Source organism: Amblyomma americanum, chromosome 7 (assembly GCF_052857255.1).
Source record: "Amblyomma americanum isolate KBUSLIRL-KWMA chromosome 7, ASM5285725v1, whole genome shotgun sequence".
Lineage (NCBI taxonomy): Eukaryota > Metazoa > Arthropoda > Arachnida > Ixodida > Ixodidae > Amblyomma > Amblyomma americanum.
The window spans coordinates 62,379,787-62,484,673 of NC_135503.1; the positions used below are offsets into that span (position 1 = coordinate 62,379,787).

Consider the following 104,887-nt stretch of genomic DNA (forward strand, 5'->3'; position numbering starts at 1 on the left):
ATCCCTGCCCTTCCCTCCTCCTCTTTATCTATCTCTCTTAAACCCCCATAAACCATAAACTAAGAGCCACTTGCCCGCTTGTGATCCACGGGGGCCCCCCATTCTGTGCCAATTGGGATCCACCAGAAAAAACTTCTTCAGAGAACGGGATTCGAACTTTAAAACTACTGCCGGCGAAAACCGACAAATGCCTTTTCTGGTGCGTCAGGCAGTTCTACCATCACATCAGTGATGGTAGATCCCCCCGCCACAGCAGTGATGTCGCGCTGCGCACATGTGCAATAGTTGCGCTCAAGAGCTGAAACTGAACCTACCCGGAACTCTTACCCGAGCTGTACCGCTGATATGTGCAGATAACGACAACACTTGCAGCAAGAGCGGCAAATAGTCGTTCACAGTGCTCGGCGCATCTTGGCTGACAGGTACGCCCGTCGAACACTGAAGACAGAACCGTAAGTACAAAGACCCATTTCCTTGACACCTCAAGCGTCACCATCAGATATTTTGAGAGCGCCTGCCCTTCTACTCCGCGATAATTGCAACCCAACACTAATGTTCCCTTCTGCATCTGACCATACGGCTGCAAGTGAAATAAATCGACTTCATTTCTTTCATCGAAAATGATTTACTCAAAAGTCAAGGATAGAATGAAGTTGGAAAAATGAATTAGTAGACAAGCATACTGAGACGAGTTGGGGTGATATTCCGGAAGTGGTACCAATCAAATGTGCTGCAGTGATGAAAGATTGCACAAATACTTCAAAGGAACAGCTCCTACAAGCAAATGTAACATTTGAACATCAAATGTTCTCACAGTTTTTCTTTTAATACGGTTATTAGACAGCAGTGTCTTTCCTTTGAATTATTTGTTTCTCAATCTAATATATCAGTTCAGAAAGCACTGTCTTAAAGATGCTGAAATTAAATTATAATTCTTTAAGAAAATTCATGTCATTAGATATTTTCATATCACTTTATTGCTGTAATGAAAGGATTTCAGCTGTTTGTATTTAGGTAACCTACAAGAAAACCCTATAAATTATTCATTGCAGTTCTGTCTTGTATTGTTTACTACTCCGGGTACAGAGACAATTAAATGAAACGCAGCTTACAGTTCCTGAGTGTAGAGTACAAGAAAACAAAAAAAATGTGTTTTGACAAACTTTCGAAGTTTTTGAAAGCTGGTTACCACTTCAGAAATTTGCGGGTTTATATTATCTGTGCGGGTTTATAGTACCTACAAGCATAGGCGTTTTCCTTGTTCCTAAAGTTCTTTTTATGCTGTTTGAGTGAAGCTATGGGTTTCGAATAACTTAATAGCTTATTTAATTCATAGTTGTCATTTCCTATTTGTCAGTAAGCGCAAGTAACAAACTCACGCCTAGCATTTGGCAGGCACACTAGGTCTATCAACAATTTTCAAGGCATGAACCGAAATATTGGCTCCCAAAAGGACAGAATTTTCAGTATGAAAAGAAGAAGATGCGCTTAAATAAAAATTTTTTGCGTCAATCTACGCCTATGTTACGCTGGTCGTTGCACACAAAGCTGTAGAAGCCGTACTTTAAGTAAAACGAAACGCGTCATATCAGAAATAAACTTCAATAGAAAGAAACACACTATTAAACTTCGAATCAAAACCTGCACTCTTTTCCAAACACGATGCCTCATCCCGCCTTGAAGTTTGCTTGCCTAACTACTCCTTCGCTTTGCGTATGCTGGTTTTTATGTCAATGTTTTTGTAGCATTCAAAATTACATATTTGATGGGAAAGATATGTTTTTTCTGCCCACTGCTACCTGCCATTAGGGTCAAAGTGAGACGCTCCAACTAGTAAACTATGTCCCTGAAATCTAATTAGTTAAGGAGTAGAGAGATGAAATCCAATAACGACAATTTCTTTTCTCCCTAGTCATCGCATACGGCAGGAGTAACAATGGAAAAGAGTGCATTCTCCAACTGCACGCCTGGGAACATTCGATGTCACGTGACTCCAATGCTGTACTTTTGGTTGTTATTACTTCTGGGTGGGGGGCGAGTGGGAGAGGACTTAGTGCGGTACTTCACCGGGCTGTCAACGTCCAAGTGCTTTTCATACCAAGCCGCCACGATTGCGGATATTGAGACAGACGTGTTTACAAACTCCGTTCTTGGCATCATCCTGATACGCGTACTTTTCCTAGTGGTTCAGGAAGTCAACTGAACTCTTCCGTGCGCACTTCGAAAGCGAAGTAAAACGTGTTTAAAATATGTTTTTCCTTGTTTGCTTGCCAGTGCGCGTTATCCTGAACGCCGACAGCTTCGAAGAAGTTTCTGTGCTTGAAATTTGGAATATTTCAAATTACGCTTTCTAGTGTCATTAGAGATTCGTAGCTGAAGTAGGGAGTCAACAGTTTAATTTTTAAATGTTCAAAAAGAAAATTTCACTCCATGTCGCAAAGCAGAAAAATCTGGATGTCCGAACGCTTAAAACCGAAACTATGCCTCCTAATAAAGCTGCCTACGACACCCATGAGCGCCCTGATCCGGCGATCCTGACGACACGTGCCTTTTTGTGTCGCAACCAGATGCGACGATCATCCGCAACCCGAAGGTTGCGGTCATTTCTTTTACGTAACCGGCACCAGCTGTTTATAAGCAATCGTTTTAACGCGCGACAGCCGGAATGGGGTTATAGTAAATCCTGTAGGAATTTTAACGCGGCAGCGTTCAGGAGCTCGTGTCGCAGAAAAGCCGGTGTCGTCGGCGTTTTGGCCGTGAGCGAGAAATGGCGCATTTCGGTGGACACCTGAACCGCGCTGTAAGGGAAGGGATTTTAACGCGACAGTGTTAAGGATTGATTGATATATGGATTGACTGGTGGATTGATTGATTGATAATTGATTGATCGTTGACTGATCATTGATTAATTGATCGATATATTGATTGATTGAGTAGTTGATTGATTGATTGATTGATTGATTGATTGATTGATTGATTGATTGATTGATTGATTGATTGATCGATCGATTTTTCCTTCCCTTACGGCGCGATCTGGGTGTCCAGCGAGAAATGTGAGACAGGCGTCATTTCCTTTCCTTAAAAGCAGTTGTTCATTACATTTTCCTTCCCGTACGGCCCGGTTCGGGTGTCCGTTAAGATGTGTGAGACAGGCGTCCTTTCCTCAAATTGTCCAATGGGCCACTGCGTCGCGCCGAACGGGCGATGGCGTTCCGTGTACTCCTCGGCAACGCTGCTGCACGCTGTCGCGTCTCACTCTTAAAGACGAAGCTTAAGCGTCCTCCAATTTCTTTTTATACCATGTGTTCTAGGGCACCTCGGCACTATTTGTTTAGAATAGGCCTTTTGACCTGAAAACTTGGCTTTTTGCCAAATTAAAATGTGTGTTCGTGGACGTCAGAAAACAATTCAGTAATATGTTAACTAGTAAGGTGGTTAAATAAATCTTAATATCTAACCTATAACTATTACAAATAGGCACCTCCGTGCAATTAGATATTTGTAGCTGACTATGAGTAACGGCTATATCAGTTTTGTTTATTTCAAAAATGTGATTACCATCGGTACTAGGGCTCGAAAAATTCCGGACGTTTTTCACGCAGTTTCAAAACCGCACTCCTGCTGCGTTAGGAGCAGCGTCCATTGAATCCCGTCGCGCTGGGGGACGTGTGCCACGTGACCTTCTGTGTCCCGGCCGCGCTTAAATGCGCTTAAAGGCTTTTAAGTAAACACGCGGCTAAATTTTTTTCCAAAAAAATGCAATTTATGTAGTTTTATTACCTCGCCTTAAGTAAAGCCTGCAAAATACGAAAGCTATCACCTGACAACTGCTGGAACATATCTCTCGCCTGGTGCACACGCAGTGCCCTATGGTGACAAGACTCCCGAGTAAAATAGAATGTTTTCCCTTAGACGCGTTCTATGGCGGTGAAATGGGGAAGTTTTTACCTGTTAGAGTTTGTATTTTGTGCGCTCTTTCTTTTAGGGGAAGCAAAAAAACTACGTAAAAGGTACTGGGTGCAAACACCCCAGCTATCGGTTTTTCAAGACGATCTGCATCTTCAGCCCTTAAACCTTAAAACCTTGAAAATTAGTCTGCGCACAGTTTCTAAACAGAAAAGCTTCAACTGATGGCACCCGCCAAACGAGTGTGTTGCGAGGGGCAAATGTAATACATAGGACACGCCGACAATTTTTTCCGACATTTATTAACCACCACACGAACGCCAGACCACGTCTCTCGCCTACCCATCTCCAAACACCTTCTTCAAAAGGTCATCAGTTTGATTAACTAAAAAAGTGGCAATCCTCCGAACCGCCTTCTCAAACACTCGGAAACGCGAAGCACGCTTTTTTTTAAGAGCGTAAGCTCTTATTCATCACGTTTCTCAATTTCTTAGGTCTGCTACCACCTCCCTTCGGCGTGAAATTCTCTAAGTCCGAGGAATTAAAGACGGTTGCCCCCATATTAAATCAATATAGCAACCTAGTTAGTGTTTGATTGGTGACGGCATTAGTATAATTGGTGATCGATGACGACATTAGTATATCGAATTGGTGATTGATTGGTGAGGAAACTGATATTGTGACGTCATATTTAACTAGTCGCGTGACTATGTTTAATCGCTTATAACTCAGTAATTAATGAGGGGCCATCATAAGAGGAATTAGACATTAGGAATCCTCTAGATGAGTAGAACACGTTAAACATCAATACTAACTAATAAAGTTAATATTTAGTTATGGGTAGGTATAAATTTAATTGCTTACAATTAATTAACCGATCAAGTATTGATCTAACTAATGGCATATTCGTAACAGGCTCGACGAGTAGAACATGTTAGAGACCAATATCGCCTAATTAGGTTAATATTTAGTTATGGTTAGGCTTAAAATGGCGGCCGTGACGTCACCACTCGGCAGCTCACAAGGCGGTAGGCGCCCGATCGCTGTGAGGTATGGAAACGTAGCCTAATCAGCGTGGTAATACATAGCATGGACGACAGATTGCGCTACCAAACAGCTAACGCTCGTAACTGCAACGTCTTCGAGACGGTTGCGGCATATTTTTTTTTAATTTGAAATCGTGCGCGCTGCCATAAATACCATCCCAGTATTCATTTCACACTTCAGTGGTCACACACCTACTGTAATTTCTTCCTCGGAAGACCTGCCTACCCTATCGCCGCTCGCAAAGCGAACGCCATCACATCATATGCAACTATTTACAATAGACCCCATCAATTACCATACTCTGAAGCTATCTCAAAAAACCCTTTCCTCCCTCTTTCTAAATATCTCAATCCCGTCTCCCAAGAAACAAAACGGCCGAAGAATCTAGTATCAACTGCACCACGCAAGGAATTTCATACAGCCCTCTGACTACGTCGTCTGAGGTTAAGACAATTAGAGTGTTTGTTCCCCCTGCTGTCTTTTTTGTCTGCATCGTTACAATATTTATTTATTTATTTATTTATTTGTTTATTTACCATGTTTTCCCTTTCTTGGTCACGGCACATGATGACTACCTAGCCCACCCTTTAGAAAAGCACCCTGTTCTCATATGTGACTTTTAGCGCCGCCGCGGTGGCTCAATGGTTATCGCGCTCGTCTACTGACCCGAAAGACGCTGGTTCGATCCTGGCCGCGGCGGTCGAATTCTGATGGAGGCAAAATTCAAGAGGCCCGTGCACTGTGCGATGTCCGTACACATTAAAGAACCCCAGGTCGTCGAAATTTCCGGAGCCGTTCACTACGGCGTCCCTCATAGCCGGAGTCGCTTTGAGACGTTAAACCCCCATAAACCGAACCATCATATGTCATTTTTATATATATTTTTCTTCTTCACTACGTGACCGCTAATGACCCCTCTCTTTCGATTTCTCCCTTCCGTTCTTATTTTTATTCCTTGTTTATTGTTCTTTAAAATATTCCTGTCCTTTCTTCAATATTTATTCTGTGCGCACTGTACGCACACTTCCGCTCCTGCTGAACGCGAATTTCTGGTCGAGACACTGACTTAGTAGACGTTTCACTAAAAACCGTCTTCAGCTGCTCTCTCTCACTATGCACATATCTGCATGTATATTGCAACTACATTTCGACCATGCACCTGTCTTACACGTAAAAAGAAGGAGCACAAGTACTTTGCAACCGCAAGAAGAAATCGTGGGCTCACATGGGACTAGGTCTTTTCCCACAGAAAACCGTCCCGTGCAGAAAAGCGGGGTGTAGGCCTTTGGTTTTGTGCGGCGTTCAAGACGGTTGCAGATCCGAGTCTTCTTTGTTGGTGAGTTTCAAGAGCGTTAACGTCGAGAAACTCCAGAGCGAGGGCTGAAATGCAGTGGTCGAAAAGGTCGCTATCTCGCCCACTTGTGGAAGTCGGCATCCGGGAAACGCAGCCTGCGTCGGCATAATGTCGCCCGCTCTTCTATACAGCACCGATGCCATGCCAACCTCCACAAACCAACAGAAAGAGGAGTGATCAGTAAGTATTGTGAACGGGCAACCGTAGCTGTACGAACGAGCCCGCTGCGTGGCGATGATCACAGCAAGGTAATGCTGTTCGCTGACCGCTCAATTACGTTCTGACTTGCTGAGAAGAACAGCGCGCGTATGCAATTACATGCTCTCGGTCGTCGACGCGTTGTACCAGAACAGCACCGATATCAACACAAATAGAAGCCCTGTGAACTTTTGGTGCGGAAGGGTCGAATCGTTGGTGAATACGATGCGACGTCAAGGCGAACTTCGGCTGTCGAAAAGTGGAGTCGCACTCTAGAGTTCATTCAAAAGAAGCGCTTTCATGGAGAACACACATCAACGGCTAGGCAATGTCAGCGTAGCGGTGAATAAACTGGCTGGAAACTGCGGAGCTCCTTGACTGACTGCCTGGTGAATTAAAGGCCGAACAGCCGCAGTTTCCGGAGCAGATGGCTTCAAAACCTGCTCGTCAAAAAAAAAATGTCATGTTTTTTTTGTTTTTTAACAGTTGAAGAGACAATCTCGGCGCTCGTCATGCTCGTCAAAGGCGTTCTTAAAGATGACGTCGTCAGAGTAGCATAGACAAATGTCCGATTTGAAGCAGCGGAATAACGTGTCTATAAATTATTGAGAGTCTAGATGCATTGCAAAGTATATAAGGTGTCACATTAAATTTAAAAAGCCCATCCGAGGTTACAAACGCTCTTTTGTTCATCCGCAGACTGCGCAGGAATCTTCCAGTAACCTGATCTCATATTTCCGCCCGAAACGCAATCTATGGCGTCATCATCTTCATGAAATAGCTAACACACGTCCTTTCCAAGCGACAGCTATTAAATCTCCATTCCCTGAGTTTTTCGTCGTTGCAGTGGTGGAAGTGGTGGTGGTAGTAGTGGTGGTAGTAGTAGTAGTAGTAGTAGTAGTAGTAGTAGTAATAGTAGTAGTAGTAGTAGTAGCAGCACTGGGGGTGTCGTCGCCACTATGAGCAAGGCGGCCGCCCCTGGGTCTGTGGTTAATTTCATGCCACGTATCCAAGTTACAAAAGTTCCAACCAGCCAGATTTGCAAGCGGGTTCGATGGCACTAAGGATGGCCTCGAATGCAATATGTTTGCGGCTATGTTTCACGAGGGTTCTCGCTTGCATCCTCAAATACTTTGCACGCAGGTATGGCGCATTCAAGAGAGAACTGCCGTTATACTGTTCGTAGGCACAGTAACGGCCGAATCCATTAACAAACCCGCCAGTAAAGATATATTCAGCAATACCGCAACAGCAAAGTTATACCTGCGCCACGAGCAGCCTAAACTGCAGGGGATCACACAAAAAAAACTACCGCTTCAGTCTCGATTTCTTGAGCGAAGATGTGTAACTGCAGTAAAAGCAAATACAAGTGCGTCAAGCAAAGCGTTTAAGATAAAAGATAGACTTGCACAGCCAGCATGTAAACGACGGGGCTCAAACGACATGACGCGCAACTCTAGAGTCGAGCCCGTGAGCGATTCCAAGTACAACCAAATGACTGCATCATGCAGTGTGCACAACATCGAAGCTAGACCTGCAGAGCCAGAAGCTTGAACGGCGGATTTCAGACAACACGAAACGCGGCTTTCCTGTACCGCTAGCGAACTAGTCAAACTACAAACTTGCTGAACTTAATTTCCTGCAAAGACTGCAGTCGTTCACGCTTCACCCCAAATCTTTAAAAAAAAACATGAATTACTGCTAAAGAAACGGCCACTCACCTCATAAAGGTGCGGAGTCAGCGCATTATCGAGGTTTACACTGCCGACATTATTGCCGCCTAACCTTTCTGCAAGCCGCGTTGGTTTCGCCGGATGGAATAACGAAAAGTGTTTTCCCGTTGCCTCCTCGGTTGTTGCACCCATGAGCACTACACAAGCTCGGCATCGCATCGCATTGTAAAAGCTCTCAATGCTGGCAAAACTCTTCCCGCCAAAACACGGTCGCATGAGAACAAAACGAAGGATGCTTTCAAACCCGATAATGGCGCTGGCGTCTCCGGCGGAGCAAAAAAGCGCGCGCTAACACCCGACCATAGCGCATCGGCCAATTGGTGTCTCGATCCTCCGGAGGTGCGCTAGGAGATAGAATCCCGAAAGTTCAAAGGAAGTCGTTACTTTTGCTTTATTTAGAGGCTTCAGCCTAAAAGGATGCAAAGAGGGGAGCGTTTGCAACAGCGGAGCTAACGGTCTCCGCGCTGTCTCTCGAATGCTTGACGTTTCTGCCAAGTAATGCGTTGCCGCTATAGCCTTGGGACAACTAGGTGCATCGCTGACTGTGAATATCACATTGTGAACAGCAGAGTATGACGAGAACTTCCAGTCAGGCCACAGTTTCCGCCATGTTTGCGTGCAAAGAACACGGGGAAGGACAGCTCTCATGTTCAGTCTGCTTATCGTCATTTCCTTCGACCACTACTCTTGAGGCTGCGCCCTGTATACATACAGCGTCCGCCAGTTGAGGTGCAAGCCTTCTTTATTATATTCCCAGCATCTCTAGCAATTTTTTCCTACAGCCAACATGCGTACTGCCGCCTATGCATCCGCACGCAAGGAAAAAGTTTGGTTAAGTGCTACCAGGAAGAATAGTCACCAACATTCGGGACGCATTACTCACCAAAAGTGGGTGACTGTGCGAAGTTCCGTTTTTCCAGCACGGCTGCAATCAGTATGATAAGCTTGCGGTGGGGCTCTGCCGCGGCCTCTTGTCGGTATTATTTGAAACAAGCTAAGCGTACTCCCCCCCGCCCCCCCCCCCCCCCACGGGCGCCATGAAAGAACAGCACACGACAAAACAGAATGCGACAAAACAGCGCACAGAAAACTGCACAGCTACAAAACAGCACAGAGAAAAACAGCGCAGCGACAAAATAGCACAGGGAAAAAACTGCATGGCGACAAAACAGCACAGGGGGAAAACAGCACCCGTAAAAACGGAACGCAGGACAAAACGGCACAGCGACAGAACAGCACAGCGACAAAACAGCACGACAACAGAAGAGCGCAGGGAAAAAACAGCAAGACGACAGAACAGCACAGCGGCGTACGGTGCAGAGCTGCGGGACGGCTGATCTATCATACCCATATCCGCAAACGGCAAATCACAACACATACAGCAGTGATCGTTCGAGTTATCCATTGCTCGTTTGACAGACTCGAAATTTTGTTTGGAGCAAGCTGCAGGGTCTTCGTGCACTGAAAATATCCAATATAACTTGTAACGGTTGCAGGATTGCCCGAGCCGACATTTTCAGGTTGTTGGGTGTTTAACCAGGATGCTGCACAATGGTTATCTGAGGCTGGCCGATGGCTTCTTTGCTTTGTGAAATGGGCATTTTTCGTTTCGTTTTGAGTTGTACCCGACTATAGTAGCTGCAACGCAAAAGCAGTATTTATTCGTAGACCATGTCATGACCCGTTTAATTGCGTATGCTAGACTTACGTCCTCCTTCGCGATCTAAGACTTTCAAGCACCGTGAAGCAGATGGGCACGTTAGGCGACCTTTCAACACTCAAAACTCCAGAACATCCACTTGGAGCGCCATGGAGCTGATTCTCTGTTTCCTTGACGTCGGCTCCAACGTGTACTGTAGTGAGGAGCATGCACGGAGCAACGATTTGGTTGAACGCAGGGCTCAACTTGGAAAATAATTATTTTCTCGCTTAAAACAAAAAGCTGCAAACAGTCTACAAACAAACAGCTACGATTCCCGCTGCCTTGGAGCACTCGACCACTGCAGCAGCTTCTGTAGCGCTGCACCGTATTGCGCGGTGCTGTTTTGTCGTCGTGCTGTTTTTTCCCTGCGCTTTTCTGTCGTCGTGCTGTTTTGTGGCTGTGCTGTTCTGTCGCTGTGCCGTTTTGTCCGGCGTGCTGTTTTGACGCGTGCTGTTTTTTCCCTTTGCTGTTTGTCGCCATGCTGTTTTTTCCCTGTGCTATTTTATCGGTGCGCCGTTTTTTCCCTATGCTGTTTCGTCGCTGTGCTGTTTTCTTTGCGCTGTTTTGATAAATAATTGGTTTTTGGGGAAAGGAAATGGCGCAGTATCTGTCTCATATCGTTGGACACCCGAACCGCGCCGTAACGGAAGGGATAGAGGGAGTGAAAGAAGAAAGGAAGAGGAGGTGCCGTAGTGGAGGGCTCCGGAATAATTTCGACCACCTGGGGATCTTTAACGTGCACTTACATCGCACAGCCCACGGGCGCCTTAGCGTTTTTCCTCCATAAAAACGCAGCCGCCGCGGTCGGGTTCGAACCCGGGAACTCCGGATCAGTAGTCGAGCGCCCGGACCACTGAGCCACCGCGGCGGGTACTCTGTTTTGTCGCATGCTGTTTTGCCGTGTGCTGTTCTTAAGTGCCCCCCCTCCCACACACACACACACGCAGGCCTCACTGCCCCTTATTATTGACGCAGTAACTTTGCAGCGGGGCTTTGCGTTGTCTTCATGTTGGTCGTATCTTAAACACTCTGGGCATATTCCACCACCCCCCTGCACAGGCCTCACTGCATCTTAACATCGAAGTTCACCTCATCTCGACATATTCAGAATGGCATCCAGGAAAGAGAACCAGTTCGGGATGTTTTTTTCGTGATAACGGTGGCACCAACTATCGTACATTGCGATTCTTGAAGGCGGCCGTAAGACAGGGCTGTCTTCACAAGCATCTTTGGAGTGCTTTCTTTCTTTCCCCTGCTGCTTTTGAAGCTTGGTTCGCTCCCCGCGCTAGCCGTGATTCGAGTATTACGCCGACCCCTCAGTTAGAGAGCGCGATTTTGAAAAATAAAAGAGGTCGGAATATAAGCCAGTGAATACGGTACTGAGGAGTCACTGCCCAAAAATATGACCCTTATCATTGAAGACAAACGACCATTTGCGGATAGCTGCTCTTTCGTGCTCGCACTGGTAACAGCTGCTGATTTCACCAGCTCATATTCTGAACTCATGTGTGCAGTAGGTTTCACTTCCACGAACCCGGTTCGGCTGTTTATTCGGCACTTGTCTCGGCAGCGAACGATAGCAGTTTGAAAAGCGGTGACGTGTCAACTGAATGTGTCAACAGCACAGCGACCGCTGATTCTGCGTCCCTGACACCGTCTAGCGAAGACGGCGTCGAGTACTCGTTTCCGTCCAGATACCGCGAAAACTCCTGCGATTCAGCGTCGGTGAGGCGCTTTTCTTAGCTGAGCTCAACAAGAAAAGTAGTACACACCAAGTAGACGTTTTAGAAACATTGATAGAACATAGCAATAAAAATTACCCGCAGTGCAGATGCAAAGAGCGCTACTCTTGCACTCTTTGTTAGCAAAGAAGTGCGTAATCAAGATATTGTGTGGCAGCATGTTGACAAGATAATAAATGTTCACTGAAATCTAAAGACAAACCACCTCCGAAATTGCTTTAAACAAGAAAAACGTGCAGAACAACATGCGAGTATTTGTTATTTCCTTTTTCTCTTGCACATGCCACGTAGATTGAAGTATCTTACAACCTTTCTGAGTAGAAAGAAATGTAGAACAGCGTTTCTGTTCTCGTAAACTGCTGCGGAAATTTGTAAAACCTTACCGCTGGGAAACAGTACCAATTTTTGCGTAGATGACGGGAGAAATCCTATTAAGAATTTCGTGACTTCTGTGGGCAAATATTCAAACGTCCTCAACATCCCAATGTTTTGGCTGTGTATAAAAGAATCAACAGCGTAATTTCACTTATTATGCATCGATGTCCGTCCCAGTTTCGTCCAAAAGGATCTAAATATTATTGCTTAAAACAACGACGACCTTTCTGATGAGGCACATCATTTTAATGCTCGTTTAATCTGGCTTTGCTCAAAAACTAGATGGGCGAAAATTGCATTCACTCTACAAAAGCAATTCATTTGTGCTGCCTGTCAAGATGATCCGCGCCTATTAAAAACGGAGCGACAAGAACCGAGAACGAGAGAAGTGAAAGAAAGAAGGAAGTCTCCACAAACGCCTCAACCCTTTCCCTCTCCTCCGAAGACTCCTGCCTCCTACGGCGTCTTCAAACGCCTATTCCATTCTACATTGCTTACATCGTCTGCATCCAACACTTTACGAAGACGAATGACCATGGTGCGGCGACACCCCAACCATAACACGTATCACATGGACATGCACATAAAAACCCCATCATCTAAAGCCGCGCAATGTAGCCCTGCAGCTGTGGGAGGTGAAGCTGACCAGCCCACGCTTCGACGACCAGGCCGCCATCCTCCTCATTGCCAGAAGGTAGGCAGAAGCCTCCGGAGATCTGGGCTGAGGGCACACCCACATGCGCTCCAGCCACCATCCGTTTCAATAAACGTGTACTCGCTCACTCACTCGCACCCAGTGGCCCAATTGCCTTTGCACGAATCACGTCCTTGGCGTTTTTGCTGACTGCTCCAAGATCATAGATTTAACAACATGCACTAAGCACTGCTACAAGCATTCCTTCTTCCTGTCCACAGCGAGAGAATGGAACAGACTGCCAGAGAATGTGGTGCTCGCATCGGGTGTGGATGTGTTCTCTGCCGCAGTTCGTGATTGTTGGTATAGTGCCTGATATAATGCGCCTTGCATTTGTGTTGGGCATGGTGTTTTCACATTGTTTTCTGTTTCGTTGCAGCGATATTTTGCGCATTTTTATTTGTTGCTTAGAGGTCAGTTCCATTTTTTGATATGTTAAAACTTGGCACCGACTGGATGGTGCTGGTGTTTTGTTTGTCGTGTTCCGCCTTTGTAATCTGTACCCTGTATCGCTCCTATCTTGGTCCTGACCGGACTGATAGTATCTCTAATAAATAAATAAATAAATAAATAAACAAATAAATAAATAAATAAATAAAAAGATTAGCCCAGCTTTCACTTCCACATAAGCGGCCCATCGGTTCTCCCCAGACCCCACTGCTCATGTGGGACCCACAAATGCCCACCGTCAAGATCTATCTGGTACGGGTACTCCAAGACCATAGATTTAACAACATGCACTAGACTGAAGATTAGCCCAGCTTTCACTTGCACATAAGCGGCCCATCGGTCCTCCCCAGACCCCACTGCTCATGTGAGACCCACAAATGCCCACCGCCAAGATCTATCTGTTACGGGGCAGCTATGGTAGTCATTTTCATAACGGCTGTCCGAAATGCTGTCTTATAGTGACGGTCTCATAGCATGGAATATTTACAAAGCATTTAGGAAATGGCATCCATTACCCTAAAATGCACGATCGGGTACATTTCCTTCGAATCACTTGCCCTGCCTATGCCAATTTCTTCTTGATTACTGCTATAGGACATCATTAACTCGCGTTTCTCCTGTTCCTTAACGTTGCCTTTATCATTTTCCTTTCCATAGATAGCTGCGTTGTCCTCAGGATAAGCCCAACCTTTTTCGTTAGCCTCCGCGTGTCTGCCGCATAGCTTAGTGCCAGTTACATTCAGCTGTTATATATTGTGATCTTATGCTGTTGTAATCACTTGTTGCAAATTTTTGCTCTTTATTGCAGATTTTGCCAGTATCGACACACCTCGTCTTCCTGGGGGGTTCTTCGCAGCTTGGCAGTAGTTTTTGTACTGGATGCGCTAGCTTAGCTAAATGTTAAATTACACAAAAATATCAGCACTTCTCGCGGTTTTAGTGACTGCGGCCGCTAAGGAATCAGTTGTAATGAACGAGTTCCGGGCTCACCAAGCACCTCTACAAGATATCCTATACGTAGACCAGAATGGAGCCGCAGGAGTAATAGTTTTAGCTGGACGTAATGCGCTTTACAAGCTGTCAGGGGATAACCTATCACTTCTAGCCACTTACTCCACGGGACCCAAATATGACAGCCGTCTATGCCCTCCTGATCCGCTTGACTGTGAAACCAGTAGAACAGAAACTGCCAACGACAACCAAGTTCTTCTTAAACTTGGCTCTGATTCCCTCATTCTCGCTTGCGGGACAACAGATCAAGGAATGTGCTCAATTCACCACCTCTTGAACGATTTAGAAGTCAGGAATCCGATGGACAAGAATCTGCCAGTCAACTACGTCGCTTCACGAAGCAGCACCGCTGCTTTCTTTGGCAGCGGGAGGAATTCGGACGTCCTGTTCGTCGCTTCGGCCTACGACGGCAGACCTCCGAACTACCACCCTTACGAGCTGACCGCCAGGGTGCTTAACAAGCAGCATTCATTTAGTATCCGTTCATCTACTCCGGCCGCCCCTTCATTTCTAAACGTGAAAGATCACTTCAAGCAGTACTATCGTACTCGCTACGTCTATGGCTTCAGTTACAATGGCTTCGCCTACTTTGTCACAGTGCAGAACAAAGGTGCTTCTTTGAACAACTTCGAGACGCGCTTAGCACGCGTGTGCGAAAGCGATACTTCCTTCCAAACGTACACGGCATTGCTTATCAGGTGTCTAAGAAAGGGAACTGCTCTCAGTTCTGACGCGACGATTGCGATCAGTGCATCACTGCAGCATTCAGCTAAGGGAAGCGAGCACGGCAGTGAAATTCTCGCCGTTGCTTTTGGAACGCCATTAGATGGCAATGTGGACATGAGCGATCCAAGCAAAGGCTCTGAGCTGTGCTTCTTTGACATGCGACGAGTTGAGTCTGCATTCCGCGAGACCATAGAAAACTGCAACAAGGGTACACCCAAGGCCAAGCTGTCCTCTCTTTTCCATGACAAGATGGACTTGAACTGCGTACTAAATGTGAGTACACTTGCCAATGTGGCCCTGAAAACTCTATGGTATTTTCCTCTACTTGTTCCTGCACGACGAAACCTCATTTGCTGAAGAGAAATGCGCGGTTATTCATCATGAATGCTCGCTTGAAGGTGTGGAGTATTAAGAGCAAACACTCTATGACTGAAGATAAAAAGGCTGCTCTTGATGGGAACGTGTTTATGAGATGATATGACATCACTGATAATTCGGTCTGTGGTGACTCAGCCTAACAATTCTGACAAGCCCATCTAAAAAACGGGGATTTCAGCAGTATGATTTGTGTTGTGTAGTGTTGCGTTGTGCTGCGTTGTGCTGAGCTTAATAGCCCATAAGCAGCTAAGGCTATCATGCGCAAAGTTCATTCAACCAGCATGAGAACTACCCGGTAGTCACTAGAAGGTATTTTCATATCAATAAACTTGATTGGCGGGTATTATATGTACCCAACTTTTTTAAATGTCCTCCCGAGCAGTGACTTTGGTAGCAGGTTACATTTGAGATTTTGCTACAATGGACAACCTTATCGAGCTACGTTGAAAATAAATTCTTCAGGCCGCTGCGCCCTGCGATCACAGAAAATATATGAACTGAGCACAGTGTTAAATGACGCATATCGATGATCGTGTTTTAATTGCTATAACATTAAAAGCCTCATCACGGTAAAAACACGGCGTGGTAATTGTTATAAAAATGCACGGCGTGCCTAGTCATAGAATTCGCTTAACAACCAAGCTGGTAGTGACTTCACCGAGTAACGTGACATGGCGGAACCCTGATTTCTAAAAGGTACGTGTGATTTCATGAGACCACTCTACATGGCCCGGTTGGCAGGTGGTTACTTTAAAAAATACAGCCTAGTTAGTCATAAAATGCGCTTACTGATCGACGTGCTGTGTGATTTCACGCGACAACTAGACAGCGCTGAGTTGGCAGGTGCGCTGGCAGTTGGCAGGTGACATGGCCGAGCACTGATTGTTCGCCGGGGTGTGTGACGTCATGACACTGCGTGACCTAGCCAAGTTTGCTGGTGCGCTGGCAGATGGAAGCCGCGCGAGTCGCGTCATTTCGCCGAGCGCCGTGACGGGCTTGGCGGCAGTAGCACCCCGTATGTCTAACGTAGCTAAAACCACCGCACACGGTAGTGGGCGACCACGGATGTATGTCGCTGAAGATTGTGGGGACTCGATTCATTACCGTACCTTGTTGCTAGCTGGCGTTATTGTTGCTGTAGCAATAAATGCCTGTTTTTGTCAGCCAATGTGTCGTTCCTTTGTTCCCTCAGAGCAAGGCCCGCCGTGGTTGACGTGCGCTCGGTAGCGTACGCGATCACGGGATGGGGTCCGGGCGGCTTTGAACCGTGTCAGCCGCGATTGAGTGGTGAGAACGTATTATCTCCCCAAGTCAACCCCACAAGATCGAGTATCGGTGGCTGCACTGGCTTAGCGTATGCGGCAAGCAGCAATGGCAGAGGTGGAGAAGCAGCCGGAACGGTCTTCAGACTTCTGTTCTATCGCATTCTCAGCACGTAATGTAGTTAAGTGTAAGCTAAGTTTTATCGTTTCCGCTTTACATTATTTCCCGTTGAACCAAAGCTTAGATAGTTTGAAACGCCAACAACGCTTAGTCGCTGCTGATTGCGGAAAAGATGCTCTTATTAGCAGTTCATTAGCGGACAAAATATTCGGAAAGTCCAAGTCGTGTGGGAACTAATCTGCCAAAAGCTGTGGTGCCATGCACGAGAACCTGAAAAAGGCGACGCTTGCCACTCGTTTTAAAAGCCTTTCGCACCCCTGCTAAACGAACACCAGTTGTCCAAACCTCAACCGTTAATTCTAATTTTGCAGGAGCAAGCTGGCGACAACATAAACGTCTGTACTCCGGACGTAAACAGTTACATCGAAGGCCTGGAGCCACTGACTGGAACGGCGACCATGATGTTCATGCACGGGCTCGTAACTTCCATCACTGTTATGCAGCAAAACGGGGTGACCGTTGCATGGGTGGGCGACAGCGAAGGATACCTGCACAAAGTAGGTATAAGTTGAAACACCACGGATTATTAACCGTATGTGTCGTGCCTGGGCTAAATTTGAGCACTTTGTGAGCTGTGCTTCGCAGAGCCTACAGTGGCTCAGGGGACTTCCGTGATTATGCGTACTAAGTCCCTATCTTTTAAAATGAAAGGTATTAGAGGAGTTTGCGCTCCTACAGTGTTTTGGTGTTTGCGTTTTTTGTGTTCTGTGTGCGTGCGCGCGCGTGCGTGTGTTTGCGTGTATGTAGCGCGTGTGTGTGCGTGTGTTGTGCGTGTGTGTGTATGCCCGCGCGTTTTGTTGTTTCCTTTATTGTGTTTAAGCCCCTTCAAACACATCCATGTGCGAGTAGCTATATGCTACTACGCATATTCCGCTGTACTTTATGGCACATTTTTTCTCAAAACCAAACACTGGTAACTTTTGAATGAAGGCATACATTTCTTTAAGAAGAGTGAAAAGTGAAATGTCTCTTCTTTGGACTCCCGTAGAATTCCGCCTTGGATGGGACTAAAAATCGGTAAGCGTAGCCCAGAGACGCACTTTGCTTCACCAGATGCGTTACAGCAGGCTTTTTCTCCACTCTGTAATCTGCAGCGGCGACAGGTAGACTGGCTTCAGTGGCATTCTGCACTCAAATTCTCTAAATGATACCGAGGACCCCTTCCGAATACACCTTGCTCAGATATTATTACATTCAAAAATTGATACCACTTAGATAAATGAAAACTTGGTTGCGTATGAGAATTAATCAAGAAAAACTGCGAGCACGTGTGCGACATATGCGCTAAAAGAGCATGATAGAAACGCACTGAAACTTTTCTTTTTATACAGGTGGCCCAAAACGACGACTCATCAGAGCTCCTTTACTGGACTGACCTCTCAAACGGCAAAGGAACTCCTATGGAGAGGAGTACAGCTTTAGATAGCAAAGGAATGTTTGGATATTTCTTGATCGGCGACAAGGTAGGCCATATAGATTTCTCATGACCTCTGTCATGACTGTTTTCTTACAACAGCAGCCACTTAGGCTCACCAGTTCTTATACCACTAGCTTCTTCGTGACGCCGTCAGCACGACCCTAACACATAGCCTAGCGACCGAAGGAACCAGCTTTGAAGCGACCTCCGAGTGGTATTGGGACGCCACCAGACTTCACATAGCTAGATTCACGAACGTCTTTGCTCTGAGGAGGCTACATCCGTTCGTCTGAAGCAGCGTGTGACGCTCAAGCAGTAGAGTGTCCGTATGCGTCTGGAATACTGGTAGTTAAAGGGGGAAAAAATTCGTAGGCGAATCTTTGTGAATTGCTCAAATGCGTTAGCACACTAACGTTCGTTACATTCGAGGTAGTACACTTAGTTTCGTTATATCCAAGGTGAACGCTCTAAGCTCCTCATATCCAATTTTAACATGAATCTGTAAGCTCGTTATATCCAAGGTGGCATTCTTAGGTCTGTTATATCCGAGGTTAACAAGCTACCGTTCATTATATCCGAGGTTGCATACAACGCTTCGTTATATTTTAGGTTCAGTGGGTGCCTACAAGATGGCACTACGACTCCGCACCAGGGTCGGGGAATTGTACTGGAAACACATGGTACGCGCTTAATTTCGACTTCTGCAATTTACTTGCTCATAATTACCCATGTATGCCTCAGTACAGATTTCGAAGATACTTTGCTAAGAAACTCGTACATTCACTAGACGCACCTTTACTCTTAACAGAGTGGAACCATCCCCTACTCTAGCGCCAAAAGCCTTGGTTCGATTCCCGGCCTGGAAGCCGTTTTTTGTATTCATTGAGTGTGCGTACCCTCAATTTTTACGCAGAACCCGAATATTTCGGCGCATGCGTAGTAGAGGGATGTGCCAGGCACGGCGAAATCGGCTTTACATGGCGTAGTGAAGCTATCGCTTCAATATCCTTTCAAGACAATCAGAGGACGGGATCATCTAGCAGGCCTGGTATGGCCTGTGAAAGGGTAGGCAGCAACGATTTTAATACTGACACAAAAGGAAGAGAATAGGTCATTATTTTCGTCATGAGCCACTCTTAAGCTCCTTTCATGTTCTACGGCTTCCATAGTCGTTCGGCGCGTTGATGCGTCAGTGGCAGCAGGACTAGAGGTGGTCAACAATCCGCTGCAAACCTTCATTGCACTATGAACGGCTAGATAACTCACTGGAACGTTCTCCAGTGATTCCGCATGTTGACGAGCTAGTGCTATAAGTTCAGTTGAACGCAATGTAGTCGCTGAGTCTGCGTCTAATTCTGTACAGTCACATCAGCTGATAGTCACAGGGTTTGAGTTTGGTGCAAAGACCCCGGCTAAAAGCACGCTGCATAAATCGCATCGCCTTTGCATACTTTTTTCTGCTGCAGGTGTTGAAGTTCCCGGTCGGATCGTGCAGTATCTACCGCACCTGCTCCAAATGTATGCGAAGCAGGGAAGACCCTTTGGCGTGCGGATGGTGCGGAGGTCGCTGTGCCCACTCCGCCGAATGTCCACATGGCACACACCTCGAATTTGAACACTGCCCTATCCAAGTCCACAGCGTAAGCGCCAGGCCTCTATTGGTTGGCATATAAATTTAGTCACAGATTACGCAGGGGCAGCACTGGAAAGATTTCCCGTGTCACTATATCCATTCATTTGGATGTGAAGGCCTTAAGAGCGTTAGCTCTTACTCATCACGTTTCGAGATTTCGTTTCTGATACCACCCTTGATCACAGCGCCATCTATGGCAGCAACTACTCATCATGTTTCGAGATTTCGTGGGGTCTCCTACCACCCTGCGATCAAAGCGCCATCTGTGGCTGCAACTAGAAAACAGCGCATCTCGCATTGATTCTTGTAGAGCCATCTAGAATAGCACTGCAGAAAGAACCACCTGCCACGTGCCAGTGATGACGTCACGGTCCAATATGGAACGGGTAGGAAAACTGTCCCGTTAAGGGACCTCTATACATGTATACATTCGTTATGCTATATATATATACTCCGACAGGATGGATGGATGGATGGATGGATGGATGGATGGATGGATGGATGGATGGATGGATGGATGGATGGATGGATGGATGGATGGATGGATGGATGGATGGATGGATGGATGGATGGATGGATGGATGGATGGATGGATGGATGGATGGATGGATGGATGGATGGATGGACGGACGGACGGACGGACGGACGGACGGACGGGTAACAAAGAGCTTCCCCTACAATTATCATAGATATTTTCTTTGGCAATTTCCTTATTTTAATATCCTGTATGTTCCCAGTGCCGATTTCGTCAGCATTCCTGTTTTCCACAGGGCTCTCTTTATTTCTTTAAGCGTTTTCTTAACCGATAATTGCGGATTTGCCCCCTACTGCTGTCCAGATATATGCTTGTCAATTTTCTAATTCAGCCGCCGCCGTGGCTTAGTGGTTCTGGCACTCGGCTGCTGGCCCGAAAGACGCAGGTTCGATCCCGGCCGCTGCGGTCGAATTTCGATGGAGGTTAAATTCTAGAGGCCCGTGTACTGTGCGATGTCAGTGCAGGTTAAAGAACCCCAGGTGGTAGAAATTTCCAGAGCCCTTCACTACGGCGTCTCTCATAGCCTGATTCGCTTTGGGACGTTAAACCCCCCTAAACCAAACAAAACCAATTTTCTAATTCGCTTTCTCCATTTCCTATCAACATTCCTTATGTACAGGTATCTGAAAACTTTCCTAGCCCACTGCTTTTCCCCCATTTTCTTAATCGCTCCTCAAATGCTTACTGCTAGCTTCTCTGCTCTCGAACGACCCCCATCCCAGGCGCCCAGGGACACTGCGATGACGGCACCCTCTTTTGATAGTTAAGATAACTATAAGGAGAGCCCGGCATTACGGAGAAAGCAATCAAAGTGGACGCAGCAAGGGCGAATCCCCACAAAATAGAATTCCCTTCGAAATTAACTGGCAAGGTCCGCATATAATTTTACTTGCCAAAATTTCATTCTAAACCCATAACGCACATATTCGATCATACCAAAAAACCCTGCTCCACTCTATTAAAGGTAAAGGTGACCCTCAGGGATAATATTTCCCCAAGAAATACGGCGCTTTTAAACGTGTGGTTATTGCAACATTAGACAACACCACCGAATACTTTCATTACCTACTAATTTCATATTGGGTGAGAGGATGTCGCTAACCATGAACAAGTTGCTTTAAGGTCACTGTCACAACCGTGTGGTTATTGTAACATTAGAAAACACCACTGCATACTTTCATTACCTACTGGTTTCATATTGGATGAGAGGATGTCGCTAACCATGAACACGTTGCTGTACGGTCTCTGTCACAACCTCCATAGGGTTCTTCGGGCGCGCTAGAACCCATTACTTTAATACCTTCTTGCTATATCTGGTGCTATATTACATCGGCACAATAATCAATGACGCCGCCGTACGACATCGGCATAATGCCATTCGAGCACCTTGTATGCAAACTGACGACGCCGAAACATTTGACTAAAGAACTATTTGGATACTATTTTTTATGCTTGTCTGTTTTCATTTAGTTCATTCATAGCACTAATCATACCTCTGTTTATTTGAAATAATCACATTATTCTGCTCTTTATGTGATAATGGAGGTAGTAGCAGAATGAACAGCGTTTACATCTCTCAAGAAAGAAACATTCGTGTAGTGTGGTATTCGTTGTCATGAATTAATTATTTCTGCGCATCAGCGAGCTGAAGTGACACAGGAAAAATTCATATATGAAGTTCTTGCTGTGACGCATTACTCAATTCTGATCAAAAAAACACCGACGTTTCTGAAACGTGCTGGTTTTTGCTGAACACGCTAAGCGACGCTCATCGGAACTACGTGACCATGGCTTGTCTATCGAACACCTTCGAGGTTGCACCTCTTGTTTCTACCAGGTCGCACCGAATAGCGGGCCCACCTCCGGCGGCACCATGATTACGTTCGTGGGCGAAAACTTTGGTTCTTGGTGGCGTGAATCATCCAACAGCATCGAGGTTACCATCGGTGGCCACGCATGCCAAATCATCAACTGGGTCTCCACTCTGTAAGCATGCGTCTTGTATCTGACAGTTCACACACGCGTGTAATGCTGCAAATTAAAAAAAAATAAAGCCCAACCTTTTCCCAAGAATAATGTAAGGACTTGCCTCCTGACGTTCGACGTGCTGCACTTTGTTAAGTTTTTGTAGCGATAGCTACATTAAGGTAGCATTTCGAGCCTTCAGCGTGGCGGCGCGCCACCCTGTGGCTGCGCCACCACGCTGCCACATGGTTGGTCGCGTGGTGCAGAGCAGCTGCCGGCGACGCGGCGCCGTGGCTGATCACGTGGTTCGTCACGTGGTTGGTCACGTGACCAAATTCCACTCGGCCAGCTGTAGCTATCACGTCACTCCAGGTTTAACCAGAGCTAAACCCCCTCCAATCTTTTTATTCACTTTTCGAGCAAGTATTCAGTATTTAAACTTTGCTCTTTGCATACCGTTGTACAGATTGCAATGAAGCTTGTGTTTTCAAGCCTGAGTTAATAGGCGAAAGCCGGAACAAGCTCTAAAACTGTGACGTGGACCAATCTGTGTCGTTTCGCACATGCGAACATTTAATCTCTTCTTCACAGTGAAAGGATAGGGCAGGTGATTCTTTGGATCTTAGCGAAGGCAAACCTTGGTAACCAGTTCATTTTGTAACCAAGAAATAGCACGAGAAAGTAGAGGGTGTATTGCCTGCCGAAATGACATATAATTTGGATAGTAACGCAAGCGTTTTCACAATAAACGACCTTAGATGGAGACTAGAGGACCGGTACCGGATAACTAGGAATGGTGCGAAGATAGGGTTGTGGGAGTTGAATTTGCCAGCGCCTAAAAGTTGCAGAAATTAAATACTGAAAGAGCGCACATTTGTGAAAATTAACTGTAAAGGTCATAGAAAAACATTTTTGCGAAACACGTTGCTGAGCCTGATGGCCGGCGCTGTCAGCCCATTTAGAAGGCCCATACATAGACCCATTTTCCAGGGGAGCGATATTGAAACCTTACCTTTGCGACTCATATCACAGTGTGATCGAAACTGCCATCGTATTTCGCACGTCTTGGTTCATGCTGGTAAACTAACGTGGCGTGTTGTTCGGTGTCATGGATCTGACAGCCATGTGGGACCATATATGCAAAGTGCTTGAGAAGAGGGAGGAGGGAGGGGGTTGTCGAAGACGAAGTGGGGCCCCTGAGTGTCCCCAGGAGGGGAGAGATTTTCAGTAGGTTTGGTCATTGTCTACAAATGCTTGCCGATGTAGTGGCGAAAAATGTCACAAGTCCAGAGGCGCACCTGAGCTTAGTAATTTGCAAGGCAGCTAGCCCTCGTGAAACAACGTTCGAGACAAGCCCCCTCCTCCTGCAGAGAGAATAATAATAATAATTGGTTTTTGGGGAAAGGAAATGGCGCAGTATCTTTCTCATATATCGTTGGACACCTGAACCGCGCCGTAAGGGAAGGGATGAAGGAGGGAGTGAAAGAAGAAAGGAAGAAGAGCTGCCATAGTGGAGGGCTCCGGAATAATTTCGACCACCTGGGGATCTTTAACGTGCACTGACATCGCACAGCACACGGGCGCCTTAGCGTTTTTCCTCCATATAAACGCAGCCGCCGCCTGCAGAGAGGCAGACTTGCACGTTCGTTTCCAAGCGTTCCTCGCTATTCTTATCACCAAACGCGAGCACGTGGCTTCAAGAGAGAGAGAGAGAAAGACGGAAAGGCAGGGAGGTTAACTAGGCAGCACCCGGTATGCTACCCTACACGTGGGAAGGGGAACGGAGGGAGAGATAGAAAAGAGACTTCAAAATTTATTCGTCGCAAAGGATCTCACGCCTCTACACCACTTGGCACCGACTTGGTATCGGTTTAAACTCTGCGGGCTTTCGCTTTGTGTGACTGGTAAGCTTTATCAAACATATAAAAAAAAGGATACTGACGCAGCGTGCTTAGCAGGTCCGTGCATCTTTCATAATTTCTGCGGGAATACTGTTCCAATCATTTAAATGTTCACCACGCTCGCACTCTGAAGCCGAAACATGATATCCTGCCATCTCATATGTATACCTCGTTGGGTGCAACATAAATAGCGCCGAATATTTTCTTCGTTACACTTCTCTCAGCTATGCACTTCTTCAATTTTGCCCTTCTGGGATCAGACACCTTGTCATCGGGTTGTGGCAGCAGCGTTTTAATCGAAGGGTTTTACTGCGGCAGCTTGCTATGCCTCCGCGGCACAGCCCAAAATCCACGTGCGCTTACGAACTTGTAAGAAGTGTAGAGGTCTATACTGTACGCATCTTTATAACTTCCTAATGTAGCGCCGCCTTGCGTTGAGGGCATATTTAAAAAATCTGTAGCCGAACACGTTCGTCCAACTTACTAAGAAGTAAGAACTATTATCTTTTACATTACTTGGCACTTCGCTTTCCATGGTAGAACAACAATGTCGAGAAATCTGTTATCTTGGACGGCTGCACAGATTGCTCATTTTGCGGTAATATTCCTCCAAAAGACTATAAATGGGAGAGCAATAAGTACTTTGTGACTTCCAACCGCATTTAGACGGTGCAACTGACGCGTTCCTTCAGACATTTTATTTCATGTCCCTGACATGTCCTAAAAATTAGGGGGACGCACAGGTCATCTTAAGAGCGAAATGCGGCAGCATTAAAATCGCTGCTGCAGAAGTACTTCGGAGCGAGTCTGTAGTCTCCGCGACTGTAGAGACACTTAAAGCAACTTTTGAATTCATGCCAACTGAAGTCGCCTGGCGCGTGTCCAAACTACGCGACAAGAGGCGGCACACTGACGCGGGGGCCGCCGCAGCCGCCGAGAACCTGCTACAACCTGCTTATCGCGCCCCTTCCCGGTTGCCCGCTCTCTCCTTGTTTTTCAGTTTCAAATTTTCGCGCCGTGGCCATGTGACCCGGTGACGTCATCACCTTCTTTGTCATTCAGCGGCTTTTGTGACTAACCCAGGACACAAAATTGCACAACGTGAACAGCAACGCTGTCGAATTAAAAAAAAAATGTTTCGTGTCTTTCAGGGTAACGTGCAAAACTCCTCCGGCAGAGGGCGCCGGCAAAGTGGACATTACGATCTCTGTAAACGATACAAACAGGGATGCCAAGAAAAACTACGACGTCGTCAACACTCTGACACTTCCATCTGCCTTCGAATACAAGGTGAAATATCGTTTCACAAGCCGTGTATCTTATTTGTTTAGAAACACTCTCAATCCCCTGCGGTATTCTTACAGGCATGCAGGGCACAAAACATATGGGGAAAATCAGACAATATTGGAAAGAATTTCTAGCAGCAAGAACAGCCATTTGTACGGCAAGGAAAAATGCGCTAAGGCATAAGCGAGACAAGATAACCTTTAAATGTTCATTAATAATCGAAATTTAGCGTTGTTTTATTACAAAAAAAAACGCCAGTAATGACAGAAAGAAACGGTAGGTACATATCTATACAAGGTTACAATGAAAGGACATCTGAGTAAAAAATGCATTAAATATGTATAGTAATGAAAGAAAACTTTGTACATTTTCCGAGTTCTTTAGGTATTCTGGTGAAGACCTTGCGGACATTAAATTCAAGCATTTTTGTCCAAGAAACCTTCCTCTAGTTTCATAAATTCATGCAAAGTAGAACTCTAATTGATGATTTCAAACTGTTTGAATCTCTAATTGCATGTGTAGAACATGAGTGTTTAGAGCAATCAGAATGACAGGAAAAGTAACTTACATTAAAAGAATGTCTGTGGCGTGCGGGTGGTGCATCTACAGCGACGCTGTACTTTCACGTAACGATGTCTAAATCTTGATGCACGAGTTGCTACAGAAACTTCTGGAGTGCTAGTATTGCCCTTTCTTGCAAGCTCAGCACACCTACGTTCTTATATAGGTGAGCTGGCGAGCGCGTCGTTTTAGATATATTTTTTTAAATACATCTAAATCCCTTCCTTTGTATCCCTTCGGGTTTGTATATGCATTGTTTAGTTGCCGGGAACAACACGGCGTTTGCATATTCTATTGCTGATCTTATGAAGGCATTGTAAGCTGGCGTTTTGGTTTCGGATGGTGCAACTTGGAGACGTCTTCTGCGGAAAAGTAGCTCTCATGTAGTAGGTGCTGAATTTATGAGTGAGTGTCAGCGAAGGTATTGTTCATGAACTGGTTAGTAGAGTACTGTTTAGGCTCTAAGGAATATGCAGGCTTGGGTTTTTCTTGTTATTGGTAGGAAAGCGCATTTGTTAACACTGAGTGTCATTTGCCACTCTGCACAATACTTTGACAGTTTGCAGTGCGCTATTTAATGCGGCGTGATCTCTAGAGGAATTAATTTTCCTGTAAAAATTGGAGTCATCTCGAAAAGCCAGGTATGTAAACAAATATTTGTCGGAAGGTCATTTATAAATTTGAGAATAGTATTGCCGCCAGTGTGCAACCTTGCAGCACTCCTGAAGAAGCATCTACTATTGGTGAGTTCCGGTATTTTACTTCCGCAAACTAATACTGATTCGATAGGTAATCATGAATCCAATCTGCCGTTAGGTAGGTTATCACTGAATTTAGATTTTATGTTCTTGACTAGTTTTACATGAGAAACACGACTTAGAGCTTAGGGAACATCTAGGATAACGACATCGATTTGCTTCTGGCTATCAGTACTGAAGAGAATGCAGTGCATCTCCTCATGTACTTTGGTGATATTTGATAGCCCTTTTCCGAAACCATGCTGAAAAGGTGATAACAAATGTCCGTGTTCCACATATTGGTTTAAATGTCTCAGTGCGATGTAGTTGCAGAAGTCTGCAGACTGTAAAGCTAGTGATACGGATCTAAGGTTAGAAAAACATCTTTGCTACCTAATTTGAGAATACGAATGACTTTTTCTGTTTTCCATTCCTTTGATAATTTACCAGTTCAAAGGAATTTGTTAAAAAATATACATATGTACTTCGCAATCGAGTACATTTTGAATAAAATATTAGGTATATTATCGGGTCCACATTACTACCTTCATTAATGTTTAATAAAATGTCTACAGCCTCCTTTCGGTTACCGAGAGTGTTTATAAGCGATTTGTGATGTTGCGTGGGTCTACGTCTTACCGCAACCTGGAAGTTACCTCCATCTGTCGTGCAAACATATTGAAAGTAGTAGTTCAGCTTGCTTGTGGCAGTTTGTCTTCTTCAGCGGCGAAGTCTGGTTTAGTTAACTTTGATGGCAGGCATGTTATAAGCCAGAGCTCTTATCACCCCCCGATTCATGCTTGTTTAAGTCTTCGTACAGTGCAGAATGCGTGCTGTATTTTTCATTTCTATGCCAGCTGAGCCAGTAACAGCCAGTGGTGCACGTGTTCACATGTGGTGCCATGAGGAAGGCATGCTACCAAAGAGCATGCGCAAGATAGGTTTTTTTGCGCCTCATTTATTGTTGAATGTTACAGATTGTGCTGAACTATTCTTTTTAATCGTTGTAATTAAATGCACTTTGGAATAACAAGAGGATTATTCTTTTTTTCAGACCGCAACGCTCTCAGGTGTGCAGCCGATTTATGGACCAGCAGCCGGAGGAACGAACATCACCCTCTTTGGGAAGAACCTTGACACTGGGACGCAGAGAGTTGTTACAATAGGGGCAACCTTTTGTAAGATACACAAGTATGTCTAGCCTGGTCAACTTTTAATGCCAATGTCGTAGGAGCGAATCTCCACCGTGGCGACCGCATTTCTGTGGAGGCAAAATTCAAAAGTGCCCATTAATGGTAAATGTCAGCTCACGTTAAAGAACGCCTCGTAGTCTAAATAAATCCGGAGTCATCTACTACGGCGTCCATTATAACCCATAAGTCGCCTCAAACCGTTAAGCCCCACGTATCAATTTAAAAATAAATCTAAGCTAAAATCAAATGTAAGCTACACAAGTATGTATAAAGAAAAAGTAATTGCTGAGAGCGTTGTTTTCTTTGAAACATTTTTTAAGTTGGTTGCGGCAAAGGCCATTTTCATGGAGCACAAACACATCCAAGCAAAAAGCCGCTAATGTGGACTGTGCAACCCTTTAATTTTATCCAGTCTGGCAAAATATTTATCAAGTAATGCTGCTCCAAAGTGCCCTAAATTTTATAACAGGATGTTGCACTGATGCGCCTTCGAAACTTTGCTAAACGTCCGATTGTTGCAACGGCGTGCAGAAAACTGAACTGCGCCGATTGTATGCATAAAACTTTGAGGAGATCCTTCGTGGTTTGCTTGATTGCGTTAACGTTTTCTGTTGCTGTTGAGTCTGTTGTAGCTCCGCCCTAAGGACATCATATATTATGGTTAAATGGTTAATGCTCACATATCCGGAATTAGTCATACTCTTTACTGTACTATCGCCGTAAAATGAAATCCGAACAGCGCCGCGTATGACCATTGGTCCAACTTACACCGTCCGTAGATGATGTGAGGACGGCGCGAAAGGAACAAGGGCGAGAGAGGCACAAGAACACAACAGGACAGGCGCCAACTTGCAGCTGAGGTTTGTTCGCCCAAACCCTCACATTTTATGAAGCACCCGAGCCGTATCGTAGTAGCTTATCACGCAGGAATAAGAAATTGTCAACAACGTCCTTTCTTATTCTTGTGTGATAGCCTACTGCGATACGGCTCGGGTGCTTCATAAAACGCAAGGGTTTTGGCGAACAAACCTCGGCTGCAAGTTGGCGCCTGTCCTGTTGTGTTCTTGTCCCCCTCTTCGTTCTTGTTCCTTTCGCGCCCTCCTGACATCATCTACAGCTATGAACCAACTAGCCCGAACCAAAGTACTTCTTACACCGTCTGCCTGTTGTAATCGGAGATAGGAGCGCTCCTCCGGTTTGCGATAGTTTTGCGCCTGTTTTCTTTGAAGTTCGCTTTCTCCCTTTGCCGCTGGAGCGCCACATACATACTTTCCACCGATCAGAACTTGCGCAGCGCGGCTTATTTGGCGGCAGCGGCCGCATACCGTGTGGGTGAAGCGAGCGCTCTTAGCTCCATGGCCTGCAGAGCTTTTGCTTCTATTATCGCCCTGTTATCAGCGCCTGGTTGCGACGCGAAGGGTGAAAAAGACTGATCGGGTTGCGGTCGGTGTCCAACGTGGCTGTCGCTGTATTCTTGTTGCTGGCAGTGAGCAGAACTTTATCGCCGTACCGTCAACAAAAATGTGGCGTTCCAGCGGCAAGGCGAGAAAACGAATACCGAAGAAAAAAGAAGCGAAACAATCGCAAACCGGAAACACGCGTCTGTCTCTGATGGTGACAGGCAGACGGCGTAAAATGAACCTTTGGCCACGCGTTCCGCTGTTCGCATTTCATATGACGCCGATAGTACACTCATAGATCCTTGGGAGTGGTCATACAGCGCAGTGGGGCATCCGTTAGGCGATGCGGCGCTGCCCAGGCGGTTGGCGCTTTGAGCTCAACCAAATGTGGGCCTTGTGAGACATATGTTGCCCTTCCCGAGGATATTCTCGCGACCAATCATTAAGTTAACTGGCACTTGCCACAGTGGGCAGGTTGCCACCTGCCACTGTGTGCCTATCACACGTCACGGCAGTCGCCATTTCCGCCTGAACGCCTTAATAACTTGGATGCAGCTGGTACGCAACCACTTAATTAAAGGACAGTCGGAGAGACATTTCTCCTAGAGTGGACGTAGTCAGGCTGATGATGGCGATATGTGTGCGCGTAATCTCCAGCCCACTGTCCTGCCCCCCAAATTCTACCCCCAACACTCGTGATCGGCCCTCCAAAATTACTCTCATTACTTTTGGTATAGACTGTGCACGAGTGAATGCAATTTGATTAATGCGTTTGCATTAGAAGGGTCTGCGCAAGCATAAATGACGACTGACGTCTCGCGTGACGCGGTGCGAACCTTGTGACGTCATCGCGACCTGCCCACCGTGGCAGGCGGGCGATACATTAAGAATTGGTCGCGAGAGGTTGCTCACAAAGGGCAACCTGGGTTTCAGAAGTCACTGGTGGCTGTGTTTGAAACCGCCACCTGCCGGGGTTTACTGACGCACCGCTAAACTGCTGCACCACTGTGCCAGGAGTGGTATGAGCACTCGCTACGATCTATAAATGTAAAGCCGAGAAATACAAATTCCACATTTATCGTCATTTACCTATTTACTGCCATCGCATCACACCTTTAAGGCGAAGCTACAATATTATGAGCAGCGGCCGAAAATGCTAACGCATTCAAACGATCCACCTTGGACTGCCTAAGAGTTTTCTTTATACATTGGGGATATATGGTGCGAACGGCAATAAGTAGTTTAAACGGCCACAAAAAGGGGTGTTTGAGCTTGGCTTTAAAATGCTTGCACTATGTAGAGTACAGGCCACCGAGCGTCCATGCCGCGTACGAGACCTCAAAAGCGAGCGGGAAATTTACAATACATTTTTAAAAATACCCGCTTTCGCACCTCGCGGCGACGCGTGGTGCCGGGCTTTCGCACGAAAACCTGGCAGACGACGTCGCGTCTTGCAAATGACGTCAGCAGCCCGGGGTTACCATTGGTTCACAACACCAAATTCTTGCAGACGTCACGCGCTACCGCGGCTGAGGCCACTCCCGCGCGCCGCAGCCAGCGGAGGTAGGGGAGGGGCCGAGTGAGTGGGGCCGGCGGAGGAGCGCCGCCGTTTTGGGTGTGAGAGGAGAGGGAAAGGCGCGAAAACGCGGAAGTTCAAATTTTGTCTGCATGTAACTCAGCTTCCACAAAACGCATTGAAATAATTCTTGCTGGGGGATAATTATGAACCGTCGTCTTTTAACATCCCAGACATATCGCACCTTTATTGAGACTCCCTTTCTGGGTCCCTTTAACGCAAATTTTGAAGTCAGGCGCGCCACCAGTGTAGGGTAAGCTATTGATGAATCATGGAGCCTCAGCATTGTAATGTCTCTATTCACACGGTATCACAGATTCAACAGCACAAGCTTGGAGTGCTTGACCGGCGCTGCGCCTGGTTATCAAGTGGATCATGAGAATCAAGTCATTCTGGCCATTGATGGTGTCAACATTCCCTTCGTTTCTGAGGATCACCTCGGCTCTACATTTACCTATCTGTCGAACCCTAAAATAGAGAGCATCGCTCCCCGGACGGCCATCTTCAGGTACGAGATAAACATCATGCCCACTACGAGCGACAAATTAAATAAGATATTGCCGCATTAAATGAACCTGATAAGAAGGAGCAAGACAAGATAGGTTTTATTTCTTCTTGCGTATCGTGAAGCAGGACCAAAGACTTGGGCTAAATTTTGTTCCATACTTGAGGTCTTAAAAGTGATCACAGACGAGTAATGAAACCTAACATATACCAGGAGTGTTATTATTATATTTCTGCTTTCCTTTCACAGACAAAGCAGCTATAATTTTTTATAGCCATATGTTCCTTCATTCTACAGTGGCATCTACAGCATCAGCCGTAATACCTTAGATAGTATATTTAATTTCCCCTAAGTAAAAAAATTTTATTTTAATTCATTTCAGTTTAACTTAAATCAATTCAGTTGGTACCTGCCACAAGGGCAAGTCGCAAAGTGCAGAGTAGGGAGAGGAAAAGAACGAAAGGGTAGAGGGAGAGGGTAAGAGACGTTTGGTGGCCCAGTGGCTTGGGAGGTTATGGCGAGATCGTAGGAAGGAGCGACCGCAAGGTGGCTACCATGGAAAAAAATACCAAAGGGTAGGTGCCATGGGAGAAGGAAGTTATAACTAGGGTGGAGGATTGAACAACCTAAGGGCGGTTCCACGGCAGAATGCAGGGCTATATGAATGAACCAAATCCATAACAGCTTTCGCTGATTTATGGGTTAAAGCGGCTGTGCTAGTTGCACATATTTTATTGGCACTCACACCCCACATATACATCTTCTTTCAAAAGATCAATTGTAATCAATGTAAGGAATAGCATGTGCGTTAGAACGGGACCTTCAGTGGAGTGCCGTGACTGCCTTCGCCATTGTTTTTTTTTTTGTTCTTGTGATGCTGGAGCTCCCACAAAAGCTTAGTTGTTGTTGCCTTATTCGCATGGCACGTACCCACGATGGGGGACAGGCCAGGGTCCTCCGGGGAGGGCCAAGAGAAGAGGATAAACTGGTGCCAAGCTAATGGTTAGCAATTCTAAAGCGGCTATCTCTTTGTTCCTTCGTCTTCTTCAAAACCCGCACCGATAACAATGCCCTATAGCGAAGCTGCGCCAGAGACCATAGATGTTCTAGGGGTGGCCCTATAAATGTTTCCCGTTTAAAACATAGGAACATTGTAAAGACTTCTTAATTATTTTACGTATTAAAAGACTTCGTGATTTTTTCAGCGAGCAACCCGCTATTGTGGCGGACGGCGTCCATTTGCACACCGTCTCCAGACCGATGATGGTGACTCGAGTTTTTTCGCTTGACAGACAGAAACAGCAGTCCATTACAAAAGTAAGCAAAAAATTTCGCATATGGTGCATTGTATTTTTCCAGTGAAGTTATTTTCTAGCAGTTTTATGGAAGACGGTTATATTTGTGTAATGCTCATAAACAGCACCTGAAGGAAAAATAATTTAATGAATCTGTGTGGCGCTTAATAAATCATTGAACTGGTAGTCCTCTCCTTTAATAGCATCCCTTTCATGATGGCGGTAGTCTTTACAGCGGAGTCTGTGGCGTTTGTGTTGAAGGCGAGCCATTCTTCCGAAATTTGGTGCGCAGTTTCCTCCTTTCCAGAACCACTTCGTTTTAATACGAACGCCCCTCGGTGCTCGCTCAGTTTTCTCGTGATGTATCGTTTGCACCGAAGCGTGGCTTTGTGCTAGAGTATGCGCCTCGCATTCGGGAGGTGCTGGTTTCGATCCCCAGTGCCGCCGGTTACCCAGCGGTTTTTCAATGGGTACCAGATTTCCCCCGGCCTGGTGCTCGGCTCTTCTAGAGTGAGATGCTTGGGAAAAGGGCCTTGCAGCACCAGGCCGAGGGAAATCCGGTACCCATTAAAAAACCGCTGGTTAACCACCGGCACTGGAAATCGAACCCAGCACCTACCGAATGCGAGGCGGATGCTCTACCACAAGACCACGCTTCGGTCCGAAGACCCATTTCCCTAGCATTTCACCCTAAATTAGCCGGGCGCCACTGCGGTGGGCTAGCATGGCTGCGTGCTTCGCTGACCACAGATTTCAGTGTGCGCACTGAAGTGATTTCAGAACGCACTAAAGTGATCATACGTACTCCAATTATCACAAAAAGCGCAGAACACCATGCTGGCGTTAAGCATTATGGGCAGTATAATTAAATGAACTAGGAAAGTTACTTCAAAGTTTTATTGCTGGGCAGGTTAACACAGCAGCCGTCCGCGGAAGCGCTGACTGCGATGGTGAGCCATGTTCAACATTCTTGGGCATTATTTTCGAAAATTGGAAAACTGTAATACACTGGTACAGAAATATCTAAGGTACTGGGCCATTCTTCCGATATGCAGCGAAATATTTCTTTTAAACTGTTTCTATCGCTCGCATCGAGCAATTAGGACTGCCATAGAGAACCAGTGGGGAACGCTTTTGAAGGTAGCAAGAAACGTTAATAGCGAAATAAATGCAAGCCTGCAGACGGCAGATCTGTGGATATATTATTTGTTATAATGAAATCTTACTATTTATGAAAATATTGCCCTCATAAATTTTGTCCCGTCCAAAAATGTTTCTCTCCGGAATTGTTGGGTATGCATGTGCATACATACTGTAACTCAAATCCGCTGGCAGATCCACTTGCTTTTGCTACCGAGAGTAAATTAATCAATAGGATAGAGGAGAGGCGGGAGTCATCTTGAATTTTCTTTGCGTTGTCGATTAGTGCTAGCAACGTTAATGTCTCCAACACTCATAACAAAGATTGCGAACAATTACTTCACTTAACACAAGGAGTCAAGTACGTCGTAATCTATAATCAAACAAAAGTAAGCAACAAGGACTACGTAAAATGTTTGACGAAACAACACGTCTGTTCAGACTACTAGCACTAAACCTTATGAAAAAAAAAATAGCTGTTCAAAACAACTCGCGTAACGCAAACATGGAAAGCACTGTAAAACATGAAATTCGTGCACCCGTGGAAGCCGTGGTTTCTTCCACGTGTAGTCAGCTATGAAAGATGTGTCCCTTCACGTGCACGACCTTCTTCCGGCACTATTAATCAAACATTTCCATCTTGTTGAGAAAAAAGTTCCTTCCGAGCTAAGTGTGTGTTCCGAAAAATAGAGAGGGGAGAGGGAGGGGGAGGGAAATCACACTACGCGCTGCTTAGGAATATCCCTCCGTAGCCATGACCACGTCCCTGACTGACTCAAGGTCGCTGTATACTATCTTGTGCTGCATTCTTGACAATTCATGATAGAATATGCCCAAATTTCTGGCATACAGTCCGCGCATAGACATGTTTAAAAGTAGAAATTTTCTGCTTAGCAGTCCATCTATGGGTGCGGACTATACAGCATTTTTGCTCGATATACCCGAATATGGCATGAAATTCCCAATGCTTATTTTATCACGATGCTTCTGCTTTGTGTACACATGCATTATTTTGCGCTGATTGCACATCTGGCTCCTGCGGGCTACGCCCCAGGTGCGGGTAGTCTAGTAAAGGCGTCTTTTTTTCAGCAAAAACTCCGCCCTGCGGACTCTACACCTAGTGCGGACTATATACCGGAAATTACGGTTGATGTGCGTCCAGCGCAAATTCAGGCTTATATGAACCCCCACCAATTCTTTTAACTCACTGTCAAGCGCTTCTCTTAAAGGCATGTAGCGTCATGGAGCACAGTCGGCAGTTGCTGTGTCCTGGGCCATCGCTGACGGAGTTTTCCGTGATCAGCAGTGACGAGCTGCAGAAGCACCAGAGCAGCATCCTGGCGCAAGTCAGCTTTCTTATGGACGGGCTGCATCTTCCACCAAACAGCACAGGGTCCGAGGGATACTTCACCTTAATCTACCGACCACCGCCGGCATCTTATATCCCTAGGACCAAGGTCAGCGTGTGTTCTTTTGTTGGAATTTTCATGCCCGCATTAGCGTACTAAGCTTGTCGCTGAGCCCTGCCTAGATTTCACGGTTTAAATGATTGCTGATGAGGAGCTGCTATTGTTCTGTTAAATTTTTATGTTAGGATTTTTGTTTTTCGTTCTATTTGGTACGTTATTTGCCAAGTGGTTGCTTCCGGGGTTAATCAAATATTATTGCGAAGGATACAGATTACCGACATTGTGCCTTAGCAGTAATACAATGTTTCTGTTAGTGTACGTACAGTTCAAAGGCTACCTCCGATTTGCCTGGCAACTACAAGCGTAAAATAGCCGAAAGTGGTGTTTTCACCGTCAGTTGCGAAAATCAGCCCATCCCCTAATAAACCAGAAGATGCATTCAGTACTCCATCATCACACATCTGAACACCCAACTGTCTAAAAGAGGAAAGGGCTACCCGTTCGCACGAACAATACTGTTTTCATGTGTTTATTTTTTCCTAATGACCGACGTTGCATCTAGTAGCAGAGACTACTATTTTCACCGCTTTGCCATCATCGACATTACGTGCATTGAAGCGAGCCATACTCACGAGATAAGCGCTGCGAACAATCATGCTCTACTCGTTCAAATGGGTGCTTATTTGTACGTACAAAGCTGAGGTATCAGCACCTTTCCAGAAAATCTCATGACACGTTTCTTGTTTTGCACTTTTTTGGCCTCATCTAAGTTTAATTTTTAGAGCTTGTACATGTGCATGCACGCGTGTCTGATGTTCTGGACCTGCACAGAGGCTCATTATCACCCTCCTGTATGCAGGGAGAAATTTAGGGAAATATTTTTCTAAAAACTTTGCAGTTATTCGCCGTTACTTCCGTCAGAATATAACGTCATAAAACTGCATCCATAATTTATGCTCATGTATTCCTCAAAACAGTTTGCATTAAGTGGCAATTATTCCTTCAATGGGTATACGAGATAAGTTATGTGAACGTAAAAAGGTTTCCTCAAATAATGGAGTCTTGAAGAGACGAACTGGGGGCCATCAGTTAAGGCAGAATAAGCTACTGCACTCTGGACGGAAATTTCTTAATGTATAGAGCTTTCAATATGCGCAATAGAAAGGGAAATAAAATAGAACTAGAAAATTTAGGATTTTTTCATGGCACTGTCTGCCCAGTCTCTATAAGTATTCTTTTTTGCAGTTTTTATTTGTAATAATTACTTATAATGAACAGATAACTTGCGACAACACGGCGCACTCACTTCGCGTACTACCGAGATTTAGAAGAGAATAAGGATATTTTAATAATAACAATATTTTAACAATTTATTCTTTTACCACTGCACTGCCGGATACTTCCGTTCTACGAAGCTGGAGTCATTAGAAAATGTTCTCTTTCTAGGCTGCGAGAATCACAGGCCTCGTGCCCCGTTGGGGGCCAGTAGCCGGAGGAACCAGCCTGACTCTTCACGGGATGAATCTAAACTCGGGTTCACGAAGAATTGTGACTGTCGGCGACAGCGCTTGCAGCATAAACAGGTACGGTCCATGGAGAAAAACAGCGATGCAACCACCCATATAGCTTACGTGGTTTTAAATGCAGAGCTTTTAGCGCACGTTTTCAAGAAAAACCCTGCAAAACAAAAACAACCTGCATAATAACAAAATGTTTTTGCGAATTAAGGAATGAACGAATTAAGGATGGGAATGGCACACGAGGGGTTAAATTTATTAGGCAAGAGCACGTAGGAGATTTCCTGTATGATGTACATGCTCAGCAATGTTCGGCAAAGCATTCTTCAGAGGGAAAGAGCTTATGAACGCAATTCTTTCATATATTGTAAGATTTCACTCTAGAAATCAGTACTCGTATATCTGCAATCTCCCGTCTGCAGGCTTGCATTTTTTTGTTTTATAATGTTTTCCGTATCGTCAAAAATTTTTCCCTTTGGTTTAATATGGCAGTCTTAACTGCTCATTGCGAGCTATGTGTAAAAGAAAGATTTTGCTGCGCATCTGACGAATGGACTATTGCTTCAATATTTAGGCAACAGCACCTTACAGTATTCTAATTTTCAAAATTCTCGTCAAAGAATGCTGGACACGTTTGCGCGAAGTTTTCGCATGGAATGCGTGGGGCTGTGACTCAGGTAGTGTGGTCAGGACTGCGAAAGGATGAGAAGGCCAGACACGGGGCTCAGGCAGAGTAGACGGAAAACTTTGTACGCAGTATTTACATCGCAGTGAGTTATAAAACAAAATCACAAGAGAAAGGCGAGGGAGAAATACTTAACACACTTCATTTTTCTGCTCTTCTAAAACGCTCCTCTTTCCCAGGTCCCCAGACAGAGAGTCTAGGTCTAAAAATTTTCCAGTGACTTTCGGCTGCTGTGAGATAGGTCTCCTCTTATTTCAGAAGCTATGACGAACATACAACTTTGTGTGTTCATACTCGCAAGAGCTGGGAAACCCAAATATTGCAGTGATAGGTCACATCAGTGACAGCTTCAACCAGATCAGACTCTTGGGTTTGGTAGTTCAGAAAGCGGAGATTTGTTTTAATCCCTCGTTGAGTTGTTTGATTTCAAGATATTTTTGGTCATAGTAAGAGTTTCCGCACACTTTTGTTTTCCCGAAACGAAGTGCCGGTGGTCGTAATGTAGCTACACCCCCATCAAAAGTATACGGCCCCAGGGGTTTGCTAGTGAGGCCTCCTGTATCCATTGTTAAGCATCCTCAGCGACTGCAACCTCTTGAAAGAGGACTGCCTTCGCGTCCACAATACTGCCCAGCTTTGGACAGCTATATATGTGCTAGGGAACCCCGCTAAACAGCTTAGAACTAAACCCGTTGGGCTGTATTCTTTTGAAGGGGGCTGTACCTTTCTTCGGCACAGGCACGCATGGAAAACGTGCATTCGTAAATAACGAGCTGAACTAAGAGTTTGAAGTTGTTGTTTCGTTGTCAGGTGTTATATCAGTTTCCGGTCTTGATTCTTTCGCGTACAGAAAACTGCGGCCTAAAAACAAAAGGCCGCATTTGAGAGCTCAAGGCAATGAGGGCAAAGGTCATTACCTTCCAGCATATTTTTGATTTCGTTCGAGGAAGCACGAAATTAAAAGCATGCCGCAAGAGAATAATCTCTCGCAATGATTCTACCCTTGTAGCAAAGCGTTGTACCTTAAATGCTGATACAGCAGTGAACTTCACGACACTGCGCAGATTGCTTAATAATCATTGTTGCAGCCATACTTTAGTTGCAGTGTAGGAGAACACTGCAAAAGCAAAGACGCAGCGCAAAACACGGACTCGGCTGTCACGCACGAGAACCAAACAGCTGCGCCCTCTCAGAGTAAAACTGTGTCTATGCTTGCCGTCACATAGCTCCTGACTGGGCAGTCTTTAATAATATCAATAATAAGCTAAATTTCACACTAAGCTTTGAACGCACACACAACAGAAGCGTGTCTAAATCCGCAAGATTGGACCGGGGCCGGCAGAGAAATGTGCAAACGAAACTTTTTCACAATAACACTGAACTGAACACGACGTGAAGTCTGATCATTAACGTGCTACAAACAAAGATGAAGTGAATATTACGGAGTAAACTGCAGCTGAAAATAGGGAATGAAAGAGATAAAACACGCCTATATCCTATTAAGGATATTATTTTAGAGAAGGCCAGAAAAGGTGCAGTGTATCTTTCTCCCATGGTGGTCACTTGAACCATACTGACAAGAAATAATGGAGGAATAAAAAGGGAGAGAGAGTCAGAGTCGGCGTAGTAAAGGCCATCGGACTAATTTCGACCTGATGGACTCTTCTGATCCCTTCGACATTTAGCATTTTAGCATTTAGTGGGCAATAAAGTGAGATCGCCATGGTCAGAATTTGGCCCCACGGCCTCGAGCTCAGCTGTAGAACACCACTGCAACTAAGACACCATTGAAGACTAAGGTAGTCCTTAGCATTTTTTGTTTTCGGATTACATAGATTTCGTGCCAAGCATGCCCATTTTATTTTTTTGCGCTCGCCGAGCAAGAACGTTGCGGAGAGCGAAGCATGGCATAGCGCATCATTAAGGAGCCAACTAGTTTAACCCTGAGCCTATGTTTTCACTGCTCTCATTACAGGGTCGGAAATGCCTTCCTGGACTGCACAACGAGTGCCATGACCAGAGATCATGAACACAAGGAAATGCGAGTCGCTCTCAGGATAGACGGTGTTAATGTTCCGGTCGTCGGGACGGAAAACTTTACATCAACATTCACTTACAAGCCAGACCCCTTGATTTATGACATTGCACCAATGGAGGCTAACAGGCAAGTTTTAATGGCAAACAAGTTTTCTTTTTTTTTATGGGGTGATAAATAAAGGCTGGGTGTGCTCATTATCGCCCAAAATATGTGAACAAAAATGCGAAGTACGCGACAAAAATAATGGCGCCCATCTTACGTGGTCACGAAATGCGACTTGGCGCGCTAGTAAGTTTGCCCTTGTTTAGCTTTGTTTAGCTTCGCGGAAGCCCTCCTTTATCCTTTCCTCAAGGCATAGTTGAGATGTGCATGAACAGTGAAGCCATTACTTCGTCTTTCCTGGCAACCAATTATATTAGTCTTCCTTCTTCGCGCCTCTACTTCTCCCGAATAATGAATATTCCTCCGCAAACACACGCTCATCCGTTGTGTGCACTCGCCTTTGGCGGCTACCGCTTGAAAAGAAAAAGCCAATGGAACCATTGCAATCGTCGAACAGGTGAACCGTCTCGGATCGAGGCTACTTACGATAGCAGTTCTATCATACTGTGCCGCTATTCGGTCTCTCCGCCTATTTATGATCTTTACTAGGTTTCGCAAGTTATAAAAAGGGTTCCTCAAAGTGTCGAAAGCACTGATGAATTTCGTCCTTGTACACTGGTCATGTCATAGATTTAAGGAAAAGTAACAAAGAAAGCAAGAAACAAAAATTTTTTTGCTTGCACTAGTTCACAATGAAACGAATTATTTTAACTGCTAGACCCTAATTTCCTGTTTGCGGAACTTTTACTTTTGTAGTTTTAATGTCATCAAGTTAGCGATTGTAGTCTGTATCGGCGTTTATTTTATCAGCGTGCAGTTCGCTGCAGCTAGACGGCATGCATTAGTGAGAAAAGAAAAAAAATGGCAATTTTGCCAGATTTTTTAACATTTTGGGTAAGAGTGGCATTAAATTTCTTGGGGCTCTCGCTTATAGCTGCACTAAAGATAATCTTAAATAATGAGAAAACCTATCATAGTCCATCGAAATCTGGAAATTGAAGTCTGAATTGAGTTTCGACCAACAATAAATGTCACGATAGACCAACTAATGACGTCACTGATACAGACAAAAAACTTGTGGGCGCTTCAATGGCGAAACTAGTGGCTACGAGTGATAACTTTATTCACTATTTGTCAAAAGTGACCAAGAGAGGGTGGCATTTTTTTTGTTACGGGCATACGTAGAAGACTATGAGTGCGCAGGCAGCTCTTGATGTCACACGGGCTAGGCTGCCCTCAAACACCGCCTTTACTCAGGTCCCGAAACGGCAGATTTTAAAACTCATTCGAGCAGAAAAACGAAACGCCGCTGCGGTGCCAAATTGGGCGCATAAGATCTGAAGACTGATGAAAAACTGCCGTAAAAGTTTCAGTAAAATGCGTGGACTTGAAAGAATAAGTACCGGAGTTGCTCTTTGACGCAACACATGGCCAGAGGAACTTGAGCAGTATCGCTCAATTGCGCGTTAGTAGGTGCGAAATCATTTAGGGGCGATTAATGGGATTGATGCAGTGGAAATTGGGTAGCATTCTTATTTCATTCGCCAGTCTATTCTAGATGATTCTATTCCAATTCTTATTCGTTATGCCTTTCATTCACCAATATAGTCATATTCTGATTCTAATCCAATTCTTATTCTATTCTTATTCTAGTTTTATTCGTAGTCGCTTCTTTTATTCATTTTACTGCTTCACTATTTAGTCATTTTCATTTTTGCAGAGTCATTCGCAACAAGGCGCCTTCCTTCGCTACCGTAAAAACGGAGAGGGGAACAATTGGCAGATGGCAGAGGGACAGAGAGAAATCACCTTGAACATTACCTGCCCCCTGCCACGGTTGGCAGCTGTTAGCATCACACAGGCGTCGCCTCCGACGCCGGACTGTTTTCGCCCTCGTGGCACTTATGATGCTATCGCACTACAAGCCACAATGCACGGGCACAGCCCGGAAAGAGACGATCAAGTGCCCATTCACCCTCCGGTCTTCTCAACGCGCTGCTTGAAATAATAGCCTTGAATATAAATGAACTGAAGAAAGTTATTAGTAAAATAGCCTCTCAGACCTATTTTCGCTTTTGAAAACAGTGCAGGTTTACCACTCTTCGATTATCGTGTGTGTTAACGCGAATTTATATCATTATAATTAATGCCAGTGATAATCCGTGATCCACTGCGCAAAATGCACGTGCCAATAGCGATTTTGAACGTGCTGCTGTGACAAAATTTTGGGACTCTTGACAGCTATAAGAGCAACCTTTATTGCGTGATCATCCGAACAAGATTTCTATTATTGGTCTAACGAAGGCAGGCACTGATGTGTGCGCACCAATAAGCATGAGAAAAAGCCTGCAACCTGCAGTTTTCTGTCCAGCTTGCCAAAACAAGTCCAGAGTTGCGTCCCTATCATTCTCTGTCATTCAACAAATTTTCAACAGGGTATAAAAAAATTTAACCTCAGTATGTCAGCTATTTCAACTGACACTCAGTAAATTTCGATAAAATGCTGCAGTAGATAGATGTGACCTCAGATACTTAACATCAAGTTCACACTAACGTTTTGTTTCATGAAGATTTTCAAAAATATCCCCTCCGCGGCTTGTACTGTCCTCTTGGTTCCAGTGTCATCGTTGGTGGAGTGTGTTGCATTGCTATGATGTTCTAACTGCGAGAAGATTTTAGTCATAAAAATTAAGTTTTCATAATCGGAACGGCTGACAGATTCCGCAGCGGCAGCCATCTGATGCCGCCATTTTGCTTCCAATTTTAATTTTGATGTTCATACTGACACACCGGATGTCACTTTTAAAAACAGCGATGTAAAGAAAAACTGTAAACTACGTTGAAATTGCCACCATGGTAAAAAAAGAAAAAGCATCTCCCTACAGTTCAGACTTTTATTCAACTAGTGTTTGCGCCTAAAGAGGCTAAGGCACATGTGAAACGCTAGTGTAGATATATTGAGTCAAGCGTGCAGCTATGAATAGTTACTTAGCTCCTCACAAGTATTCAAGAACAGGCATTTGTTTGTTGCTTCTTGACGACATTCTTTTTTTTTTTTTTGCAGTAATACTTCCGTCATTCACGTTCGAGGCAAGCACCTGGACAGTGTTGCCGCGCCTGTAATGGTGACCCGAGTGACCTCCCTTAAAAACAAAGACCAAGATTCTATTAAGGGGGTAATGAGCATTTTATTGCTTCATGCACTTGATATGTGTTGTGATTCTAAGACCATTATAAAACTTGCTTCTTCTCTTTTTCTTTTTCTTGCGGGAGCAATCGGCTTTCGCTAACCGATTGAAGAGCCAGTGATCTTTCATGTGCACGCCGTGTTTCATGCTTAAGAATTATTGCGGATGACCGCAGAAAAACTACGAATCTTTGTTTTTCTCCTCCATTTCTTTGAATTTCTGCTGTTATTAGGACCGCTGAGCGAATATATGAATATGAGAAGTATGAAGGAATATGCATGTTAAGTATACGAAATAATATGAAGAAATGTCTAGTTAACATGCTCACCCAGTCGAAAAAAACATGACCGAATTTCTTTCGTCACAACAGATTCTGTGTAATTTATTTTACCTTGAACAAGCAGTAACCACAGACATTTTGCAGAAACAACGGAATTCTGTGCAGTTATTACAGAACTGCAGACTACACAGAAGTTTTAAAGAAGAACTACAGTAGTACTGAAAAATACAACAAAACGACAGAAAACACCGCCGTTATGACACCATGACAAAACGTTTTGTCATATTTTTAACACGTTTCTATCGATTTTTTCAACTGGGCAAGCACTCAGCGTTATCCTCGTCAGACCACGCATGAACTATAAGGTATCTATTTTTTCGAGATATTCGATAACATCCACTACTTCTGCAGGTTAACATTTACTAGAAGTCAAATTGCACCTACTCTACTCCGTCGCAGTATACTTTTCAATTACTGTGAAACAATAGAGGCACTCTGAGCTACAGAAGAGTATTTCACAACCAGTTTGGCCCGTCATTTCAAGCCTTTCTTTACTGGCGCTGAAACGCTTTTTACCGATGTCACATCAAACAGCATACGAGAGAAAGAAAGCAATTTAATGAAAGGAAAGGTGAAGAGGTCGGCCGGCGGCAAAGTGACCGTGGCCTGCTACTACAAAATACATGCGAACAAGGCACATCAATTCGCAAACACACGCCCCTATTCATTCAAGTTTAATAATTATCGCTCTCTCTGAGATGAGTAAAGTCACAGCGAATAGCAAACAACCTAAGCCCACTTGCATTTAAAGTGAATTAGGTCGCACGCCTACCTTGACAGCGACTAGGGAGGTCACATTCCCCAAAGCTGCAGATGCCCCACCCACATGTCCCTGGAATTGACACTGAGGCCAAATTCAAGTTGGTCTGCATCGAGAGAACATCGCATCCTAAAGTCAAATACACTACTTTTAATGTAACGGATTTTTTTCCTAACCTAGAAGAGTTTACAAGTGAAATGCAGGCGTCGTCACCATAGGCCTTTTCTGCAATAAAAATTATCTAACGTTCAAACAGTTTCTATCCCGGCAGATACCTGAACCCAGTCTATACTACCAATTTCGTTCACTCGGTGCTCATGGAGTTCCTTTAGGGTCATTAAAAAATCGCAAGTTCGAATCGAGTAACGCAAAAGCTGCAATTTTATACGCTGTGTCTTTTTCTTCCGAACAAACACAGCCAGACAGAGTCATATTGTCACCAAGTGGTGACTGCACTCGGAAAGCAGAGAGGCTGCTAAAATGGTGTCTGAACAAAACTTTTTATTTGGGCTGACTTGCGCCCATAATGGACTCAGTCACTCGGCGGCTGCGTAGCAACAAGCGTGCTCGGCGGTCGTCGAACAGAATGCCCGCCTCTGTCGGCCGTGCTAAATTCAAAGCTGATAGCGACCTTTCTAGATAAAGCGTGCAAAGTTATTAGAACATTCTGTAACAACGTAGAATCAGCTCTGCCTGTATGCGATCAATCGAGGTAAATCTGGTCGCGTCTTGCGTCGCAAACAAAGAAATAAAGCGGCGTGGCGGCAGATTTGAAGAATGAACAAACAGTGCAATGATTCGCGGCAATATAATCGATATTTAATTCAAACAAGATGTTCATGGAACTTTCCTCAAGCCCCTTAAAGACACAGCTCTACATGGACGACACTGTAAATGTGTAAGCGAATTGGGTGTTCGTTTATTCAACGTAACCGATTCGTTTATTTCTGCAGGCTTGCCGGGTTTCACCGGGTGGGCTAACGATGCAGTGCTCTCGGGCGTCTCTCATGGAGTCGTCTGTCATCAGCAGCGCCGACCTGGAACAGCAGCACCAGCTTCCTATCGTGGTGCAGATCAGCTTCCGTATGGACGGACTGCATCTGCCGCTGAACAGCGCTGGCGAAGAGAGCTACTTCAACTTCACATACCTGCCCGAACGAGGCCCCATAGTACTTTCTGAGGTATAGTCACCATTAACTGTCCCTATAACAGTTTGCATGTTTCGTTGACATGGATAAAAATTCAGCTGTGCAAGAGAGATTGTATTTTCTTGAACTCACTGCCCTTTTGTAGAAACAGCAGTTGGAAAAGTTCGCCAAAACTTTTTTTTCATTTTGTTTCGTGTTTTCTCTAGCTGGGCAGCGAAATCAGCTCCAGATAAAGCTGCCGACATAGGGTTCTTTAGGACAACAAGCTAGTTCTGGAACGATAAGTTTTCCCTTCGTAACAGTAGGACCTATTACAAACACCTTTTATACATCCAGTGCGTGTGTGCTGCCCTCGAGGACTGCGGCTATGTCGATAGCAGAGCTACTAACAACAGAATCGCAATCCTGAGTGCCATACGTGACTTCTGGCTTGCGGTACCGCAGCTCTGCAGCCAGAAGCCACGGATTGCAAGGTCTGAAACGATCTGGAGTGTCAATGGTGAAAAACACGAAAAAGAGGTTCAGTCGCAATTCCCTTGCTGAAAATCTGAAGAAAACCGAACATTCGGCATCTAACGGGGCGAGACGGGGGTTTGTGTCTATGTAACACAAATATATTTACAGCAATGTAAATAAAAACTAAAAAAAGACAGAAATTTACCGTCGACACTGTTGTCACGTGATGCAGTTGTATCTGATCACAGAGGAAGAAAAGCTCAGGAGAGGTCCCTGCTATCCGAGATGCATTCCAAAAAGTGTGCCGGAAGTCACGCGCTTTCGCAAGAACTACCGGGAGCCTTTGGCCGACGGCGCAGCCAATGGCAACGCTAGGCGCAGCGGCGTCGTCTGCTGCATTGTCTCCTGCGCATGCGCTAGCGCGCTGAGACAATGGAGGGAAGAGGGGGGAGGGGTTCGGCTTCAAAAAAATGTGACGTAACTGCCTCTCCTGAGTTCTTTACTTCCTCCATGTATTTGATAACGTGGTATGGATAAGTGTGGCAACCGTCGAACTGGTGTGATGTTGAGTAAACGTTGGCATAAGTTTTTGTTCGTTACTTTGGATGCCAAAATAAGTGTATCATCATTCGATGAGTTACGATGATAATACAATGCTACCAGCGCGGACGATTTTCGATACCAAACGTAGTAGATATCAAACACGATCGTATTCAAGTCATGGCCTGCTTCGACGAACAGATCAGCTTCACAGGCCACTACATTACAGCACTGCACCATCCTTTTCTTTTCTTAATTATTTATTACAGTGGTGTAATCTTTTATGTATATGCACTAAGTACAAACATTAAGAAAACAGAGGCGAGTCAGCACACCTAAGCAACCAAGCATCTGAAAGAAGGAAATGCCGAACACATAATGCATGCTAATACGAAACACCCAAGGAACTAAAGAACTAGAAAAAAAGACAATGACGAGCCCAGAAGAGCGAGTGCCACTCCGGTTCAAACCCGATCTGGGCATACATTTCATTTCGGTGTACAATGATATTCCTACTCAAGTGGTTTTTTTGCAGAAACAATAGATTCGCAATATTGGTCTATCAAACATGTTTTCCAGTCGCTGTGCTATCCAATTAGAAAAGGATGTCTAAGGATTGACGACGTCAACTAATGGCAGCGCAGTCAGATATCGTGCTGAATGCGGTGTCAAATTGTGTTTTTCAATTTCCATTTCATGGCATTCCAGAAGAGTACTGAATGTTCAATCGCTTCGGGAGCGTCACAGAGGAAGCGGTTTACCATAGGCACAAAAATACTGTTTTCTCTAACCATATTTTAACGAATAATGTCTCAGTATGCAGCTTGCGGAAAAATGTTTTTGTACACGGCGATAGGGGACACTCAGGTAGACTAAACCAAGTTCGCCATCGCTTACAGGCCGGAAAAGGTTATCACGCCTCGTTGATTCAAAAGACAACACGAGCAGAAGCGAACGAGCCTTCCATCAGCGCCTCTAGCGGACTCATGTTGCCTGACCTTTCACGAGCACCGCACATTGTACCAAATTTACGCGGCCCGGTCTCTCATGCGCGCAAACAATCGTGGTCAACTCGACGAGTACACGCGGACCGCTCTCACAGAATTGCCTTAGGCTAATTAGGATGGCTGTGATTTATACGAGAATAATTTGTTTACTGTTATCGTAGTAGAGCTAAGCTTAATGACTTAATTGCATTTATCAGCGACAGCTGGTTGGAATTAGCGGCGTTTCCGACACGTAAGGTCGGTCTAGATCATGCATACGACGGACGGGAATGGTAGCGCAGGCACAAGCATACTTACAGACGTTTCATGCTCGCGACGAGCCAGTTTACACGCAAACAGCTACTCTGCTTTGATTATCTGTTCGAGCATGTTTTTGTACTTGGTTTAGCCTCTCTTTTTCGAACTCGTCTGGCCAGTGGGCTTTGCCGCTTTATGAGCCAGCACCACCTCTGACGGTGCGGTCTTGCACGTTCAGTTCGGATATCAACACGCTTTCGACTTTCCGGTCAGAATGAAGAATATCCACTACCGCTGGCGTGGTGAATCTACGAGTATTCGACGGCGCACAGTTTTCGCCCACATCCGTCGTGGTTTCCTCTTATTCGCACTTCCTCAACGCGGCATTGAACTCCACAGCTCACTCCTTGCGACTTTTGTAAGCCTCATGCCGCTGCTCCGGCAGCTGTTAGGTGACACGCTCCATTGCCGAGTATAGTCATCATCCTCTTCAGCTCACTCAATCATCGCGCTAGCTTCTCCATTTCCCCTACCTCCGTTGTATACCTCCGTGACGAGCGAGCCGCTGGAGTCTCGGCAAGCCGGGTCACTGCTTCCTCTCTTCTTTCGCTCCGACGTTACTGCCTACCTCCACGCAGCGGTTCTCTGTCTTTCCCTCCCTCCCTCTCTTCCTCGCTACGCCAGCTGCGGCTAAACCGGCTTTCCCTTTCCTCTTTGACGGTGTACCACTCGGCCGGTGCCATATCAACCGGCGGTGTTCATTCCCGGCTTTCACTTTATTAATAATTACTTAACGAACGAAGGAATGATTGTTGTGCCCATAAAGGGCTTGTGCAAAGCAATTAAAGCTTTCACTGTGAAATCCTTCCATCATCGACCTGGATGGATGGATGGATGGATGGATGGATGGATGGATGGATGGATGGATGGATGGATGGATGGATGGATGGATGGATGGATGGATGGATGGATGGATGGATGGATGGATGGATGGATGGATGGATGGATGGATGGATGGAAGCTAGACGTTGCTAGCTTCTTTTTAATCGGTGGGGCACGGGGTGACAAGAAATATGCCGCCAAACGCTTTGAAACATCCCTCACCCGGCAGCGGCGGCTGCGTTTTTGTGAAGGCAAAACGCAAAGGCGCCCGTGTGCTGTGCGATATGTCAGTGCACGTTAAAGATCCCCAGGTGGTCAAAATTATTCCGGAGCCCTCCACTACGGCACCTCTTTCTTCATTTCTTCTTTCATTCCCTCCTTCATCCCTTCCCTTACGGCGCGGTTCAGGTGTCCGCCGATATATGAGACTGATACTGCGCCATTTCCTTTCCCCAAAAACCAATTATTTTTATTATTAATATTATTATTATTATTAAAATTGAATGGTATTACGCCCGTTCTAATGCGAATGATCGATGCCAGCTGGCGTACCATCTGCTTTACAGCCGTCGAAGTAATGGTACAGCAGCCAGAAGCGACATGAAACACCAGCTGCGTTGCAACAGGGCAATATATGCAACTCAAGCGGAGCATCGAGTTCATAAAACCGCACGTGCGCTAGAGGCCTGAGCCAAAAAATAAATAATTACTGAACTCTGGTCCCCTGATGCATGACCATCAGCGCTGGCTGGTTCTGCGAAATACTTAGCCGACTGTATGCCCCTTCCTAGTCCGCAGCTCGAGGTCATCGCTCAGCTCACGTTGTTGCCCTTATATTCGCGGGCCTATCTTCGATGTACTGATGAGCCTCGTTCTTCCAGTCAGCACAGCATCCTACGCTTGAGCTTTGTTGAAGCGCTTTAACGTACGCGCTCCCCCGGGCTCCAAGCGCAATACGTTTCCAGGCTGGTGCTCATCGACAGAGTACAGCGTAACGAGCACGAGTTTCGGCATGACGCCGTCCCGCATTAACCATGACACTGCTTTTGCCTAAAGCTCCTCTGAGGACCTTCCTATTTGCCGTGACTGGGGTGCCACACTGGTGAGCCTGGTCTCTGTGAGCTGCTCGGCGGCTCTCTGCGTCCGCGCGACATCTCTTAAACTTGATTAGCCATCGGCATCTGCGACATGTGTATCACTCATCATGGCGGGTCGCCCTCTTGCACCTCCTCACCGGCTGCTGCTGGGCGCACTTGGCTCTCCCCCCGAACTCCCCTCCCCCAGTGCTTTCCACTATTGCTCCGCACCTGCTACAGAGGTCACGTGATTGCGGGCGAACCGGTGCAGATGCGGACATGTGAGGAAACAGGGAAGGCTTGCCAAATCCAGCTAGCGCTGTAGAACGTGCGACAGGTGGAACAGAGGACTAGAACTCTGAAGGCATTGACCACAAACGGGCTGCACGACAAGGGGTTAAAATTAGTGCTAACACGTCTATCACACCATGACGCATGCAGTCAGTCGAACCCCCGAACGCCGAAACACAAGCGTCACACATTCATGCGTAAATACAAATTGTAGTGGGAGACCTTAGATGAAATACCTTCTCCTCGCGCCAGTTCGATTTTGTGGGAAGGAGGAAATGCCAGTTCAAAATAACTGAGAGATTTTTAGTAACCAAAAATAACTGAAAGGGAAAAGGCTGCAAGCTTTCACGATTCACAGCGTAAAACAAAATTAACACGGGCCAGGACTTGTCTTCGTTTACGGGAGATAGCTACACAGAAATCCTTTAGTAGAAGCATTGGGTAGCACGCTGAGGCTCCCCTCAAGATTCGCGTTCATGTTTGTTTCTGTTTTTTTTATTACAAAGTTGCTCTGGGCTGGAAAGAGTCTTCAGTGTCTTTAGGTGTTACTGCAGTAGAGCACAAAGGCCCAACTATAAAGAGAAAATGTTGCTGCCATAGGTTCTTGCTGTCTGTTCTTTGTTTTTGGCAGCACTGGGTAGTTAATACAAGTCGTGTGTCAGCAGCTAACTGCAAAGTGTTGGGATAGTTGGAGTGCTGTATCTGCATGCATAGGCCCTATAAGAAGGTTCGTAGGAGGTGTGACCGTCAAAGGATTCTATTTCGCAAACCAGCAAAAGGCCCAAGTAGAGGACGGACCACGAGCTTGAGGGGGTATACAGCGAGCTCCTACGCGTGGAGTCTTATGCACACAGGGCAACTTTCAGGAAAATGCGCAAACTGCAATCTTAAGGCCACCTTGGACCACATACTATGGGAATGTCCTCATGCACCCCGACCAGGACGACAACTAAAGTCGAAAGACCAAGGGGAGTCCTTACTACTGAGCTCCGATGCGGAGACTCAGCTACAACTCGTCCGACTGGCCGAAGCTGCCGCCGAGAGCCAAGACCTTTCGGCGATCGCCTAGGCAGGTAGCCCTCTAGATACCCTCTTTCTATTGGACATTAAAAGTTTTCCTACCCTATCCTATGCTATCCTAAAATTACGATCGCGAGATGGGTGAGCAACTCTCACCGCCTGTTTGGTGGTAGCAGTGCTGCAAATAAATCTTGAACGGCACGTTCGGGAACAGGTCAAGCATATCCCTAACGTACATGCATGACGCTGTATTATTGAAATATCGATAGGTAATCTGCATCGAGGCCTCTATGGGCTATAGCCGCATGTCGCACTCATTCGGCGAGTATGGTAAGTTCTGCTTTTGTCTTGTTACGGGTCTTAGTATCGCGTGAAGCATCACGCGGATATGCAGACAATTACAAAAGCAGGAACCACCAGCTATTCTCTCAATTTATCTTTTACCCGGAGGCCTTATTCATTCACGACCACTCCTTTTGCTCCTAGCAGCCCGAAGAGGACGCATTCAAGCTGCATTCCGCCGCAATCATCGTGGCGGTGTCACTCCTCCCCTCTGTTCTTGGCGTGTGGATTTGCTACCGATGTTGCCAGACACGAAAATCGAAGCTAACCAAGTGTGATGAGAGTCTCGACCTGATGGAAGCCGAAATTAGAGTGCGCACTGGCCAGGGGCCAGGTAAGTGCAAGCGCCTCCTAATCTAGCATATAGATTCACTCATAAAAATGTGACTCGTGGGGAATCTGCCCTCAAGCTCTTAATTCACTAGTCTGAATAGAAAGTTGTTAGCGGCCACCAGGCAAATATATGTAAGAAGAGAGACCTAACCGGTAGCAGGTGCATTTTTGTTATTTTTTTTCTATATAACAAATCGCATAGTTTCAAAAAATCGCTTATAGATGATGGTATAGCTAAGTAAGAACAACTCAAAAATGAAAAAACAGCCTGCTCTTAGAAAATCCAACTAATGCGTAGTTTTGGGTAGTCATCTTAACCAAGTTAAAATATCCTTCTATTGGCCTAAATTCTTTATTTGCAAAGATCAGTTTACGCTTCAAGGATAAATTTAGATTTTTATTTACTTTAGCGCAATATTTTTCATACAGAATTCGATGACTTTGTTCAAAAGCTTCCAAATAATTTGTTTTGCTCAAAGTAGTAATATCATGATGTCCGTAATAATGGTCAAGAACTAACGGATTTGCAATCAACGAAAGCATTTGAAGTCAGTATAAATACCCTTGCCTAGTGCAATTATTGATACAAAAATTTACGTCTGGTTCAAAATGAACAGTTAAATGAAGAGTGCATAGATTTCAAGCAAAAACCACCCCAGTAACTCAGAATATTGCTTTACTGCCCTTGAGGTCTGTAAAGAAGCTGGTCAATGCCTCACAGTCATTGGGTTTTGCCAACTCTCTCCCTTTATTTCCTATTACTGAATTAAAAGCTCAGACTGTTCTATTGTAGCCGTCAAGAATGTTATAATTACTATCAATTGATAAATCCTCTCACATAACCTCCCAAATGCGTACTGTTCGCAATAACTGTCAGCCAGCTAATGTACTTGGTAGAGACTATGGGCTAATTAGCTTTCCCAGATGAACGTAAGAAACATAGCTCTTCAAAATATCTGGCTCGTAGGATGAGATATCCTGGCACCCTAGGTATCTCTATGAACATTGTGCTCTTAGACATCGCGTCATACAAGGCCGCGTGCTTGAAAAATAGAAACTTTGGGCCAATCTATCCAACCCCTTCCGAACAGTGCTGCAGCTGCATGCCCTGTGGGTGCTGCATTCGCTACCATGCGCAATCCTCTTTAACCCCGTTGCTCCCTCCTCTGAGACCTTCGTAATCGTTGACCATGATTTCTTTTTTTTTTTATTGTCAGGACATGATCAGTGCACAAACGACTCCGAAGGACAGACCCTCATAGCATCTTCCTTCCCGGAAGACACGAAGGCTTTGCTCGAAAATAAGCGACTACTCATCGATAGAGTGGCTGTCACATTGGGTCCTGTCATTGGTATAGGTAAGGCGCTTCTGTACTGGCTTTTCGAAGACGTTCACTGTGTAATGCTTCGCACTGTGTGCAAGTGTAGTTATCATTGTTATTAGCACGGCCATTATAAATTTTGCATCACAGTGCGTGCCACACGTGAAAGTCTTAAAATGCATACAGGGTGTTTCACCTAAGATTTTACGGAATTTTAAAAAATAGGCTTTTTGAGTTAGAAGAGCGCTTTTTTTGGCACAGCATTGTCAGCGGTGCAGTACATCAGAATACAGCTAAGATGCGCTGACTAGCAGGCTGGTTAACTGATATTGAATAGTTCACTTTTTAACAATTATTTTAAGGCTCCTTAAATATTGAGAGGCGTGTAGCCCAAAGTAAGTAATATCCATATCACATTTTAGAATTTTGAAAACGCGGCTATCCACTCCGCTGTGGCCCAACAAATTTTGGCTGCATCGCTCCAAAATACATGTGCTTTCAAGACGCTTGCAGGCAAACCAACCTTTCCTGTGCACGTAACTCGCCGAAATATCCAAAATTTGTTGGACCACAGCGCCGAGGATATCCACGTTTTCAAAACTCTAAAACCTGACATGGATATCACTTACAGTGGGCAGCACACCTCTCAATAATTAGGAGCCTAACGGTAATAGTTCAAAACTTAACTATTCAATACTAGTCAAGCACGGCTTAGCTGCATTCTGATGCACTGCACAGCTGACAATGCTATGCCGAAAAAAGTGCTCTTTTAACTTAAAAAGCCTATTTTTCAAAATTGTGTAAAGTCAAGGATTAGATGAAACACCCTGTGTAATCCCCTGACAGTTCCAGAATGCACTTGTGCTGTTTCCCTTACCTGCTTGCCATACTTGATTCTAAAGTGTAGAGTTGTAAAGTGTAACTTGCACTATAACAGCGGAGCTTTTTATGCGTTTAATGTTATAATACACGGTCACCATTTCTGCTGAGCATTTCAATGTTTATTTCGGCCACTCGTGGGATCAAGGGCATGCAGTTTATTACTGCCCATTTCACTTAGGTTGTTTTCCTTTCAAAATTCGCTGGAATAGGTTTGTTTTGCACTCTGTGCTGTTGCGTTCAAACACTCAATGATCGATTTCGAATACACGCCTGCCAAGCACATCTCTATAGATCGTGAGTATTTTCAAGCACATCGCCACAGCATTATGCCATTTGAGTACGCAATGCACATCTGCTTAGATAACTTCAAGTAGATAAGATAGCGATTAGCCTTCTCAATAATGAAAGTTGAGCGCTTGGTATTGTGTGATATTTTTAATAGTTGTATTACGCTTTACACCCAACTGTGATTTTTCTTCTTCTTGCTTCAGGGCGCTTTGGCCGCGTCTACCAAGGATTCATACAGCTTGAACCAAAGGGGCATGCCATCATGGTTGCTGTCAAGACATTACGCCAGAGTGAGTGCCAGACATGCCTATAACTTGGGAAGCATCACATGTCTTGTATTTTAGCCAACTTAACAGGGAAAAATGTTTCGCGTTTTCTGAAATCCACACTGACGGTTTGTTACCGTATTGCTTTCCTATATTTATAGAAAGTGTGCGGAAGATTCCAACACTCATGAGTAAGGAGATATAGCAACGCACCAGTACATTGCAAAGGCTGTCGTTAACCCCCCGAGTCCTGCATTCGACATTCTGTACACCGCATGGACTCTAAACTAGATGGCAATTGCATGGCCAGAACTAAGGATGAGTAAAAAACGTTCGAGATCACTGCGGTAACCCGCATTGGAGCAATGCGAAAGCATGGACGCCTCCTCGCCTCTCTTCTGTCAATTGCCTATTCTGAGTTTTCAAACTTGGCGCCACGCTTGGCTCCAGCCGCACTTTCGCTTTTTCAAATTTGGCGCCATGCTTGGCTCCGCCCACTTACGGTGTTTTAAAATGTGGCGTCACTTTTGCTCCGGCCCCGCCCACTTTCTTGAACATTTTGGCTCTAATTAACTAATTAACCCACTTCAAACCCCCCCCCCCCCCCCGCTTTCCCGTATGAGATTTTTTATGCTCTATCCGATGGTACCATTCTTTTTCGCATAAACCCATTCGTTCGGACAAGCTCGTGATGACACCAAACCACAAACATAGCCATAGAATGTTTTTGCATTAATAATGCGTCATGCCTATTCGGCGACGGAGATTCATTTTTTGCTTCCGTTTTCTATACTCGAAGAGTTTCGTCTCATCGCTATGAAGGGCTAATTCGCCAATATTCAGCCGCAGAATTTCCATTGTATACAATTTGATCGAGTCACCATTAAGTAAAACAGCGTCCAAATTTCTTTTCTCCGTTGAAGACTAGTGGCCATTATCAGGCAAGAAATCACCGCAACAATACTTACTCAAGAGCTGTCTTAGAAGTGTGCTGGGCGGAACATATTCACAGTAGCTTCTCACATCATCCAGCCAAATGTTACGATATTGTTGCCGACAAACGTATGCGGCGGCACGAAAAAAAGGGCTTTTGTTAATCCGAAGGCCAGAAACCCAGCAGCGCGCGTTCGAACGGGAACGTCCTCTTCTTCGCTCCCACACGAGCCCAGTCATGCCGCTCGGCCGCATGGCGGCGCTCGCAGAATGTGAGCAGTGTGGCATTGCCCCCCTCCTTTCAAGAGGCATCGCCTCGATGCCTCCGGCAAGGGGGATAAAGAGTGTGGAGACACCGAAATGCGATGGCGTGTGGTGCAGCACTGAATGTGAACTCCGGGAGGGGCTAACGGGCGTAATACGGTTTCATGCGGGACACGTGGACAACTTCAGACTTGGGCGGGCGAGAAGACCGGACAACTCCTTGCGGGTACACTTCATAGTTCACATCGCTGAGTTGACGTAGCACCTCGTAGGGGCCGAAGTAGCGCCGCAGAAGCTTTTCAGAGCGACCGCGCACATACCCAGACGTGCTCGCCGGGTTGGTAAATCACCTCCCTGTGGCGGAGGTTGAAACGCCGGGCGTCAGTTGTCTGCTGGTGGCGAATGCGTTGTCGAGCAAGGTGGCGAGCGGTTTCTGCATCGCGAACGAATTGGTCAGCGCCTGGGACAGACGAGGGGGTACAATCCGGGAGCAGCATGGCGTCAAGCATAGTCAGGGCATCTCGGCCATACACCAAACGGAAGGGGGTGAAGCGCGTCGTTTCTTGGAGGGCGGTGTTGTACGCAAACGTGATGTAGGGAAGTATTTCGTCCCAGTTGCGATGGTCAGCGTCGACATACATAGACATCATATCTGTGATGGTCTTGTTCAGCCTCTCAGTAAGTCCATTCGTTTGAGGATGGTAAGCAGTCGTTTTTCTATGACTGGTGCCACTAAGACGGAGGACCTCGTGTGTAAGAGCCGACGTAAACGCGGTTCCCCGGTCAGTTAATACAACCACGGGGGCTCCGTGGCGAAGCACGATGTGGTGAACAAAGACCTGTGCAATTTCAGCCGCGGTGCCACGGGGAAGAGCCTTGGTTTCACAATAGCGGCTTAGGTAGTCCGTGGCAACAACAATATACCGGTTTCCCATGGAGGACACCGGGAATGGGCCCAGTAAGTCCATGCCGACTTGTTGGAATGGGATTTGCGGTGGATAAATTGGCTTCAGAAGGCCGGCTGGTTTTGTCGGTGGTACCTTCCGTTGTTGACACTCACGGCAGGTTCGAACGTAGCGTTGGACGACCGCAGCAAGCCGTGGCCAGTAGTACTTGTGGCGGAGGCGTCCCAATGTTCTGGAAAAACCGAGGTGGCCAGAAGAAAGGTCGTCGTGGCATGCAGCGAGAACTTCCTTACGAAGCACGGTTGGACAACGAGGAGATACGCAGTGTCGGTCGGACCGTAGTTTTTCTTGTAGAGGACTCCACCTATTAAGCAAAACGACGAAAGTCCGCGCGAGAAGAGTCTGGGCGGAGACGGAGCGGTTCCTTCGAGGTACTCGATTAGAGGCAGCAGTTCGCAGTCGGCCCTCTGGTGGTGGGCAAGGTCGGATGTGGTGACAGCGCCGAGGAAAGCAGAATCGTCGTCGGACTCATCTGGTGGGCACGGAAGAAGAGCTCGGGAGAGACAGTCTGCATCGCTATGTTGCCGACCCGACTTTACACGATGGTGACGTCGAACTCTTGCAACCGAAGGCTCCACCGTGCAAGTCGCCCCGATGGATCTTTTGAGGTTCGCAAGCCAGCACAAGGAGTGATGATCGCTGACGACTCGAAACGGGCGGCCGTACAGGTATGGACGAAATTTTGTGATTGCCCACACAACAGCGAGACACTCCTTTTCCGTTGTGGAATAATTCACTTCGGAACGGGACAAAGTGCGACTTGCGTATGCGATCACGCGTTCCACACCGTCTTGCCACTGCACAATCACCGCACCGAGGCCCACATTGCTGGCATCTGTGTGCAGTTCCGTGTCGGCCTGCTCGTCGAAGTGGGCAAGGATAGGCGTAGATTGGAGGCGGGCCTTAAGCTCTATGAAAGCTTTTTCCTGATCTTGGCCCCAGAAAAAGGGTTCGGAGTCTTTTGTCAGGCGAGTCAGCGGCTCTGCGAGCTTGGAGAAGTTTTGAACGAACCTCCGATATTAGGCGCAAAGCCCCAGGAAACGCCGCAAGCTTCGTTTATCTGTTGGCTGGGGAAATGCAGCAACGGCGGCGGTCTTTTCTGGGTCGGGGCTAACGCCCTGAGCATCACAATGTGGCCAAGAAACTTGAGCTCCCGAAATGCGAAGTGGCACTTTTCAGGCTTGAGAGACAGACCTGCAGAACGAATTGCTTCGAAGACGGCACGCAAACGTTTCAGGTGCTCCTCGAACGTGTCGGAGAAAATCACGACGTCGTCGAGATAGACAAGGCAGGACTGCCACTTCAGGTCAGTTAGTACGGTGTAAATCATACGTTGGAACGTCGCAGGGGCTGAACACAAGCCTAAAGGAAGCACCTTAAATTCGTACAGTCCGACAGGAGTAACGAAGGCGGTCTTTTCTCGGTCACGTTCGTCGACCTCGATTTGCCAATAACCGCTACGAAGGTCGAGTGACGAAAAGTAGGTAGCATGGCGGAGGCGGTCTAATGAGTCATCAATGCGCGGCAGTGGATAGACATCTTTTTTGGTAACGTTATTGAGGCGTCTATAATCTACACAGAACCGTAGGCTGCCGTCCTTCTTTGCGACGAGGACAACAGGTGACGCCCAGGGGCTCGTCGATGGTTGTATGACGTCGTCGTGGAGCATTTCGGCAACTTGGCGGCGGATAGCATCGCGCTCCTTCGACGAAACACGATAAGGACGCTGACATAGCGGTCTCTGGTCACTGTCGACGATAATACGGTGCTTAGTTATTGGCGTCTGGCGGACCTTGGATGTTGATGCAAAACAGTCGCGGAAAGAGTCAATAAGGCTTTCCACGCGGCGTTTCTGATTGGTCAGAAGGTCAGGGTTCACGTCGGCCCTAATGGCTGTTGCAGTGTCCTGTTCGGCTATTTCGGGAGCCGTTGTTGATAAGGCACATTGGCCGGCATGTTCGCCAAGTTCTTCAAAATGGGCAATCACCGTGTTTTTCGTCAAATGTTGGGGTTCACAACTAAAGTTGGTCACTAAGAGCGTGGTACGCGCGTGAACAAGGTCGACAAGGGCGCGAGCAACGCAAACTTGCCGGGACAGTTGCAGCGACATATTCGCTTCGGCAATGCCCCGAGTACCGGAGCTGGTATCACACTGGACTGTGACAAACTTGCTTGCTCTCGGCGGTATCGTTGTGTGGTCATCAGAGATGCGTAATGGTGCTCTGTGCGGCTCGGGGTCGGTATCAACGGCTCGCTGTGTCGAAAACGATACCAATTGCTCATGCAGGTTGATGACCGCCCCATACTCTTTAAGGAAGTCCATGCCGAGAATCAGTTCTTTAGAGCACTCTCGTAGCACGGCGAAGGAGCCTGTGAAAGTTGCACCGCGGATCTTTATACGGCTGGTGCAGACGCCAACCGGCGTTACCACATGGCAACCAGCTGTGCGTATCTGCGGCCCCTGCCAAGGTATTAGAACCTTTCTGAGGGTTGCGGCTAGGTTACTACTCATGACAGAAAAGTCGGCTCCGGTATCGACGAGTGCAGATACGTCATAGCCATCGGCGGCAACAAGAATTTCGGCGGCGGAAACAATTGTTTGACAATTTGTCGGCGAGGTTTTTGCTGCCGTCGTCGATGGGGTCGTCGCTGAGGTCGTCGGTGAGGTCGGCGGTGGGATCGTCTTTAAGGTCGGCGGGTGGGGTCGTCGCATAAAATCGTCGGATGGAGGCTGTTCACTGTCTGCGGCAGCGGCGGTCCTACCCCCAGAGGACGCCGTCTTCAGTTTTCCCGACGTGGGGACGTACCTCTGAACTGGCCAGAGGATGACGGGCGGCCGGGCGAAGAGAATCGCCTTGGGGATGGCGATCGGGACTGGCGTCGCTGCGAGGTCGAAGATTGCACGTTTTCAGCCAAGTACTGTTCGATATCCCGTGGTCTTTCACTGTAGCGTGGTCGAGGTGAGTCGGGTGAAAACCCCCTTAAACCCATCCTGCGGTAGGGGCAGTGGCGGAGGATATGGCCAGGCTCTCCGCAGTGGTAACAGAGCGGCTGATTGTTTGGCGTACGCCAAACGTGCGCTTTGCTCACGGGGGGCCTGAACTCCTGCCGCACGGAGGGTGCTGTTGCGATTGGCTCCTGCAGGTATTGCACAGGAGCGATGGGGGAAAATGCTCGCATCGCTGGCCCGGGACTTCGTAGCGCCTCGCTATACGTCATAACGGAGGGCGCCGGGTGTGGAGCTGGGGGTGACTGCACAACTCGTCGGATTCCTTCGCGGACCACGTCCGTAATGGCAGCGACGCTGACCTGTGGAGCTTCAAAGCGAAGTTTAGCCAGTTCCTCGCGCACCAGGCTTCTTACAAGTTCCCGAAGGTCCTCGGCGGGCAGCGACGTAGGCGTGTACTGGCACTGGGAAGAGGCTGCTACAGTAGCCTGACGTCCGTAGTGGGCGCCCCGTTCCTGTAAAGAGCGCTCGATACCCATTGCCTCCTTGGTGAAGTCGGACACTGTTTGTGGCGGGTCACGGACCAGTCCGGCAAACAGCTGCTCTTTTACGCCACGCATTAAGTGTCGTACCTTCTGGGCTTCGGGCATAGCAGGGTCGGCCCGGTTGAACAGTTGCGTCATGTCCTCGATGAACATCGCGACGCCCTCGTTCGGCTGCTGTGATCTCGAACGCAGGGCGATTTCCGCTTTCTCTTTTCTTTCGCTGCTGGTAAATGTCGCTAGCAGCTCTCGACGAAAAGCCTCCCAGGTGGTAAAGGAAGCTTCGTGGTTCTCGAACCACGTTTTGGTCGAGTCCTGCAGCGCAAAGTAGACGTTGCGCCTCCGAAGGCCAGAAACCCAGCAGCGCGCGTTCGAACGGGAACGTCCTCTTCTTCGCTCCCACACGAGCCCAGTCATGCCGCGCGGCCGCATGGCGGCGCTCGCAGAATGTGAGCAGTGTGGCAATATATACAGCTTCATACTCCACGAAATGGGGCAAAACGTGACGCAGTGCTGCAACGGTACGCTGTTAGTAGTGACAAAAGTGCTTGAGGAATTTCATGCAACGGTGTTGTAACATGGTTTTTCAGGTTACGCGGTCAGAGAAACTGGCCGAAAAAATTTTCTCGAGGAGGCACTGATCATGAAGGACTTCTGTCATCCGAATGTGCTTCATCTTCATGGGTTAACCATGGACGAAAAAAATGGACTCATGGTGATCACACCTTATATGGAACATGGTGATCTCCTGAACTACGTACGAGACAAAAGAAATGTGAGACCCTTAAAGAAACCATATTGCTTCCAGTAGCACGGAGGAAACTATTGCATATGCGTGATATCATGATTGTTTTAAAGGTACTAAAATCTGTGATGATTTTGTGGCTTGCGATAATTATATGTGGTCGTTTCTCGATGTGAGAGGAGGGATGGCTGAGGGAATGAAAGGAGGAAGAAAATGAAAGAGTCCCCGTAGCCCAGAGCACCACATTAATTTTGACTTAACTGATCATCTTCACCGTTGAACTGGAACTGCGCTCCTGTGGCACCGCGTGGCCTAGGTTTTCTTGGGCTTCCAACATTTCGGTTCTCTGCTTTTCACCTTCCCTTTGTGATAAAAGTGCACTAGCGGTTGAGGAACATAACTTCTTTACATATTATGACGCACTGCTTTCATGCAAAAATGTCAGCCTCGACGATCCGTGCAAAATTCTTGAGGACGTCATTGAACTTTACTTATTCATTTAGCCTATAGCGGTGAAACCTGGAATTTATCTCTCGCTGTTTTCTGCATACAGAAGCTGGGATCAATAAAAGGATTTTTCTCTAATTATGAAGAGGTAATCAATTAATACCAGCTAATCACAAGCACTCTTCTCTTCCTTCAATTTGCACTCGCACCACACATCTTCTCGGGCTTCTGTCAAAATGCAGCCGCATCGGCAGGCGTTTAGTGTGGGCCTCTTAGATTCGTTTATAATTAAAGCCATAGAACTATACGAGGTGCCGGTCCATATATTTAAAACCATTGCAAGAAATTTATTAGATCTCGAGGCTATGACCACCTAATGCAACTGAACGTGCCCATGCAAAACACGTATTACAACAAGAGGCAATTTATGTTGTTTAAAATTTGTGCTTGGTACTTAAATTTATACTTGATTATTCCAGGATATAAAGCCACTACAGGCTATAACGTTTTGCAGACACGTGGCCGAAGGTATGAGATATCTTGCGGAAATGAAGTTCGTGCACAGAGACCTCGCTGCTCGGAACTGCATGTGAGTTGCGCAAGTACCTCTTCCTTGCGGGTTATGATCAGCATCAATCCATTAAACACAGCTCCCTTTTCAGGCTGAGCAAGGATCTAGTCGTGCGCGTTGCAGACTTTGGTTTCTCGCGTGACGTCTATGAGAAGCAATACTACCGGAAGTTAATGGACGGGACTAAGCTTCCCCTACGATGGATGGCACCAGAGAGTGTGGAGAAGGGCATCTACAATTACAAGACTGATGTGGTAAGCCCGATAGGCAATACTTTTATTGATAATTGATAACAGGCAGGTTATATTTATGTTGCGCCGTAGGCCTTCATGCCATGCATTTAATCTCCTGTCACTCAGTGGGCTTACGGCGTCCTGCTGTGGGAGGTGATGACGTGGGGAGAGACGCCATACTCGTCGATGGAGCCCTGGGACATCCTGGAATTTCTAAACGAAGGGCTTCGTTTACAGCTACCAAAATCTTGTCCACCTGAGCTGTGAGTGTCCTTGAGCCTTTTTGTCTTCCAACCGAGATTTCAATCGTGCAAGATATTGTAAGCAAGTGCCTTCTACTGCTGTCTGACACATAGCCTGCATTCTTCTCGACCGCAGCTATCAGATTATGCTCCAGTGTTGGCACCAAGACCCAGCAAAGCGACCTCCCTTTTCTGAGCTTGTCACCGACATCGCTACGTGCACCAGCTGTATAAAGAAAGGAACAAGGAACAACACAGTCAGCTTGAACGCTGGATATGTCAACAACCCAGGATGTACAGTCCCAGATGCCATTACGCCGTAGAAAACACCAAGCACATCTAGTGGTATTCACCTTCACCTATACGATCAACTTTTGATTTGGCATGGGTCTAAAAGTGGATCTAAGCACATAGTCTAAATGGATTGAGCTCTAAACATATAGTCGCAACAGCAGTAATAACTGTTTCAAGCGAAGCCCGCACAATATTACGAAGGGCACTTACGACTACTTACGTTCTCTGAGTGAGAAAGCATGCATAGGGGGTGTTTGCCTGCAGCAATGGAGCACTACTCTAATGCAGTGGGCAGTGAGGTGGATCTGTTCGTGCCGCTCTACTTAAGTTGATGAACACAACGACATCCAAACCGAGCACGAGAGACTTCAGTTTTGTGCTTCAAATTTTTTAGGCCAGTATTGATGTTGATTTTTTGCCGCTGTTAAGTCACGTTATCTTAATACTAAAAACTGATGACAAGCAAAAACTACTATTTGTAAATGGCTACATACCTATCATGCTTTCTAATTTTGGTTATAAAATTTTTGCTACGGTCCTCTCAAATCAGCTACAGCTTACAATGTCTACTTTACACCTCGTCGAACATGTGGCTTGAGGGAATGGTCAATACATGCAGTGCCCAGAGCGTTACAATATTGCAGTGAAAGTCATGAACAATTGGCACTGCTGCAAATTTACCTGGCAAAAAAGTTCGATCTTCTTTCAATTTTTTTCAGCTGGGATGCGCCTTTGTTACAAAAGCTGCTCCACGGGCTTGATTGTAAATTGCTGTCCTTGACAACCAGTCCGCATTAGGCCCACTCAGAAAGAGGGTAACCACTGTCCCCGCTCCTGTTTGCACTATACTTGGAGCCACCTTTCACAAGGGTCAGAAATAGTAGAGCCGTCAATGTTTTCGTATTGATAATGAAGTTGAATTTTTATGGCGCAGGGGCAGCTTTGACCAAAGAGCGCCATGGCACAAGGTATTCTTCTTCGACTCGAGATGGGATCAAAGACCAATTTCCCAAGTATTTCACCCCTCATAAGCCGAGCTACCAGGCAGGGAAAAGCTTGTACCCATTGTATCACTGGTGTGTACCCAGCGGCACTGGGGATCGAACCCCGCACCTCCCGCATGTGAGGCGGATGATGGTTTTTGTATTAATAATAGGTCACGAACTGAAGATATAAGCTTATGCAGATAACCTCGAGTTTTCTGCGCTGATAAGCGACACCTGCTGAATATGCTAGTATGAAATGAACATGTAGGCCACCCAAGTGCCTTGACATCCCTTTGTGTGTCTATAAGGATTGTGCACAATATTGGAAAGAGCGCGTGCTAACTATTCAGCTCTATGCTCAGAATAGTTTCCCCCATGGTCTCAATTTGTGACAAGGTGACAGCATGTAGTCTCTCTCTCGCCAGTAAAATTTATTATATACTTCAAATTATTCATTGCACAGACTTCATATGCAGCGTTTTCACAGAATTATTTTCGCTACTTTTGTGGAAGGACACGTATTTTGAATCAATGAGGCATGATAACCTTTTCAAGCCTGTAAGCGCTGACCGCCTTGGTTTAGTCCACTTGTTTGTCCGACAGATAGCTTCACGTTTAAAGTTTTTCCGGGACACTACATACCAATAGCGCATGCATTGTAGCAAGTCAACTTAGTTCATGTTTTACCGAGCCTCATTCTGTCTTCTTATGTTTCTGATCGTCCGTGTTTGTGGGGATTAATGCGTCAGTTGAACTTGGCTGTTCGTTTTCTGCTTGTTCGTTTTTCGTCTGAGATCCTGTGTCCAGTGCCGAGGAAATGTTTGTACGGTTGTACTGTTCCCTCCGCCCATGTATCGCTCTGTCTATCTTGGTTTACTCAGACATAACGTACTCAAGAGAGCAAGTAAAATGCCCCTGTCACCTTGTACAAAAACATTTTTGCATAAGCTACACTCCAGGAACTTACCCGTTAAAACATGGTTAGAAAATAAAAGGGTATTTCTGCGTGTACGGTAAATTGCAGCCTATGTGATGCTCCCGATGGGACTGAGCATTGTTTCAGAAATTGCAAATAGGCAATCTTCGTCTGGGATACCATGCAGCGAACGTTTAAAAAAAACGACTTATTTTGACATCGCATTCTATGCGACATCTCACTGCACTGCTATTTGTTCATGAAACCTTAGATGTGTTCTTTCTTATTGAATTATACAGCCTCTGGAAAACACGCATGATGGACCAACATTGTGAATATGTTGTTTCTACAAAATAGCACTTCAGTAAAATCATTGCACGCCTAAAAGGAGTGTATACCATCTGTGGGCCAATATGAACTTTGGGACGCAGGGACGTACAGAGGCACATTGAAACATGAAAAAAAGAGCTACCCTCTACGTCCCTGCGTCCCAAAGTTCACGCTGGCCCACAGATGGAATCATACCATTTAGCCCAGAAGAATGCCATTTAGAGTGTATGCCCTGATCGAGATCGAACAGGTGTGGAACCCGCTCTTAGTGCCGTGCTCTTCATAGACTTTTTTTCTATTGTGTTGTTGTTTATGTATGTCGTAATATTATGTATTAGTTATGTTATCTGCATTGCCTCTTTTCGCGTGCTTGGTTGCTTAGGCATGTCGTGTTATCCAACGTGTTGATTTCCTACTGTTTTCCTAACGTTTGTACACAGTTCATGTATATAAAACATTGAATCACTGTAATAAATGCCATGCTGAAAAAGAAGAATGCGCAGTGCTCTAATGAAGTGGCCAGTGAAGCTGATCTGTTCGCGCCAGCCTAGGTTCCAAACCTGCTTCGGGACAAGCTTTAGTTTTCTATCATTCATGATGATGTAAGCACTGCCGATGACATCATGAGGTCACGTGGGTTTTCAGACTGACTGCCGCAGACAATTACAACGCCGGATTTTTCCGCCTCATGAGCCATATATATTGTTTTCGCATTTTAAAAAATGGCACCGCCACCTTCTCCTCATATATATGTTGAAGAAAAGTAGAGAGAGCCTTGCTCATTTTGGGGTACCTGTTGTTCCCATCTTCACTTGATGAGTGTATTGTGCTCCAATGTTGATTTGTACCCCCCATTCAGTGAAGAAGCTGCGGATATGCACGTACGTTCGTATGCCGCAGTTAATTGTGCAGTGTTTCACATTATCAAATGCTCCCTCCAGGTCTAAAGCCAGAACAACTCTGTTGCTGATTTTTGTGGGGGATCGGCTACTTCGTACTTCTGTTGGAGGAAGATGCCCTGCGTTGGGTCGGCTACACAACTTGGAAAGTTCATGGCAGCGCTAGGGCTATGAAACCGCGTGAAGAGGTGAACATGGGGATTGCTTGAGGCTGGCTTTCAGACGCGTACTCATTTTTCACGCCACATCGCTGTCCAGCGGTGAAGTCAACCTGACTAACTAAAGGTGGTTGGCGGCCCTCCCCTGGTGCACTTAACTCGCTCGTTTTGATGCCGAAGAAGAGATGAGAAGAGATGAAGAAGAGATGAGAGAGAGAGTTTTATGAGATAATTATATTTATAATGTGATGGTAGCATGATAAGCAATGTCCAGCTCCAAAGCACTCTGTGCTGCGGCTTTGACGCGATGCAAGTCAAGACCAGAAACGCCTAGCGAGCGTCGCCGGCGCGTCTGCGAGCTGCGCGTTGCTGCAAGAGGCGCGTCACGTACTAGAGCACATATAGACAAGCGTCAGTCACAAAGTGACTTTGCAACAAAAGGTCCGGCCTGTATATTTTTTAACAAAAGCTGCCCTGGAGAACAATGGCAGTCGCGCAACTGCCTCTACGGCAATGAACGTTTGGTGCGCACGCTCATGTTTCTTAGTGTTCATATACAGTGTTGTGCGTTTTTATCGCTGAGACATTCAAAAATTTCCCCGCCTCAACCGCTGGCTCATTTGCGGTGAAACTGCACACAGAGCTTGCGTATTATGGTAACTTTTGTATCGTAGCAAGTTTGACAACGGTACTTACTTAGTTCAGGCGCACATGATGCGAAAACGTAAGCGTCTACGAGAGATCGGCGAGCCAAAACCCGCAGACGACGCTGCGTTTTTATGGAGGAAAAACGCTAAGGCGCCCGTGTGCTGTGCGATGTCAGTGCACGTTAAAGATCCCCAGGTGGTCAAAATTATTCCGGAGCCCTCCACTACGGCACCTCTTCTTCCTTTCTTCTTTCACTCCCTCCTTTATCCCTTCCCTTACGGCGCGGTTCAGGTGTCCAACTAATATATGAGACAGATATTGCGCCATTTCCTTTCCCCCAAAAACCAATTATTATTATTATTATTATTCGCTGAGAACCGGCAGTGGCGCCATCTGTTTTCGGCAGCGAAAAGCCTCACGACTATGAGGCGAGGCGCTGAGGCGAGTGTTGCAAGGAGCGCGGGCCCTTTGAATATGCCGTTCCGGCAGTTTCGTCTGCTTCAACTGAAGCGCTTACAGTATTTTCGGCTAACTGAGCGGGAAAAATATCAGAACAGCTGATTTAACGAGGCTTTACCTTGCAAAGAACATTGTTTGCAACGCTCGTCTCGGCGGCCTTGTCGTAACGCTTTGTACTGTCGAAAACAGATGGCGCCACCGCCGCCCGTTAGCGAAAAAGCGTCGTCTGCGAGTTTTGGCTCGCCGATCTCTCGTAGACGCTTACGTTTTCGCATCATGTGCGCCTGAACTAAGAAAGTACCATTTTCAAACTTGCTACGATACAAAAGCTACCATAATACGCAAGCTCTGTATGCAGTTTCACCACAAACGAGCCAGCGGTTGAGGCGGGGAAATTTTTGAAAGTGTCAGCGATAAAAACGACAATACTGTATGTGGCGGCAGGGTATTGCTTGTTGCAGCAAAACTGATAACTAGCTATGCTATTTCAGAGCAAAAAATAGGTGACATTTGCAGTGCCCCCACTGTTCAGGCTATACTAGGCGCAACCGTTCCGATCTGTTTCTTATACGCAGCGAGATAGTTGAACACGTATCGAGCTTGCGCGACTGAAGTTGATTGTTCCGGATTATAAACATTTAAACTGCTTAATTACGGAATAGGGGTAGCACTTGCCACACTGATTTCATCCTTGAGCATTGATACTTGATCTTCGTGCGTCCTAGTTCAGATCGACAGAACAGCACTTCATGATATCGATTAAAAAGAGTCGGTTAGCTGTAACGGGCGAAAAATATACGGTCGTTGAGAAAACTAATCAGGCGACGAGGTTTGTTTCATAGCCGTGTAGTGAAGCACTTCCGTCACCCATTAAGCTCTAGCTCTGTCTAAGGTAGGGAGAACCGTTGTCCTTACCTTTCGAGACCATTTTGACTTCAGGAGTGTAGTAAAGACTCTACTCTTAGACTGAAAAACAAACCTTGTTGCCTGGTGCCTTTTGCAAACACACTACCGGCAGTGGCACTACGAAGCACATTACGAATTCTCAACCAGTGGGTACTTATTAAATTTAAGTGGCAAGCATACTTTCCTTGGAAGTAGTTATGCTTTGCGTTTTATGTAAAACCCAAAAGACATCTCTTACGTCAATGCATATTTAGTTGCAAATTGTTTGTTTATGTGCAAAATTGAACGTTTTCATTCGTATTGATTCTACCTGTACATCAGCCGGTGCTAATGTACAGGTACAGCGCTGAGGCACATCCAACGATACTGTAAAAATACCTGTAGTGGTTGCAGAGCCACCATAGTCCTCAATATGGAAAATAATAAAATCCCAATCAGAAAGGATGTGAGGCATGAAGACACGATCTCTCCAGCTCTGTCGGAGATAAAAGAAAAATGGAGAATATGCATTAGTAATCTCTGACTAGCTGATGGCATTGCCTTGATATGTAACGCAGCTGGCAAATTTCAACGCATGATCAAAGTCGTTGACAAGCAAAGCAAAACAGTGGGTCTAAACTTAATGTGTAGTGATCTGAACTAATTTTCAACAGTCTTGGAAGGGCACAATTATAGTTTGCGATTGGCAGTGGCACATCGGAAGTTATCAAAGAATACACACACGTAGTGCAAGTACATATCTGGACCACGATAGTGAAATGGCTAGGAGAATAAAAATGGGTACGGCGTATAGGGCAGGTACTTTCATGTCATGAATAGCAACTTAACAGTATCAGTTAAGGAGAAAGAATACAACTGTTGTATCTTGTTAATACTAACCTAAGGGAAGGAAACATTTAGGCCAACGGAAAGGCTGAAATTAAATAAAGGACCGTGCAGTAAGCTATGGAATGAAAAACAATACAATAGATGTAACGTTAAGAGACAGGAAAAGAATAGAAGGAGTTAGGAAATGAACGCAAGCTAATAATTAGTTGAAATTCAAGAAATGGGCATTGACAGGACACGCAATACCATGAGAAGGCAAGTGTATTGGGTAGAGGAGATGAGGAAGTTGACGTGGATAAGGTAGCCGCAGCTGGCATTGTATGTTGCTGTTGCATTCTGGCAGAGGACAGCAACAACATATCGGAGGGTCCAAATTTGCCCTACAGTGAACGTAGTTAGGCCGATGATGATGACCTAGCTGGTACTGTGCCTTACGGGATGCGTTCGAATGATAGACTTATTTCAGGCTGACGGAGGATTTCGTCGTACGCGTGGCCGACTTCGGTCTTTCACGTGACGTTTACGAGGACTACTACCATGGTGATAACCAGAAAACTAAGCTTCCAGTGAAATGGATGGCACCAGAAAGCTTGGAGAAAGGCATCTACAGTTATGAGACAGACGCTTCGAGTCCACGAAGAGATGAAGCCGTCTGGAGAATTTGCTGACAGTTTTTGCTAAAGCCGTAGTTATAAGCTCCAACATAAATTCATACGCTTGTTCATACCAGTGGTCGTATGGTGTGCTGCTTTGGGAGCTGATAACGCGCAGTGTGACGCCGTATCCGGACGTGCACAACTGGGAAATCTTCAACTTTCCTCAGTCATGCCAGACTGGCTTATGGTCAGATCAGCTCGTAAGGAAAGTGCATTTATTTACTTCAAAACTACTAACAAGGGCCGCTGACCACGCTGTGACAGTGTCTTGCGCGCGTCATTAATGTGAGGTCAGCGCCCAAACCAGCAGTGAACCTCTGTGCTTGGGGCACCATTTGAAGGTGCAAGTGCTTGTGGAAGTTTTAAAGCCGGAGTGTAAATCCCCCTCGAGGTATTCAGTCGAGGAACTAGTGAGTCAACAATTGTTTATCTTGCAGAATCCTGAGGCCTACTCCTCTCGACTGCTTTTCATTGCAAGCTGCCATGAACTTACTTGCACGTACGTTGCAAATTTTCTAGGCTAGCTAGCCTAGAAATGAACCTTCCTGCATGCACTACAGATGCAGCTTTGAGCTGCCTTCCTGTGGTACAGTTTCAAGTAAGATTGGTTAGCATAATGACGTCACCTGAAAATCGCATCGGGTGGCTGGTGCGGCGCCGTGCTTTTCAAATACACATGGCACTTTTGTTATCGGCGTGTTCCAAATCAAAGCGCCGAGTGTTGCCATCTGCCACTCCGGTGCCACGTCACTAGTGGTAATCTTTTTCACTCGTGACTGTACATCCCGATTCCTGCAGCTACGCTTGTTAATACCAGTGCTTGCAATGAAGAATGGGCCAATGTATGCATTTTACTGATCATTAATTACTATCTTGAACTACCACTCGTTTACAATGTTTCCACAAATATTATATATAACACCTTCCCTGCGTTTCATGTAAAAAGAAACTTACTGCACAACTTAAAAAAAAAGTGTGTTGAATCGAATTTGTCGTTCCTGTGCCAGTTTCAGCCTTCAGGGTTAGTTGTATCCTACACGCGACACATTTTACTTCTCTATACCGGGTGTTTTCTTTAACTGTTTACAGATCATTATTTTAAACCCTGCGAGAGATACGTCGGTGTGGTCTGTGCAGGTGGATTGTACAGCAAGGCGGACATTATGCACGCGATAGAGCTCAGTGATTAAACAATTAATTAACTAAATAACTTTTTACTGTTCATTTTAGGGGACAACATTATATTAAGATTTTGAAGGCTGTTAACGTAAAAGCTGAGCCCAGTTTTTAAATCTTCTTTATCGGCAATGCAGTTCGAAATATTTAATGTGAAAAATGCGCTTTTAACTTGTAAAGTTGGCTTCCCGCAATACACATTTTTAAAATGGCACCACTAGCATTTCTAATACAGCTAATACGGAAGCCGTTTGACTATTTCATGCCGTAGAAGCAGTTAATTTGATTTACGCGACAATACTATGCCAAGCGGCCCCATTTTAAAAATGGGCATTGCAGGAAGCCAACTTTACGAGCCAAAAAATGTGTATTTTTGACATTAAATATTTAGAAATGCATTGCCGATACAGAAAAATTTATAAACTGGACTCTACTTCTATGTTGACAGCCTTCAATTTCTTAATATAATGTTGGCCCTTGATATCAAAAGTAAAAAAGTTGATTAGTTAATTTGACTTAATTCATTGTTTAATCACTGAGCTCTATAACGTACATAATGTCTGCCTTGCTGTACAATCCGCCTGCATAGACAGCATCAACGTATCTCTCGCAGGGTTCAAAAAAACGACCTGAAACAGTTAAAAAAAACAACACCCGGTATACTGCTAAATGCTCAAGAGTGACTACGCGATGATATCAAAGCATTCGAATGGAAATTTGGTTTGGTTTATAGTGTTTAAGGGCCCAAAGCAACTCGGGCTATAGCACGCCGTAGTGAATGGCTCAAGATGATTTCGACCACATAGAATTCTTTAACGTGCACTGACATCGCACAGTACACGGGCTTCTAATATTTCACCTCCATGAATGAAAGTGACAGCATACGCAGAAGATGACACTAAGTGAATTCAGGGCATCGTTATGCATTATGCTGTTTCATTTAGTGTCCTTTCACGGACGTGAAGGAAATAAGACGGTGAAAAACAATATTCATTTTAATGGCTGCTTACTATATAGGAGGCATTCACGTTAAGTCATCCGCAAGGGGCACTAAGAGCCAGCGCAGCAATCGACATGGTCGCGTTTGCGCGCTCGGCCGCCGCAGTAATACGCAGCATTTTACTTCTGGTGATCTTAACTGTGTCTTTCGCGTCTTGTCGTAGATAATTTTTGTCTGACCTGATCTGTCAAACCATGTGACTGAGTGGATGTGCCGTCAACTGCACGAAACAGAAAAGAGCGGGCATGTTGAAAACGTTCCACTTTTTGAAAACCTCGACCCATACTACCACGGAGGTGCCAGCGTGGCGTGCGACGTACAGGACTGCTGCCATGCGTCGAATTCAGTGATATCGATGCCCGTCTGATGCATGGCTTAAGTATGGCGATAGGCGAAGAAGTTAAAGCGCACAAGCCTATGACAGGGTGCACCTGTTTACAAGCAGGCGAGCCGCCAAAAGCCGTGCGTGAGGCTTCCGACAATCGGAGCGCTACGTTTGGAAAGGTGAGTTATTCGACACGTCTGTGCGCTTAGTTCGCATAATTGACAAGTTGCTACTGAACCTAGCGGAATCGCTGCACATGGCTTTGCTGCAAAACCTAGATTTCAGGTCTTGCGCATTTGAAGCAACGCCCAGACAACACCAAACGTCCTGAAGATGTCCTCAATTGATCAGAACGTCCTCATCCCGGACAGCACGGTCTGAGTACCTTTTGAGTGCATTACGGCTAAATGTCTTCAACTTGGACATTTGTCCAAAATCATCCTATCACAGAGAAAGACTGTGGAATTTATCCGAGTTCAAACCAGCTTTAACTCTCGCACTCGGCTCTCATTACTTAAAAACTGCATATTTATTAAAAGATACGCGTGGACAATAATGATGTAATGAAGGAAACCATTGTGACCCCAAAAAACATGCCTTAAGGAGATATCTTAAGATATTTATGTTTTTAACCTGGTCTTATGTGCAGCATGCTTTTGATAGGGTTGGACTGTTTAGATTTTTATAACCGCTCGTCTTTCCCATTCTGGAAGCAGAATTCATACCACAGAAAAATATAAGCTCCATGCGGCCCTGGGCAACAGTGTCTGTGGATCTACTGCAGCTCGCATACTATTGCTGCTGGAAAGATCAGTTTGTAGCGCCAGTTTTATAATTTGGGTAATTAATCATGCGCTGTTTACCCACGATGTGTCCAGCATGAATAGCAGACAGTTATCAACTGATATGAAAGCCTACAAGCCGTGTACATTTGTGCATGCAGTGCAGCCGGCCAGTTTCGCTCTCGAGATTGCGGCACAAGCTAAATTGGCTGCCTAACACGAACACTTCAGTGAACAGGCAGCGCGGTTATGTCACAGCACAGAATTATGCTCCAAACTTCATGCACACAGAGCATTCCACAAAGAAAAATGGACGTTGATGCATTTAACAACGCACAAAAATGTCTGCAGTCAAGCTGCACTGGTCAGACCCCAAAAAATTCGGCAGAGACACTTTCGACTGTTTATGTGTGCGAATGTGAAAGCATTATATGTAGAATTTCACAAGGTAGACGAACAGATTAATGTTCCGCATGCTTCTTATGCTGCTACACTCAATGACTGCAAAACCAGCACAAGGCCAGTTTATAGCTTGATTGCACTGTATTGCCACCTGGAGTCCAGTACTCTGCGCATGTTGACGTAGAGTGATAATGCAGGCACTGCCAAGTGCTGCACGCTGGCAGGCAAAAATCATGATCCACATGTCCAAGCAATGCATAGTGGTCATGCGCAGGTGCATTGGTCACGATGATGCAACACCAAAATGAGATTTGGCACCGCGTCAGAAGTTTTGATAGTGCTTGGCGTCAGTTTTCTCTCAATTATTTCAAGAACCCAGCCAGACAGACTTCTGTCGAATATGATTTTATTCAAGTTCTGATATCTTCCGAATTTTGTGCCATGGACAGTGGACGCCAGCTTTTGTGTTAATGGGAAATAATGCTTTCGCATTAATAATGAATTTTATAAACCCGCCTTAATAAAAGTTGCTAAAGCATAGGGAATTTAAATACTGAACATGTTAAATATGACAGCATTTTCGCTTTAGTCACAGATTGTTGACATGTCCAGAAACCTGGAAAAAAAAAAAAAAAAACTCCTATCACCTAGGCTAGAAACTGGCTCCAGCCTGGACACCCGTGTTCATGTTACATACTGTGGGCAAGATCATTAAACATTTTGAAGCAGCACAGTATGCTGCGGTTCACAGGGCGTCCTACACAGCGGGCAGTGCCTGTTTGTTCTTAACCAATCTGTGATGCAATACCAGCAGTAAACGTGGCCGCACGGGATCGCGGACGCATTTTTCGCACTGTCCACGCACATTGAGCAACTGTATTTTGACAACTGGGCGTCGGTGTTCTCGCGGATTCCCGACGATCTCAGTGACCGAACCGCCGACTGAAGAGACACACCAAACTCGATAAGCGAAAGCCAGCCTAACAGTTTGTAGTACCTGGCGACGTCTGGCGTTGAAAGCCAGTTCCTTATCAGCACGTATCTGATTCCCGCCACCCGCTTGGCAGGACTGTAGTAGCCGCCGAGAAGATAAAACAGTATTACATGCAGTTGCAATGTTCTGGCAAAGAGCGTGCTCAGCGTTGCACTGTCAACGTTTCGTTTCTTTCTGAGAAGCCTCAGAGCGCCGCTAATTATGTTACCACCAAACGACTGGAGAACGACGAATGTCAGCCTCTGTGCAAGAGTGGGAACATTCTTGAGGGATCGGCCCAGCTGCACGATGTGCACGTACTCCTCGCCTAAAGTCTGGAATCCGCTCAGCGTTGTGGCGCAGTAGTAAACGAGGCTGGAGACTGCGTCGACTTGTAAACGCCACCGCATCCATCGTTGTATTCCTAGAACTGCTCGGACGATTTCCGACACGTCTTTCTGCAACGATGCAATGTGCTGCTCGTCCTTCTGATGGGCTCGCAAGATTTCTGGCTGCAGTGCGGGCTTGAATCGAGGCATTTTCACTCCCGTCAGTTCGGTCTTTGTGCCCTGAAGCTACGACGAGACACAGTTTAAGATGCACATAACACGAACACAAAGCCACTTCATATGTTTTTCGCTACGTGCATCCTTTCACGAGTTCTCCACCTTGAACGCATAAAACATCAGGCACTTCCTTCCTTGTTTCACGCTTTTTTCCTCCATGAAATTATCGTTTATCGTCCAGCTGACTCGCCACAAGTGGTCACAAGTCGGCACAAGCCATACAAATCAACGATAGAAATAGCATATAGTTGACGCTTTTGTTTTGTTTCTGCATAAATGTTTTACAAAACATTATTGAAATATAAGCAGTCTTGTTTTGTGACTCGTCTTGTAGAGTTGTACCTTTCTGGAGTTCTTCTTAACGCGCATTAAAAAATTAAGCCCGAGCCATCAGCAGGTGTAGCCAAGCCAAGTACCATGTCAAAATGTCGGAGGACGGTCGTTCCTCAGTCGCTCAAACAAAAGATGCGCGTTTTCAGTCGGAAAACACAAGCCCGAACAAAACACATGGAGCATCTGAAAGAAGTCGCAATAGGCAAAATGCGGAACAGATCATGGAAGGAGCACCTAAGATAGGAGAACACTACATGGTGCGCCGTAGCGACGACACTTGGCGTAAGTTTGACGGTTTCAAAAGTTCGTGCGTGTCTTGCAATCATCTTTCACCAGTAATGTTTCTGAAGTAATGCGTTGCCGTGGTACGTGCAGACCCTGCCGAAATTATTCAAGTTCGCCAATGCGATCAAGACGAAAGGAAGTGGGAGTACTACGTTCACTACGAAGGATGTATGTATCGCGTCGCCTGTCGGAGCGTACTGTGGGATTGATTTTCACCTCGAACTGTCGCTGATTACGCATTTTTGGCACTGTCTGTGTGTGTGTGCTCGTTTGTGCAGATAACCGCCGCCTTGATGAGTGGGTTGACAGGGACCGGTTCAATCTGACGTCTTCGCAAACCGAAGAAATGAAGAACCCAATGACGCAGACTGACTGCATAGAGCAGTCGGATCGAAAGATTACGCGAAACCAGAAGCGGAGGCACGATGAGATTAATCATATTCAGAAGGTAATTATTCTGCCGCTAATATATTCTGTTTACGCTGGCAACGAAATTGCAGTTTGCAGGAAGTGATTGAGCTTTGCATTGTTCCTGTTTCAGACTTACGCCGAAATGGACCCGACAACTGCTGCCCTTGAAAAAGAACACGAGGCAGTAAGTTCCAAACCCCGTTACATCTCTAAATTTACGAATACTAACAAAGTTTCAAAGTGCTCGTGTCTTCTGTTCTAGTGCTTGTGCATTTGTTTATTCTCCTGAGGGAGTTTGAAGTGCTTTTGTTGTCTTTTTTTTCTGCACGTCTGTTAACTTAATTATTTATGCTGCTTTTTGTTTATTTGTAATCAACAGATCACAAAAGTCAAATATGTTGACAGAATCCAGTTTGGAAAGTATGAAATAGATGCCTGGTATTTCTCACCTTTCCCTGATGAATATGGAAAAGTGCCGAAGCTGTGGATCTGTGAATTCTGCCTGAAGTACATGAAGCTTGAGAAGACCTACCGTTACCATCAGGTAAATATATAGAGGGCTGCACGTTAATGCTATCATATGCAGCTTATCTGTGAAAGGAGCAGATGTCAAATTTGCATCAGATGCTCTAAGGTCCCTTCAGCTGTGGACGGATACACTGCTGTTAGGAGGGACAGTGCCATGGCACTTGAAGAGTTTGAATGACTAATGCATTTGTTTCTGCAAGTTGCTGATTAAGGACGTATCCCCGTCAGGTGCTAATTATTACCCAGAGGAGAAATTTTGTAGCAGCATGCCAAGACTGCACAGAAAGCACTGCCCTTCCCAGTCATTAATTATGCATTTTCTGTTAAGTCTTCATATATCTACTTTCAAGGTGTCTATTATACCCTTTTTTTTCTCCTCATTCTTGTCATACGAAGGCAAAAAATGAGCTTTGGATTAGCTTTGGTTAAACCTGGTGAGAAGCGAAAGAATACGCTGACTCTGTGTCGCTGGTTAGACGTACCGCCTGAAGTACTTTCTGCTGTTTCTTTGCAGTAGCACACTTCTGTTGTTTCTCGACATGTGTCGCACATTCTTCTTCTGTCTCTTTGGCACGGCGTTTCTTCCTACCCTCATTGAAACATTGAAGCTTCGCTTTCCGGTGCGCTGTCACGGCAGGATGTTCTTCCTCCTCCATCGCAAAACCGGTTTCGACCCCCCACCGGCTCGCCACTGGTTAAGCGTTGCAATATATACACAGCTCTCCATTGACGTCACAGATGGTGGCTCCACCCCCGTTGTCAAGCAGAGTATCTATCTCCATGATTGATGTGCTTGTTTTCTCAAATATGACATCACCGTCGTACAGCATTACAAGCTGTCCCAGCTGTTCAACTGTTGACCTTGACCTTCGAGATATTTGGGGGGTGGTCCACCATCTTGGTTTGGCATGTATGCGCCATCATGGCCTACGTGACTTTGCTCCATGGCCTATGTGACTTTGTTCCACGGTTTGACCTCTAATGTTTTTCAAGGTCATAAACGCAACTACACGACCCTCTTGAAAGCCTCGCGTAGTGAAGCTTCCGCTTCAAAAAGCGGATTGAGACATGCAGTCACTGCAACCATAGCGGAGTTACTGGTAGACACAGAGGTGCCCATTTTTAAGACCATATTCTTCTGTATGTCGCGTTCCTGGCTTGATATTTTTGTGCACTTGATTTTTTCAGCTTTCTTTCAGCACATTTGATCGCCTCCACATTTATGGGCATATTTTACCTTGTACATGAGGATTTGATATTGTTGACGTCACAGCCACAAATTTGGATATAGCACTTGAAGGGGATATATGAAAGAAGCCAATGATCTTTGCTGTTAGAAAAAAATAATAGGGAAAGAGTTCTGTTTTGTGTTTTGTTACTGAGGGACAGTAATTAAGGTATCATTTTAGATAGGAGATAATTTAGAACAAAGTGCAGTTCAATCTGCATATATTGAACTATGCCTATGAAATCGATATAACATGAAATTAGATTGAGGTGGAAAAAATTTATTTCTAATGATAGGCAGTTACTGCGCGCTGATTGTGGAGCAAAATAGCCAAATTTTTTATGTTTCTTCTTTGCCTCAGAGAGAACACAGTTTTCATTGTTGTTGATAGACTTCGAACATTTGAGACCGCAGCATTTTTTCGATGTGCTATAGTGACGAACCATGCTAAGCGCACAGAGTAGTCGAAGCATGTGGGCACACGTTTTCTCAAGTCCTCGTCACAGTTTTCATCAATCGTGTCCTGGTTATTTGCGACATCATCAATGATGATTTCATTCGCGGAGACAGAGTTGCTTACAGTTGCTTCATCACAAATAGCACCAGGAAATTTGGACAACTGGTTCCACAGAGCATCAAGACCCATGACAGCTTTGTCGGGCTCACTCAGCAAAGAAGTTGCCCCGTCTTCTTTGGGAAAGCAGAGACCAGAATGTCGGAAGCAGTTCTGTATATTTTCGTTTTTGATATCATTCCATGACCTACACAGCATAAACAGGGCTCCTAAGAGGTCAGTTTTTAGGTCTTTTCCAGTCCACATGTTCTGCATAAGCTGTTCAATCAGACGTTTCCTACAACCAACCTTCACCATACAAAATATCCCCCGGTCCAATGCTTGAAGCACTGGCATAGCGTTCGGCATGAAGTGCAACGTTGCACTGTAATGGTGGGCACAGCAGTCGTATACGATGAGGCAGACGTTGCGATCTTGGCCCACCAGGTCATTGTTCCAAGAATTCAGCCACTTGGCAAAAAGTTTGCAGGTCATCCATGCTCTTTGGTTGAACCCGTAGGTCACTGGAACCGAAAGCACATTCTGCAAGCATCGTTCTGCTGGGTCTCTTCTCTACTTTTGCCTGAACATCAGCCTTGTTCTTCAAAATGGCGCTCAGCGGGCTTCCCGTAATCTTGTACACTGTGGCGACTTAGGATTTTTTGCCACCTCATTTAACTTGCTTGATAATTTTCAGTTTCGTGGAAAAGAGGTGGCTCTGCCGTTTCACGGCTCACGTTTCACGTTTCGCGCCGCATACCTGCGAACTGCATGACAACTCGGTTACAATTGGCACAATGTTCTAAAAACCTGGTTGGCTGGCTACATGTCGCCGCCTACTTCATGGATAAAAAGCGTCATTATTGGTCTGCACATCGCAGGTAGCACCATAGCAGCAGTGGCACTCTCAGATTCATGCGAAAAAGCTAACCGCCGGAGATGTGCTGAGGGAAAGCCAGCTTCTTGAGTCAACCACAGTTGTCCGAAGTTTGATCTATCGGATGTGGCACCTAATTTTTGTGCAATATAGCTGTACATTTTTCTATACATTCCCATTGTGGCTGTACAGTTCTTAGAAATTATTTGATATAAAGGATAATTCAATTTAACCGAGTTCGACATAATCGAATTCAATTGTATAAGAAAGGACAGTGTCACCGGTGGGAGCTGAGCCTACGACCTCCACACGTTGCATGCATTGTTCTGTCAGATGAGCTGAATGCACATTATCAGTATAAAAGTTGAAAATTTTCTCTGGTTGGGAAGATTTAATGCATTTTGTATATAAGTTTTCAGTCCCGAGGTGACACATGAGGCTATGAAGGACCACGGCTTCTTTTACGTCTGCTGAACACTGCACAGCACACGAGCATTTTTGTGTTCCGCCTCCGTCAGAATGCAGCCGCCGTGGCCGGGATTCGGCGGTGTCACCTTGGCCGACATTTGTTTTCTCAGGATAGTAGGCGGAATGGGGACATGAAAGGCAGGAGGTGTCCAAGGCAAAAAGAAAAAAGGAATTAAAAGTGAGAAATTATGCAAAAATGAAGTAGAGCATAGAAATCAAAGGAAAAATTCATAGCAACACCGGTGTACATTTAGCGATAGCATAAGGAATGCTATGGTAACTTATTCGCGCATATAACCTCTGCTGCACCCTTGCTGTGTTAGTCTTCAGCCTTGCGTTGCTGCAGCTTGGGGTCTAACTGGTGCTTCCGTTGCATACGCTCATCGTCTCTCGCATTCGCTGTGGGATCACACTGTCAAGGTGAGCCCTTTGCTGCCAGGCCACGTTTGTGTACCACAGGATTTTGACAAGACCGTCACTTCCGTTCAGCAGCTGCAGCATGCTTCTTCTTCACTGGTGTTAAATCTCATAACTTAGAGTTGGCTCTGGTTCAATGGCATGTCCGAACGACCCGGAGATCAGAGGAAGACAGGCAAGGGCGCGTGCTCCGCGCACTCATTAGTTCCGAGCAGCTACGAGTGGCCCCGAGCAGTTCCAAGTGGCTCTGAGTGGCTACAAGTATGCTCCGAATGACTCCTAGTGAGGATGTTTTGTGACATCTCATTATGTACATGGTATCACAATCTCTGCTCTGCGTCTTTTTAATGAACAGTAATTGCCTTTGACTCCATATTAACTGATATGATACATTTTTACATTCTGTATCTTCAATAGACGTCAATTTACATCATTTGGCTTTTAATTCTTCCAAATTTGTCAGATTTTGTGGGGCTGTGGCCCTGAACATGTTTCATGCTTCCAGCTTCTGGTGTCTGGTGAGGTGGCTTGTATGCTTCGCATAGAAGAGCTCCAGCTAAGAAGTCCACTCATGAAAAAAAATTCCCAGTTTTATTTTTTTGTCCTGTCATAGCAAAACATTTTATGTCCTTCTCACTAAAAACCAAGTATTGATGTAGGCAGGGATGAGTGAACATTTAGGGATTATTGCTGTTTTACACCACCAGAGAGAGAAAAAAGACGAAAAGTTGTGTTACATTATCAGGACAAGAGGCAGAAATCGGTAGGCTCACTGGGCTGCAGGAGAAGGTTTTGCAGGTTACATGTTTGACCCCTGGTCTATACTAATGCCTGTGCATAATTATATAAAAACCTACTCTTGTGGAAGCACTTGATCTTTTTTTAGGCCACCTTGAGGCAAAGAATGTGCTGCAGTCATGGTTGTGTGCAGTAAAAGTGGTATAGAGAGTGTAGGAGCCTTTCTTCGGATCAAGTTTGTGGCTGCCTGATGCTGTAGCATGGTAGCATACTTAGTCTATGGTTTATTGGCTGTCGTCCCCTGGTCTCGAGAAGTCTGAACAGCATAATCTAATGCATGAAAGCACACATCATTTTTGTGGCTTTTCAGCAGAGTTTGATTCTGCCGTCCTTCTCCAGATTTGTGTAATATATCTGATGGTTTCGCTGGTGTGTTGATGTATTGTGGTTGATGTCACCTTTTTTCCCCAGAGCGAGTGCACATGGAGGCAGCCTCCTGGCAAGGAAATCTACAGGCAAGGCACTGTCTGCTTATGGGAGGTCGATGGCAGAGATCACAAGGTAATGGGGCAACATTCTGTCCTGGCATTATAGCATAGTTATATCAAAATGGGACCAGAAAGCGTCATATTAAACTTGAGATTATCAGTGGTGTTTGGTGCATAGAAGGTATTGCATAGGTAAAAACTCATTTACAAAATTTTTTGTGAGGAATTCAAATATGCGACTATCTGAATTACTGGTTGCTATTGATGCTTATAACCAAGTACTAGTACTTTTCGAGGAAAACTTCGTTTTATCGCGAACTACGTTACATCGAGGTTTTTGTCTTTCAGTGACACAAACAATATTGCGCATTCCTAAAACCGTCTTGTTCCGCTTTATTTGCTTGTGTATAACCCACACCAAAATTTGAAAAAGAAACGTGTTTAAAAAGTGGGGGTGCAGGTTATCTGCAAAATTTTTTCTTTGGGGGTGGGGGGGTCGGCTTCACGGCAATGTGCGGTGGCCTCCCCCGTGTAGTCCGCCATCCCCATCGTCATCGACGCTTGTCAAGCTGATGAGGGGCCAACGAAAGGCATAGCCAAATCCACATTCATAGTCTGTTTGTTCTTCCCCACGCCATTGGCCACGTTTTCTTTAGCCAGCGTTGTTGAGCTTAGTATCAGGCGCTGTTTTGTGTACTACACCTCAGTTTGCACTGTTTGCCTTCTTTGTTTTGGCGTCATGAGTGCGACTCGGCGGTAGTGTTTCACAGCAAAAGGGAAGCTAAAGATTATAGCCACTGCCGAAGAAATTGGCAACAGAGCTGCTGCTCGTACTGGATTCCTTCCGAGGCTTTTGCACTGATGCGGTGAAGGCGCGCCTCGCTGAGGCCGGCAGTGACCTCTTTATAATACCTGGCGGCATGACGTGTCCATGCTACAGCCACTCGACGTGTGCCTGAACAAGCCGTTCACGGCACACGTGAAGCGGCTGTATGTCCGACAGCCTTTATGCCCTCACACCGCCGGGACGCGTGCCCGATATTCCATTGCTGCGCCAGTGAATCGTGGATGCGTAGAAAGCGATACCGGTTTACTTGATGCGTAAAAGGTTTAAAAAATGTGCCATCAATAACAGCTTGGATGGTTCCGAGGGCGATTTCGTCTTTGAGAGGGGCGATGAAGCCTCGGATGGCAGCAGTGAGAGCGTCGACTATTGAGAACTGGATAACCAGTGACGTGGTGGTGGTCGTTTGAATAAATGTGCTGAAAATGAAATGATCACTGAGTGTGCAGTTGTACCTGTCTATAGTCGGGTACAACTCTTTAAGGCAGCGGCATTTGCCCCTCAAAGGCGAATGCGCACGAGCCTCCGCCAATAGGCGCGCACTTCAGGTGACGTCATGATCCGGATGGCCAATGACCCCACCGATGGAGAACATGCCTAACAAGGCCGCCCTCGCTTCAAACTGGGCCGGGTCGTGTCAGCTGTGTGCGTCTCCCTTTGTCAGAGTGAATTCGTATTGTTTGTTGGTGTCTGTCATGCCGGAAATATTATTGCGAGCTTACGATGCACGTTTGTGCCGCGTGCGTTTGTTCTGAGCCGTGAGCCGACGAAAGAAGATTACAGCGAACATCGGTGACGCTGTGCTGCGCTTCGTCTGGAAACAGGATCCCGCGGCGACACACCGCTGCAAACAAACATCGTGCCTGCTTGTTCTGTGGTGTTTTGGTTTGCTCCTAAGTGAAGTTACGACGAGGAGAGTTTGCCAAAGTCTGGTACCTACTGTGAGTGGCGGGTGTGTTTGTGTACTGTGCCCCTACATTTCTCGTCGGACATGGCGAAGTGATGGAGCAAAACCATTATCAGGATAAATGAGAAAAGCGTGCGCGGATGAAACCAATCTACGAGTTTCTCAACCGAAAAGATTTGTGAAAGCAACCTCCAATGCAAAGATTCGTTGCTGCCAGCTCAGCGCACAAACGATCGATCGTTGGCAGCAGTATGATAAGATAGCCCAGCGTCTAGCAGGGCGTCGTTCGCGTGTCGTTCGGTGCCGTCGATCTTGCTCCATAGCAGACGACGCACAGCGTTTTAGAATGCACGGAGTTATTTTTCTCTCGCGATCCGGCATGTGCTGTAGCATTTCTATCATGATAGTTTTACCAAACCACTCATCAAGATACACAAATCTTATTTATACCGAGAAATACGCGTTTTAGAAGCAGTCACAATTTTTTGAGTTGGACTATTTCTTTAGTCGCGGAGGCAATTGGCTGCTGTGCTTCGGTCATCTGGGTGAGGGGGCCTCTCCTGTCTTCAAATGTTGTACCCGACTAGTGCCCCCCTTTTTTTTTTCAGGTAAACATGTGGGTTATATGCGTTTTTTTTTTCGTGGAGTTCAAAGTTTAGGGTGCGGGTTATACGCAGGGGTGGGTTATTCGCGAGTAAATACGGTGTGTATCATTCCGTCGATGGCAGAGTGGCAGACGGCCACGCGACTTGCTAAATGGCACTGCACGCGTTGGCTGACACCTACTCTCAAAGGTCAGTTAAAAAAAAAAAGACATTTAATCCGAATTACTAGGGAAATCGACACCACAGAACAATAATTCAAAATTTCCAAGAATGCTTGGAACGTGTAGATTGAATTCCCGTGATAAAAAGGCCAGCTGAGAATCTTCTTTAGAGCACCTTTAAGAACTTCATTGACATTTGTATGAGGAAAACATTACAGACAGTTATGTTCATTAGAGTAAGTCAGCATCGATCATGTGTTCTACATGCTATACTGTTACGTCATGTGCAACCTGTACAAGTAGATTGTGAAACTTATTCTAATGCTTGTTCATCATTCCGAAATTATTACAACAGTCCATGCTCTGAGCTGGTTTTAGCAAATGCTTTCGATATTGCATGCTTTGCATTGGCTACCATCTCCTTTGGGTAGTGCTCTTGTCAAAAGAACAGAAAGTTGTCTAATTATTCGCTGTGTTAAACGACGAAGTTTAATAATCATGGCAAGCCAACGTTTAGCACTGGTTCTGATGCCTCGCCCACTGGGAAATAAATAGTGATTTAGTGTTAATAGTTGTGGGTGAGTCTGCACTTGATTCAAGTTCGTTCAGCCTTGTATACGCAGCTGGTAGACAATACTGTGCTTTGTTAGATGATCCAGTCACATGGTTACCTTGACTCTCGCATGTGTGTATGCAGATCTACTGCCAGAACCTATGCCTGCTGGCCAAGCTGTTCCTGGACCACAAGACGCTGTACTTTGATGTGGAGCCGTTCATCTTCTATGTGCTGTGTGAGGTTGACAAGCACGGGGCCCATCTGGTGGGTTATTTCTCCAAGGAGAAGGAGTCGCCCGATGGCAACAACGTGGCCTGCATCCTCACCATGCCCCCCTACCAGCGCAAGGGATACGGGAAGTTCCTCATTGCTTTCAGTGAGTGGGCAGCGGCACTTTTGGCATGACCTGTTCTTGAAGGTCCCTTGGTTCTTTTTTCTTTCTTTATGATGTTCTTGGCATTTCTCTGGTTTTGGAAGATGTATGCCAGCGTCAATGTGCGCAGTTTGGGTGGTATGTCGAATACCTTCAATAAAGAGAGCTAGAATTTCAAAAGCCGTGAGCATTGATGGCTCCATCTCAACTTGAGACAATCGTGCAACATGTGGAGGGCTTCTGGTGACTAGAAAAGATATAGGATAGATGAATAAGTGGTGTGTTTTTCTTTCCTTTAGCTTTCCTTTGTCCGTGTTCTTGCTCTGAATTTTAAGTTCATTGACGCAATACACTTGAGCCTACTTATAATAATAGTGGCAGTTAATGAACACTCGCCTATTATGAACTGGAACGGTGTTACCGTCACAATGTGTATTAGATAAATCAGTGGCACAGCAACTTGGGTAAAACAAACAACCATAGTTGCAACGCTCAGTTAAAGCAAACAAGGAGGCGCTGTAAACTTGCCCCACAGTCAGAAAACGAGCTTCCCACAAGGACAGAGGCCAGAACCGTCTCCCAGCACCTGTGACAACCCTTTTCCTCGCCCTGAAAGGATGTGGCAACCATAAAATGAAAAGGGCCATTTGCTGGCAACCACTTCCCTAAAGTACCTCGTCATCACCATGAGCGTTGGCGAGGAACAGTAACCGCTCTAGAGAGCTTAGAAAGCATTGTGATATTCTGCAAATATGCATACCAGACATTTTTTAAATCAAACACAGTTGTCTGCTTCTGCTTTTGATTGCTTTAATATAAATTGTATATTTACAGTGAAACCTCGTTACAGCGAACTGGTAAAAAATCATCATACAGTAAAAGCTCGTTAATTCTTACCTCGATAATTCGAATTTTCGGATAATTCAAGCTACAATACTTGGTCCGGCCAAGCTCCATAGAGATCTCTGTATAAAACAGCCCGTTAATTCGAAAGCGAATCGGTTCCGTTACGGATAATTCGAACTATGCGCCGCCATGTCTAGCGGCCTGGCACATAGCACATGGCCAAAAAAAAAGCACCTCTGCATAGTTAGAGGCTGCGCACGCCCTAAACGGGGACAGAAGAGAGAGCCAGATAAAAGAGTGGAAGAGTGGGTAAAGCCTAAATGGCGCCATCACCGGCGCGGCGGCCGGCGGCGCCGGAGCGTAGGGGTTGGCGGCCACGGTGAGGGCTACCTACCCTGATTTCCGCGCAGCCTCAGAAACTCGCAATGAAATACACGTTAATTAGAGCGCTGTTAATTCGGAAATACGGATACGTACTGGCAGCGCGATCCCAGCCAACGCCCATGAAAGACTATGACTTCGGACGGGCGCTACAAATTACGTGCAAAAAACTTTTTTTTTCCTTGCGAGTGTCATTCATCCTTCCACCCATCAGTCGCCAGCGGAAGCACGCGGTCAGTTGCGATCGTGACGCTGGCTTTTAGCATCGCCCGGCGATCAGCCACTGGCCGGAAGCGGCCAACGTCGGCTCTCAGCGCGAACCAATCAGGGCGCGACAGCATCTGACTTCCGCCCGCTTCTACAACATGGCTGCGCCTGCCGAAGCGACCTCTCGCTTCACCACGAACTCGTCGTTGCCGTTGCACTGTGCCTCATGTTCATGGCAAACAAAAGTCGCACGAAGCTTTCGCTTTGTCTGAAGATGCCCACAGCACAAAATTCTAGCGATGAAACCTGCCTGATTTTCAGACTGCTTCGGGATTTTCAAAGCTGTTAGGCTTAGCCAATACACGTCGGTTGACGTCAGGAAGCGCGGGAGGTTCAAACAGGTTAACTATTTTGGTTCAGAAAGGGGTCTCAAAGAATAATTCGTCCTCTTTGTCATCATTGAATAAATAATAGCTTACTTGTAAATGCACAGCTGTTCTTTTCAGCATTTTACTGAGCATATGGAATCACGCCGTTTCTAAATCCTGGTGGCAGCAGTCTGGCAGCAGTCGCCCGTTTTCCGCTGCTTGTGGTGCTGCATGGCGGCGGTGCGTGGGCGTTCCACCGCACCGCTCAAAATCCGCAGTGCAAGTTCGCTCCTTGTGGGTCGCCCATAAGGTGAACGTATTGAAAGCCAGGCTTGCACAACCGGACAAGCGCTGGCACTCTGCAAAGTTCGCTTCTCCCCCTTGCTAGAGCTAACATCAAAAGGTAATCTTGCGCAGCATCTTGGCGCAATGCCAAGAAATGCGTTGTGGACCGTGACGGTGCGAAACAGGGGGAAGCGTTAACGACTGATGCTTTTTTTTTTTCAAATTCTTGGGCAAAAATCGGGGGTGGGTGGGTTCATTATGCGAGTGGGCTCGTTACGCGAGTAAGTACGGTACATATACCGTAATGCAAATGGTTCTTGTCAGTTTTTCCGAGGCAATTCGATAATTCGAACATCGGATAATTTGAACTTTTTTCTCGGTCCCGTGAAGTTCGAATTAACGAGCTTTTACTGTATAGTTTGATATAGCCGAAATTCGTAATATAAAATTTCACCAAAAACTCACGCTGGAGAAGATAAATGCAGTCAGTAAAAGAATGGCAACTTGGAGTGACCTCTTCCGTACTTTCAGCACCGTTTCTGCGCCGTTCGCGGCGATTGCGGAGGTCGCAGAAAACCAAGCGGCAAACACTAGTTAGGTTCACTTCAGCGCACAACACTGCAACTCGCGGCAGTGGCAGGCTAAATGCCAGCTAGGGTGTCTTCCTCGCATTACTACTGTGTAGCGAAGAAATCGGATGCCAGGACAAAAGCCCTCGCTGGTTACACCACCTCCGCTCTGTGACAGCCGATGTGAGCAGAGGATAGCTGCTGGTAAGCTACAACAACCGAGCGTTTCACTAGTTCCGGAGCACTAGCGACAGTTGTGAGAGGTGCAAACCGGTGCCGACTGCTGGGCTACCAGCTGTTCTTGCGAATAAATCTTCTGAGGTGCTGTTGACAAATGCGAGATGAAGCATGAACTGTGGTCCGAACGCTTGCCGCTCCACCACCAGTCACCCGTGTAGTTAGGCGAACTCTGCCGCCTGCCATCCAAGCGGGCACAGTCTGGCGCTTAGCAGTTTGATATATCCGTTTCGTGGCAAACAGCTTTCAGTATATAAAATAAGAAATGCATGTGTTTGTTAAAAATACAGTCGCCGACTGATTTTTCGGACTCAATGGGACTCGAAAAATGGTCAGAATAATCGAACTGTCCGAAAAATCCGTGATGTACAAAAAAAATCACTTTACTGAAATGAAATCGGCTTAAAAAAGTCACTGATTTTACCTTGTGGCAAATTTCTTTTGCAGGTGACGATTTGCGCCTGTATTTTCGGAAAAGTTGTGCTTTCACTGTGCACGCTAGACAGCAAGGTCACGGCGTTTGGTTGAATACTTCCTACGCTTCTTTGATAGACCTGGCGGCACTGGCAGGGCCATGTTGTCCACAACCCGAGTGTGCACCACACTTGCTCGTCAAACACACGCAAAGACAAGGCACTTTTTGTTCAAAGCGGTGGAACCACCAGACGCAGTCACCAAACGGCGAACGGATGTAACTTCGTGAAGACGGAGCGCCGCTCGGTCGATGCGGTTTGGAGAAATCCAAGTGAAGAAATGGCGAATGATGAGCGTATGACACCCGCCGCGGTGGCTCAGTGGTTAGGGAGCTCGGCTACTGATCCGGAGTACCCAGGTTCGAACCCGACCGCGGCGGCCGCGTTTCGATGGAGGCGAAACGCAAAGGCACCCGTGTGCTGTGTGATGACAGTGCACGTTAAAGATCTCCTGGTGGTTGAAATTATTCCGCAGTCCTCCACTATGGCACCTCTTTCTAACTTTCTTCTCTCAGTCCCTCCTTTATCCCTTCCCTTAATGCGCGGTTCAGGTGTCCGCCGAGCCCCAACAACCAATTTTTAATGTGTGAGACAACTGATAACTGCCCGCGACAACATTGGCGACAAAAGCAAGTTGATGGCGATGACACTACAATTGCCATCTCGAAGTGTCACAGATTGCAGGGACCTCTATTGGCAAAAATGAGTTACCGAAAGTATGTCAAGCCAATCCAACTGCAGAGTAAATCCACCTCAATCCAAGATGGCGCCTTTTGCGCCAGCGAAAAGCCGATAAGTTGGTCGATTTTGGCCCGCAGGCGACTGAAATTAGTCTGAAAAATCGAACTTTCGAACATTTAAACACCGAAATATCCGTCGCAAATATGTGTGCGCTTCTATGGGTTGACTGACGGTGCCTCATCGAAGTCCAAAATATTTTACAAGTCCGAATTATTGGAGTCCGAATTACCCGTCGGCTACTGTATTTAAAAATAGTTTGATATACCAAATAATTTGTAATACCCGTGTATGCTGTAATGTAGTTTGACTGTATTAAATACAGCACAAATTTTGTAATGTTCACGTTAGCACTATGATTAGTGATGCGATACCAAGTGCAGTCTCAGCCAAAATGCCGTATTTACTGGAATGTAACAAGAGTTTTTTCCCGGATTTTTTCCCCTTAAAGTCTACCCTCGCATTATAATCTAATACCGCACTTCCATTGGCCTAAAGCAGTGCCGCGGTGCAGCCATTTCAAAGCAATCAGCTTGGTTTCGAATTCCGCAGTTTTGCGATCTTATGCTAACAACATGGGTACTACGGAAGCCAAATGCTCATCCATCCAAAGTCAAAGCTTTGTTCTCTGTCAATTTTTTTGTTTTTGTTGCGACCTCGCACTCAATGCATCATAGCGTCGTGTTCTTGTGGCGTCGCTCGCGGTGTATTGATTCAGTGCACACGATGGCAATGCGTCGTACTCATTGCAACGCTCGTTTTAAGAGAAAAGCGATCCTGTTAGCTGAAGAGGTCGGGAACTCTGCGGCAGCTTGAAGACTTGACCTCAACGAGTCAACTATCCGCGGGTGGCGGCTGCAGCGGGAGGGGCTTTTTAAATGTGAGCCCGACCACAAAGGATTTCGGGAGCCTCGCCACGGCCATCGCGACCAGCTGGAGAAAAAGTGGCGGACTTTGTTATCGAGCAGCGCAACCGTCTCATGGGGTCAGTGTTGAGCTTGTCCGTTGGGAAGTTAGAGACGTTGCTCGGGAGATGGGAAGTTCAGAGAATCTCATGGGTGGGCCCAAACGTTCATGAAGAGGAATAGATTCTCTCTGCGGCGAACAACATCGATGCGGCAGAAGTTACCGGGAGACTTCGATAGCGAAAAGGAGGACTCCGTTTCTGAGAACTCGGCCTCCGAAAGCGAGGAAGATGAGTAAACATGTTGGCCACGATGTCTATTAAAGGCACTTTGTTTTGCGTCCCTAAGCCTCGCGTTACATTCGTGGTTTTATTTTTTTCCCGCTGGGCAGCATGTAAAGTCACCCCTCGCGTTACGTTCGAGTAAATACGGTAACGTAAGGTGGTTGACGTAAGGCAGGTTTACTGTCATCGTGTAACCATTACCTCTGCATTTTAGTGCTGTAATTAATCACTGTCTGCCAAAATGGAAATGTCCAAGTATAGTGGACACTTCCAGAATATTGTCATGTAGTGGTGGTAGTATAGACCCCTGACGCCCACGTGGATTGCGTTTCTTGCACACTTAGTTTGTAGTCAGTGGTCCCCCATATTACAGCCAAAAAATGCAAAGTCAGACACAACTGATGTTTATTTCATAAAGGCAATGGGAGCTTCAGTCATAGCCATTTATACATTTCGACTTTCTGGTAACTTCCGGAATACGCTCCCAGGTTCGTAATAAGAGAGCTTGATTGTTGTAACGCTTGTGTACTTGTTACTGTATTTGTAGTTTCGCAACTAGTGGCAACATTTTATTTTATGGTTTGTTAAGTGATGGCGAATGTAATTGGTTAAGGTCATGTCTATTTCTTTATTTTATTTTTCTATCAGCCATGTGTACAGTTAAACCTGGATGTAGCGAACCTCCATGCGGCGAATTCCTCGATGTTACAAATTTTCTTGATTCCCTCACATTGCACCCATTGAAGCAAGAGTATTTGCGAACTCCATGTAACGAAGGTGTTGCACTGGTTGACCCTGATATAACGAACTCACTCGCTGGCTACATATGGGCTAGTGCTGTGTTATTTGAAATTTAGCAGACCACATAATAACTTTAGGGTGATGAAACACGAACTGCCATTATCAGGAGCATCCACAGTGGCAGTGAAAGAACGCAGCGAACATAACACGCCGTGAAGCCTTATTATACTAAACTGGCATGAGCGGGCAGCCTTTCTTTTTAAATTCGTTTCAGTAAGTCTCACTATACTAATACAAAACAATACGCCGTCAGTGCATCTACATGGTAAACATGACACGCTTTGCAGCTTTTACTTTTGTAACGTCACTCCAAATGGCACTATAGTAGTTGATGTTCAAAAAGCTGTGGAATGTGCTCTAGAGATCAAAAGCTGCAAAAAACAACAGGACACAGCAAAGAATGCACAGGACGAGCAGTGCATTCCCATCGCCGCCACTCGGTTGCTCACGTGATTCCTGCACTGAGGGCACACGCGTGGCGGGAACACGGATGGCGGAAAGCGTTGGCGACATGAGGTGAAGGGTCAGTTTCTAGGCAGGCAGACTAAGAGGGGACGTGTGGGAATAAATAGGCAGGTGCCTCTGTCTCCTCAACTCTTTCCACGCTACGCATAACGGCGCCATGCAAGGCTCGGCAGAGATGGTGACCATTGCTGCCGCAGTCACATTATCAGCATGATCACTAAGTGTTTTTCCACATTCCTGACTTTAACAAAACGGAAGACAGGGCTAGTTGGTTTGCCATAATTATGGAGCAGCGCACCAGTAAAAACATAGACAGGGCAAGTTCCCTTCTTACTGTCTGTTTTTTTCTGGTTCACTGCTCCTTAATTATGACTTCAAGTAACTGGGATTTACTGTGAGCATTTTCAGGATAACTGCATCTACACTTATATTCCTCATTTTGGCTCCCATTCTGCATTATCTTTTCGAGTCTTCACGCGGAAGCTGCATGTAACGAAAAATCGCGGACTTTTCTGAATTTTGTTGTGTCCAAGTTTAACTGTAATACTCAAGTGGTGCCAGCAGGGCACAGTGTTGAGATTTCTTTCACAAACTGGTATGAAGTCAGTCTCTGTTGCCGGCCAGACATTCACATACTTGGTTGTTATGCTTCATGCCAATGTCTGCTTTTACTGTACCTTCTTTCCGCACAGGCTATGAATTGTCCAAGCTGGAAGGCACAGTGGGATCTCCCGAGAAGCCCCTCTCAGACCTTGGCAAGCTCAGCTACCGCAGCTACTGGTCCTGGGTGCTCCTGGAAATCCTAAGAGACGTCCGTGGCGCCCTGTCCATCAAGGACCTCAGGTGAGACCAGCATTTCCATCCGTTACAACTTTTTTCCTTGGTTTCAATATGAGGTCAGCACGAAAGGCAAGATAGCAGCACAGACGTCGGGTGTTGTAACACCATGCCAATCTACCTAGCAGCACTACCTGATGTGCTTTCTTGACAGCCAGCAGCATCACTGCCGAGTGCATGAGGATGTGGCGCAAGTTGAGAGTGCTTCTCATCCCACTTTTGAAACACGAAAAGCACCACACCACTGTTGTTTCTCCTCTGCAGTGATTTTGAACAAGAGGAATTGGGAAACATTTGGAAAGCAGTTTTGCGCAAATATGCAGGACAAGAAACACGTCACAAGCGCTCGTGGCGTGTTTCTCTCTCTTTGTGATGTGCATTCATGCTAAGCTGTTTTCCAAACATATCACCAACTTGGCCCAATCATTCTAAACTTCTGCAAATTGGAAGAAGGCGTACTATGCAGCTTGCAGAGGATTTGTGCGAAAAGTTCAGCATCGATGATTTCAACCAAGCATCTGGGCAGCCTTGGTGCACGGCCAACAGGGCAGCACAACCGTGTAGCTGCACTGCCTCTTTGGAGATGTGGAGAACCTAAAAATGAAGCACCATGTGGGTATTGCGCAGTGCAGGAGGAGGAGGAGTGGTCTTTGTGCTCAGCATGCAGCAACTAGCTGCATGACCTCCGAGACTTACAGCTGACTGTTTCTCAACAGTTTGGAAGGCTTCAGTAGCTTGCGAGGCCAACTTTTCTTGTTGAACAATGGATGGCATGACCAACGCTGAGGTATAACAAGTCAGGCACTTTGCATGAAGTCATGAAATGAATGCATATCAGCTTTCACTGACGTTGAAGGCTTCAGTAGCTTGCTAGGTCAACTTTTCTTGTTGAAAAATGGATGGCATGACCAACGCTGAGGTATAACAAGTCAGGCACTTTGCAGGAAGTCGTGAAATGAATGCATATCAGCTTTCACTGATGTTTGCTGTGCATTTCTTTCCCAGTTTTCTAGTGATCGTATGTATGTATCACAGTTCCATCCACAGTGGTTGCTCCAAGTGAAACCTGCGTAGTGTTCCACGATGCTGTAGTTTAGAAAAGCTATCCATCTGCGGCAAATACAGCGCCGAAGAGCTTCAACAGAGGATTGAGATTCTGTTTTCGATGGATGCTGGGTTGTTATCGGAACAAATCATGGGAAAAAACCAACCTCTGTCATAATTAAGAAGGTGATTGAAGTAGCGCCACTGTTTGGTTTAGCGGTTTGCAACTCGATGCCACACAACTTCTGTGTAACACTAAGGACAGCTCTAACAGGCACTGAGGACAGCTCGATTAAATTATTGTTCTCGGTAAAATTTGTTTCTCTGGCTCTCTCTAGCGAAGTTGGCATTTGTCCAGCAGCAAAACAGAAATTATTGCCGAGAAAATAAGATTAAGAATTATTTCCACCAGTTGATTCAAACTTGTGACATCCTTACTGAAAAAGATGGGTTTCCCCCATTTTGAAGTGATTGATGGTGTACCGTGACCTCTGAGATCTGCGCAAAAAAAGCCGATGTCGACACACACATTTTACTTGCAAAATCGGTCAGTGGTGGTGAACCTGCATTTCGTTTTTTGGCCTTTTCCAGCTTATAAAAGCTCTGTTTTCGGTGGGAGTGGTCTCCTTATGATCAGTGTATGGTGCCTGTCGATGCAGGCCTACTTCAGTTTCTACTCAGTGTCCCTGTAAAGGAGCCATGTGACAGGTTGCAGTGGCAGCTTTTGTGCAGCCACTCATTGCTGGGTTCGAGACAAGCTGCCACACTGTTATGAGTTGTTTACTTCCTGATTTTTTCAAATTAATTATTTCAAGGCTTGTTCATTTCAATCAGTGGCCATTTTTGTCATTGAAATAGTGCATGTGATTTTGTCGGAACTGAAGCATCAGCTCGAATAAGCAAGTACAAAATGATGAGATCCAACTGCATTACCGTGCCAGCTACCGTATAAACCCGTGTAAGGGCCGCACCCCGTATTCCCAAAGGAAATATTTGAGAAAAAAAAAAGAATCAGTGTAAGGGCCGCACCCAAACTTTCCAGGAAACATGCAAGAATAGCCTTCGAAATACATGCGCACAGGAGCTTCGAGGTGCCGCCCATGGATGGCGCCCGAGGCCGCGGGTCATCATCATCATCTTTTCTTCTGCCTTGAGCTTCTGCTACTGTACTTCCGCTATCCGTATCGGCATCGGTATCGCCAGGTCTAACTTTGTTCTATTCTGGCTGTCAAAGAATGCGTTTTTTGGTGGTTGTGTTAGCGTGGTCGCTCGGCTTAGTTGTTGCTCTCGTGCGCTGTCGTTCTTCACTTTTTCATGAACTGCCTCCGAGCATTGTCACTGTTGCACGATGGGCAAGCACCTCAGCAGCTACACTGCGGGCTTTAAACTGAAAGTAGTGGAGTTCGCTCTCGAACACGGCAAGCGTGCCACGGGCAGAAAATTTGACGTGGACGAGAAGTGTGTCCGACGGTGGTGCGGACAAAGGGATGCGTTGAAGAATACCCGCTCCAAAAAGCGCGCTTTCCGAGACAAGCCATGCAAATTTCCTGAGCTTGAAGAAGAGCTGCTATGCTATTCAATGGAAGTGCGGAACAACGGCTACGCGCTGACAACGGACATGCTGCGCGTGAGGGCACAAGCCTTGGCGCGTGCTAAAAGCATACCGCACGAGGACTTCAAGGCTAGTGCCGGCTGGGTACGAAGATTTCTGAAGAGGAAGGGCCTATCGTTTCGGCAAAGGCCCACGCTGTGCCAGTGGCTGCCCCCCCGACTGTGTACACCGACAAGGTGCTCAGCTTTCAGAAGTATGTCATCGGTCTGCGTCATGAGCACAACTATATATTTTCGCAGATATCAAACGCCGACCAGACCCCCGTGTGGTTCGACTGTCCCGAGAGCTGCACAGTTGAACTGAAAGGAAAGAAGAGTGTTTTCGTGCGGACAACTGGCGCGGAGCACCAACGGTGTACCGTTATGCTGTGCGTCACCGCGGACGGGCGGAAGCTGCCCCCCTAAGTCATCCTGAAAAGAAAAACGATTCCTAAAGGCGTTTTCCCCAAGGGAATTGTAGTTCGCGCTCAAGAAAAGGGCTGGATGGACGATGAGCTTGTGCTCGACTGGGTAAAAAGCGTTTGGGAGAAGCGCCCAGGCGCCATGCTGGCCCGACGATTGCTCCTCGTCTTAGACAGCTTCCGCACTCACTTGACGGGTAGGGTTAAGGAACGCCTGCGCGGTATCCGCACAGACATGGCCGTGATACCGGGCGGCCTCACTGGCATGCTGCAACTCCTGGATGTAAGCGTCAATCGGCCTTTTAAGGTTGAATTTCGAAGGCAGTATTCGGAATGGATGGCCAATGGCAATCACGACGAGACGCCGACAGGGCGGCTTAAGAGGGCACCGCTCGCGACTGTGCTTGGATGAATTTTGTCCGCGTGGAATTCCGTGTCGACTGACATTGTAACCCGGAGTTTCAAAGTGACCGGAATTTCAAACAGTTTAGACGGGACCGAAGACGACTTTCTGTGGGCTGAACATTTACCTGAAGACAGCACCAGCTCGGAGTCTGAAGACTCCGTGAGTGATGCCTGAACGGTAAATAAATGCCGCGCATTCCAGATTGGATTGCTTTCACTTGAAAAAAAAAATTTTTTTTCGAAAATCGCGTGTATGGGCCGCACCCCGAAATTTGCCCCCCGAATCTGGGAAAAAAAAGTGCGGCCCTTACACGCGTTTATACGATAATTCTCTGCATTTCTAGAGACACTTCTACACCAAAAAATCCTAATTTTCATCAGGTGCACTTTCCTCTGTGCTGCCATTGAGGTGAGGAGTCACCCTTGCATGCATTCATGTTTGTTAATCGCTCATAGGAAACATTCCCTACCATTTGATAAAACCTGGAAGCAGTATCATTCATATGTTTTCATTATTTATGGGGGGGCTACCGTATCATTTCGTACTTCCTAGTAACCCTTTGCGACCGAAAATCTAATTCCTCGCAGCACTTTTCTATCCCCTACCAACCCAGTAGATGGCAGTCGTGGTCATTATTGGCTTACACCGTTGTTGCCTGTGGTGATTCTGTTTGCATTCTATCTTGTGTTTACTTGCTTTTCACTTGAAGCAGTACCCTACTCAATGGCAGCACGGGCTCTATGTGTCTTGAGCTAATGAAAAAATGAAAGAGAAAACTCATAGCACGTAAATGCAATGGAATTAGAATCGTTCCGTTGTGCTGACTCATAACTGCAGGCAAGACAAAGCAGATGGCCTCTGCATTTGTTAGTGAAAGTTGAGCACAAAATTTAAACTTAGTGGCAGTTTCTAATCAATATACCTACAAGTGGGGCTGGTTCTGAAGCCTGTACTCTGTGGAGTTTTGCTTTGGTGTGACATATCTGTGCTCGCCATGCAGTTTGTTCTTTTTCTGTACTTAATGGTTTCGGTGTGGATCTTATTTCAGCCAGATGACCAGCATCACACAGAGTGACATAGTGACAACGCTGCAGAGTCTCAACATGGTCAAATACTGGAAGGGCCAGCACGTAATCTGCGTGACGCCAAAGCTGGTGGAAGAACACCTCAAGAGCGCCCAGTACAAGCGGCCCCGGCTTGAAGTCGACTCCTCGTGCCTCCGGTGGACGCCTCCTAAGAAGAGGCCCAAACAGGGAAAGAAAGTCTAGGGGCCGCCTGCCTCTACACTGGCCTGCACGAATCTGTGCACTTGGGGCAGCCATCAAACTGGGAAATGCTGAAGTTCATGGCAACTGCATTGAGGCGTTCTTAGCAAATGCATGTAGGCCACATTCTATTGCAGTGCAGGCAGAAGCAGTCAAGCTCCATATAGGGAATGTCCTGGAGTGCCAAGAAGCAAGGTGCAAGGGCTAAATTTAGTTGCCCTGGAAGAATTTTCTGCTCATTTATTTGAGCTCAGTGCTCACTCATTTAGTCGTATTGACGTGTGGCCGGTGTTTATTTTGAAGGACATTTGGAGCGCAAAATTCTTTGCCAAACCCTGTGCTTAGCTCGTCATAGTTTGTTTTTCTTTTCACTGTTTAATAGTCATCATCATTCCTTTAATTTGAGTTGTATTATCTTGTAATATAGTGAAAATAAAGTTTAAGGATGTTTATTACAAGCAGTGGAGTGTGAAGTTTTGGGGATGTAGCAATGCTACAAAAACTATGGGGACGCTTAAGTCATCTTAAGAGTAGATTTCGATAATTTTAGATTTCATATTGGTTGGAGTTTCTGTTGAAACTTCTTTGTGTGTTTGCATCAGTTTCTTTGAAATTTTTCAGTCTATCAACCACCATATTCAGACTGCTAGTTGCAGTAGCAGGTATGTATCCGCTATGCTTTGACGATGCTGACATTTGCATGGTTTTTCATTTCGACTATCTAGGTTGCTATCTAGAAACTAGGTTGCTCACAACCCGGTGGGCAGGTTTTGATGACGTCACAAGGTCGCATATGCAAGCGGCCGTGTCTCACTACAGGCGCTACACATTCTGGGATGCACTCTCCATCAAGACCATGTCATCATCTGGGTCCCTGGCCACAAGGGCCTTGATGGCAATGTCAGGGCGAACACCTTAGCTCGAGAACATACTATCCTATATCCCCCTATCCTCCCACTTTGCCACCCGGCTCAAAACTCAATGCCTTAATAGATGCCTCTACCCTCTCTTTCATCTCTCCCTCTCCTCTGAAGACTCCTGCCTCCTACAGCGTCTTCAAGCACCTATCCCAACCTACACTATTTACATCGCCTGTACCCAACAATTTACTAATACCAATGTCTATGGCGTGGCAACACCCCAACCCAAACACATATCACGTGGACATGTCCCCAAAACCCTACCATCTAAATCTAAAGTCGTGTAATGCGGCCCTGAAGCTGTGGGAGGTGAAGCTGACCAGCGCATGCCTCGACAACCAGGCAGCGCTCCTTCTCATCCCCGGAAGGTCAGCACAAGCCTCCGGAGCCCTGGACTGAGGGCCCACCCACATGCACTCCAGCCACCATGCTCTTCAATAAACGTTTACTCATGCACTCGCTCACAAGGTCACGTGGCTTCTCTTGACCTGTTAATAATTTAATTACCACCTGCCACGGTGGGCTGGCTGTAGTGACACAAAAGTCACACGGCCTCTCTCAACCAGTCAGGATGGTTTGTCATGGCAGGTTGCAATGACAGCCCAAGGTCACGTGACCTCTTCCAATCAGTGAATTTCGTCTCTGGCAAGATATTTCACCAAGAAGACACGTGCAGTGTGTGGTAATTCTGTAGAAACAATTGAACATCTTATACTAGAATGTGGCGATATCCATCCAGATGTCGATGCGGGCACAGTCACTCTTCCCGAGGGACTAGGTTTTAGAGATAATGGTAATGTGAATGATTGCAGTAGCAAAAAAGCCATTGGAAGATTGGGGGCTCAGAAGCAGGGAGGTGACGGTAATGTTACAAGTGCAGGATAAAAAATTGTGTTTAATGAAAATGGCGAATTTATATGCCGATTTATTACACTGTTACAAGAAATAAAAAAAAAAAGCCGAGCATGGTGGCAACTGCCACCACCCTATTTCAAAGGGGGTGCTCCTATCTTAATCCATCCACGAGATACCCAGACTGGCAAAATGCAAATATCTCGGGACATGGGTAATCGCCTGTAGTATGGATAAGGACCTCTGTTGCCTTGTCAGGAATTTGTTAAGTCAAGCTTTCTCGGGAGAACGACTCAAAGGGACGCTTAAATGTAAGACCCTCTCTTGAAACCCGATCCTTGTACTACCTGAATTTTGCATGCCATTCAAACCCTGCGCCAACATCTCTAAGTATGGAACAGAAGTGGCTTTATGTTGCGAAGGTGCGACTTCTGTGTCTCGAGGCCTCCTTGGCTCGTTGCTGAAGGCTGTATGGTTGGCGTGTTTCGGCATATGCGTCTTTGTCTTCTTCCAGCTGCGAGTGAGTGGTCCTGCATGCAGCACTGTAGAAATATATACAAGGGCCATTTAAGCAATCCACTATATGGCCTGAGAGTGGTTCTAGCATCCATGTATGACAGCAACGATACTAATAAGGACGAACCACATAGTATACGAGAAGTGTTCTGTGCCGGCAGTGCAAGTGCTGTTTCGCGCGAGAAATTCGCTTGAGCGGCTGGGGTCCACATCCGAGATGTTCTTGGGGAGTAGCGGCTTTCCTGGCCTTTCAGTAGTGTTCTCTGGGAACCGGCATCGAGATGGTCGAAGCGGTAGCTATTCTTAGGGGCTGCTTCTGCCATGGCCCTGTCATTGTACCAAAGTCAGCTGCGATTAACGCAGCATTGTTTTGTTGGAACTATTGTGATATCCCCTGCATTATAGGGCGCAGTATTTTCAAAAGGAACACTGTTATTAGCACAGGTTCTCACTAGTGGGAATGCAGTTTACGGGATGTCAGTCCATAAGTTACACTGTCTGTGTCTTAACTTTCAGATTTTTGACCAAGAACAAAGTTGAATTTTAGCCTTTATTTGTTGAGTATTACTCGTCGGGCATGTGCAAGGGTCATGGGCACCATTGACTCTAAGGCATGGCATTTAAAGTGAAACCGACAGACTGCTGTAAAAGATAATTTGTTCAATATTTAACTCTTTCGGGACCGCCCAAAAGAAGGCAATTTTGATACGTGCTTGAAAAATATTTTTTATTCAATAAAATTTTTGCACTATCTCGTTGAAACATGCATCAAAACGAAGCTAAGTGATGGGTCTTTTATTGTAAAAAAAGTAAAATGACTGAACAGTATACATAATACAAAAAAAAATCTCAAAATACAAATTTTCTCCAAGTAAACAAAAAAAAAGTTGGAAATTTTTCAATATGAAAGTAAAATGCAGCACTAAAAAAATTCCAGAATATACAAAATGTGGTACAATACCTCTATGATAACATTGAGGTAAAAGAACTTTGCAAGCTTATGTACATTTTTTTGGTGCGCGTGATTTCTCACACCACTGTCTCACAACTCACTTCTGCGCACGCTCTCTGTGCCACTCAAGGAAGCAGTTCCGCGAAGCATTGAAGCACAAATGTGCGTTGCAGTCACTGCAGAAAACTAGTTTTCACCTCATCTTTTGTTTTCTGATAGCAAGCTTGCAATTTTTACGTCTCTCCACTTTTACGGGCTTGTGAAGTGGGGGCTTTGTGGGTGGTGGTTGAGGAGCACGAGTTTGCTTGGCTCCTTCAAGTTCAAGAAGCTGTTGCAGCAGTTCCTCCCTAAAAGCTAAATGGTCGAAGGAAGCATTTCTGGCCAGCTCAGGGACTTCTGGATGTAATTTGCGGTATTCTTGGAATAGTATGAAACTATTCACGCATGCAATGTCTATACAGTGGAAGAAGAGAGTCTTCCACCAGCGGACGCTACGCATCAGTACATTGTAATAGCCAATCACCTGATCTGATTCATCCACTCCAAGCATTCCAGAATTGTAATCATGAATGAGCAAAGGTTTTGGGATCGAAATTTGGGTCCAGGTACTTCCACTTCTTTGTGTTCTTTTTGCGGTGACTGTCTCGTTGGCTGTGTGCATCGTGCTCATCATGTTCACTACACGTCGGTCTTTCCATTGCAGATAGAGAATATCTTGGTCGCGCAGCCATTTAATTTCACCTCGTTGAGCTTTCTTTTCCCAGCGTGCATCTTTCAGTTCAACAGGGAATCCCCGGCGGTCTTTTCGTGTTGTTCCGCAAGCCAATGTTTTCCGGTCGAGGAGGTGACTGAACAGGTGTGTGGAGGTGTAAAAGTTATCCATAAAAAATTTGTAGCCCTGATCAAAGTATTCTGCACACAGCTGGCAAACTACATCAAAAGCCAACCCGTGGGGCTCTGGCTGGTTGCGCTTGCCTGTGTATACAGCGAGCTGCACTGTATACCCGGTTTCCGCGGGTCTGCAAGGACCCATAGCTTGTAGCCCCATTTCGTTACTTTATCTTTCATATACTGCCGTATCCCTGATCTCCCTTTAGATTTCACCATGCGCTCATCCACAGAGAGGTCTCGATGAGGCTGAAAGAGCTTTGCCGACACTTTGTTTATGTGTTGCAGAAGCCACCACACGAAGCGAAGCTTTCCTTTTGACATTTGGGTGACATTGTCCAAGTCAGCGACATGTAGCATCGCAAGAAGTGCGATAAAGCGACGCCGCGGCATAATTCGTGGTGGCAGCAGACCACTGTAGATGCTTCCTACGTTCCAGTACAGCTTGATGCGTGGTGCTTTCAAGATAACCATACAGATTATGAGGCCAATTAACTTTATCATTTCACTCGTAGTGGCCTCTTCCCAGGACCCATCGGGACGGGCATGAGTGGGCTTCTCCAAGATCTTCATCCAAGCATATTTGTTGGTGTTATCACAAATAGTTTGGATCACTTCCGCCAAAAAAAGGAAAAAAGTTGAGGGCGGTCAGGAATCTCTTTGTGGTGCTCCGGAGTGCCACACCCACATCCTCGGTCAGATGCACACCAGGTTCCCGCCTGGGAGAAAACTGAATACGCTTCTGTCGCGGGGGCAGGACGTCGTTCCCATAGCTTGTGGAAACCCTACCAAACACAGAAAAATAACGAGAACATATAGAAATCCTGCGTAAATACTCAAGAGCGAGCGGAAAGGGAAACTACAGACTCACCTACGGACACTAGCTGACGGTCCAGGTGATCGCGATGCTGGATCACTCTCTGAACTGAAATCAGAGCTTGAGAAATCATCTTGTGACTCCTCGCTACTCGTTGAATCAGTCGAAGCAGCTGAATCACGCGACAGAGGCTTCTTTCCTCGCGCGGCCTGACGCGACGTCGACGCCATGCTTGTCAATCTCGGCCGCCGTCGCGCCCAAGATTAAAATCTCTCCTACGTCGCCGCCTGCCGTGAGAGAGGCGAACTACGTAAAAACGAAAACTACAGATGTGCAACGTCCCCACTAGATGGCGAAACGTGTTCCAACGCGAGAATTTCACGCTTGAGAGTGCGGGGAATTTGATCGTGCATTTTTGCACGCTATCAAAAGGCGAGTGCCGCTACCGCAACTCCCAAAGAGCGACTACAAAATACTCTGCCGTCCGCGAGGCTGGAACTTAAACGACTTTGCGCCACGCCAACTCGAACTCGCCATGTGCGCGGCAGCCAAGGTTCCTCTTCAGGCCGCACTAACTGAAGACACCATGCGTGTTAATTCTAATAACAACACGCTCACTCTGAGCACCCCGGCACGCCAGCGAGCTGCAATGTACTCCGAAGTCAAAGCGTTCCAGCTTGGAGATCACACCTATGAAGTGGCAACGTATGTAGCAGCGCCAGACGACTCAGTCAGAGGTGTCATTTATCAAGCCTACGACGGAAGCTCGCCGGAGGAAGTCCGACAAGGCTTCATTAATCGCAAACCGGGTGTCGTGATCCTCGACGCTCGTCAGCTGGGTCGTTCAAAAACGATCCAGATAACATTCCAAGGGAACAAAGTTCCGAGCCAGATCTACTATTGGGGATCCGTATTCCATGTGCACCCTTACCGGGAACAAGTCGAAACCTGCTACAACTGCAGGAGAGTCGGACATAGAGCCGACGTCTGCTACAGACCCAAAGCCAACCTGTGCCACCGATGTGGCGAGAACCATCCTGCACCTCCTGATGGGGAGCCACTCACATGTAAACCCGACTGCATCGTGTGCCATGCGGCACACCACACCGGGAGCCGGAATTGCAAGCACCGCCTCGTGGTCCGGAGACAACAACCACCTCGGCTTAACGAGGGTGCGGCCCAGCATCACGTGGAAGGTGCGGCCCAACATCACGTGGAGCATCACCCGAGATCCAGGCACCGATCTTCGAGCCGGGCGAGGAACCAAACATGGAGCCAGGGCAGAGATAGATCCAGTTCCTTCCCGCCGCTGAGTGGGGCGGCTGATGGAGAGAAGAGCACAAGTTCAGACCGAGGCAGAAGCAGCAGCCGAACCAACAAAAAGGTGAGCTGGCCAAATCCGGCCTCCCAACAGATGAGCGCTCAGGAGAAGGAACTTATAGAACAATTCCACAAAGCGCTTAAGGCGCGTGACGAGGAAAACGCCAGACTAAAGAAAGAAATGGCGGAGCTTCGTCGACTTGTCATGGCCTCGAGAGAGCAAAGAGAACAGTCACAGCAAACACCTTTGCAAGCCTCTCTTAAAGCACCCATTCCCGCATGCGAGGCTATGGAAACAGACATGAGGATTCATAGCGCATTCTGTGCGCTATGAATCCTCATGCTGATTACCCACTAGCCCGAACCCTGACCCTTCTAAGGAAACAGACAAACGCACCGCAGTTAAAAGACCCCCTCCCCCCGCGGAGAATACCCAAAACAAACGAGCCGCCGAAGCCTCTACAGGCGATGTACCGCAGCCGGCTACGCCCGCTCCATTAAGAGCTGACCCTATTGCAATCACTACAAGAGTGGATAGCATTCAGAACAAGGTAGACAGCCTAGAGGTTAGAGTAGGAAACTTAGAGGCTAAGGTAGATGCCTTAGCAGTGGAATTCAGACCGTTCCAAACTCAAGCAATGTCTATGTTCCAACAAGTGATGGAGAAGCTGACCGCATTGGAGAACAGCTTAACATCATTACAGGAAAGAGTGGATCACCAATATGGCCCCGTCGCAAAAAATTGAGGTATGGCAGTGGAATTGCAGAGGCTTCCGGCGCAAACGGGAGAATCTGCAGTTTCACATTCAAGCACAACAACGTCCACCAGACATTATTGCTCTACAAGAAGCTAGTGGCGCGGTCAAATTACCGGGCTATAAGGCGTTTCTTCCGCCAGGATATGATGCCGGCTCAATTACGGGCGTGTCCACTGCCGTATTATTGCAACGCAATATTACTGCTCTACAGCACTCCATAGAAAGTTCAAAGGAAGACTACGTCCTCCTTGAGATTTTACCCAAGAAACGAGGAGATACAAATTTGTTTCTGCTTAATGTATATAGCCCACCCAAAGATAAGGGTACCGGTATACCGGAATTACTTATCAAGACTCTGAAACTAGCGACTAAAGCCCAGCTATTAATAGTAGGAGACTTTAACGCACCACACCCGGAATGGGGATTCACTAGAGCCGGTCCCAAAGGCAACAGGGTATGGCAAGTGGTCCAAAATCTAGGCCTAACTGTCCTGAACAACCCCCAAGAAATCACGAGACTAGGCAACAGTACATGTAAAGACACGTCGCCAGACCTAACCCTGGCAAAGAACATACAAAACCGAACATGGACTAACACAGGACACACGCTAGGCAGTGACCATTACATTATATATACCACCTTTGAGACAGCAAAGCATAAATCAGTCTTCAACAAAGTAAAAATTACGGACTGGGACAAGTTCAGGGTAATAAGAGAACAGACAAAAAGATGAAAGCACAGACCCAGTAATTGAACATCTCGGGGACTGGGTGGAATCACTAAAAATGGACATTAAGGCTACCACAGCCGAAATCGGCACGGAAGAAGGACAAGTCAGTGACTCTAGGTTATTGCATATGTGGGAAGCACATTTCAGCTTGCAAAACCGCTGGAAGAGGAACAAACACAACAAAAATCTTAAAACGAGAATTGCACAGTTGCAAAGACTAATTGAAAAATATACTCTAGAGCTTCAACACAAACAATGGGAGCAAATTTGCGACCGCATGAATGGCAAGCTCGAGTGCAGGAAAACTTGGCATCTGCTAAGGCACCTTCTTGACCCCACAGAGGCTAAATCAACTAAACGAGGTCAACTTATGAGATTAGTGCATCAGTATCAAGGCACCACAGAGGGGTTCTTAACGGAACTACGGGATCGATACTTAAACACAACCCCAGATGGACCGCTGCCAAACTATCAGGGAACACCAAACGAGGACTTGGACGCTGAGATTACGGAGTCGGAAGTGTGGCTTGCCATGGGGCAACTACGCACCACGTCTGCAGCCGGGCCTGACGGTGTTACTAACAAAGCACTTAGAAAATTGGACGCAGGGTCAGTGACAGCACTCACTGATCTCATGAACAAATACTGGACAGACGGAAACATTCCACAAGAATGGAAACATGCAAAGATTACATTCATTCCAAAGCCAGGCAAGAAATTGTGTATAGAGAATCTACGCCCAATCTTTTTAACATCCTGCTTAGGAAAGTTAATGGAACATATAATTCTCAATCGGCTACAAGCATACGCTGAGGACAATAACTTACTCCCTAACTCCATGCTAGGCTTCAGGGCTAATCTTTCTACCCAAGATGTTATGCTGCAACTCAAGGCAGACATAATAGACATGGAACGCAGCAGAGGAACTAAAGCCGTATTAGGCTTGGATTTGAACAAGGCGTTTGATAATGTCTCGCATGATGCTATCTTAAGGAATCTCTCGGACATCAACC

The 104,887-nt window shown here is 46.1% G+C and overlaps 4 protein-coding genes across 6 annotated transcripts; 2 read left to right on the forward strand and 2 right to left on the reverse strand.

The window, feature by feature from the left end:
- Positions 1 to 353: 353 nt before the first annotated feature.
- Positions 354 to 64,935, forward strand: LOC144099223 (hepatocyte growth factor receptor-like). Of its 3 annotated transcripts, none has more exons than XM_077632369.1 (24): positions 354 to 452; positions 14,010 to 15,211; positions 17,071 to 17,256; positions 18,091 to 18,222; positions 19,643 to 19,816; positions 22,182 to 22,330; positions 25,362 to 25,500; positions 27,850 to 27,986; positions 31,281 to 31,472; positions 32,675 to 32,786; positions 35,134 to 35,361; positions 36,760 to 36,896; positions 39,491 to 39,679; positions 42,720 to 42,831; positions 44,897 to 45,124; positions 51,087 to 51,276; positions 52,493 to 52,633; positions 53,971 to 54,057; positions 60,275 to 60,459; positions 61,356 to 61,465; positions 61,539 to 61,701; positions 61,807 to 61,943; positions 62,059 to 62,267; positions 63,151 to 64,935. In XM_077632369.1, the coding sequence occupies exons 2-23, from the start codon at positions 14,099 to 14,101 to the stop codon at positions 62,243 to 62,245; spliced, it is 4,428 nt and encodes a 1,475-aa protein (XP_077488495.1). In that variant the 5' UTR covers positions 354 to 452; positions 14,010 to 14,098; the 3' UTR covers positions 62,246 to 62,267; positions 63,151 to 64,935. The 3 variants fall into 3 exon arrangements, with proteins under 3 accessions (XP_077488495.1, XP_077488496.1, XP_077488497.1); XM_077632370.1 differs by having other exon boundaries at positions 51,090 to 51,276; XM_077632371.1 differs by lacking the exon at positions 39,491 to 39,679.
- Positions 64,936 to 73,260: 8,325 nt separating this feature from the next.
- LOC144099226 (peroxisome assembly protein 10-B-like) lies at positions 73,261 to 74,345 on the reverse strand. Its single transcript, XM_077632373.1, has one exon. The coding sequence runs from the start codon at positions 74,197 to 74,199 to the stop codon at positions 73,399 to 73,401; it is 801 nt and encodes a 266-aa protein (XP_077488499.1). The 5' UTR covers positions 74,200 to 74,345; the 3' UTR covers positions 73,261 to 73,398.
- Positions 74,346 to 74,635: 290 nt separating this feature from the next.
- On the forward strand, positions 74,636 to 96,579 carry LOC144099225 (histone acetyltransferase KAT8-like). The gene is made up of 9 exons (XM_077632372.1): positions 74,636 to 74,841; positions 74,935 to 75,012; positions 75,123 to 75,292; positions 75,386 to 75,439; positions 75,635 to 75,799; positions 80,536 to 80,625; positions 83,767 to 84,001; positions 91,250 to 91,400; positions 95,905 to 96,579. The coding sequence occupies exons 1-9, from the start codon at positions 74,652 to 74,654 to the stop codon at positions 96,122 to 96,124; spliced, it is 1,353 nt and encodes a 450-aa protein (XP_077488498.1). The 5' UTR covers positions 74,636 to 74,651; the 3' UTR covers positions 96,125 to 96,579.
- Positions 96,580 to 99,119: 2,540 nt separating this feature from the next.
- On the reverse strand, positions 99,120 to 101,425 carry LOC144097154 (uncharacterized). The gene is made up of 2 exons (XM_077629927.1): positions 101,121 to 101,425; positions 99,120 to 101,034 (listed from the first exon to the last, which is right to left on the reverse strand). Exons 1-2 carry the CDS (start codon positions 101,294 to 101,296, stop codon positions 100,845 to 100,847), a joined length of 366 nt encoding a protein of 121 aa, XP_077486053.1. The 5' UTR covers positions 101,297 to 101,425; the 3' UTR covers positions 99,120 to 100,844.
- Positions 101,426 to 104,887: the final 3,462 nt, after the last annotated feature.

Bases quoted from the DNA above. Each gene is read 5' to 3' on its own strand.
- LOC144099223 (XM_077632369.1), top strand. From the start codon at position 14,099: ATGTTAAATTACACAAAAATATCAGCACTTCTCGCGGTTTTAGTGACT. The intron at 61,466-61,538 runs GTGAGTTGCGCA...CTCCCTTTTCAG, and splicing joins CTCGCTGCTCGGAACTGCAT to GCTGAGCAAGGATCTAGTCG. The intron at 61,702-61,806 runs GTAAGCCCGATA...CCTGTCACTCAG, and splicing joins ACAATTACAAGACTGATGTG to TGGGCTTACGGCGTCCTGCT.
- LOC144099226 (XM_077632373.1), bottom strand. From the start codon at position 74,199: ATGCCTCGATTCAAGCCCGCACTGCAGCCAGAAATCTTGCGAGCCCAT.
- LOC144099225 (XM_077632372.1), top strand. From the start codon at position 74,652: ATGTCGGAGGACGGTCGTTCCTCAGTCGCTCAAACAAAAGATGCGCGT. The intron at 75,293-75,385 runs GTAATTATTCTG...TTCCTGTTTCAG, and splicing joins AGATTAATCATATTCAGAAG to ACTTACGCCGAAATGGACCC. The intron at 75,440-75,634 runs GTAAGTTCCAAA...TGTAATCAACAG, and splicing joins TTGAAAAAGAACACGAGGCA to ATCACAAAAGTCAAATATGT.
- LOC144097154 (XM_077629927.1), bottom strand. From the start codon at position 101,296: ATGGCGTCGACGTCGCGTCAGGCCGCGCGAGGAAAGAAGCCTCTGTCG. The intron at 101,035-101,120 runs GTGAGTCTGTAG...TGTGTTTGGTAG, and splicing joins CCGTCAGCTAGTGTCCGTAG to GGTTTCCACAAGCTATGGGA.